Source organism: Spea bombifrons, chromosome 6 (assembly GCF_027358695.1).
Source record: "Spea bombifrons isolate aSpeBom1 chromosome 6, aSpeBom1.2.pri, whole genome shotgun sequence".
Taxonomy (NCBI): domain Eukaryota; kingdom Metazoa; phylum Chordata; class Amphibia; order Anura; family Pelobatidae; genus Spea; species Spea bombifrons.
The window spans coordinates 4,950,733-5,094,426 of record NC_071092.1 but is presented as its reverse complement, the minus strand read 5'-3'; the positions used below and the strand labels follow the sequence as shown (position 1 = coordinate 5,094,426).

The 143,694-nt window shown below is 40.9% G+C and overlaps 1 protein-coding gene across 3 annotated transcripts; it reads left to right on the top strand.

The window, feature by feature from the left end:
• Nucleotides 1-34,885: 34,885 nt before the first annotated feature.
• On the top strand, nt 34,886-117,354 carry PDZRN3 (PDZ domain containing ring finger 3). 3 transcript variants are annotated; one of them, XM_053468786.1, is made up of 10 exons: nt 34,886-35,661; nt 43,201-43,287; nt 46,013-46,120; nt 109,294-109,547; nt 110,130-110,217; nt 112,335-112,433; nt 112,819-112,881; nt 113,220-113,321; nt 114,008-114,124; nt 114,908-117,354. In XM_053468786.1, exons 1-10 carry the CDS (start codon nt 34,948-34,950, stop codon nt 116,453-116,455), a joined length of 3,180 nt encoding a protein of 1,059 aa, XP_053324761.1. In that variant the 5' UTR covers nt 34,886-34,947; the 3' UTR covers nt 116,456-117,354. The 3 variants fall into 3 exon arrangements, with proteins under 3 accessions (XP_053324761.1, XP_053324762.1, XP_053324763.1); XM_053468787.1 differs by lacking the exon at nt 43,201-43,287; XM_053468788.1 differs by lacking the exons at nt 34,886-35,661; nt 43,201-43,287; nt 46,013-46,120 and adding an exon at nt 99,958-100,115.
• The last annotated feature ends 26,340 nt before the right edge of the window (nt 117,355-143,694 follow it).

Below are 143,694 nucleotides of genomic sequence, written 5' to 3'. Positions count from 1 at the left end.
CTAATCTGACCCGACACCCTTATTTCTTTATCCGGGTCGGCATTCCTTAAACATGCGCACGTTTCTCATTTACCCGATTCTGGTTTGGGCTAATTGTAAATGGGAGCTAAGAAATAAAAACGACGTCTGCAATTATATATCACATAGTTACCTTATTTAAGGAAATAATAATTATGATGAAAAGGAAGAAAATATCCTTTGGTGGCTCCATAGGCAGTCGGAATAATCCCTGGACCAGCGACTTTTAAATCACTAGACACCCATTGTCTTGCCAAAATTGATCCATTATTCATATTCTATCTTCCAATCTTATTTAACCCCTTCATGACAATGCTTTGTTTTTAATGGGTTTAAGGCCAACCCATTGTCCTTAAGGGGTTAAATATTAACATTTAAGGTAGATATTCGAATACCCCATACACTACTTTTTCCTTCCAAAGGCCAATGTAAGTTGGGCAAGGTACGGTCTTTAATAACAAGACACCCTGATATCCCGACTGGACAGTCTTTATCTTCTTATGAAGCTGCATGCGGAGTTGGGTTCCCTGCGGTGACCTGGGCTGCTTGATGGTGAGATACTATGTAACGTAAATGTGTCCCGGAACCAAGCGTTAGCCACGCTGTATCCATTAGGAATTGGTTTGAGGACAGAATTATCTACAGCAGAGACTGGTAGAAGTTTGGATACAGAGAGCCCCGCGGGAGACCACTAGGACCACCATGTGCTCATCAAGAGGGATTCACTGAACGATTAGAGAGACCAGCAAGAGTCCGGTCTCCATAAGATGCAAATGGGTTTCATGTCAGCGTTTATCCTCAGTCTGAACTTCTTTTATTGACCATCCGTGTTTGGCCGACATACTTAGATTGGGTTCTGTACGAATCTTGGTCACGCTGTAAATTAATGTCTCCCGTGGACGGTAATCATCAAACGCCAAGTATCAAGGTGGAGACCTGCTTATATAACAACTAAAATTCACATTTTATTCATCATCACAATAATATCTCAAGATCTTTGAGGTTCCTCAAGACCCAATGGGATTTCTGTCATCTCCAGCGTGGAGAGGGTTAAGGAACCCCGAGGACTGTAAGTTCACAGGACTGCGTTTTGGGGATTGGGAAAGAAAAAAGATGGCGCCTGGAAGCTCATCATTCACTTTCTGTTTTCGAAAACAAACGGCGCGTGTTTTTCATTAAGTCGTCACAATGTAGCAGTTACAAGGTTCCGCTTCCAGACAAGAAACAAAAGAGGACGCGAGGACATACTGTGTACTCGCTAACACCCTGTAAAGAACACAACACATGAGTGACAACAAATCACAATCATCCTCGTAAACGCATACCTCCCGAGTGTCCCTCTTTAGATGGGCCAGTCCTGTTCAGTTGCGAGGTTCTTGGCTGGCGGTGCTTGGATCGTCGGGTCCGGGTGGGGGCATCGGAGTACGTCCCTTCCCAGATTGGTGTTTGGCCCTGGAGAACTTGGCAGTCTTTGTGGGTTAGTTGCATGTATTTAGGTGTTTTTTTATATTTTTTTTTCTAATTTTATGTATTTTTTTTATAAGCAGGAAGCACCAGGGCTTCAACATTCCTTTTAATCACTTATTTTACCTTCCAAAGTCACTAAGATAGGAAAACTGCCCACCTCTTTAATTTAACCCCTTGGGATGGCTAATCCAAAGGGTCAAATGAGGCTTAACCCTTAAATGATTAATCCATTAGAATTTGAGTCGATCATCTATACTACAAATTGCTTTAAATTATGCAATAATAGAAACAGTGACTCATCGTACCAGGAGATGCATCTTCCATACTAGTGACCTCTATGAAAAAGCTCAACGGAAACCAAGCCATAAAGTCAATAAGTGAATACGGGAATTATCATGGAAACATTATTAAGTCTATAGAGTTTTGAGTCAGAATGTTTGAATCCCAAGTTTAAGAATAAGAAACGACTTTACCGATATCACCGTGGAGATTCGGAGGCATGACTTGACCGTTTTTATTTGGTCATAGTAACAAAAATGATATATTTTACATAAAAAACCCAGTTGAAAGCACTGAGCTTAGAACCCGTATTCCAAGGTTAGAGCCTCGACTGCTACAAATTACGTTCTGCGGGCATCTGTAAGCCATCACGGTTTCACGTATGTGTGCAGTTCTAGGGGGGGAAAAAACGACTTCAGGATCAAAAACAAGATTAAACCACATCTGTTTGGGCTTAAACAACATTGTCTACATAGTTCAAAGTTGTTTCCCTTTTGTCCCCCCCCAAAAAAAAAATCTCCCAGCTGTTATTTATCTTAAATTCTTCGCCACTGACAAAAATGTGTTTTTATTGGCAAACTGGCGTCTATGGAACATGGACTTTTTTTTTCCATGAAATTTCTTGGGTCTCTTTGGGAAAGAGCCATAGGGTCTACGAAGATCCCGTATGTCTAGTGTTCGCTATCCATTGACCACTTACCTGTTTCCATGGTAACACCCAATTATATTGGCGCGCACAAAAGAGGGTGGAAACCACCTGTTTCCAACCACTAATGCCATGCTGTACACAACGTTTCCTGAAATGTTGCGTTATGATGTCACAAGTGGTCACGTACATCATGACGTTCATGACCAGGCCTGGACAACGACCCAAACTCGCCCAACCTGGCGCTTCAGCAGCAGATCGGGCGCTGTAGGGTGAGGCCACCTATGCCAAATGCTTCATATCCATATCCGGCTATCGGCCTGAGCCTACGGTCATCAGATGGCCGCTGTCCTTAAAGTTCCAGTCATCCCCGACTTCAGGGAACCAAATCCGCCCAAGTCCTCGAGTTGGGTTGAAAAAGGACCTAAGTCCATCAAGTTCAACCTTTTTTACCTAACCTTCCTATTCTTGATCCTTGACCACCAGATTCAGTACAGAACCTCGTGGGTTTTCCACCAGAACTCTTGACGTGGACATATGTTTCTCCAAGCAGTCATTAGAAGGAAACTCATTCATTGTGGCCAGTAGAACGATGAGACTATTCGCCGAACTTACCCCAAGGCTAGCAGGTTGTTATTCTGCCCCCTGGTTCCTTTGTCTTATTTCCTATTCATTTCTGTACATATAATTTGCTTTTTTTTCCTTCTTTTCTTAAGCTTTTATAAACCTCACATTATCTCTTCTTCGTCCCCCCCCCCCATAAACGGAATCAACTCACGGAGATAATTCAATCTTTTTTTGGACCAAACATGAAGGCAAAGGCAGTCGAAGCGATCCCCACTAATTATCTGAAAGTTACTAAAGCCGGTTAAAATGAACGTTTTTTGTTTTTTTTTGAAGAACAGTTAAAAACAGGCTGCCCATAATGTATGTTTCTTTTTCTTTAACTCGATGCACCCAATAACTGGAGTCGTAATGGAAAGAAGATTTACTGTAATCCGACGATCATCAAGGGAGACGGCCTTTCTGCAGCATCAATGTTTTTTGTGATGCTATCAAAGAGAAAACTAATATTTCTTTGATGTGATGTTACCGTTGCCAGATCAACTCTGAATTTTTTATGAACTTGCTTGAAAAGCAGTAATCAAGAGGGATTGGCACGACAGATACTGCGCCAGAACGAAGAATTTTCCGACCCCCCCCCCCATATGGGCAAACTATTGTTCCTGGCTCGATTTGCGCATGGTCTGTGATTATAAATCAGCGATTACATTCCCAGATGGGGGGGACTCAGTGTGTTGCGCCGAAGCCCCCTCTCTGATAAATACGTTGGGATTCGCCAAACAACATATGTTTATAATAACCACGTATTAAAAGCGGCTCAGCCGTCGGATTAAAATCTGCTGGCTTCGTTAGCCGTCTGCTTGTTAACCCTGAATTAGAAAACCGGTTTATTCGCAGCTATCTCTTTAAACTGGATCTTCGACACCAACGGATTCAGGGCTGTCGGTTTAATAGTTTAGTGAATAAACCTGGGACACGTGGGAAATGCATTAAAAAGCTCTGGATTATGCACCCCCTCCGGCGCTGAAACAGTTACATGCACAGTCCCCGTGTAATCGCTGGGGATGGAGGGGGAATATTATCACTCGTTAAAAAAACACCACCTTTCAAACATGCGCTGGAAGAGATGGTCTTGGCAAGAATTTAAAGAGAGAGGAAAACGGCCGGAGTGAGTCAGTTTTTCCATGCGGGCTTCGTGTCATCTATATATATATAATAGATAATATATCTGTAAAATATCTGATAATCTATAGATAAAACATAGATAATATACAGATGGCTAATAGATAGATAGATAACACAATGATAAATAATAGATAAATAAATGATAGATGGATAGATAGAAAATAGATAGATAGATAGATAGATAGATAGATGGATAGATAGATAGATAGATATAGATAGATAATAGATAATAGATAGATAGATAGATAGATAGATAGATAGATAGATAGATAGATAGATTAGATAGATAGATAGATAGATAGATAGATGATAATAGAATGATAAATAATATATAGATAATAGATAGAATTTCATTAATTAGAAGCAGTTCTTGCCTTTACTGGTTGCTATGAAGAAAAGACTACTTTTTTCATATTTTCACCAGAATTACACATTTTTTTTTGTCGTATCCTCTTATAAACTTAGATCCTCCGAGGGCTGCCGGGCTCCTTTACTGTGAAATAAGTTTAAGATGTAGCGACCCCTCCTGTTATTTTGCTTTTAACGTTAAACAATATGTAGCAAACTACAATAACTTCCAGAGTCGGACGTGACTTCTTGTAACTCCTTTGATGTATGAAGTCATAATATTTTCATTATATCGCTATAAGTACGCACAGCCAGAGGGAACTCGCTTCAACATCGTACTAAATGGGGTCTCGCGGACCCCTGGAACTCTCACAGCCCCCCTTTAGTGTTTTCTCAAGACCTCCTTTTTGTTCATAAATGGTAGTAAAATGAAATCACCGCCTCCCTCCCCGGACGCTCCCCTCTCGAGCTCCATTGTTCTGTTGTACTCGTGCACACAAGTCGTTTGCCAGAGAAAATAGATTCTAGCTACTGCTGATAATGGAGTAAATAATATATTTCTGTAATCTAAATGTTTGCGGGTTCCTCAGGCAACAGAGTGCAGCCCCCCCCGTCCCATTGAGGAGATAGGCAGCCCTGTCCCCGCGCAGCACTGTGTATGAAGACAGCCATACATAGTTATAGAACGGACGGCGTGAACCGGATGGTAATGAAGAACAGATGTCCGCTTCCCCATATCTAGCGTTCCGGAAGCATTACAGAATACCTGCCCTTTAAAGCCCAAGAGATGTTTAGGGCAAGTGGCATCAGCGATGTATCCTGGTCAAGGGTGGCAGGTTCTGGGGGCAGATTGACCTCTTGGGTTATTGACATGGAACCCCCAGTGCTCTCATCAACCCAACCAGCCCACGTACCCCATTCCAGCTCGACACAGCCTCCATAGACTGCATTAGCTCGTGCTCCATGCCTTTATGACACACGGTGCCGGCATATGACATCATATCCTGGCGCCCTATAGAGACTATGGCAGGCCTGGGGGTGCTGCCCTGGGTCAGGCTTAGGGAAGGACCAAGGGTAACCACACCGCTGAGTGGCACCTAATCTAACCAGAGTTGAATTTCCATCTAAAGTCCCCAGAGGCACATAATCAACGAGTTTAAATCATAACATTTAGGATTCATGAGGATTTCTTAAGGACGAATGGGTCTGATCTATTGGCAAATTTTACGTTTATATGACACTGGGGACCTCAAGGATCTTCAGTCGGAGACAAGAAAGGACCGGGCTACATAAAGTAAAGGATCATGGGAGTCTATTTAGCTTCTTGGTCAATATTTAAATGTTTCAGTGTGAAAAGGTCAGAGCGTTACAAAATAAAACTCAATAACTTCTATTGTGTTTGCAAACGGCATTGAACGTAAATGTTACTTTTAAAAACTTTTTTTGTTAGTAGTTACAGGGAAGCTCCAGCAGATGGCAGCGTTGCGCTCCTTGGTGTAGAACGCCTGCGAGGCTCTGACTATCTTTCCTAGAGTTTATAAACGTGCGCGCCTTCATTTGGCGAGAAGTCACAATATCACCCCCATTAGGGCAACTTGTCTTTTAAAGTGACCTGAATGTTTCTAAAGTGATGAGTCCTATCCTCATACCTCCCAATGCTTAGTCTTTTTGGAACCAAATCCCTCTTTCCTCCCCTGATGCCCCTTTTGTAGGAGCTCAGAACGTTTGCTGGGTATGAGGGTATCGCAGGGTTCTACAGCCATAAAAGCCCCAATAATGTGAATAAACCCCGAATATACCCCTTCATGTATCTGCCAGTCACACCATTATCCAACATAAAGCTGGGTGTTACATCTGTGGACTAGAGCCATTTATGTGGCAAGGTGAACGTGGGTAACAGATCTAATTGTTTAGGGAGAAAAAAACAATAATTAAATTACAGCCTTTTGAAATGTGGCCGATATTGATCCACCTGCTTGTACAGCATTGCTATCCTTATTAAGACTTTTTGGGACGGCGTCCAATTCATTCTCAGCTCAAATTACTCTGTAAACGTTTAAAGCTTTAGTTCAATAGATTGTTACTATTAAACAGAATAGAGGTACATGCTGTATTTGTAATAGTTTTACTTTCCTGAGAGGGTGATAGATAAGTGGAACAGCCTCCCAGCAGAAGTGGTAGAGGGTAATACAGTGAGGGGTATTAAACATGCATGGGATAGACATACGGCTCCTGAATCTAAGACGAGACCAACGACTGATTAAGGTTTGAGTCTTTACAGCAGGAGAAACGGGCGACTAGACGGGGGCCGAACGGGGCCGATCTACCGGTAGATTCTATGTTTAAAAGGTCCTTTTTAATGAGGCGATAAGAGATCCTGAGCTCAGGATCCTATAAAATTGAATTATATATATATATACACTCTTTGCAAGAATAGTTAAAACGTGGTGATTGCTGAAAACATAAAATAAGGTTTTTATTAAAATAATAATTATTACTGTAATTCTGAAAAAAAAAATTCTCTTAATAGAGTAAACTGTTAAAAAAAACGTGCAACGTAATGTTAGAATGATGGGAGAAAGGGTCAGAAGGAGGCATCTTTTCGGGTAGAAACGAAAATGCTTAAAAACCAAACAAAAACATAATTGTTTAAAAAGATATTAAAAGGAATGAAAATGTTATCCTGCTCTTTTCTTTATTTTTTTCCTCCTTCTGTTACTCGACTGAGAAAGCATTCAGAACATTCCCTGACCTCAGCGTCTGAAATCGTGGTAAAACAGGATTGGAATGGTCCAGCTGAGGTCATCAGGTGACTATCATATGGTATTTGCACGTTGAGATAATTCTGTTTTATTTGTAATCTTATCTGAACGGGGGGGGGGATTGTGCTGAATTTCCCAGAATGCTTTGGGAATATGGAAAAACAAAGAAACTCGCTCGTTCTGTTCAGCTGCAGTATCCTGGCACGATGACAGCGGACTTTACAGAGCCGTACAATGGTCAAGTTCTGCTTCTCACCGTGAAAGGACACGGTCTCCTTCAAGGTTCTTATTCCAGGAGTAATACGAGGGAAGCCAAAACTCTTGGCTTTAAACTTATTTGGGGTATGAGGGGGCTGCTGGATAGAACCAACTACTAACAGAATGACCCAGGAGCCCAAAATGGGCTTTTGCCACCCTATGGGTAAGAAGCTAGACATCACTATGCCTGGGAACTTCCAAGTGCAGGCTACCTGAAGCTCTCCCTCTTCTGGGAGGAGTGGCTTTGCAAGGGGTGGGGCTAGCTGGCCACATAGAAATGAGCAGAAGGGAAAGTGGGTGTGGCTAAACAGAAAAAGAGAGAAGTAACACACCCCCCCCCCGAGACCCGGGAAACCAGATCTTCACCCCGGAGACTCCAGGTCAAACCTGGACAGTTCTCACGTGTGGTTTTCATTGGACCTTCAGAAAAAAATATATATTTTTTTTTGCTGCATGCCAGTTTGATGCATTTGGAAATTTCTAAAGCATTAAAAAAATAAGTTATGTTTTATTACATCGGGTGTCGTTTTTATCGTTTTTATACCATGTTCTTAGTCTTAAGGGCTTCTACAGTCAGCCTTTCCAAACATTTTTCTTAATATTATTTTATTAGACGTCCGTGTTTATACTGCCAAGTTCTGTGGAAAAGCATCCTGGGAGGTGGCAAATTTATTCGGGAAATGTTAGCCTCCTTCCTTTAAAAACCTGCATTTTTAACCCACGATCCACCCTTCAAAAGCTTTGCCGAGCTTTCCCACTTCTTATATCTGCAGAGAATTTCCATGTCGGTTGGAAAGAAAATCATTAAGAGATTGGAGAGAACATTTTTTACGACGTTTTAAGTAGGATCCATTTTTATTCATTTTGAAAAATGAATATATTACATTTACACCGTTTTTAGGCAAATTTGGCAACTACCATCCAATTAAATAGGCTAAAATTAATTAGCGGGAACTCATTTATCTTGTTCATTATAATTTCCTATACATGTTTTTCCAACAACAATTAGCAAAAAAAAAAGGGCAGAGATAACTTAATGGTGAAGAATAAGAATGTAGATCTTGAGAACAGGAAGTTAAAACGACTGCTCGTTTTTAAAACGACTGCTCTTTTTATTGCAATAGAGTTTCAATAAACATCTAGCGCTTGTTTTAATCTGTAAAAATCAACATCAGGTTTTTTTAATGTACAGAACTGTAAAATATAGGATTTTTCCAGTTCTGAAAATTCCCGGGGAACGTTGTTAAATAGTTTTAATGCGAGAGAATGAAGCAATATGAGCCAGAATGAGCCAGTAAGTAATGTCAGTTTAATATGGGTTTTTTTCCGGGTCTTCCATCAATAACCACCAGTCTCTCGGTTATAATGCGAAGGGGGGTTTTCTGATCCGACTCCAGGATAAATCAGACTTTATATGTATATATCAATGTATCCTGGGAAATTCCAAGCATATAATGTGTGTTGGGATTCAATTAAGCATTTATTAAACTGGCCTTTTAAGAATGGTTACCCTTCAGGAATCAGACAATGGGACTTCTGTCTCTGACTTCTGCTCAACTTAATGAGCAGAATTGATACCGGGAATATACCTAACAAGCCGAAGGCCCATCAAAGACTGAGAGTCAACGTGATCCCGCTTAACTCGTTCGTTTCTGGGTCGGCTCCTGGTCTCCTGACTTCTGAATCGAGCCCCAGAAGCACAGTTAGAACCGGATCAGAACCTGCCGAGCTGTTTATAGTACCAACAAATCTCATTTAATTTAGAAAGAACAGGTTAGGAACAAGCTGGGGCAATGTGGGCTTCCCAGTTGCATCTCTACTTCCGCCCCATCACTGCCGGCCAGTGTCAGGAGTTGTTGACCACAAATGGTGCGAGGTCCACCTAGATGCAAAGTCGGATCTTTGGTGTCAGTAAATTCACAATAAGGGTTTTTATTGGAAATGCCCAATAGTTCTGGGTTACCTCAGTTGGAAATTATATGGTTAATCCATGGTCCTTGTAAGGGCGTGGTTTAGCAGTTGATTGACATTGCGTTCTTTCGTTGCCCAAAGTGCCAATTCCTAGCTGACTTAATATATTACACACTCTTAAAAAAATGTGATGCAATAATACAGAATATATCTAATGAATTTCAATATTTAAATCCCAGGAATAATTTAAGTGAGAAAATTGTGAAGAATTCTACAGGATGCAAAGGCCTGTTTTTAGGTGGTTGCCTAGGGAACACATTTTCAAATAGAGGAGGCCTCACTCACATTCCAAGCTCCACCCATCTTATTCAGGATCCACCCACCACATATCGCATGTGTAGGCTCCACCCACAATGTATTTTACATTTAGCTCATGAGGCAATCTATAAATTTTCTATACATTTGCCTTTTTTTTAGGGGGGGTGGTGGAAAATTCAATATTTCACCTGAATTCCAAAAAATATGCCGCAAATTCTATATTTGGCAACGGGTGCAAAGGGAAATATAATAATAAGTTCAAAGCTTTGACTTTTTTGTCGGGTAAAATGATGCGAACGCTCTGCCCAAAACCCACCAGCAATACTTTCCACCGAAATTAGTCATTTCCACCCATTTTCTAGTAGCTAAACCCAGCGAGCGCTCGCGTCACACGGCGGGCCGATGATTATGACAGAAAAGCCATTTACGTCCCTATAATTTAATGTCACCGCTCATTGTTCAGCTGGCCGCCGCGGAATAATTACTCTATAATTTAAGACCACGAACCATTTCTTTGACAAAATACAATTTCAAGTCTAGTTTAACACGACGCAGCGAGACTGGCTTCTGTCCCCGCGGCTTTCGACAACCACATCTAAATAAATAAAATAAAAAAGTGAAATGAATAGAGGGGAAGCGAAACGGATAATCTCTGCGCTGTTTACGGGTATCGGTTTCTTGGAACAAAAGTCTGTTTAACTCTTCGAGGGGCTACGTGTTGCATAGAGACCATGGCACGTAAAGGGTTAAAGTGGATCCGTCACTTTTCCTAAATTCTACATTCTACGTAAACACGCTGGATAAACCTATGCAAATATTTATAGAGTAAAATCTAAAAATATATATATATAGAATTTCTCCATTAACCTCTTAATGACAAAGCCCATACATGTACGGGCTCAAAATGCATTGTTTTCAATGGGTTTAGGGACCGCCCATTGTCCTTAAGGGGTTAAGTTATCTCTCCCCCGTTGTCAAGCTGCTGATTGCTGATTGGTTCACAAAGCCTTTGTAAAGGGGTGGGTGGAATTTAAGGCTATTAATTAGATAACGCTAATTTTATCATTTTTTTTTAATCTCAAATCTCAACATGATTGAAAAACCGAAACCTAACACCAATAGTTATAAAAAAATTTTATACTATATATAATATATATTTTTTTCTATATGGTAAATAGGTTTATCACTATTGTACAGCACTGCAGTATATGATGGTGCTTTTATTATTATTATTATTATTTCTAGTTTTATATAACGTTGTACAAAGCTATAGAAATCAATAAAAATAAGAGAAAGGACACTTTTGACTAAAATCAATGATTATCTGGGCATCATGGGAATCATATAGTCAGAGATTGTCGATCTCTTTGGGTCACTAAGATCCCATTTCTACAAACTGATTTGATAAACCAAAAGGAAAGGATTTGTTGGCGTTTTAAAAGCTCTTGGGTAAAAAAAAAAAAAAATGGGGAAAAAAAGCCATTTTCAGTTTTGGGAAAAACAAATCATGTAAAGTGTCAGTTACTTGGAGTTGGCAACGAGAAATAAACAAGTTACATTTCCTAGGGAGGATTAAGTTACCTCCAGAATAATAACTTTTACATTGTTGCTTGTGAAAATATGTCTTTATTTTCACGGAATCCTGAAGAATGTGTAACTTTAGCTCCGAGCTGTCAGGATGCCAAATGTGTTTCGCCAGCGGTTGGTAAGTTGTCGTGATCTGCTTCGTAACCCACTGGATTTATAGACTGTTATGATTCCATAGATCAAGGGGATCTGCCAGCATCACAGCTTATAGCATAACTACATTCATTCATCAAAACTACCCGTAGCTCGTGTTATTTTATTGCCAATCGAGGTAATGGTTTTGGGGGATATCACCTTTAAAGGGTCATGGAAACTGAGATAGGTGGCAGCTTGTGGCAGAGCCAGCATCATCCAATCGATTTTCTATCATGAAGTTCTCTCCCTTCTACTCCTTTTATCCTTACAAAGACTGTCCGAACCAATCAACAACAATCAGCAACTTAACATCAGGGGAGAGATAACTTAACGGGAAGGAATAATCAATATATACACTAGATGGACAAAAGTATTGGGACACCAAACCATTACACCAACAGGGACTTTAAAAACATTACATTCTGAATACATAGACATTAATATGAAGTTGGACCCCCCCCCCCCTTGCAGCGGTAATGGCTTCCGCTCTTTTCACCATATTCTAGAGAGTTTCTGTGGGAATTTTTGCTCGTTCATCCAGTAGAGCATTTGTGAGGTCAGCCACTGATGTTGGACAAGACGCCCGGCTCGCAATCTCATTTCCAGTTCATCCCAATGATGTCTGATGGGGTTGAGGTCAGAGGTCAAGTTCTTCCACCCCAAACTCATCCAGCCATGTCTTTATGGACATTGCTTTGTGCGTTGGGGCTCAGTCATGCTGGAACAGAAAGGTCCTCCTCAGCATACCAAGACATTTTGGACATTGCTATGCTTCCAACTTTGTGGGAGCATTTTGGAGAAGACCCCCTTCTATTCCAGCAAGATATATATTGAGCCAGACCTGCATAACGTATAACTAATGTGGGGAGATTTCATGATTTAATCATACATGACACATGGCCCTCCTTTTAGAAGACACTCATTGAAGTTTGCCCTTTATAACTAATTTACATCGCTTACTTAAGATATAACATGCAAGATTCCCCCCCCAGTCACATTTAAGAGTTAAATAGCAGAAATTTCTCCAAATAATTATATTTCACTTTATTTATCTGATACGTTTAGGCCATATTTCTTTCTTTTCAGAGGAAAAATATGGTATGTAAGTTCAAAGAAAAGTCCTGAGTCAGACTTGGACGTATGTCTTGGGAATGAAGATTTATGAAATATGATAGCCGCCTTTTGTCTGCCCAGACAATGAGTCTTTCTGTTATCATGTTAGTGGCTATTTAACTGAATATGAGCTCCCCCCCCAGAAAAAAAGTTTTTAATTAACTTGGGTTACTTCGCGACACATTAAAAGAGTGAAGTTTCTAAATATTTCAGGGAAATCATTTTCACGTCCAAAAGGAAACAAAACAAATTGTTTTATAATTCACATTTGCTGATATTATGTGGATTGCAAACTACCATTTTTTGGTAATTTCAGGTAGAATTAGCAGGAAACCTTAATAATGTTCATCAATCATAAAGTGGAATCCCACCCAATTTTCCCATTACTAGCATCAGATTAAAAATACAGTTTCAAAGATATTCTGCTGTTTTCTTTTTAAACCAGTTCTAGTTTTTGCAGAATATCATGTTTTCAGGCAGCTGCATATTAGCCATTTGGATGAGTTCTCACCCTGTTATATGATCCCAATCTACCAGACAAACACCACGACTCCTTATCATACTGCCTGTCGGAAACACTAGAATGGCTCGGTCTTAATCACCAGCCTGACTCTCTCACTTATAAAAGTCTATGGAGGAATGGACCTCATTAGCATTAACATAAAGAATCAGTCCTGTCTGGGATCCACCTACTCTATTCCACTTTCAGATCTTTTTTAGGGAAAATCCCACCCATGTGTGCTGCTAGCCACACCTCCATGTGTGCTTGTCTCCACCCCTTTATCTCAGTCACACCTCCTCCTGAAGTGAGGGATCTCTGGTTTTGGCTCCTGCCTCAGAAGTCAATGTTTTTCTGGACCAACAGGAGGGCTTCCTCTCATTGATACGTTTTTGAAGGACTGAGGTTAATGGGATCACTTGAGATCTGTAAAGACTTCAAATAAGTACTTGAACCTCCTAGAGCAATAAACTAAATTCCCTGGAGAACACCTGGCTCCTGCCTGCGAGGTATATTTTCCATACTTATTTTATTAAGTTGGATTTTCTGTTTGATACGTAGTATCTACAAAGCACCATACTCACTAACGCCAGTCATCCGTGAGATGTGTCTCCTCACACAAGGTCAACAGCTAACCTGCCTTGACCAAGTAACACATAATCAAAAGGTCAAGTAAAACATTATCAGGAGGCGAAGGACCTAAAGATCTTCCATGAAAAGGGTAACCGCGTTTGCAATTGGAGTCACGAGCTGAAGTTGATACCCTTTATTGGGCTAAAGTCAGCTAAAGACTCAATTTTTCAAAAAATCACGTTGTCCGCCATTTTTAAAACCATGAACCGGCAGCCATTGCCACTCATTATCCAAAAACCTACAGGAGATGCGACGCTATAAAGTAAATGGAACTTGGAATCTTTCTTTCCCCTCAAAGGAAGCCAAATATTGTAAAAATAACTAAATATTGTGTTGACCAAGCCCTTTAATTTATACGGCGTTATCCTCGTACATTTATTTTCAAGACCATAACGTTCGAGGATTTGCTGATGTAGTCAGAATTTTTGGGGGAAGTTCAGATAATTTCTTTTGCTAATTCTACATAATTCTCTATAAACCTGCAATTACGGTGAGGATTTTTCCAGACATCTAGAGGTGGTTATTATGCTTAAAAAAGACTCAGTATTTCCTTTTTTTTGCCTGGATGGTTAGCACAGCACATTTGGTCATCTCCAGCAGACCTTATTATGAAGAATAATTCTAGTTCGATGACCTCAGAATCACGAAAGTCATGTTTTAACCTTGTTTTACTTATTTTGAATAAAATAATATTATTATATGATTAATATGAGAACATAACCTGGTGACTATGCTGCTGCCAGCTTTTATATACTAATTAATGACGTAATTATCAATTATTAGAAAAGATCTAAATGGACTGAGTGTGCCGATGGTTCTTCTTTCTTCTCTTTCTTGCTTCCTTTTCTTTTTTGTGTTTCTTGAACACATCAGTTACAATGCGACAAAATGTGTTCCATCAGCGGTTTGTTTGCGCGGCGGTGCCAGGAAATTAAGCGCCGTAAAGGGATTGACAACCTTTAAGGGGAAATCACGGCCATGCTCTCCGATTCTCTTGTAATAACTCTGTTCAGGGAATGTTATAAGTGGGTTTTTTTTAGCCACGGATTTCATTTTTAAGTGTTCACTAGCCAAACACAAAGAGTGCCAATGTTGTGATCGGAGTCCGTAACCCATTCGCCGTGGAAGAAAAACACCAGGGCTCGCGTGTATGATGCCTTGCTGGCTGGCTGTGGGAGGAAAGGGTTAATGCATCGGGAGACACACAGAGGTCTCGTTTCCGCCAGTAAACTGGCCGAGCTCATAGAATCGCTGCAAGCTGTTCACAAGCTGTCCGTTAATATACTCTATCATTCTGCAGTGGATGGTGCCATGATTCCTTTTTCCAAACAGCTGTCATTCTTTTCTAATGTCATACTGATGTCATATACAGCATCGTGACATCATGAGCGACCATGTGATTCATATCTCACAAAGCTTGTTACATATATCCTGGCAGACACAGAATAAAAGGTATTTTCCATGAGTTACCCCCCCCCCAGGAGGCAAACTGCTGTTATCTGCCCATTTTTATTTTAGAGCAGTCTGATTGGCTGATGTGGCACCAGGGTAGATTGGTTATCTTAAGTCTAAGTGCCGAACGGTAATGACATAGAGAATTAAAGACCATTGGAACTCAGTGATTTGAAGCTTGGCGCTCTAACCACCGATAGTCTTGCTATGGGAGTTTTGGATGATACTCTTGGTGTATGTAGGTTTTGTAGGGCACCAACAGCATTTTTGCCCCAGTCAAGCAGCTTTGATGCTTTGGAAAAACTATCTCTTTACAAATAAGCCCCATTGGGTGGCAGAAATTCACGCTTTCATTTGACGCCATTGTTAGCTTTAGCAGTAGAAATTGCTATGGGACTGCGGAGCCTCCACATCGCCACCACCTGGCCAGGCGTTTAAAGTGCAGCTGAACAGACTTATCCAGGAAATCCTTAAAAATCAGAAATTGGGTTGATTGAGAAGAATCTAAAAAAAACCAGAACACATGATGACTTTAAGAAAATACATTTGGGCTAACAAAGTCAAACAGATAAGTAATAGCATGAAATATAACGTGATACATTACTGCAACAAATTATTTTTCTGAAATGTTGCTACTATAAATTGTAAGCATATTACAAAAAGAGAGCATGTAGTTAAAGTTTATTTATTTCTACTAAAAATTAAATGCCTTCATTTTTTTTCTTTTTTTTGTGTGTTTTTATTCATAAAAGCAAGGATAAAAAAAAAAATATATATTTTGTTTCCAAAGTCAAATAGCTCTTAGACACAAAAAGGGTTAACTCAGCTCTTGTTTCCTTGGGGGTTTCAGAAGCTTTTCAGTGCCAGTGCCCCATTCTCCCGGATCTGTTTTGCGCATGCAGTGTTTGCATGGACAAATTCCAGCTCTAAAGTTTGGCGATAAGATCAGACAGTAGCCGAGACAGCCTTAAATCACATTAACAGTCTCTTCTACTCACTGAAATGGTACAAACCCCCAGCTGGAACATACAAGGTGAACGTAGCATTTTTATATCCGCATTCCGTTGTCAAAATTTTACTTTTTAACCCCGAAGTCTTGCATTACCCGCTTTCAAAAGGCCTTTTCCCATTGGACCCCATATTAAAGAGAACATCAAGCCTCCAGTTGAACAATAATGCGATGGATGATGGGTATGGTAGTTCAGCCAAACCCTAGGGAAGACGGTTTCTTCTACAAATTCTGTGCTCATGTATCCCCTAGAAATGATAAAACAAGACATCACTATCAGCTTTCTGTTCTTAAAACAGGGGACTGAAAATAAAGAACATCAACATTACTCAAGATAAAACAACTTGGGGTACAATTGCACTGTTTTTGGGGTTTTTTGCCCCATAATTCAGGCAGCTGCATATTGGCCCTTTGTTTGAGTTCTTGATCTGTTATCTGAACCCCAATCTACTAGACAAACACCCCGACCCCTTATCATACTGCCTGTGGGGAACAATAGAATGGCTCGGTTTTAATCACCCAACTGGACTCTCTGACTAATGAAGGTCTATGGAGGAACTGAAGTCATTAGCACTGCCATAAAGCATTCGTATTTGTGAAGGAGACGCATGCTGTATTCTACAAGATCAAATATATTGTCTTAAATAAATATTTGTTTTACGAACAGGTTCAAGAGAAATTTACGTTTAAAAAACAGAACTACGTAACTTGAAATATTGTGACTTTTTGTGCCTTTTGGGGTTTTCAGTTGCTCGGTAAATGAGCATTTCTCTGACATTGATATATATTGCGTGTTATTGCGTGTTAATGACCTTGTAACATTTTCAGCATCGTGTAGCCAGCGTTGCTAAGCAGAATTAATAGTTCTATTACAATCGTAACACAGTTTTTGACCTCAAAAAAACAAATCTGTTAAAAAAAACCAATATACCCCCAGGGCAGCAGGGCTTCCATATACTAAGGAACCATAACGGCTATGGTGCTCAGGCAGCTTCTTTAAATATATTGGATATGATGTCTGGGGTTATAACTGGAATTTGTAGACAATAGCATGACATAAATATAAAAAAAATGCAATAAAAGCTTTTATTTAGGTGCATTTGTTCATGTCAGCATCTCTTTCACCATCGGTGGACATGTTTATAGGTTTATAGATCATGTAGTCTTCATGTTTTGAGATATTTTAATTATGCAGAAGGAGTAACCTAATAAGTAACATATTCTCAATTAATACTATATCAAAGGACAGAGGTGTGAGAAATAATAATAATAATAATAATAATAATATAAATAATTATAATGATATTTTTTTTGAAGGTCATACATATTCAGGAGATGGTAATATTATCCAGAAACGCACATGGGTGGAATAACCTTTGACTTGCCCAGCATCTTATTGCTTTAATGTACGGCCATTAACATAACAGATATTTTATTCCAGTTGTATCAGTAGTTTCTTATCATTTGATTGATTTATTCCATCTTTTGGATTATTTCAAGTGCCTGGTCCCTATCTGTATAGGAACAGAACTAAAGAAAAGGCACCGCTGATGATGGAGAGTCATGGTGGTTACAGCTCTAAGTTGGGTTGGGAAGAGTCCTCAGGTCCCAGTCTATCTTAAGAACACATGCCTCAAAGAGACAAGACCCAACATCCCTGTCTTTGGTTATCTAGTTTGACTGGTGTCATTGCTCTTGGACCTTTTGGCTTCCCAGTTGGACCAAACAATATCCTACTGGTTTGGACATCTTGGTGCATCCCGACCAGCTAACAGCACCTATAATTCTACACCTCGACACATAATTGCATAGAATCATCTTACATCCATGGTGGTGGGACTACTGTGTTGGTACCACGAAGTAGAAGTCCTCTGGACAACAGAAAGGAGATGACTTATTGCCAAACAGCACGAAAAGGCCAAACATATGAGAATCAAATCATCTGCTTCGATTTTTCCTAAAAAGACATATAAAGAAGGGTATTTGAGACAAAAATGGGAGAAACAATAAATACGGAATACATAGTAGTACTTCTTGATGACGAGGAGGCCCTGGCACTTTAAGGCCAGCAGCCGCCTAATGACAGACGTGCGGCCAATGGCTTGACTTATAGCACGCTGAACTTCTTTAGTACTTTATGGGTGTTTGATAAAAGCCATATGAAGACTATACATGGCCAACACAACATCGAATTAGGCTGAACCCAAAGAATACTCTCTTCCCAGTTGAGTTTACGATGACTCCATCTTATCTTCAATCTTTCCCACCTTCAGTAACCAAAAAATGTAAAACTCAAAACAGAAGTGAAATATTAAGAAACTCCGGAGGGTATTAAATCATCGTTTCAGATGAGGTCTTGACATTTCCTTCATATTTGTGAAGGTCATACATATTCAGGAGTTGGTAATATAATCCAAAAATGTGTAGGGTTCCCTCAGGGCAAAGTAGCCTGCGAGTGACCCATCCCCTTGGTGCCTTAGTGCATTACAATCACAGCTAAAGCTTGTCCTTAACTTAAAAGATATGATGTATTTTAATAATTTCCAGAGATTCCAACAATGTCCGAAATTCATCTTGCTTTCATCAGGAGACCGACGGAAATCTTACGTCAAAATACAGACCTCTCTTACGACGAAGGTTTGGAAGTCTTTTGGAGCATCAGGTTCAGGTATTAACCCATAAAACATGCTTGAAAAGGTGAACTTTTTATATTTTTCATTATTATTTTTGTTTATACTTTATCCAGGGTTTTTTTTGTAGAATTTAACATTTTTCTTTTCAGTGTTCGGTTGTAAAATAACCATTTTCGATTTTTCGTAATATGATGGTTTTCTAGGTATTGATCTTCTGGAGATACAATAATTTTCCAAATACGTCAAATCCTAACACCCCTATTAATACAGCTTTTGTCTATAATTTCAGGGCGTTAGTTCACCCTACATAAAATGCCATGTATTGCTCTGAAACAAAGTGTATTTTTGTAAGAATTGAGTATTTTCAGAAGGCAGCGGATCTGCTCGGGGCAGGAAACATTTTTATTTATTTAAGTAAAATGTTTTTTTTTTTTGTTCCTACGCTGTTATACTTACACGGGTCAGCAAGAAATGGATACAGCTAAGAAACTCTGTCCAGAAGTTACGGTTTATTTATTAAATTCAATTTATCCCCCCAAAAAAAGATCTCAGCTATAACCTCTAAGTTCTAACGGGTGGTTATAGAAATTATACTTTTTTTCGGATCTTGATTTGCTTTTGTATAGTAACTTGAATATAACATGTACCTTCCAAGAAAAAACATGTCCATATTAATCAGATTGATGGTTTTATCACCCAAACAAGTGACGCAATGGGCCATTTATTGGGTGCGACTTTGTATCCAAATCGTTCAACCCATTGGATGACTTCAATCCTGGAATAATTAAGATAAAATCTAAAATTATGGGACGATGCCTTTCTCTCTCATCTCGTTCTCCTTCTTTCCTTCTATCCCTCTTCATTTCTACCTCTCTTTCTGTCAATGATGTTAGATTAGCATGAGATCAAACACGGCGTGATACATGTTGCCTGGCTGTTTCACATTACAGCGATGTAGGAACACGTTGACCAGCTCGGGATCCGTGTATGCCGCTGACAGCGGGATCGATACTTAGGATTTAGCGGTTTTGGTTATTTCATCAGTCCTCGACGCGGACTTTCTATCATTCCGAATTCCGAGCGTGACACAAATGAGTTTAATGTGTGACCTTCTTTTGTGAACGGGGAAAGGTGAACGAGCGAATCAGTAGCTAGTTTGCTCGAGTCACGTCAACTTGAGAAGTCATGTAAGGGAGAGAGGAACGCATACTGTATGTATTACTATAAACGAGGCATGAAAGGAACATACCCCACCTCTGGATAAACCTCTTCTTCCACGTTCAGCAATAAATAAAGGATGATATTTTTAAGGTTTTTTTCTAGTTTTAAAGGTTTTTCTTTTAGAACAAGCCATGAAAAGGACATCTGGTTTTTGATGCAGATAAACCCAAGACCTTATTCTTTTACCTACTCATGGCAGTTATGGCAAAGTTACCCCATAACCAATATGGTGTCCCTGGGAAAAAAAAGTTTTTGTTGCCTTAATAAAATAAAATAAAACAATTCAGATAACATTCCTTTATTATTCTAAACGAGCTCTTGGAATGAATGTCGTTAAGTTGTTGTTCGGCTTGTTTTAGTCGTTCCTGCTTCCTGCGTGTAATTTAAAATTCACCATTATTGACGCGTCTCATTGGAGTGGCATCTTTTGAAAACGCGCAGCTAATTTGGGGAGATTCAAAGCAAAAAGGAATCTATCACATCAAACAGAGCAGAAGAGGGGATTAGGGTCACATTACCTCTGATCTGTTAATAATTGGTCATATGATGAACAACTTTCAGTAGCAGAGTAAGTAATTTGTGAGTTTGATAGGCTTCCATGGAGCTCCGTGGAGATAAAAGTGTCTTAATGAATAGAGGCGATTAACCGGCAGAATGCTGGAGGGTAGAGAAGCTTAATCCCAGGTTAGTAAAGCAGTGCATCGCTGGTCCCCCCCAGGCAGCGAAGAGTTAGTGCAATTACTGATGGGGAATCAACAACATTTTGGGACAATAGAGGCATAAGAAAGCGCTTTATTTGTTTCCAGATTATAAATGGAACCCAAGAGAGAGAGAGATGTTACGCATTGTTACCCCGCCAATTTATCCCAGGTTTTTTGGTTGGTTTGCTGTTTAAGGAGATGACGCATCCTTACAATGAGGCAGTGATAATGGAGGACTTCTAGAATCCATACTCTTAGAAGTAAGACCCCATATCATCTTCCCAGGGTGGAATGATGACGAGGAATGAGGAATAGTTGCCTTCGGGACCCTCTTTATGAGGAGTCTATTCTGGAGAGCATAGAAGATGTAGGAGATGTTGGCAGGACCTTGTTGGTTCAAGAAATTGGCCAACCCCAACAGGATGAGCAAACCGGTGTTTATATGTCATAGTGTCAGCGTGTAATTTAGGTGTTTAAAGACTTATGAGTAGATTGGTTGAGGGCAGCTAAGGTTTGAATGCCACAGAGACCTACATGTTCTTAATCCATCACGGAAGATGTTATGAAAACAAAATATATAAACATTAATATCAAAAAAGAAGTTAGGATTAATACACTTGAAGCCACTGGTTTGCAATATGCTGGGGGAAGCCATTTTCCTTTGCGCGGTTCATTTCCTGTTGGAGGGCAGAAAGAGGTATGGAGACAGGAAGAGGAGTTATTATAACTGCATTGTTATAACTATGGCTCCTGTGGTCCCCCTTTACTAATTTCACCTCCATCACTGAATCTAAACCCTTCCAGCTGTGAGGGACCTACAACTCCCATCACTTCCGGGTGGCTGAGGAGAAAGGGGGTCGGGGTCCAGCTACAGCTAGAGGTCCCCAAACCTGCTTATCTGAAGGCTTATGCACTCAGGTTCATTGCGTCCTTGGACTTGTTTCAGGTTTATAAAGCTGCATTGTTGGTGTGTTTGCAGCTGCCCCGCTTGGAACTGCTTGCTTTGATCTCCTTTCAGAAAGTTTAATACCCTTTTAGCGAATTTAAAAGCCATTCATCCCACAACGTCACTAAGAAAGACATTTGCAAGGGTATTTCGGCTTGCGGCTGTCGAGTGGCAGCCCGACCTGTGTACACATTGTCCGTCATTCATTTTAAAAACGCTAACAAAGGAGGGCGAGCGTCCTTAAAGGGGAACGTTCCTTGGGAAAAGTAGATCCTGTGCACATTAAACACGGTTTCCTGAGAAAATAGTATGTTGTTTCTTTATTACATTATACTTATTTCAGCCGTTAACAAGGAAATCAGCAAAAAAGGGTCATTATGTGATATCTGGGTGCCACCCACTGCACTGAAACTTCGCTTTACATGTACCCGGGAACTTTATGGCTCCGTCTACCCGGAACTCTTTCTTGTGGGATGCGGGGAGGAAGTCCCCCTGATGTTCGTTGGTCGTTCCCGCTGATGTCATGGGCGTTCCCGCTGATGTCATGAGAGTTCCCGCTGATGTCATGGGCATTCCCGCTGATGTTTGTTGGTCGTTCCCGCTGATATCATGGGTGTTCCCGCTGATGTCATGGGTGTTCTGCTGATGTCATGGGCGTTCCTGCTGATGTCGAGGGACACACAGTTGTTGAACTGGGAAATGGAGAGTGGGGAGGCACTCCAACGACCCACAGTTTTCTGGTGTCGACCCGGAGAGTTCCCAGGTATGGCTTTATGGTAGGCCTGGACCCGTCGTGCACCTTTATTGCCATTCGAGCGACAGATCCTGTCTTTACATGTGTGGACGCCGGCTGGACACATGCTGGATATATATACTTGATATATGCTTAGGCAGAATTTTATGGGCCACATGCCTTAAAGTTCCAGTACGACCCGGCTCTACAAGCCGAGCTCAGAGTATCAGCCATTAAATCCTCTGCTCATAGACCTTGATTAGTCAAACGGCTACCTGGTTTAAAGCCCTAGCATGTCACGGCACAGTAAGTATGTAGTAGATATGTTTATCTAACAGCAATGTGATAGACTTTTGCCCCAAATAGTAGTGGTGGTTTTATGCATCAAGTATGTCTTTAAAGTACAATAAAGGCAATCTCTAGGGACGCTAGATGTCCTACCTAACACTTAAAGGGTTAAACATGTTTATATGAGGTTTTTTCTAGCCCAAAAGTCCATATAGAGCCGCCTCAGTCAGCAAAGAGACAAAATTCCCTCCCTGGCCGACCGATTACACACAACCGCTAAAAACCCCTGGATTAAAAAAGATTAGAGTAATGGTTTTCATTCCCGAACAGCGAGGTTATTGTGACTAAAACGCCGGAAAGCCGTGATACCGCAAGCACGTTGTGCGAATGTAAACGATTGCGGACATTCTCACCCTTTTTATCCAATATAGCTTTAAATTCCTTAAAAATAAGACTCGGAGGTGTCGGAGTTAATAATGTAGCTCCTCTTGTACTTATTGGCAGCAAATGTCTTTATTTCTTCATTTTTTCCCCAGTCGGGGGAGTGCGCTATGTGCTGAGACATCAACTTTCATGTCCGGTTAAATATTACGGATGGATATATTTTTCAGTTAACTGTTAAAACAGAACAGCATTTAATATTTTTAGACCAATAAACTTTAACATGTTTTTTTTTTATATCAGTTTATTTTTAAAGTATCTGTTTTGAGTGAAATGAGGTGGAATTTGCCTGTTATTGGCCATATTTATAAAGAATTTGGGCTATAAATTGTTACACAAAGAACAGTCACCATGGAAACCACCTATAAGTTCTTTATAAGCGATCCAACTTCAGACTCCATACCCTTCTTTAATGTGAAACAAGAAGTGAATTTAAAGGAACATTAAAGAACAGGCAAACCTATAGAAACACACTCTTTAACCCCTTCACGACTAAAGGCCGTACATGTATGGGCCCACAATGCATTGTCCTTAATGGGTTTAAGGGCAACATGTAGTCCTTAAGGGGTTAAATGGAACGGGTGATTGGGCCGTACTGAGGATACCAAATGGCCCTAGCATTTTAGGGCCAGTGGCTGCCAAATGATGTAAGTTCGGTTGCCGGCAGCGCATATCCAGCCGGCAACCGCATACTGCAGGAGACTATCTGTCGCTGGAGAGTCAGTATCGGTAAGTTGCCCTATTGACCAATGGTGGCCGGTTGGGGGCCTGCCTCTGGCCAATGCAAGTCTGTAAAGAAAGGACTTCACTTAATAAGGAATACAGTTTAGTGCCGAGTTTGAGTAGGAAAAGTCACCCGATGTCACATGACCCCTTACAACGGCAACCTCCATGTCTGCCGATAAAGTAGATTTATTGGAAAAATATGAAATTGAACCCAGTTTTCTTCAGCGGTCCTCTTTATTGCTCTACGCAACACCGTTTTAAAGAAAAACATTAATTACAGGAAAATTGTAACATATAAGCCTCGAAGTCGCAACGCAGGGATAACATCCAACCGGTTCCTCAAGCGAAAGGACGTTAAACATCAGCTTGGATAAGAACACGGCTTTCCTGCCAAGAAATTAATGAAGACAAGATGCTGGCAGGAGATTCTCAGAAGGATGGAAAAATCTGGATAGGTTATTTTTTTTTTTTTGTATTTGTTTCTCCTTTTCTTCTGCAAAGAAGAGGACAGCGTGGCTGATCCGTGAAGAAGGTTTCGACCAACTCGTTGTGAGTTTGTCTAAATATTTTGCATAGGGGCTGTCGTGTGCTTTGTGGAAGGTGCCTTTAATTGCTTTCAATGATACGTATTTATAGGTATTTGTATCTCCACTCATCTCTATAGGTGCTTCTGCATAAACCATAATATGGATACATATGATGACATAACAATAGTTGGTCATCAAGGTTCCGCCTGAAGATTCCAGGTGAAGCGCTGGTTCTCCGGGTCAACTTTTAGGCAATACCCACCCTATTTTCCTGCCACCCCCATAAAGATTTAAGGTATCCATGGCCAGCCCCACCCATATAGACAACAAGCCCTGCCCCTCGCCAAATCCACGCCCCTCCCCCCAAAGAAGGGGGGCTCTGGGTATCCTGAGTGGGCACCTTCCCAGCGATGTATATAAACCGCTTGTATTTCCTACTGATTATTTCTTTTTTTTTTCTTTTTTTCTCTTTTTAGAGACCCATTAATGGTGCAGTTCCACTAAGATGTCAATTATTGAGCTCAGTATTCCTGGGGGGGGGGTTAGTCATCCCTTCGAAGGTGGAATCCTATCTAAACCACTAATGAACTTTTATTAGATTCTGATTCTAGGTTGCCCTGGCGGTCTGAATAGAACTTTTTAAAGAATATTAAGAAGAATATTTAGAAGATTTGTTTTTGAGATGCAAGAAAATGAAATGCAGATTTACATATAGAAGTATCCGTCAGCAGACACAGATGGAGGGTGAGGCAAAGGTTTAGGCTATTCATGGGGAGGGGTATTTGTTGAATAAGGTGGCATTGTCAAGGTATTTGCTGGAGGGGGTAGAGGCATGTGCTTCATCATGCCCCCCCCCTGCGGACCCCCATGGAATTATCAATAACGAGTCGCAACTTAGGGGCTTGATGGGTCATGCTGTTCAAGAAACAAAAATACTATGAGGATTTTTATAAAATCTCTTATTTAAAACATCCCCGCTTCCTTGCGATATTTCATATTCATGGCTATAATATAAAATAGTTGGATTATGTTCCAATAGAATGGGGGGACTGTGTGAAATGGTGATTTATTGCCTCTGTTTGCCAGAGTGAATGGGGCTTTTTTTGTTCCAAGCACCGTTCCAGGCTGTTATGTTTAAAATCAGGGCCAGTAATTTAGTAAATTGCACAAACCACAACAGGACAGCCATATAAACACACATCATCTCGCTAACACACCAACACGCTTCCATTCTTCCTAACACTGGCTTAACTGTTGCCGTCCCATAATGACCGACGATCCTTCACGACACAATGTATCCCGTGTGGAGGCCGTTGGCTCTCTGTCTGGATGCCGAGAATAGCCCCCAACAGCTGGACACAGAGGTTACGTGTCCCTTGTCGCAGAACAAGAGGTTAAAAGATTATGATACAATGTTGACTAGCACTCCAACCGGGCTTATCTTATCTCCCTGCTGCTGACATACCTCGGCCCTAAATAGCTTAACAGTGACAAATTACCAGCAATTACACGTCTTAATACAAAGCGTGAGTAATGTTTTGTCTTAAGCACACAAGGAGCATTGCAAGCGTTTGGCATCCCATGGCCTGCTATTATTTTAAGAATTTGGAATATGGTGAGAACCCATTATCGACACTGGCGCTAAAGCGGTTACGTTACCAGGCCACCCACTGTTATAAATAAGGGACATGTGCAAATTTTAGAGGAATTTTCTGATTGTAACCTAAATTCACAATTCTGTGTGGATGCGAATGCATTATTAACCCCTTAATGCCAAAGCCCGTACGTGTTTAGGGACCGTCCATTGTCCTTAAGGGGTTAAAATACAAGTTTATGCGTCATTATTTGTATTTACTTGTTTATATACAGTGCTGTGATAAAGTATTTGCCCCCCTAAACCTTATAGCTGGTTGGGACATCCTTGGCAGCGACAACGGCTAATGGTCTGCATGGAAAAAAATCAAGTCATAGATTTTTTTCGTTTTGGATTATTTCTCAGTTTATATCATTTCCAGATCTTATCCTGTTTCATGGGCTTACACAATGCTGGCTTAAAGATTGACCAATCATTCATAGAGCTGCATATGCCACACATTGCCACACACGTATACGACCTTACACACTTATCATGTTGAGTCTCCGAGCTCATAATACCAGAAGAGGTCACTAGGTAGGTGTTAGGTCAGGCTGTGTAAGGAAATTCAATCGAAATTCCCCATCGGTGCCATTGCCTCCTTGTTCCCTACATGGACACAGGCTGCTGTTTTTCACTGAGCTCCAGCATTGCCTCTCCCGGCAGGACCATGGACCAAACGGGCCAGTGACATCATTTTGATGACATCAGAAGCCCCCTTGCGTTGCCAAAAATAGTTTTTAGCCTTTTCGGCTATACGCAGCTTCAGTATTAGACGTCAGACCTCATTTGTGTATATTGTCAAAAATAAGACCGCAATTCCCAGTATTTTTGGCAATACGCCACTACGGTGGTGATGTCACATGTCACGTTGCATGTGACATCATCACCGTAGTGTTCCGAGCTCCAGGAGGCGAATGAAGATGCTAAAGTCATGGGTAGCTGATTATTCTTATTTAAGCTCCAGGTAAGTAAAATACAAGTTTAAAAAAAGACATAAAAATAAATATTACTGACGTGCTTAATGCTTTATTAAAAGAAACACTTTGGGTGGGGTGGCGGGGGGTCCCCTTTAGCCGTTCCTTTAAATGTGTCATATAGTTCTATAGTAAAATATCGTTTCTGTGCTCGATCCCCAGAGCTGACGGTTTGATTAGCTCTGCTCAGCGAATTCATTCCATCAGGACCCATGAGAAACCCACGAAGGTCCACGGGAAGGAACCCCCTTCCCCGAGCGGCCGCTCTGATTTATTGTGCGTTTCTGTTAATAGACCGGTGCGCCAGTTCCCAACATGAAAAGAACCATATGGAAGCATTTTACATGAAATGTCTAAAATCGTGATTTAACTAGGACTTAATGGGACAGCTTTATGTTAGTGACCAGCTGAATATTAACCTTTGGAATACCAGAGGGCTGAGTAATATTTATTCTTATTGGGTTTTTTTTCAGTACTTTTCTGCCACGATGCTTTATGAACATCGATAAAGGATAATAATGTCGCCGATGGTAGCATTACAGCGAGCATTTATATGATTTTATCGGAAACAAATAAACAAACCAATAGACCAATCAGTTCCTAGTGATTTCTGTAATTAGTATTCCAGGTTCATTATCGTAATTAGGATCATGACTTAACCCGTACAGCTGTTATAAGGGACACTCAGGTGCACTTTAATGCAGAAGATAGTTGAGTGGTTCCTTTAAACGTTTAGTGCCCCCTCACCCTTAAAAATCCCACAATACGCATTTGCCCCCTTTTACCAACCCCCCCCCCCCCCGCCCCCAGCTCCTGGCTCTGAGAGATTTCTTGGGAGGTCTAATCCCATTGTTTTGAATGGGAATGCTTTCCTGCCACTGATTGGCTACACTAAGCAGCCAATCAGTGGAGCAAAAAAAGTGCTCACGAAGGGGGTGTTCCACTGCAGCTCTGGAACTGCAGCTTCTCCTAAAAGTAATTCTCTTTTTTCCCCTACAGGTTAAAAAAGTGCATTCTTGGTTGAGGAGGCTGCCTGGGACCCTAAGATGTCCTTTTAAACGTTACTTTCACCTGCCGCAGATTTTTTATATTACAATTAGGAGTTAAATGCATCCTAATCACGTCGTATAACTGAACGGCCGCATTCCTCCTCTACGCTGAATGGGGTTAGAATTGAAAACACTGAGCGCTGGCGAGCGGCACGTACTGCGACGAGCTTTAAACAGCCTTATAAGGTGAGCGGCGGAGGACTCGAAAGGCTCTTGTGTGTGAGCCGGGCAAGCCTTCCGAGAAACGTCAGATCTCTGCCCTCCTGCTGTTACTGCCTGGAACAGAGCGGTCTCTGTACGTCTGGTTAACACTGTGCGGTTTATGTACAAATAGCGATTCTTGTTCCAAATCAGCAGGAACATTCCATTGGTTGCTATGGTAACTGCTCCACTTTCATCCCATTTTCCCCCGATTTCACTGATTTAGCACATTTGATATACAATAAATGTGACGTAGCATTGGAAAACGGTCGCTATGGTGACCACCCGAGTCGCTTTTAGTACCTAACCCTCGTCGTCTGCCTGATTGCTACCCCAGCCACCTGTTAAGGTTAGATCCATGCCAGCTTTCCGTACGTTTTAATTCACTCGGAAAGAGATACATTGTTACAAGAACGCCGCCGCTTCGTGGATTCTCCTTATAATCCCGTCACTCGTCGGAGGAAGTGGATCAATTGGCAATCTGTCTACAGCGCAAGCACTTTCTAATTTGCTGCTTCGCTCAGGGCTGCTTTTAAAGAGACAGTCCGAGTGCTCGAAAATCAAGGACAAGCGAGTCAAGTTTAATCTCTGACGTGTTCTATAAACTAACCCAGAGAAATCAGCCGCAGCCCTCTACATACATGTGCATGAGAGTCTGAACACGGATCTGCCCGCGGCGTTCGTCGAGCTAGGAGTTGAATGGATAGATCACACACGGGGAGATGTTTTTGGCCAAAAACACATCTCATGTATGGAAAAATCGCTGGAAGGGGCAAATGCATATGCGGGGGGGGGGGGGGCAGAATCCCCCCATGCTTTTTCATAAGGGACCTCACAGAAACTTAAAGGGACCTCTGTCTGTCTCAGCCCTGAACGCCGACGACCTCCGAGATATTAAAGTAAACTTTTAATTTAACAATCAATGGGCTGAAGACTTTACCTCCGATTCCATAGATGCCCCTAGCAGGTCAAAAACAAGATCATTGAGACCATAGGGGGCAGCTAAAAAGAGACGTTTTATAAACGGGTGAATCTCAGCATAAAACGCGTGTTTTTCTAACAATAGTGTTCTGTGATACGGTTTATATTCCCTTTATATCACTGGCTGTTTTTTTAATCAACCTTCCACTAAATCCGACTGTTTTCCCTTAGGCTTATTTCCTTTATTTTGTAAACTAACCTCCTGTTTGGCCGAAAATCAAATACTTTCCCTAAAAACAAATAGACAATATCCACTGTGTTGACATTAGAACAAGTTCCGAATTACTTCTTCCCAGAAGAAAAGGAGCTTTCGTGGCTTTCAAGCTTTCCCGTTTGTGGCGCAGCTGTATCGCCCACCGATAACCGTATTTTGGGGGTAGCCAATTTTTGGTTGGATCTCCAGATGATTTATATAAATATTTTAGTCGATATTCCCAACAGAGAGGGTTCTTGGTAAGCTGGGTGGTTGTGCATCAATGCGGTGGTGTTGGTTGCCAGATGGCTCCCTTGTGCCATGGATGTGTCAACGCAGACTGTTCATAATTTCCTTATTATTGGTATTTTCAGGCCACTTTTGGGGGTCTTCTACCAAGTATACACCTGAAATGATCTGCAATATCAGTAGGAAGTTCTAGGATATACTTAGTACTCATATATATATCCTTGTGTCAGTGCTATATAAAAGGCCCTGTAGTGTAACAATTACTTTATTATATCTACAGTGGTCTAACTGCCATGGGAGCTCCATATGAAGTAGATGTTATGGCTCCCCACCTCTATTTTTCTCTACTCCCCCATTTATATTTCTGATCAAGATGGCGGATGGTGTTCAGGGGTCTTGGATCCATGATGTTTTAGTGAGGTGCAGGAAGATTTGGCTTCTTCTAGCTACTTGTCTGATCTTTGCCAGAGTCCGTCATGATGTCATAGTCTAGTACCCTCCAGTATTGACTAGTATGAGCGCAAAGATGGGTTGAAGGAGCCTTCTGGTGCCTGGGCTGCAGAGGACCTTTAGGAACTTGATGCCCATGGAACCTCTATTGCCACAGTCATTATAGCGCGCTAAGTACTCCATTGGAATTGTGGCCATTGGGTATTTTTTTATCTGATAGAAGATCCCCTTTTGTTGGGTTCTGTAATACTGGAATAAGTTGGAAACTTACCGTACTATTTTGCATTGACTGGTATATATATATACATGTTTTGTTTAATGAATTCAGCTTCAAGGTCAAATTCAAGTAAATTTTATACCAAAAACATGTTGAACTTTTGCAAAGCAGAAGCAAAAAAAACACACACTATATGACACGCTTCTCGTAACGTAATGCAGGGGATAGCGATGTCCTAAAAATAGCGAATCCGTCGTTTTTGCTATAGTAGTTTTTTGTTTTCTTTTTTTTTCTTGTTTGCTAATGAATCATGTGTTTTGATGTTTTGTGTATATGTGGTCATGTGGAAACAACGTTACAAAGAAGGTTTGTTACAAATGCCGTAAGACTGCTTGGGATGCTCTGTTGAAGAAGTGGTGGGACTGGAGGGTTTGTGCTGAAAAAAAATGATTGTACATCTTGAAGATGCAGCCAAGGAAGCCGACTACCCAACCGCACCAACGGGCTTTTAAGATTTCCCTTGTGTGCTTAGTTAGCGGCGGCCCCCATAACATTACCCTCTGCTGATCCGGAATGGAAAAAGCAGAAGAGGAACGTTCCGTGGCTCCCAGGCTGCCCTCTTGATGTGGTCGGGGAGTTTGAAAGAAGGGCCTAACTGATTGAAGATGTGGATAAGAGATATAAGACATCCCGCTGTATGGGGAAAAGTCATTATTACCTGCAGAAGCTTTCTTAGACTCAAGCCAAGCAGAAGGGAGTCCATGAAAATGGGAATATTTCATACACTATGGAGAAAGCACAATGATTCCATCACAGCACCAATATTTGATCTTTATTACATGTTTTGTTTTTTTAACCCCTTAAGGACAATGGGCGGTCCCTAAACCCATTGAAAACAGTACATTCTGAGCCCGTACATGTACGGGCTTTGTCATTAAGGGGTTAAACAGAGATGAGTCCCTTAAAATTGCTGTAAAACATGGTTATATGTTATCTTCTCTTCAAGCTTTTATTTGAATTGGGCTAAAATAAGACCCATTCGGCCCCCGTCTAGTCGCCCGTTTCTCCTGCAGTAAAGACTCAAACCTTAATCAGTCGTTGGCCTCGTCTTAGATTCAGGAGCCGTATGTCTATCCCATGCATGTTTAATCCCCTCACTGTATTACCCTCTACCACTTCTGCTGGGATTCTGTTCCACTTATCAGCCACTCTGTTCAGTGATCCTTGTCTTCTACTGTTGATCTGGGACCTTTTAGTTGTTCCCATGGACTAGTGGTTGATGAACCCTCAACATTTTATGTATGTAGCTCACCCTGTTCCTTCCAGTTATAAGACAATACGCTCTTGAAGTGGATTTTAATGCTTTTTGTACTTTTTAGGGAAAAAAATTGGGATTTTTGTTTCTTTGGAGCTCTTGGTTCCCATATGGGGACAACACACCCGATTCTACTGGCCACCAAATTCCATTGAAGCTTTATGTGAACTGATTCTTATTGCCCCAGGGATAATTTTTGACCGTCGAGTATTATTCTCACTAAAATCTTACATTTTTTAAAATGTCAAATACAGAGTATTTATTGAACGAGCAGAATCATTTCAAATTCTATATAATCGCTATTAGTCTAATGACGCAGCTGAAACACACTGAGCCTTTTCTTTCTTTAGGCGACTTGGAAATACCCAGTAATAAAAAGGATACTTTTTTTTTATTTTTTATAATAAATGCTTTTTTCTATTTTACCCATAAAAAACAAATAGTCGTTAAACCCTAAGAAGACAATTAAATGTGGTTACTGAATGTTCTCAAACTTAAATAGATTCTCGGCAATATTTACGGTAATTATTCCTCATTAGGGTAATTTATACCTACGCGTTAAGTTATGAAACTATCCCAATTCTGGCAAAATGTTTATATTAACTATAATAAATTATTATTATAATGAACGGCTAGTATTACTGATTACTTTAAACAATATTGCACCAGGTTATATGTAGAAATTTATTTTACTCAGAAATCTAGATAATTAGGTATCTTTTATAGTTGGGGGTTCTTTTGTACAAATATATATATATATATATATATATATTTTTTTTTTTATTTTATTTTTTTTTTTTATTTTTTTTTTAGAGGTTAAATTAGACACCGGCTTATAAAAAGTGGATTTATATACCAGAGATGAAAAAAAGGTATTTGTAAAGAGGACATGTATTTTACAATAAATATATATCTATGTATTTATTTTTCTGAATGTTTAAAAGATTTTAATTTTTTAAGGAACAAATTTGAACTCTTTGGATTCAGCGTCTGTTACATGGCGGAAAGAACCATTTGTTTGTCTAAAAATATGAACAGAGAGCTGAAAAGGGTAAATGCTAAATATATTTCCTAAATACATGTGGTTTCCGTTGCAAATGCATGGGGTGATTTTGCAGAATACCCTCATATGTAGTTGCCCCTTTCCCAAACTCCCAGCTATTTGCATCTTCTCCGGGCTCCGGGTTAATGCTCTGGATGTTCTAACACGATCCCATTGCACTAATTGGCTACTTCAAGCAGCCAATCAAAACATTAGACCATGGAGGGGCTGTCCTACTGCAGCTTCTCCCGGAGGTGAGTCATTTTTTCTTTATTTTTTTCCTAGAAGAATGCATATAAAAGTACGTGCAAAATACTTTAATGTGCGTTTGTTGTTGGATATCCCAACCTGGAATGCTAAAACGTCCCTTCAAGTTTAACTGGTTTTCTGAGAAAGCTTCTTAGGGCAACAGGACAGATCGTGTGGCAGTCGGTGGGTTAGTAAATTGCACCCACAATGAAAGAAAGTACTTTGGCAAAAGGAATTCGAGAAGATCCCCAATAGACGTAAGCCATCCCGATGATCAAAGAAGTAAGAAAGGGAGATGGGTGTACCAGATGGGTCAATGGTTCTTATCAGCCTTCAAGTTCTATGTTTCTGAACAAAGAGCAGATGCTGTCTTCAGCTAATGTATGCGCCGGTTCCTTGCTGGCTCTCTGGTTACCTTGAAAAAAGATGATAAGGTAAAAAAAATAAGCGAACAGAACGCTTCTGCCCAAATTTCATCTGTTCCTCTTTTTGTGTGAATATCGGGTTAGCTGGTAAACTCCAGTTATTTAGTATCAGGCTCTGGGTGCAGTGACGCAGTTCTGCCAGTAGGGGCAACAGTCAAAACCATGCGATATGTGTAAATATGTAACATATTGTCCCGAGAATTAGACAAATTTGAGATTGGGTATAAAAAAACCAGTTCTTATGCAAAGCAATGAATCAGCAGGAAGATTCGCTTCATTAACACGTTTGCCAACACTTACAAAAAATGTTAGAAATGACTAGAAATTCCGGAGACAACATGCTGCACGGTTGGCTCATCATGGCTCATCAACAGCGCTGTATCCAAACGTCGTAGGAACGAGAGAATTTGTGTCTGTCTGCTTACTGCCAATTGGTTTTGTTGTTCTGTTCTAGGGGACAAAGCTTTACCAAGAAGGTTCAAGTGACTTTGTAACCTATTGATTGCTATTTCTGTAACCGAGGCATGTAGAAGAATGATGCTTACACAGTTCTACACAGTTAACTTTATAAACCTATTGCTGCTGTTTCTATACACATTATCGGGGCTTTTAGGGCTGTAGAACCCTGCGATCCCCTCATACCCAGCAAACATTCCGAGCTCCTAGAAAAGAGGGGCATCAGGGGAGAAAAAGTAACACAGGAACATAGAATCTGTTGTGAGATAAGAACCATTTGGACCATCCAGACTCAAACACCAGTCAGCCCTTCGTCCGGTCTCATAGTCCGGGTAGCTTTATGTCTATGCCATGCATGTTTAAATTCCCTCAGTATTAAGCTTGACCACTTCTGCTGGAAGTCTGTTCTATATATCTACCACTCCCTCTGTGAAGCAGAACTTACATTCCATCGAAGCCTTGCACCAGAATAGCCCCACTCCAAAGAGTTAACGGCAGCGTGAATCTGTGCACATTTGCACCGAAAAAGATACAAATCTGAGCGTTTTCATGATTAAGTGTCACGGCTCTCAGTGGGTTACAAAACATACTACTGACAAAACCACCCCTACGTTAACTGTTTGCGTACCAGAGGAAGCACTTTTTTTTTTTGTTCTGACAACAGGGAGTTAAAGCTTTTCTCCTGGAAGGTATTCATCAGAATGTTTATTGGGAATGAAGAAGGTTACAGAGATAGACACAGAAACAGTAACAAAGCACAGAAAAACAAACACACAACACACACAGGGGCAAGCTGAACCCAGGAGGGGGGCAACAATTTCCAGCCCTCCCCTGTGCGTATTGTGGGTCTCCGACACATTTGCCCAAAGACAAGAGATCCCCTGTATGTTTGTCCGTCCTGTTCCAAAAGTGCAGCACTTCTCCTTGACACATGTGCCTCCTGTTCTGTCCCCTGCCCCTCCTCTCCATGGATGAAGTCCCTGCCTCCTCTACATATGTTGGAGGCTCCCCACCCCCACCGCCTCTGCAGTGATTTGAGTCAGTAGACTGCAGCCAGCCAGTCTAGGATCTCCCAATGCCCAGCACGAAGCCATTCCAAGGGGCAGCATCATGGGCTTTGAACTAGATCGCTTCAGTGGGGAAGTGGACCCTGATTTCAAATGCAACCTATGCAACAGGGTCCTAGAAGACCCCCTGACTACCCCTTGTGGGCATGTCTTCTGCGCAGGCTGCGTCTTGCCCTGGGTGGTGCAGCAAGGCAGCTGCCCGGTGAAGTGCCAACGGATCTCTGCCAAGGAACTCAACCACGTGTTGCCTCTTAAGAGCTTGATCCTCAAGTTGGACATCAAGTGCGACAATTACTCCAGGGGCTGCGACAAGGTGGTGAAGCTGCAGAACTTGGGGGAGCACACCGAAATGTGCGACTACTCTCCGGCCAAATGTAGAAACAAGGGGTGCAATGAGGTCCTCAACCTTAAAGATATGGACGCTCACATGAGGGAGTATTGCGAGCATCGGACTGTGGGTATCTGCCAAAAGGGCTGTGGGCTCATGTTAACCTTTAGGGAGCAGAAGTTTGGGGACCACTGCTGCCTAAAAGCGATGAAAGTACAGAATAGTGCCTTACAGACCAAGATTTCAGGGCTGGAGACGGAGCTTAAAAAGAGAGCCTTGAGATCTTCCAAGAGAGAGAAATCCCTCTTGTCCCAACTCTCTGCTGTGCAGAACGAGCTTCAGATGACAGCCCTGAGATACCAGAAGAAGTTCACGGAGTATAGTGCGAGGCTAGACTCTCTTACCAAGGTTGTGGCTCCACCATGCAAGGTAAGACTTAAACTCATAACCCCACAGGGTCCACTTTACCCTTACGTCCGTTAGTTTCTATTACCCGAGAAAAAAGTAACTCCAGGAATAGAATACCAATTCTCCTGTAGAATGCGATGGAAAAAAACCTTGCGATAAAAACTAATGATACATTTGTAGCCAGGTCACAGAATGTAGCAAATCATTTCCAGCCCTAGAGCACCTACTTCTTTGTAAACTTGCCTGATGACCTTCAGACCATCCTCCCAGGGGATTTTGGGCTTGGGGGCTAATTCGTATTCCCAGCAGGAAAGAAGGCTATTGGCATTTTCACAATTAGCGTAGTTAATGAAAGGTAAAGGTAGGACTGCCTTCCATCTCGTATAACAGTCCAATCTTGTCTGGATAACTAATGGAATGGCCTTTTTAAGACAATGTCTCGGTGAACTGCAATGTGTATGTTTGTCCTTCATCTTGGAGATTAGTGACTTTGACAGATCTGATTGCCCAAAGGTCCTGCAGTAGCTGTGCTGGGCTGGTTATTTTCTCCGGTGGCTATAATCCTTACCAAATGCCGTAATTTCCAGGCCCTCATAACTGAGGCATCTGGAACGATGCTGTTTGTTGGATTGTTAAGTCCTCTCCTGTCGTCTATAGGAAAGGCTTGTGATGGGGTTAGTAAAAGTTCACTCGAAATACTGTGTTCGTTTAGGTACCATCATCCTTTTGGGTTCCCAAATGGGGTAAGCGTTACTTTTTTGGGTGCGGTTTTAAAGACCACTCTCTAGATAGTGTCTACCGTTGACCAAACCTCTTTGCTACAGTGGACATTCCATTATAAAAAAATTGGTGTTTTTTGGTTTGATGATAATCAACCCATTTCACATTCTAAATCAAATCATGATATGCGAAATATACATTCTTCAATACAATTAGCCCCAAAATCTGGATATATATTATAAACCCACTTTTTACACTATCGAGTGGGTTATCACCCATGACCTTTTGACCCTGGGTCGCCTAATCAGGATTATAATGCGTGATAAGCAAGAAATATGCCGTTACTGATAGAAACTGACAAGTGGTGATAAAACTCTCTGTAGAAGTTAAGTTCCAATCACAGAACAATTATCCGCCTCAAACTTTTTGTTTTGTGTCTTTCAAACTTTATCTAATGGGCAAATAAATGGTAGCCTGGGCTTTAAAAGAAAATGTGGGTTTATTTCATTGTTTCTGCCCTAAATATGGAAATCTTAAACACATCTGTGCATGAAAAAAAAAGTTTTTTTCCCCCATTGTGCTTTTTTAATGGATTCTATTTCTTTTAGTCTATAGGGAATTAGAACCAAATTATTCCTGAGTTCTGACGCACAGCTGTGTTTTTGTAACTTGCCTTAACCTTTTCACGTATCAGGTGAAGGTGTGCATCATTTCACCCTGGTAGTTGAAGGGTTAAATCTATATTTCATGCAGGCAAGAAGCACAGAAACCAAAAAAAAAACGCTAAGCCCCGTGTCAAACAAACACTGCCACGTTAAAGAAAAAAAGAATCAAGCTCAGAAATCCATTCCTAATTTTTGTCTTAAAATCCCACATATCTTGGGACGATTTATTGCAATTTCCACACCAATAAACGAAAAAAAAGAACAAAACCCACAAAGGGTTAACTTTTTTAAAAAAGCAACAATTTGGCTCAAATAAAGCCTTCATTTAAAAAGCAAAATTATGGGAATTTGGTACAAAAATCTGACTTATAAAAACACCAAGTGAAGAATTTTTGTTCATTTAGTTTTTTTTTACCATTATTATTTTTTTATTTTTTTTCCAGATTTTTTTTTTATCATTGTTTATTTTTTGGGGGGAATTTTTCAGATTTCTTGAATATGCATGCCCTGTTAACCCCCCCCACACTATTCATTGTGTTCGGTCCCAGTAAATTTGTTAAAGTGGTTTAGAATTATTTTAAAACCCATTTCTTCTGTTGCCGTTAGATATGTCTGTCAGCTGTGGGCTTGAGTCAGCCGGTGAGGTCTGGAAAAGGGACAAATATTTACTGCAAGTTTCCTTAGCTGCTGGGAGAAGACAGGGGCTGCTTTATAAAAAAAAAATGTCACAAGGGCAAAGCTTGTAATAACAGAATACAAGCAAAATTAACACCTTTCATGCCAGGGATCAGGCGATGTAGGACTGAACAATATTCCCTGTTTGCAACTTTTTTTTTTTTTAACCTTTTTCTTATTGTCAATATTTGGTTTACCAGCACATACTGGGTTAACATAGAAACGTAGAGGGGGCTATTTATAGTTTTAGTCATTTAACCATTTAAGGGACCATTTACAACCGGAAGAAAAAATAGCCGGAAAAAAAATAAAATTAATTATCAGTTAGGAGTATGTTTTTTTTGGGGGGGGGGTTTAGAAATAATTGGGGTTTTTTTTTAGAAAAAATGTTTGTTTTTTTTTTTAGAAAAAATTGATTATGCCACCAAAGCACCTGCTGTGTGGGAGAGTTTGCTTAGTATTTTGAATTTAAGAAATTTATATTTTTAATTATTTTGTAATTTTACAATACAAAATAGAACGTTGAATGATAAAAAAAATATATATATTTTTTTTTTTTCATATAGCATTATTTAAATGGAGAATTTAGATAAGAGGAAACAGACTGCCTTGCGATTTTAAGTTTATTACTTGCTTGGGTGGAGTTGATTTGTACCAAGGGTGATAGTGGTAACACTTTTCCTGTTGTAACCAAAACCAAGTCCCCGCTGGTTTTCTCGCACCTCCTGAAAGCCTGAGGGTTAACCCAGCAGTTAGCAATAAAAAAATCATCACTCACAGCCCCATATAGCGGCTTGAGTTTTATAGACTGATGCAGCACTGCAAGAAGAACATGAAAAATTAGAACACAAGTATGGGTCTTCTGGGTATTTCTCTGTCAGCGACAGAAAAAAAAACTAAAGCCATACATCTTTCTTCTTTTATGGGAAAGAAGAACTCTGAAATATGCATGTACTGTATCTCCAAATATATTTGTTAATATATTGATGCTTGTGATTTTAGAGTTCATGGGGGAAGACATTTCCGCTGCACAGTTTACTTCCTGCTGTATAAAGAGCCTCTTGCTCAAGTATAGATCAGGAAGTGTTTAAAACATTTAAAACTCCTACAGGCGGAATACATGAGCTTTTAAATAGCTTGTATTTTTTTTTATAACATTTAGATTGATTTTTGTTACAGAACACTGTAACTATATTTTACTTATATAGCGCCCACATAATCCTCAGTGTTGTACAATGGTCATCGGGCATAAAGGGCCATCTTAAGATGTAAAAGAAAATCATTCATGTCACTTGCAGATCCCTTTCAATGCGCTTGGAAGAAACGCATTGGCAATTTGACTTTGACAAGGGGCGTTAAACCCGATTTGTTGACTTGAAGTCTTCTGGCTTCATTAAATCTATTTGTACATAAAGCTGGTAGTCTTCATTTTTTTGCAATGAGTGTAGCTGTTCTTTTTAGAGATTTGGTTCAAAAGTATGGAAGTTTAAAGGGATCAGTTTTTATTTTAGGATGGGTTGTATCCTATTACCTTCATGATGGAAGGCTGGACCTTTGTCTTGTAGGTTGGCCTCCTTCAAAGTCTCTTGAGGGCAAAGCAATCTTTATTAAAAGTGCCGGAATCTTTTGGTTTTGATATATGGCAAAGTTCCGAGGCTTCATTCTTGAAAAGCCCAATGCTTCTACATAAACCAGACCTAATGAAGTCTTCTGGGGGGACCAAATCCAAGACCATCCCTAGGTGCCCCGTGTACATTGATGACCTTCCTACATTATCTGCCATTACCTAGAATAGACATGGTTACTGTTACAATACACTTCATTGTTCATTTTACAAAGAACAAAAATCTAATTCCTCCAAGTCCCCAAGTTATCTTTATCCTGGTTTGTGTGACATTTGTGAGCCAAGTCCTTAGTTTAACCCATTCCACCACAGCCACTGCCCCACCGAGACTAAACCCCTGTAACTATAACCATGTTGCTATTTCCTCGCCAATAACGGCGTGTAGATTCCACAGAATATTTTGTTTAGCTCTAATAATCCTCCATAAACTTAATTTTTCTGGAATGCGAGTTTTCTGAGCCTAAAATGTTTATGTCCGGTGGCTTTTAGCAGAACTTGGTATATGAAATTTATTTTTTTGTAGTGAAATCTTGCCAATTTCTAAAATACCTTATGAAATACGAATTTTTCATATTTAGAACATTTTCATATGTAATACATTATTGCGAAATCGTTTTATGAGGATGCGCTGTATTCTGCCATGAAATTGATTCGTGGACGTCTCGTTTCAGGTAATGGGTTTTCTGTATATGAGAAGTCCCCGTTCTCAGATCTTTTGTACGGGCAAATCCCCTGCTGTCAGTGAATACCTCATTTGTCAACCTGATTGTTTCTGCAGAATAAAACTCCAGGGGCTGCATACATTCCTAAAAAGCATGGTTTCTTTTCAAGCTGTGATGTTTCAGGTTGAACTAACATATAAATCTCCTTTTAAGCGGTGGCTTTCAAAGGTCCCGGTCGGACGGTTGGTGTTTCCAGTAAAACATAACACAGCTTCAGAGGACAATCTGCCATGGAAATACCCGTGGAAATATATTTATCTTCCAGTCCAATTAAACATTTTATCCCATTGTGGGTTTAAATCGCGCTATGGGTAGTGATACGCAAACCAAAACCGTTGGCATGAGTTCCAAGGGCCTGTTAACCACTTAACGAGGCTATAGGATGTCACCAATTGAATGGTTGGCCAGCGCAGCCTCATGAACTTAGTTCAAGGAGCGAGAAGTAAAGAGACCGGTGAAATGCATTCGTAAATCTAATAATGCTGTCGAATCTAATCTTAGAAACACTAATGGCTGACCTTCTCACGGCTGCTTATTCGAGAGGCTAGATGAGGCGATATCGGTTATTTATTACATTTAGGTAGAGGTAGTATCTCAGAGAATAATGATAAATAGGAGACTGTCTTTGTTTGAATGAGACCTCTGGAATTCTTTGGGTATAGTGTCCTCTTCTCGAAACATTTCCGGTAGCTTTGCTCTTTCCATGACTTGATTTATCCAATCTCCATACACTTCTTCTGATATTGATATTAGACATTGAATTCTACCCACTTTCTGACCCCAAAAGAGGGAAATCTGCCCCACCAATACCCTCTGTTAAAATCTGGAGAGATGGAACACGTCATACACTAGAGGGAAGGTCTTCTCCTCAAACGGTGAATGGCGTGTATTTGTTGTGTTACGCTCTGGATGAGAAACCACATTTAGAAAGCTAAAGCGTATTTGTACTTTAGGAAATAGGTTCTGCTAGTGAGCGAGGATTCACCGATGGATTTCATGAAAACAATTGCCCCCAATGATACTGAGGGCTTGGTTGTAGGAAACAATGCTGATATCTGCTACCATACTTCCCAAAGAAGGCACCCATACCTAGGACTGGCCATGTGGCACATTAGATAAATATTACTAAGGTTGGCCGATGGCCGACAGCTCCCCATACTTATCCTTTCTGCTGCTTTGTCCGGCCACGAGCTGCGTTAATATATAAATGTAACGTGCGGGCCTACTTACTCAGCCAATGGCCGCGCTTACATCATTTGCCGGATGCTGGCATTTAAGTGCCACGGCTGCCTAATCAACCCCAGTCTACGGCAACATAGTACCCAGTATTGCAACAAAGTATCCTTCTAGTGCGACTGCACTAAGCGATGCTTCATACAAAGTGTCCCTCTTACCAGCTCCTAAAATAAAAGCGTCCAACTTGGCCATCTGAAAGCTTGACCTGAGGGCACTCACCAGCCATGTAATAACGGATTATCCAGTGACCTTATGGGTCGTCAGCCAATGGGACGAAATTGCAGCCATTTTTGGGACCCAAACAGGAACGTTGCCATGACAGCTGCACAAAACAATGATAATTACTAAATTTACCAAGGCAGATTTAAAAAAAAATTTGAATTAATTTATTCTATTTTTTTTCCCAGCGGGAGGGGTAGTTTTTTGGGGGGTTTTTTCCCCCTCATTTCACCAAACTTTTGTCTGAGCTAAACTTTTTGTCTTTGTAAGAAAATTGTAAGGCTAGGCTTTGAGAGGCTGTTTGTCGAGCGGTGGCATTTAGCTGCGTCTGTCTGGTAGCCTTTTAGCCAACAGCTGCGGGCTCGGCACATAAACCGTGGCTGCCGTGGACACAGGCTTTGTTTATTCATTCCCTGCTTTATAGCAGGCGAGCGCTGATATTTTTGGAATTAACTCTTCCAGCGCTTAGAAAGAAACCACCCCCAGCGACGTATATGATGGTATATTTAAACATAGCCTTATATAGTGTACTCTACCATTATTTTTTTATATGGCTGTAAATTTACAAACAAACCACCCTCATTTTTAGCTTTTATAGGACTTTAATTCTTGGAACAAAAAACCCTTTTTGTGGGTAAGTTTAATGTTTACGTAGCGGCCAACTGTAGAGATCTGACGGAGACAGCTATATCCTGACAACCAGCTGTTCCCAGTCTGACGTCTAATCCCACCGGTTTAATTCGCGGGATAAGAGTTATCGCCATGCGCTGGGTGGGGGATACTGGGCATAATGGTGGAAGAATGAAAAGACACCCCAACAATTTTTGGATTAAATCTTATTTTAAATGGCCAAAGAGTTGGGATGGGGGGGGCATTTTTTGGGGGAGGTTGCATAGTTTTGAGAGGTAGGTCAGGGTTTCACCAAAACTTTTCATGCGATTTATTGACCTTCATACCCAGCAAAATCCTGAGCGCTTAGAAAAAGAAAAACATCAGAGAAGAAGAGATGGATTGGGGTTCCAAACGAAGACTGAGGCTCATAATGAGAAACGTTTAGGGGGGTGATCAGGCCTGGGCTCGGCAACAGGCACACTGGGCACACTGGGTATACTGGGCACACTGGGTATACTGGGTATACTGGGCAAATAGATACCGGAGAGATACTGGCCAGTGTCTGTGCTGACACCATTGCCAGGGCCACTTGGTTATCCCATAACCCCAACGTCTACCCTTGCCGGGGGACCCGAGCTTGGAAGGTAGAGTGTCGCTCAAACTGGCAGCGGTGCTGTGCATGCGCACGATTCTGCACACATGCAGTACGCCTTCTTCCGGTGTCCCAGACACTGGAGACTGAAACCGGTACAAAGGGATTGCGTTCCCGATTCCTCGGTCCTGAAAAGCGGGGCAGAGGTAGAGCTTGGCGGGGGGGCGGTGGGATAGAGTGGCAAAATCAGGACTGTCATACACAAAGCAGGACAGTTAGGAGGCATAGTATCCCCAGTCCAGCCCTGTGGTTGATAGAACATTATGAGCTGGTTTCAATAACACCAAACATTTTTTTACCTATATTTTTATATATATTTAATATTATATGTATATTTATTCGGCATTTATATGGACTTGTCACCCAAACAGAATGGAACGCAAGCTTTACATGTGATCTGCAGTCTCGCTGAACTCTCTTACCTGTCCATTATAGGGAGAAGAAACCAAAACACTGACTCTTGTGCTTCACCGGGAATCTGGATCGTTGGGATTTAATATTATTGGTGGCCGGTCATGTGTGGTATGTTTATTGTTCAAATGTGTTTTCTTTTTCCTGTTGAGTATATGAGCGTGAATGTCTGAGGCTGCGTTAACGGAGGACACATTCGCCTCTGCTTTCTATGCCCCGAGGAAGGCACTTAAGTAGGAACGCTTGTGTCCATATCTCCCAAGTGCCCCTGTCTAGAAGGGATAGTCCCTTTTTGGTCCCCAAATCTGTGACGCCCCTCTTTCCTCCCCTGATGCCCCTCTTTTCTAGGATCTCAGAATGTCTGCTGGGTATGAAGGTTACATTATTGTGTAGTTGTGGAAAATGTTGTGTTTTTTTACGTTAACCTTATCTGGAGTCCTGGAACTCGTCATTCTGGGTTATGGATGGGATATCTGGCAGCCGTTCCCTGCTCCCCAAAACACTGATTGCTTTATGGCAGCGCTCAGTAAATTATTCCCCCCCGCAGGCTTCATTAGTCATGGGATTCCCACAGAGCTGTAAGACCCGGGGCGTTGTGCTGCTTTCGTTTCCATGTAATAAGGACCTGTTATATATTGTATCAATATATTTTATTTATATATATATTATATATTATATATTATATATAAATAGTACATATGTATAGCAATTGCATCGCTTTACTTTATGAAGGTCAAAAATATGTATCAGGCAGCTTATTGAGTGTAAAAGACTACGTAAGAGAATTTAAAGGTGCAGTTCCACCTACTCTGCTGCGTTTATTACTTTTCTAAGTTTATGCAGCATTGGTAAGACCATTGCCGGTACTCCTTAATGTCCTTTGGAGAAATAATTCTTTAATTAAGGGATTAAACCTTTAGAGAAAATAATTCAATGACAGATCTGCTAAGGGTTATTTGTTTTCCATGCTAACTGAATGTTTTACCTTTTTAAATGACAGTAATAAGGAAAAGATACATCAGGTTCAAAGTTGGAATCTCAGGAAAGTTCCTCTATTTATGAAAGTGAAAAAGTTTTGGGGAAAGTGGTCTGGAAGCGAGAGATACACAAATAGTGGGACCGCATCTTTAATGGGCCTTTTGATTATCCTGCGGTATATATTTTATATTAAAAAAAGGTAATGAAAAGAAAACAGAGTGTACTAAACAGATCTGCGTTTTGATTGGAAGCCTAGCCGTGGAACCCAGAGATCTGATTCCTCCTAACACAGCGCCCACTGTTCCTCTGCTCCGCGAATAAAGGTTTTGCTGTCCGGAGCGTATTTTTTCATATTTCTCAGCACGTCAAAAGAAATTAATAAATAAAAAGCTCTATGAAGTTGCTGTTTTCCAACTCAACACTGAAATAGCTGTCAAGACCATCACCGGATCCGAAGTCCAAACGTTTCTTAGCGGAACGCAGAGGCCTCGGACCTCAGCTGGCGGCCGACAGCAAAGTCTTAAAGGAGCAGCCATGTCACTAAGTATTTAAAAACACAAGCCTTATTTAGTTATTGTAACACATTCCCTTTACATTCTTTTCTATAGGTTTTCTACAGGGATGTATATATATATATTTATATATATATATCCGTATAGATTGCCCTGTGACCTTTGGTTAGTGGTCATTGTAATCAGTCCCGGCACATTTAATGCTCGCCTGGCATGTCTGTTATTAAGTAACGCCAAGTGTTAATGATTTTCAAACAAACATAAAGCTTCGTTTAATCGAGTAGGAACACCCAGGTATACGTGGCATCATGACGCTGGAGATCCCATCCCTTTCATTTTAGCTTTTATTTTGCGTCTTTTGATGCCGGGGCTTCGTGTCTCTCCTCCTCAAACATCCCGGACTCCCCGCCCCGTCTTTCATTTTCCTTTGATACAAAGTATTCACCGACTACGGCGTTTCAGATGTTTTCCTATTTTTTACTTATGTACAAGATGGGCCATTGCAAAGTGTAGTGGAAGGTCGATCCCGCCGGTCTTTGGTGGGGTGAATATGGTAGTGATTGTGATCTAATGACTGCTGCCTTGGCCTGCTGCGTTCCGCGCATTCACAGGGGTATTTGTCAGGGGCCCTTTTAATTCCAGGTATAAACAATGTGTTGCAGGTGTGATCTTTTTAAATTTACCATATTATCCTAAACATCCCGACATAGTCTTAAGGAAGCCGTTCCAAACAATATCAGTATGGATTTCCCCCAATATCCTGTATCCTAAGACCCCCAGCACAGAGAGGACTATAGGGACCCGTTGTGTGTTGGTGGATCTTGTCGTTATGATGCATGTGGGGAAATGCAGAGCCCAGATAGAATATGTATGCTGGTGCGGGGCTCCAGAGTGATGATGTCCCCCATGTTTCTAAAGCCATTCCAAGAGAAGTATTTGAAAAAGCCAATAACCACGTTAAGAACAATTACACAGCGTAGATTCCATGCTACATATTTGTCATAGCTTGTTCTGTGGCATGCAGAGGACTTACGATGAGATGTCCGATAGGTGCTCAGCTGACACATACATGTTTGTGTGTTTAAAATGAGGTGGATACATCTTGACAGCTTGAAAAAATTTCTTTGGAATTTTGGAACAGTTTACTCCACATCTAAAGCTTTGTGATTCTAATCCGGCTTCACATGTTGCAAACCAATATTTTGTGTAGTAAAACATATTTTCATAATAATAATATAATAATAATAATAATAATAAAACAATATAATAATAATTATATAAAATCAAAAGTCAAAGTAAAATAATTAATAGTATCTTAATAAATGTGTTTTTTTTTTGTTTCTTAGGACAATCAAGATGGACAATCAAGCGAAGGAATTTTCGTGTCTAAAATAGTGGACAATGGTCCCGCTGCCAAGGAAGGAGGACTTCAGATCCATGACAAGATCATTGAGGTTTGTTCCAATGCTGGATCATTGTTAAGATTTATTTGAGGACCATGACCTTTTAGGTAAATGGGAATCACATAGCATGTTTACCATCTTCTGGAACGTATCTCTGTTAGAATTTGTCTTGAGTCAAATAACTGTTGACCTTCATGTCTTGAAACATACCTCTGCTAAATTTAGGAAGCAGTACGAGAAGTAATGCTTGTATTTGTACTTGTCTCCTACCAGCAAATGTTTTTTGCCAATGTGTTTTTGGGTGGCGCTGAGTGTCTTCTAAGGAGAAAATTCTAGAGTCTTCATGCAAGGGAGTTGGACACAAGCTTGCCCTGTCTACTTGCGCTTTCAGTGTCAATGTGTAGGGACTTTTGGCATGATAGAGGCACAGGTGTTGATATAGACCCTTGATGATAATTGTTTAGTAGTGGGTGAGAGCAAGAGTTTACATAGAAAAACCTGGCTTAGCAAAAAATGTTTTTGGTAGAATTTTCTGGATTTTGGGAAAAAATAAAATTTTCAAATGACAGTCCTGGTGTTCAGAGTTGTATATCAGTAGGCCTGCTAGTTATCTGTAACTTTTGTGTACAGTAAGATGACGAGTAATTTTTGTTTGGTATCACTAGACTAGGGTGACCACTATCATTGTGTTTATAGCACTAGTATAATTTATGATACAATTATCTAAAACAATACAGGTTTCTCAAGTCATTTCTGTGTTTTTAACAGAATATCAGCTTTTAAAATTGCTTGTAATTATATTGACATAAATAGGATGTTTTCAAACATTTTTAAAGAAGAGCATCGGATCGGAAGTCAAAGGTCACGTGTATGGTGGTAAATGTTGCCCTACGCCCAATATTCAGGCAACGTCAGTAGTAATACGTTATTAAAGATATCTTAAAAACTAGCGTTGATGTTATTGTGTTTATTTTTTCTAATTTGATTTTTTTTAGGTTTAAAAAAAACTATATCTTAAATCTTACTTTGGGGTTGAGGAATAAAAACAGGTTTTGTTTATTTTCATGGCTGGACACCTTGAAACAACTCAGAGCAGCTTCTAAAACTGTAAATAAGATTCTCACATAGTTGATTCCGTTTAAGCTTTGTAATGTGTTCATTCAGATGGATGAACGGCGAGTAATCTCTCTAATGTTAAGAGCTTTAGGTAATGGTTTATACCAATTAGCGTTGTTTATAAAGCTTGTTGATGGATCCAAAATAAGCTAGAAGATTATACTTTGCAATCTGTACAGAAATAAAGGTCTTCTTCTATGTGTCTCAACATAATGAATGTAATGTGAGATCAAGTTAGGAAACCATATGCAGTCTTACAAAATTAACGAGTGCCAAGGAAATCCCTCTGATCTTCCAACTGCTTCAATTTTATCAATTTGTTTCAATGTACGTTCTTAATCTGTATTTGGCTCGAAGCCTTGCTTGAGGCTTAACGTATGACAGTTCTCACGTTTGACGGGCCAATTTTCCACAAATTTCCCCCAAAAGAACGCTGATTTGAAGAAACTGCTTACGTTTTAAGGCCTGGAGCGTTAACTTTCAGGTGAAGACGGGAGGAGAAGGGGTGAAGCAAGGATAAAAATATCCCGCTTCGTCAAAAAAAGGAATCTTCGAAAATCGTTCTTTTGTTTACGAAGTCAGTGCTTGAGCGCGGACACAGTTTAGGTCTTAAAATAAATTGTTCTTTGAACACGTTGTTTAAAAGAACGGAACTAAAGAATGATTGCTTTTTGAAATTGAAGACTGTACGTCTTAGGACGTGATTTAGAATTATATGGAGGAATGACTGTTGAAGCTTTGGGTTATTGGCAGGAAAACAATGTATATGAGATGATAGTGTTTGGAATTTCGGCCATTTGGGGGATGAATTAAATCTAAGATTCATAATCTTGACCAATCACAATTGTTAAATATTTTATCGTTGTGTTACAATGTAACACAAATAGAACACTGGCCAGTATAGACTTAGATTCAGACGCCTTACACATGCCTGAAGAAGACACCTAGATAGTCTTAAAAGCTTGCAATCTATTATAAGTGTGTTAGGTATCATCTTGACCTATTTGCTTTCTCTCTTTATATGGCTGACGCAATACAACGCTATACAAAGTTCTACAAAACACAACTTTGAACAGCCTAAAAAAGAAGAGGATTTATAGTAGAATGGACTCTCCTCCTTCCTTGGATCCAATGGAAGACACTGGAATTATAGGCGATCTGTAAAAGATTAACATTATTTATATGTATTTTATAAAACTTTGGAGTAAAATCTCTAAAAAAAGAATCTTTATATTCTTCTGTTCAATTAGGCTTTAATATTTTAATTTAAAAAAAAATTGTAGCCATGTTATCAAATTCCGAAGTCGTCGGGTTACGTGTACATGGATCGTGTTCAGCTTGGCAGCTGTGGAGTCAGGGCTGGTCCGGCTTAAACGCTGATATTAGGGTCTCCGATTTTCACTTTTTGGTTTTTAACTAATTTGTTCCACCTCTCCCGTCAATCCCAGATGTAAATGCGGTGAAGCTTCTCAGCTGCTGCAGAGAATTTTGAGAAGAGGAGATTCTAGGAAACTAAAAGAGTTCAATTACAATGTCAGAATATTGAAGTTTCGGTATCTATAAAAAAAATCAATAATTTAGTAGTTCCTACCTAAATTTGATGGAATATATTAAATTATAGTCTGTCTCAACAAAGGCTTAGGTAAGACTTTTGAATGAAGGAAGTAATACAGGAGGGAAAGTACAATTCATGAAAATTATTTTCAGAAATTTCAGGCATTTTTGGAGCCAAGCTGAAGTTTACGATGTTCTGGTGCTGACATAGGGAAAAAAAAGATGCATCCACACGAAGGAATTTTTTTTAGAAAATAATTGTTGACATTGGCAGACGTTCTACTTGGATGATTTTACCATTTAATTTCCACTAAATCACTCCACAAATAAAAATGACTCCCACAAATCAAGACTTCCATTTCCTCCGATAATGTAAACGTTTCATTGGACGATAGCCCTATTGACGGATTTACTCCTTCTGGCGTTGCGTGCCAAATCGCGAAAAACCCGTCCTTGTACAAGTGATAACTGATATAATATATATATTATTATATAATATGATATATATAATATATAATAATAGATATATAATTTATAATAATAGATATATAATATATAATAATAGATATATAATATATAATAATAGATATATAATTTATAATAATAGATATATAATATATAATAATAGATATATAATAATAGATATATAATTTATAGTAATAGATATATAATATATAATAATAGATATATAATATATAATAATACATATATAATATATAATAATACATATATAATATATAATAATAGATATATAATATATAATAATAGATATATAATATATAATAATAGATATATAATATATAATAATAGATATATAATATATAATAATAGATATTTTTCATTACATCAAAAAAACAGAAGTGGATACTTAGTTACAGTATTTGGATACATCGACATATCTTATAGTAAGTTTCAATTAAAATACATTTATTGACCCAAATCTCACCTTGTTGTAATACTAGAGCTCTTTAGATCAGGAATACAGAGTTCTCCGTTCTGCAGTGAATTTGGTGGCTTTTGTAGTTTCTGGAATGGTATGGTTATCATTTTTTTTCCAGGTATTTACCAAACCAGATGCTTTTGCACCAAGCCATGGCTTCATCATTTATAAATCATGGAACACCAACGTTCCAGCCACCGAACTATCATTAATGCGCAATGTAGCATAAAAAATAATATGTTTTTATTTTATTTTATTTTCGCTATTTATATGATCCTCGCCAGTAGGAAATCTTGAAAATTTCTGAAAAGTTTTATCTTCCCATATAATAAAAAAAAAATATCTGAATTGTATTTCTTTAGCTACTTTGAAGGATCTTAAACCCCATGCACAGGGATATAAGATTAAGTTGGACGGCTACGAAAAGTCATAAAATTCTAGAACCAAACTGTTTCTGAAACAAATCTAATTTCAAAATGCACTGAAAACATGCGTTTAACAAAAAAAAATACTCTTCTGTAGCATTAACGCTGACACCGTGAATATTCGGAGTCTGCCCCAAACGAATACACGCGTCTCGACCGCAGAGTCAGAGGAACTATTCTCTTAATATATTTTTCTAGACACATATTCATTGGGGTTTCAGGTAGTTCAGACCCAACCCCCCCCAATAAAAAAAAAGAACAAATTAAGAGGAATGCTTTTGCAAACGGCCCCAGGTATGCAAGAAATTTTCCTACGGACAATGAAAAGTCTATGCAGATCGCTGCATTCGGTAGCAGAAACTTTAAACAGAGAGATCGGGTTTAATAGTTTTGGAATGGGACTTACGGACGCGTTTAACTCCTGTTACTCAGGTTTGGCAGCATGTAGCCTCTTTTAGCTGTATTTCTCAAACAGAGAGTTTATAATGTTTGTTGGCAAACAGTCTAAATCCTTACAAGACGTCTATTCTGGCCAACGCCACGAGACACGGCGTCTACGGCCCTGTGGTATCATGGTTCATTATGTGCTGAGCTTCCCATGTTATACGGGGTAGTTGTGATGTCATATCATGCTTTACCTAATGCACTAACATAAAAGATGACACAATCACTTTTTTGTTTGAAGACTTAGTAACAACTCATTGTCTTTGTGGATCGTCATCTTTACGGGTATTCTGGTGCCTCCAACGATAGGTGACCTCGTGTTCTCCTCTACTTTTCCACCATGTTCTCCTCCAACCTTTAACTAAATCCTTCCTTCCGTTATATAAAATATATGCAACTGGGGTCTGAGACCTATGGTAATTAAGAGAGTTGTTCTCTTAAAAGTTTCTACTGAGACTCAAGTGACATCCGAAATCTTACTAAATGGAAGGAACTTCCTACGTCAGCGTAAAATAAGCCTCGTAATATGGGATGTAGGGTTACTTTACTCATGTTATTTTGACCCTATAGGTTATTTAGATTTGGATTTATATTTTTAGATAAAAATATATTTTGACACGTTAGTGAATTGCCAATTAAGGGGCCGCTGGCTTTGTATCTATTTGGGTTGGTAATTCATTGAGTAACGTGGCTTTGCAACAGGAGATCTTCTAATGTCATGTCAGCTTTAATCTGATAAAGAAGGGCATTGTTCCTCTCTTAAAATGGACATTTTTAATTTAATAATTAACTTAACTTAGTAATTAGCTTGTTTATTTCAAGATCCCGTCCTTTGAAAGTGAAGGAAGTGTCATTTTCTGGTGGATACAATGTAATGAGCTTTGAAGCGGTGACGTCCGCGCTCTTGTAATTGGAGGCTGATGAGCAGGTCAATGGCTTTCAGTGTGAGGTTCTCTTTGAGACAGATTTGCATTAATATAACATCAATTATGCTGTCTCGGTATCTAAGGATGACACAGAGGCTGCGAAGGATCAGGTACAGGGGGAATCGGAGACTTAAACGTAGGTGGACAATGCAATAGAGCAGCAGGGATGCTTGGTTGTGTGAGAAGAGGACATGGTCTTAAATTAGAGGGGCAAAGGCTTGGAAGTAATATCAGGAAATATTACTTTACTGAGAGGGCAGTGGATGCATAGAATAGCCTTCCAGCAGAAGCTGTTAATACAGTGAAGGAGTTGAAGCATACATGTGACAGGCATAAGGCTATCCTACACATAAGATGAGGCCAGGGACTAAGGAAAGTATCCAGAAATTGGGCAGACTGGAAGGGCTGGATGGTTCTGCCGACACATTCTATGTTTCTTAACTAGAACTTTATGACTTATAAGTAAGTTCCAGAACTCTTCACACCCGTATAATTTATATGTTCTCGATGACTGCGTATTGAGAGGGGAGGCACGCGAGAGATCGCGGTTGGTTATATTTGCGCGTGTGTCTAATGAATCATATTGTGTACGAGTGTTACTTTTCCCGACTTGCTGAAATAATTGTTTTCGTGCAGTTTGTAAACGGTCAGACCTACGTCTGGATGAGTTCGCTCTTTGAATCTTAAGACAGACATGTGGTATTTACACGTTCGCAGCTCCACAGTAAATGAATTATACTGATTTCTGCTGGCAGATGGTCTCGCCAGGAACGTTTCATTCCACCTTTTCAAAGCCTCCTTGTTTCAACGGCTGGACATGACTTCTTCTTTTTTTTTTTTTTAGATATATTCCCCACTCTTTCAGTTCAGGAGTTGGGCTAAGGAGCTCTAACGCTCTACACTCGCTATACTAGACTGTTTATTATATATATATCAAATTCTAGTCAAATGGAAACATTTCATTACTACAAGTTTTCAGATACAATTTGCATTATGGAAACAAAATGTCATCCAGGCCCCCGGCGGTTTGACAATTGATTATATTTCAATTCTTATTTTGAAGTTCCAAATGGAACCTGAAGAATAAAGCCCCCGACCTACTGATACTTTCCATAGGAAACGCTTTACGTTAGTTTTTGTTTGTTCTAACAACTTATCTTGCTTCTTCTAAAGATACGAAACGCACCTCCTTAATCAGGTAACGGCGTCATTTCTCATCTCAGACGAGGCATATCTAAGTGTGAAGGACGCACAGAGTCAGGCAGCTGCTGTATGGGTTTGAGGCCTAAGAAAGACATTCAATGCCAAATTAGCCCACTTGAAAACACACAAGGAATCCGCAGATGGCTCATTTCTTGGAGAGAATGCTCAGCAGAGCGTGGAGATTCGTGCGCTTATCAGACTTTGGAATACCTATCAGCGGCCTCGATGATTCCTTCACAAGACGTATTCAACAACCCTCACCGGCTCCTTCTGACCATGATGTCATCACGTGATTAGCAGACTCCCCGTTCTGAAGGGTCACACGTGGTTTCTTCACTTTTTCCGAATATTGTTTTTTTGGAATCCAGTTTTTCGCCATGAAGGATTCTGGAAGAACGTTAATAGAAACATTATTACTACTTACACAAGGATTAGTTATTAATATAGCAGCAACATGTTACGTAGCATGATACAACGGCGCGACTGCAACCGCCAACTCTTCTTTCTCTGGCCGACGTAGCCAACATCCCGGCAGACATCTTCCCAAGTTGTAACGATGAACGAATAGGTGCATGCTTTCTGAGATGGTGGAAAAAAGGACTCCATTTGACTCCATTAAGATTCCTGCCCCGCGCTGAAATCCCGCGGAAGATGTGACCTCATCGGCCGCCAGTTGGTGAAACCCAATTCATAAATTATAATCATATTTCATGCTGCAGCATTCTGAAGAAGCCGGTCCTGATCGCTTAGCCTTCACGAGGCATCTAAATTCACTTCTTTCCCTTATTCTAATAAAACCTCACAGCGTGGAGGCTGTCTGAATTCTGGGAGTTTTGATATCCTTCCAAACTTCCCATTCATTGGTTCATTTACTTGAATTTCTGAACAGCGTCACCCGGACGTGTATCGGACTCGGGAGAATCCAAGTCGTTTTGGTGAAATTGAAACAACAAGAAGTGACAAATCCGGGCACAATTCCGAGGCTAGAAATAGAATTACACAAGTATTTTTTTTTGGGGGGGGTTCAGGATGATGAAAAGGCGTTTAATCAGCTGTGAAAACCATTGATTGCGATTAACAAAAAGGGGGCATTTAATTCCATTTTTTTAGTGATTTCAAACGTTTCAAGCTGTTTTCTGCCGCATTCTAATTCGGTTCACACCAGAAACTGTCTGATTTTATTTTTCTATGGTTAGAAATACCTGGCCGCATTGCCCTGAAGAAGGTAATTTCTGAATAGTGACCATCGCTGGTTTTTTTTTGTTGTTGTTGGTTGGAGTCTGAATCAGATTTTATTTCCATCATGAGATTTATTTTTCATTCATGATATTGTAGGGATCCTTTTCGAATATATATAGAGAGAAGCTCCAAAAACCACCAAAAGGAAGAATTTTTTCAGGGCTTATGATGACTTCAGCAGTTGCCGAGGGTGCCAAATGGCAAGGGGCACCACATGGTGTGATCCCAGAGGTGCTCCGAGCTTTCACCTCTTAGGACACCTGCCAAGGGTCAAGGATCTCCCTCCTTACAGCTTGTTGTGAAAGGACCTGACGGATTGGAGTCAATGTTCCCTCGCTCCGTGTCCTTACTGATGCTGGCTATTGGGACTTGATGTCAACCAGCGCCTATCAGCCGGTAGCTGCGTGAAACTTAAATGTGATAGCGACGTAAGTTCCCGCCAATAACCTTTCCGAAAACCGAAAAGTAGGGGCCTATCGCCACAGACCAACTCCAAACCGACCACACCAACCAACAACCCCAACTATTTAACCGACAGAAAAAATACCAACTCTACCCCCCACCTTACCAAGCTTTTTCCGTTGCGGATGATATACTGCACTCTAGTACTTAAAAGGTTAAAAATGTGAAGGCCTCTTTCTTCGAGTCCGAGTCTGGATTTGGAGTCTTCTAAAGGAAACTTTTTTAAAGAGCTCTTTCTGCCCCATTAAATAAGGAAGAGGTAAAATTTCCCGTCATGCCTAAAAGAGTTTTCAGATCACATTTCGTTTGATTACAGATGCGTAATTAATCACTTTGAACAGATCTGTCTTATTATTAAGCGCGTTCCTCTGATGTTTTAGGTAAAAAAACCCATCATTTATCCCTTTTTGATAAGGAGTTTGTATATTGTACCAACAACATTTATAAACTTAAGAAACCAAATATTAGCATCATTGCCTTCTTTCCCCTTCTGGAACTTTCCTTGCCCAATACGGCCTGGCTATTGCGCTAGCAAATATGCAGATCAAGAGAAAATATCATTCTCTTAGCTCCTCCCTCTTTAGCCCCACTTGCAAATGAGTTATTTTGCATTGTGATAGTTCATTTGCATATTGTGCAGCGCCAGAAAATACCAGCTCCAGGGGTGGAGAAAATACATTTAAATATATTTTTTAAATATTTTTTAAATATTTTTTTCCCAAAAAATACCCTGTATATATATATATATATATTTATATATATATTATATATATATATATATATATATATATATATATATATATATTTATATTTATTTTTAGAATTTTATTAAATTTTTTTAAATGTCTAGATTTATTCCTATTTAAATATATATATATTTTTTTTTCTGCGCTCATCACAACATACTTTATTATTTTTTTATTTTTTTATTTTACAACGAAATGGCTTAATCATCAAGTTGGCCATTTTCCCGACTTATCTCCCCGAAAACGGGGTTTGACTAGTAGATCCTAATTTTTCTGTACGTTTCTCCCGTGTATTTATTTTTGCATTTCATGTCCCGGGTACAGGGAGGCTTTAGAAACATTCTTAAAATAAATACTCCTTCGCGTAAGCGGCTAAATTGCACCTAACCAAATTCAGTAAACTGAAGCAGATGTCAGATGTATCAGCTCATAAATCTTCAGGAAGAGATTAGGGCTGGCCGGTCCCATGCAGATAACCACACACGCTTTTTCAATAACATTCACATTTTCGCTCATAGCTTTGGTATGTTTTTGTGCATGAAGCAGGAGTTTAACTCTTTAGAAACCAGCCAATGCAAAACTCTAAAAAAAAGTTCATAGCGTTTGTTTTTTTTCGCCCCATTTCCCAGCATTCTTAGCCAGCCTATGGGGGTAAGAAGGAAAAAAAAAAACCATAGGAGAGTATAGTGATGTCAACACACAGCTGTTACAGGGCCTCAACTTCCATATGTCTTTGCAAGCCGCATAGTTTTCATCTCCCTAATTGTACTCAATAAATCACTCTGAAGTCGTTCAGTCCACAATGCTTTAAAACTTTTACCGATCAGCGCTAATAATTAGCCTGGTAGTAGTGAGCAGTAAGTAGGGAAACTTATATTTGATAGATTAATCCCTTAATGGCAAAACGCATTGTTTTCAATGGGTTTAGGGAACGCCCATTGTCCTTAAGGGGTTAAAAAAAAAAAAGAATAAATAAATAAATAAATAATGGACTTAACCGACTTTTAAATTATTTTTCCGACAGCCTTCAAAATAATCGCTCCTAATTACGCTTACAGGAAGTAATTCCGGTTATCGGAGCCGCCTAATTAAACTGAGTTATTATCAGCGAGCTGATAAACCCAGGGCGGAATTTACTTAAGCTATCGCGTTAAAAAACGAAACGCAAATAGAATAAAGCCTTGGGAAAAGGTTTGGTTTAGGTTCTTGCCGTCGAACAAATAATCAGCCGGAGTTATTGAGATTTAAGGGCAAAAAAAAACGAAAAAAAAAAAAAAAAAAAAAGGACCATAGCCGAGAAGGCAGGACGGTCGGAGAGCTGCAACATTTTTGCTTCTATTGAATCCAGATGTTTTTTTCTCCCTCGCCTGCTGTAAAGCAGGGGTTTTGTTTTTTGACTGTACAGAAGTTAAACAAAAGGAGAACTATTCACTTTTGGGGGAATGCTAGAGTTTGTTTAGAATTTATATATATAAAATATACATTTTCGAGAATGACTTCTTTTTTTTTTTCTGAAAAATGGGACCAGGCGGCACAAATGGCTTCTTGTGGAGTCATTTCAAAATTAGTAACAATGCGGAACCTTACAAGCAGCAAACGCAACCTAGTGAACCACAGAAAAATCTAAGTTTTTTTTGTCTAAAGAACTGTGAAACCAACATTCTATGAAGAGACATTCTATGGTGGAATGTTTTCTTCCAGAGGCTGCTTGGTTTTGGACAGGATGATAATCTAAAAGGAAAAAGATACCAGGTCCTCAGGTTTTGGACAGTCATTTGGTGCTGAATAGGCTTGGCTCGCTCTCCTATGTGCCGAGGTTGTTGAGGAGCATGAGAAAACCTAGATGTTTTTGTAGGGAAGGACGTTGACGTCCCTTTGACCACCATGATTCTGTAACCATGAAAGGTTCTTTGTTCACCCTGTCATTGTTTTGGACGATAGTACTCGATGCATCTTATTGTGCGTGACGTCACATCAGAACACTACTTTCTAGTACAAGAATGAGAGTTTTACATTAATTATTGAACATTGGAGAACCTTTCAAGATTAAGGAATCTGTCTTCAAACACATACTGAGGAAGCCACAAAGATTCTAAAAGTTTGAGAACATTTGTTTTTTTACTAAGATTTTCCACCCTAACCCTTTTAATTGTTCCAACTAAAGAGATTTACCTGTCCTGAATCCTCATGTTCCTTAGACATTGAAGAATGAGAGTTCTACCAACTTGGTCAACCTCCAGAGTTATGTCTCCATTGAATGGCAAATGTCCCTAGTAGTCAAATGACAAATGTTCATTCCATACATTGAGATCATGAAGTTGCAAAGTTATACATAGATAATAAAAAATACTAAGGTTCCGTACTTATTATGGATAAAGGTAGGTGGGCTTTTTGACTCCATTACTCATTGGGCATTGTTTCGCCGATACAGGGCCGATACAGGGCCGATACATTACCTGGTCGTTAACTGTACCTTTGGTACTTCTTAATGGCATTTCACCCATGGCCATAAGGGCCAAGCAGAGGTTAAGTGGAGATATACCCTGCCGAGCCTATTGGTCGAAGCCGTCCTGCTTGATCCCTTAAAACAGATGGGATGTCAGGAAGCCAAGATAGTTTCCATATCCATCTGACTAAGAGCTACATTATCCCTTGGGACTCGAATGTCTGCCTGTTCCTGCTAAGCCTTTTGTGCCGGCATCATCATGATATCTGTTACCTGGATGAACTCACTTCAAAAGTAACAGTCGAAAAGTAGCACAGAAATCTTAATATTCTATACAAGCTTTCCATTGGCTTCCATCATCTAGAATATTAATCGGCTCATCGGTGTAGAGAATAATAACAGAATGTCTCTCCTTTTTGGTGGTCTATTCACTAAACCCAGAAATGATCTGAATGAATCCAACTAGCTACTACCAAAGTTAGTATTTAGGAAGGTTATGAATTCTTATGCAGAAAGGTCAATATGACATCATTAATTCCCCAGTGAGGTCAGATGTAGTTGCCGTGAAAATAATGTGATGTCCCCATTTCTTCTGCCTTTATGTCATGGTGTGACCCTGAAGAATATTAGACTTAGGGTGAAAAATATCGTCATCAGCTTCCAAGGTTTGAATTTGTTTTGTCTGTTGGTTTGATTGCAGACGGATTATGGTCGACTGATACATTGTGTTCAGTAAACGTAGATTACGTGTAACCATTTTGAAGGACCAAGTGAGCGTGTGAGCATGGGAAATACGGCATAGCATACAGTCACACGTTATACGATAGGCATTCCCTGGGTTCTCCTGCCCCATGCATGTTTCATTATCTGCTTTTAACTGTTTCCATGTTGGACTGCGTGAAGGAAATGCTGGCCAGTCAGTGGACCTACATACATGTAAATCCAACGAGCGTCGGTATGTAGAGGATGATACGTTCCATAGGGCAAAAGGTGACCGTCACCCCGGTGCATGCACCCCACAGTCCTACCTCTGTCCATCTGAAAGAGTGATGGCCATATGGAAGAATACCCCCCGCCAACCATGTGGCCTGTGGCCAGTACCGGTCCCCCCGAGGAAAAGCTGACAACTTGTGGTTCCAGAGCTTTTCTCTCGTTGAGTTGGAGACAGGCACAGGTGGTAGTGCGGGGCACTGGGGGCTCTGCCAAAGTCAAGGAGCTCATTCCTTTAATATGGAAGCCATCAGGCCTTGTCAGGGCTGCCCAGAGGCAAATCTAGAATGTTTTCCGGGTAAACAGACAAGTTGACAGCAGATAGAAACCACACGGTCCATCCAGTCTGCCGATTTTCCATGCTGCAAACCCAAATTCAGTCCCTGATCTATTCTTATATTCAGAATAGAGTTTTCAACATTCCCCTATAATTCCCTCACTGTATTAAACACTACCACCTCTGCAGGAAGTCCCCCCAACTTATCTACCACCCTCTAATTTCTGTTAAACATCCTTACATCATATTTACCTTGGAACGTCCCTTGCATTACATCTAAGGGTAGGCAGTATTAAGCAAGTTTGAAGTGGAATATCCTTGGTGACCGACGCCAGCGATAATCAGAAATGAGTTTAGTACAGACCGCTCTCTGTAGGTAATCGCTCGGCAGCCGGTCCTGTTTTTATTGGCCGTCGAATATCCATGTTTGCAGAAAGACGAGAATTCGGACGGATGGATGTGAGCTAAGTCAGGTTGGAATTTGGCAGAGAAGGACTTTGGTAGCCGGACTAACTGTTCAGCCAAGACTTTTTTTTTCAGGCTTAGGTAACGAAAGCAAAACATCTTTTTTAACATCTGTGCCGAGTGTCGGATGTCTGACAGCTCCGAGAGGGACAACTGTTCCGTGTCTACATGACCCTAGTCTCTCTGTCATACTTACGTCCTCGGTTCTCAGGGGATCTCTCCGGGTCTGCCCAAACCAAATGGTTTTTTTTGGGGGGGGGGCTGTACAAAATCGTAACTTTGAAAATATTTCTAAGAGACGAAACATAAAAAAATGCAAAGTAAATTCGGGGCCACTAAACCCAAAAGGAATACATTTCAGAATATTGTTTTAAAGTAAATGCCATAATTTTAAGTGGGACATTACTGCTCATTTCATGTCCAGGTTGGTGATGACTCCAAAGCTATTCGGCCACTTTAAGGGCCAGGTGCCATCTGTCCGTCCGCTCGCAGGGCGCTTCCAGCTGTCAAACGGTTAATATTAAAACAAGACTATCCCGGAATCCCGGGCCAGGATGTTTGGTCTCCGTACCTCGTCCATTACAAAGATAGAACGCCCAGGGGCAGTTGAAAGAGGTTTTTTTTTGGCCCCGAAGGGCATTAGTTCAGCAGACTGGCAGCTGTTTTCCCTGATCGGGAACGTCTGTCTGTCTGAAGCGCTGGGACCCTACTCACAACAAGTGGCATTGTGACCGATCTCATCCGAAAAAGCCGGGCCATCTAACAAATGTATTTACTTAGGGATTTGGGCTCTTCTGACATCTCTATGCCAACAGCCGTCCATCCGTTCTGAGCTAAGCTCGGGTTCTTAGACATTCATACCAGGGCTGGACGGACAGACGGACGGAAGCACACCTGGCGCTTTAAGTCCAGTGGCCGCCAGATGAGGAAGGGCCGTCCAACGTCCGTCATCTTATGTGTTTATTCGTCCAATGTGCCAGATGGCTAGTCCTGGCCTCGCTGTTATATTAATTGATCAACGTGGAGGGGGCTTCTAAATGGTTAATACTTGATATTATCTGACTTGTAGAACAAAGGAGCCGCTTGTGAACCTGAAACATGCAGAAAAGATAGCGATAAGCTGTAACTTGCAGGATTACTCAAAGTATTTGATTGCAAAATGCACCCGACAATCAAAAACTAAACATAAATCGTATCTGTTGACAGGAGCCTGCAAATGATCCTGTTATCAAGTAAAACATTGAGATGTATATATCTTTTTCGCATTTCTGGTAAACCAGGTTCATCGATGAGTGAATTCATCAGCCCTGTACGTGAGTAATAATTCTGTCTTCGCTCATCGTTCCTGTGTGCCGATTGGATTAGAACTACCTTAAAAAAGATGGCTGACTTGAAGGCCAACTTGACCTTTAAGAGAACAGTATGGCTGCCTATTATCATTGGCCCCAAGAGCCATTTATACTGGTTATACTGGTTTGGGGTTGGTGGTGACCCTTTTATCTGTCCTTCATTCCGTCCTGATTTATAGTCAAGCGGAGGTTGACCAACCTTGAGAACGATGAGGATTCTACTGGCCCAAAAGAACCATTCTAGAAAATCACCACCCCTGGCCTTCCAAAAACCTCATTACCCCAGAGATCGTCTTACCATTGCCTAGTGATTTAATTTAAGATGACCCAGAGTCCGAGATCTAAAGCCTGGGGCCGCTCGCTTACCACCTGTTCCGTGACCGGTGTATTTGGTTAGATTGGTATGAATAGCACGGACTGAATTCGATAGAAACATTTCTCGAGCCGGTGGCATCCCGATCAGCTGTCCTCAACGCAAATTGGGGAATTTCTTTGCTTCTATGTATATTTTATGTAATGTCTTCATTTGCTGGTAAAGGGCCTCTGTCGATACCGCCTCACGTAGTACATATATATAAACTTCTAAACGGCCATCAGCTCAACTCACGCCTAGAAATGTGAAAGAATTGTTTATGTTGGAGTCGCATCAACCTCCTCACCGTAATTATTTGGAGGCCTAATCAGTTCTTTTTGGAACAGCTCGGAACTTTCATAAACTCCTGAACACATCGTAAAAGGAGGTGATCTAAGATTATTTTTTTGTATTTTAAAGGCATCTAACGCAGAATAACAACCTTCAAATAGGCTGGGATTTTCTGGCCCCCCCGGGGATTCCGCCTACACCCCTCTTTTCATAGATATTCAGGTGGCTCCAAAGTTTTGAGCTTTTAAAGTACGTTCTGAAGTTGATTCACTTAACGCTGGATTTCAGGACCCAAGTTGCGTTCACTTATAGCTTGGAGATGTTCAGGTCCAACCTGAGTGAATTTTGATGTGGATTCTTTTCAGAACCATGAAGCCAACACTTTGGTGGGATCTGGGAAGGGTTCCTGGGGATGAGCTTTAAATCCATTTAACCCACAAGAGGGTCTCGGTTTAATGAAAACCAAATATTTTATCCGCGTTATCACATCTTAAGGGAGCTCTCAGTTTAATCAATAAATCCATTGAGCAATTTTCCGATCTTATTTGGGTCCGAGAGACGTTGTCCTCTTCACGCGTCCCACAACAGCATCGGATATCCAGATTATACTTCATTAACGCTTATGTTTAATGGATTTAAGAAATGAACATTCCAAACCAATCTCTTTGTTGCTTTAAGGTACAATAAACCCAAATGATGATTCAGGATTTACACCCTTGCCTTAAGAGGTCCTGAGCGGATCATTTGCTGCCAGACCTGGGAAACGTTCAGACACCAGTCACATGCGCCGTACGTGTCCTATCATGGGCTCATCCCTCGAGGGTGAAGAGTTTAATTAACGTCAGTTGCCATTTTCATGCACGAATAAATCGGATTATGTCTCAGAGCTCTAGAAGAACACGCTCTTCATATCTTGAACGTTGTGACCGGCATACCAGGTCCTCCAAATCAGGACACTTGGCACGTATGGGTCAAAGCTTATTAAAGGAATATATATATATATATATATATATATATATATATATATATATATATTCAGAACTTTATTGATATTTGATACATTTTAACCTGATCGCTTACCGCTTGTATAGTTAATCTGTCACTCAGGTTCACAAATTAAAACCCGCCATTGGTTCATCCCAACCCAACTACGGGGTCATTTCATCATAAGACGGCTGTAGATGTTTCTGAGCGTTTGACTTCACCTTCTCTCCTCGCCTGTTGCTCTGCAGCTGATTAGCCCTCGTTCTTACGCAATTTCATGCTTAATATCACCTGTTAGTAATTATGGCTGGATGTGAATTCCAAGCCTCCAAAAAAAAATTAAAAAAATCCCGGCGAATTCCGCCGCCTGCACCACATGCTGTCATATCAAGTGATGCCCGAGGAATTCTGCGCTTCCTGGAACATCCGCGACCCCGCACAATTGTAAGCTCACCAGCCCACACGTATATATATATAATACACAAACCATAACCATCAGTCCTGGCGTTTTCAGGGTAGTCCCTACATCCAAGCCTGTGTCCCAGCTGTTCTGGAAAATGTCTTGTTTATTGGGACCGCCAACAGAATTCATGAAATGGCTTGTAAGTCGGCCCACAATATACAGCCCACACGCGTGTGACGTCACTAGCCCTGTAATAAACATAGCAACATAGACTATGACAGCAGAGAAGAACCATTCAGTCCTTCTGCTGGAGGGCTGTTACATGTATCCACCACCCTCTTGCCTTAAAACTCTTAAAGCATTAAAAGTATTTTTAAGTTTTTCCATAAAGTAATACTAAAAGTGAGTTATTTTACATACATAAGACCTTTCACCGCGTTTATAAGCTTACTTTTAATTCTATTCCGATTAAGAAGCAGAACCGAAGCCAGCTAAGCCAATTTGGGGGGGGGGGCGGTAACACAATATTTTTATGTTGCATGAACGCTATGGATGATGCCATCTGCCGATTTAAATGGATTTCCTCATCAAGTGCTATAATCAATTAGTAATAACCGAACGCGCGGCCCCCTGTAACACGGCGCGGTTAACGGCATTCCCGCGGAGGCCGATGATTTAGTCTTTCTGCGGGAGCCGTGCCTGGAATATGTATAAAGCAAATCGTTTCTCCTTCTAAAGGATAAAATGTAAATGAACCGCCGAGCCCTGTACGCGTATGGAGTGTAAAATACTCTAAGGGGTCCTGATCATTAAATACGGGGTCTTCTCAAACTGAAAGGGTCCTTTATCATTAGTAAGCCGCGGAGATATAATCGGTGGTTTTACCAGGTGACGGAATGTTCTGCGTCTCTTTTCTGCTCTTCTAGAATCTTCCGCCAGGGTTTTAGGTTCTATCGATCGGCCTGTAACTTTTGGGTGGCTCGGCCCGCTAGGTTTGGGCTTCGCCCCCTCGCTAACGTTTCGGATTAAGCGACAGTTGTATAAATACACGGAAAGACGAGGCGTGTAAGTGGATAGCGAGAGGTAACATTTGCTCGGAATATTTTACGCTGCTATCCGGGGCAGTTTGCTCAACCACTTCGAATTTCAGGCTGCGTCCATGCATGGGGGGGGCAGCTTATCGCTTATAGGGGCACCTGCTTAATGTCCCGTGGGGGGGTTCATGCCTGATGACCGTGACGTGAGTTACATCCTAGGGTGAAAAGTTAACCATTCACCTCCGATGCTGAGTTAAGATCTTTTTGGTCACCACGATCAGGGACGTATTTATTTACCACGGCCGCGGTCTCATTGTGGAGCACTGGGCTATGATGTCATATCCCAGCACACCGTGTCATAAAGGCCCTTGTAATGCATCTCGTAAAGGCTATGCCAGCTCAATATAGCCTCCATAGTGTAAATGGGCCGATTCGGAACAGCCCATTGAGTAGCGACACAGCAGAGGGGCAGATCGCCTAAAGTTCTAGTCGCCCTAGGTCAGAAGACATCACTGGCTATGATGTCATATAGCTGTACGGGGGAGAAGCTTTCGTAGATGTTTGATGTTAGAAGTCAACATACAGGTTATTTTTATTTATTCAGACTTAAATATACATTAAAAGGGATTATTTAGAGAAGAGTTGTTTTGGTCTCGATGTTATTGTTACTCCAAACCTAGGCTGCATTGCCACATTCGTGCTAGGTGTTTAAATGGCATGAAGTGAAAATAGATGATGTCATACCTTGATATTTGAGGCTGGCAGTAATATTTATGACTATTTACCAAAAGAGGCAGGAAATTGGAGTTCCTGAGAGTTTCCATTACACCTAGGTGGTGAGAGGCATCTGCACACCATGATTTAAAGGGGTTTTTTTTGGGGGGGGGTCGGGGTATTGCGGACCCCTCGTTGCCAGCTGACTAAACTGCCTCCTAGCTTGTACGAGGATCGTGAAAAGGGACTTTGTAGGATGAGGGTGCCCTTAAATTACAGCCACACTCCAGAACAAACATGAAAGCGTTATTTCGAACGCCGTGAGTGATGATGTCATTGTCCGCTTGTCACATTCGGTGTAATTACAGATTGTACCGGTTCCTGTATATTCTCCCGAGCCCCGTTACCCAGGGTCGCCCTTACTTTTTGGGTTTTCAGTCTATAACCACAAAAGTCACCAATTATACCGTCACCAAACACCATCGTTACCGAACGGCCCCGTACAGACTTCATCTTGTATTACATGTTTAATGAATCACACCTGAGCTGAAGGAATGTTTATTAACGTCTCAGTCTTCCTTTCTTGGCCTCTTTGTGACCCAGTGAAAAAAAACAACCCAAAAAAAAACATTATTTCCTGAAACAAAAACACAGACATGTATCGAATATATGATGTCATAATATGATGTCATAATGTCGTTATTAACTGTGACCTTACACATTTTAGATTTTTCTTAGCTATAATTTTAGATATTTTTTTTTTCTCATTTTAAATACTACTCTGGTCTCTTCCATGCATTTGATTGGCGGAATAGTTTTTTAATGTTTCTAGTAATTTATAGATTAGAAGAAGAACGCCGATGGGGGGGGGCGCTTTATTGCCGTTAGTTAAAGCCTTTGACACGACATTCTGAAATGGAACATTATTTTTGAAGCAGACCTCCCAAGAGGCTGTTTGGAATTTAAACCCTCCGCTGCGAGGCCAGGCAAGGAAAAAAAAGTTTGCATTTCACAAAATTATATCCCGTTAAGCCCCAAACTCTCTCCTCCTTTCATCTCTGCACATTATTATTATTATTATTATTATTTATTTCTTTGTATAGCTCCATCATATTCCGCAGCGCTGTACAAGGAGTATATCTGTGTCTTGCAATACTTTTAGATGTGTGGCATTATATGTGTGCGTGTAATATGTATGTGTATGCTTAAATGTGTGCAATATGAAAAAGTGTTATGATATCCAACGTAATAACATAACTGGAATCGTAACATTAACCAGACATGGGCGAGTGGAGCATGATAGGAGTTGGGGTCGGCTACCACGAGCTGGCCTTAAATATTCCTCCTTTCCCCTTTTTTCTTTAAGGTGAATTTTTATGTTATATTCTACTTGTTACGTCCTGATTACTCACCATACAGCGCTACGGAATATGACGGCGCTATATGAAACAATAATAATAATATTAATATTAATTTGAGTATTCCAATATTTTTCCTCATGCGCAATCCTTTTGTAACCCAAATTCTATTACTATGAAAGTTCATTTTAATATTTGTTCTTTTTTTAAAAAAATAATAATAAATTGGAGATTTAATAATATTTTCTTTTTTTTTTTAATGCCCTGACCTTGTATCGTTGCCACTGTGGCCTCATTCCGGTGTTATTATTGGCAACTTCTGGCAAGAGGTTCTTACAACCACAATCTTACAATCGACCATGACTGCTCAAAGTGTTGTATTTTAATTGTTAATGGCCCTTAAAAAAAAGCTGATAAACACGGGGCTGCGACACACAACTGGGAACCATCACTCATGGTCTTAGAATTCTTTTGCCTCATTGCTTATGGATGATCTTTTTTTTTTCTCTTTAACTTTATGAAATATTTATGAAACACCAGCCGGCGAAGCAATCAGCACCTTTTCTGGCTCCTCATACTCAAAAGCCTGCCAAGCGTTTAACCACTTCTTTAACTACATTTATATGAACAACGCGGAACAGCCTTCCAGCAGAGGTGGTAGCTGTTAACGTTTTATGTTAATATTAAATAGACGATGTATTAAATGTTCACCCATGTGATATGATACTCAGCCTCGTACATGAAGACGAGCAGGGTAACCATCTATCAATATGGGTCTAGAATGTTATAAGATGATCTAAGAGGGTCAGGGATAGGTTTAAGAAGAATTACAAGCACATGGCGTACTGTTGAGTCGCTCACCAAGAACCAGGAAGGAGCAGGGTGAAGATGACTCCATGGGATATTTCCGGCTTTAGAACCTTAAGCTTCAGATCAGCTTTCAAGAACAGATAAAACAAATAACAAAAAAAACTAAAACCATCTGTCTTCAAATAGTTCCATCATCTTCTGCTTTTATGATGGGGGGGTGCTAAATTTGTGTACAGCACATCAAAAAGAATAAACGCGGTGAGCAGCGTCATGAAACGCCTTGTGAAGAAAGATCAATATTTTATTTATTACTAAGCCTCGTTTCCCAAAACTTCCATTAACGGACTTAAAAAGGAAATCCATCTGAAATACTTGCCTTCGTGAAAGAACATTCTGTACCCTTAATAGCTATATGAATAAAAGCTGACAGAGATAAGTATGATGTCATTACTATTTCTATATGGGGGAACTAGTTTGTCTATAAATCCCTTACTTCCTGTTTAGCAGTTTAGGTAAGGCTCCTGAGGAAGTGCATATGAAAATGTCTTCCCCCATAGAAACTCCTCCTGGAATGTCATATATGTTTTATATGTACTTTATAAAATGTAGTTAACATCATCAGTTCTCTGTTATTACAACGTTTTGGCCAATAATCTCACGATAATCTAAACTTTGGTTGGGTCATACTCAATAAACTATAATTTTGGTTGGGTCATACTCAATAAACTATAACTTTGGTTGGGTCATACTCAATAAACTAGAACTTTGGTTAGGTCATACTCAATAAACTATAACTTTGGTTGGGTCATACTCAATAAACTATAACTTTGGTTGGGTCATACTCAATAAACTATAACTTTGTTTGGGTCATACTCAATAAATTCTACCTTTGTTTGGGTCATACTCAATAAATTCTACCTTTGGTTGGGTCATACTCAATAAACTATAACTTTGGTTGGGTCATACTCAATAAACTATAACTTTGGTTGGGTCATACTCAATAAACTATAACTTTGGTTGGGTCATACTCAATAAACTAGAACTTTGGTTGGGTCACACTCAATAAACTATAACTTTGGTTGGGTCATACTCAATAAACTAGAACTTTGGTTGGGTCGTACTCAATAAACTATAACTTTGGTTAGGTCAAACTCAATAAATTATAACTTTGGTTGGGTCATACTCAATAAACTATAACTTTGGTTGGGTCGTACTCAATAAGCTATAACGTTGGTTGGGTCAAACTCAATAAACTATAACTTTGGTTGGGTCATACTCAATAAACTAGAACTTTGGTTGGGTCATACTCAATAAACTAGAACTTTGGTTGGGTCCGAACTAAAAGATCAAGCTCCGAACTATAAGGAAGCATTTCTTCTTGGGTATATGTAGCAATAGTTCTCCTCTGTCCTCAAGTACTGTTCACATTCTATCGATTAAGGACAATTCCAACTGCTAGCCATAGAGTCCTCCTAAAGCTCCTCTGACTGAGGTCCTCCATGACTCTTTAATGGAGAACTGGATTGGATTGAGACAACCAAATCTCTTATCTCTACAATGCCCTAAATCGAGAATATTTTGTTAGTCTCAAGAGGTTCCTGCATAATACGAGAGCTGTGTCCCTAAATTACTCTTTGGTAGAAGACAGGGGAATGTTAAAAAAAAAATATATAAAACATGGAATAATGATCTCAGACTCTTGGAGATAGAGACAGACTAATTTATGTGAACACCGACTTCTACACTAGAAGCTCCCAACCCACCCCCACACTTGTAAAATGCTACAAACATAAAATCCTTGGATTTATTTCAAATGTTTTGGAAAGCTGACAAAAAGAAGATGAATAGATCTGCCTTACATGCTGAGCAGAAACCCAAAGCTTCATCTTGTGACTTGGAGACCAGAATCAGTCGGTATTTTCCTAGCGTTTTTTTTTTTTTTTTGCTTGTTATTTTTACAGATGAAACGTCGTTTTAAAGGAGGCTGTGCATAAAAATGTGCTTTTGGGGCAAGGGTTTAAAAGTGGTCTTATCGTCATGGCAATCAAGAAACTTTCCGTTGGTTGGTGATAAGACTCTTTCCACCAGTATCGCTTTTTTTTAAAAATATAAATCAGAATATTTAAAAAATTATTTAAATAGGTGTAATTTTTTAAACTCTGTTGATATGTTTATGAAGCTTTATCCACCTCCTTTAATCGATTTTCTCTTCTTTATGTGTTTTTATAATTTCTGTTATTTGTTGACTAATGTTAGAAAAGAACGATCGAATGAGTGCCCCAAATCTCATGATTAGTTGGGTTGAACTCGCTAAACACATTTTAACCCCTTAAGGACAATGGGCGGTCCCTAAACTCATTGAAAACAACGGGGTTAAAGAAGGGGAAAAAAACCTTTTTTTTTTTTTTTTTAGAACAAAATGTTTCTTTTTTCATGTGTTAATTAATGCCCCCAAAAAGTCCCATCTAAGCATTTTGGATTCCCCTCATGTATTATACTCTTGAGTGTTGTCTCCAATGGCTAGCCTAGTAGTTGTTGCTTATTCCAGAGTTTCTCGATTTCCACTAACTGGGTAGTCGTTGGTTCCGCACCCATTTAATTTCTGAATTTAACCGTCTGGATTTGATTTCATTAAAAATTGGCCAAGCCCAGTCTTATTCTACCTATAAAGCCGGATTGACAAAGCCCTCTAGTCCTTGTTGGAATGAGTAAATCTCCAAGTTTCCAAACTCAGCTGGATTATTCACATCTCCATGGTCTTCTTCCATGTCTGTTGTCCATGGCTTCTTTTTTGTGTCCTGTAGAGCAGGCTGTCCGGCTCCCGAAATAGGATCCTCGCGTTCTTCTGAACCCGTGTTTTTCTTGGCACCGTCCGATCAAGACTATTTTAACAGAAATTCTGCAAACCACTCTCAAGCTTGTCTACTAGATGTTTTATCACTTTGTCTCCTCCTGAAGAACCCCTCCAACGACCCCTTCCCAAAAAAAAAAGTCCGACTTTATTTTGTTCTCATGAATTCTGGTCATGAAATGAAAATCCCATTCGTACCCCAGTGAGACAGACAGATCCCAGTTTGAAGACAGAGGGGTTTAAGGGCATTGAAGGGGTTGTCGTGAAACGCGACCTTTTTTGGCAACAAAACGATTGCCCGTAAGCACATTTTTTAATGACAGTTTGAATATTTCCAGAAGGGCTTTTAAGCGTTACGCGAAGCAAATGATTAAAGGAATATTTTCTCCCTGAATCTCTGCAAGAGGGAAGTGTTGATATCCCGCTCGCTAAGGTGTAGAGACCTTTTTCTTGTACAGTGACGCGTTAAACTGTGTTATTTATAGCGTGGGTTAATTTCTACAGTTCATATCAATGTTGCTGTCATAACAGATTAAGGATATCTGTTAACCTACATGATCTGTTTTCATGGCAGACATGAAACAAAGATATGAACATGCTACCCGTGTTCTTTCGGTGGATGTATACTTCTAGAGTTATAAATAGTCTTTTTTGGAAACTGTTATAATGAAAAGATAATTCCTCAGCTTTCACGTATGTTTTATTTCATCGGCCCCATTCTCTACCTCGAGGTCCTTCTGGCAGATAATAGATGAAAGAGAGAGATTGTATATACAGAAGTGCTGCAGGTCTGCTTTCTTAACGGGTACGTTGACGATGTACAAATATTTAACTCAACATTCCGGTCTGGAAACATTAACATTAAACTTACAAATGACTCTAAAACTATAGTAACTATAGTTTACTATAATCCAACAACATTTTTTAATCTGTATGCCATGGCTTCTGTGCTGTTGCCTGGCAACCAGTATGTGTTGATGGGTGTAAAATAAAGGGAATGGGACACGGACTACATGTAGTTGCCTGGCAACTTGTAAACAACAAATGGATGGAACTCTTTAAGAACATACATTGCAACCAATCTTAATTGGCTTCTAGATAATGTATAATGTACTATTTGAGATATCAAACCCCATCATTTTTTTCCTTTTTACTGCAAAAAATCCACATAGCTTTCAGTTTTTTTTTTTATTTTTTTAAATATTAATTTAGCTATTTGCTATTTTCTTATCAAAAACAGTGAATTGCTTTATTCTTACAACTCTATCTAAATCTGCCAGGGCATATTAACCCCTTAACAATAAGGTGAATAAATCCACGCCGAGAAAAATGACCTTGCCGGCTCGGGCCAAAAAGGATGCATTGAGTAAGGCGAGCCTCTGGCAAGGGGGCAGTTCCACTGTAATTGGAGGGGTTATATTTTGGGACGGATGTAAATGCCACCTTTCACTTTTGCGGACGTGTACGAAATGAAGAAGAGCGGGGATTATGTAACGTGGAAACATCGGGCTATATTGTTACAAATGTCCTGGTGGGAATAAACACAATGTATCAGGATAGGAAATTGATTAGATAATGCTGGTTTTGCCACAGGCTGCCGCCGGGCTTAGATTCCAGAAGGTGAACATTGAAGCCAAATATCTAAACACATTTTTATAAACAGAGTAAAACAGTGTAAAAGTCTCTTTAAATTCCTAAAAAAAAAAAAAAAAACAGAAAGTGTCAGCAGCTGATATTTTATAATAAAATTAAACATTTCTGTTTCTCATTCTCGTTCCAATTAAAAAACTGTCTCCGTTATTGTTAAAGAAACAGCTGCGGAGTCTCCAAATAGTCTGGGCCGCAGGAGTCTGCGGGAGACGAGAACGGCAGCAATAGGTGCCAACAGTCACAATGCCCCGAGTATCCCAATATGCGTAGCTTACTGCATACGTATTTCCATAACTAGCTATGCTTTTAGCGCCTACAACTTATGGCCGCTTGCACTAAAATCATTAAGGTAAACGGTACACTGTAACCATTTTTGCTCCCCTTTTATAGGGGAAAAGGGGCAGATTGTCCAGCTGTTAATAGGGGCCCCACACCAGTCCTTTCTGCCCCTTGGTCTCACCGGAGTGGCTTTTGGGGTCACAGGAATGCAGCTGCTCTTCACTATATATCATCCCACTGTCTTACTTGACCTCCTTCTTCCCCCCATATAGACCATCGTGGCAGAACCCCAAACTCCGAAAGGCATTTGCCTGGTTGGCAGATGGATGGATGGGGTTTCCTTGATGGATGTAGGAAGCAAGCAGTGGTTGATCCCATTGGATCCATTCTAAGCAGTAGATGAAGGGGGTAAAAAGAAGGAAAAGTCTACCCCAAAACTGACTATGGGTTTCAAACATATTAAAAGTCAAGCTGAGCTTCCTAAATGTTCTAACGCTTCTTCTAAAGGGTTCCGGAATGCTGGGTTTTCCTTTAAAACACCACCAAAGAGACGCCATACAATAGCCCGTTCCTCTGAAATGTTTCCATTCCGGTTGTAACATTAGCTTCCGAGCGTGCGGAACACACTTTGGTTAAAGATTCCATGATTGCAGGAGATGGATGACACTTTTGTCCATTTCAGTTTCTTTTTGCGCCTTCGAAGGTCTGAATTCTCGCTCAGTGTTATAAATGACAAATCCACGAACGGGGGAAAGAAAAGGAGATAATTTACCCGTTTTTTGTGTACCTTGGAGGTTGTTAACACTGCAAATGAAGCAAACACGGCTCGGCTTGATAATGGGGCGGAATAACACAAAGGCAAACGGTGTTTACTTTTTTCCAAAATCGCCCGCACAAAGCCTTGGGCCGCAGAAAAGCCGCATCTGAAAGCCGCCACGCACAATTTGCAATGATTGGCAGCGTTTTGGCGAAGCAGAAAGTTCCCAGGGACGCCTGCATCGCTCGGATTTCGAAGGCTTTCAAATCACCCATGGGAACACGGGGTTAACAGGTGCTAGCTGCACCTAAGCAAAGAAACCTAAGCAGACCTTTCATGTTCCCCTTTTTTTTTCAATAATCCTAAACATAATACAGTACAAACATTGGAGAGACTTATTTTTTCTGCTGCTACGGCAACAAAGCCTTTCAACTTATCAACAGCCTCTTCTTGTCCCATGTGTCTACAGTCCCTAATATAGAAATATAAAGCAAGAATTCGGCAACATGTGACTTGAGAAGGGATCAACACCTTGAAGGCATCAATGTCAAGTTCCAAATGCCTCATTGCTGATGCGACCCTGATAGTTGCAGAATGTGAAGCATGACATGGTTATGGGCAAATTTTCTAAGAGAAATGGGGCGTGAAAATATACAATAATTATATATATATACACACACTCAATGTTCAAAAGTTTGGGGTCACGGAGCTGTTTTCATGGAAAACAAGGACATTTCTGACTGTAATATAATTACAAAAAAAGGGTTTTCTAATCATCAATTAGCCTTTTACACTTAAACTTGGATCAGCGAACACAACGTGCCATTGGAACACAGGAGTGATGGGAGTGATAAAGGGCCATTGGAACCCAGGAGTGATGGGAGTGATAAAGGGCCATTGGAACACAGGAGTGATGGGAGTGATAAAGGGCCTCTGTACGCCTATGAAGAGATTCCATTAAAAATCAGCCGTTTCCAGCTACAATAATCATTTACAACATTAACCCCGTCTGCGCTGGATTTCTGATCTATTTCGAGTTATTTTAATGGACAAAATGTGCTTTCCTTTCAAAAACAAGGAAATTCCTAAGTGACCCCAAACTTTTGAACGGTAGCGTATAGAATATATATATATAGTCACTTGAGAATAAATCCCGCCGGTTTGCGCGGGTCGCACGTCCTAATTTTGACCTCGCAGGTGTACAGTATTTTAACCTCCTAGCACGGAAATGAATGGCGAATAATAACCAGGCTGTTATTTATTAATAGGAATGAATCGCTGAACCTTTTACTGAAATACAGTGAAATACGCCGGGGGATTTGTGCTTTAACCACCGTGTAATCATTAGTGCCAGTAGCACTTAGTAATGCGGCAGCTTAATTAAGACAGAACGTCTACCGTGGGTATCGGTCTTATATGAAATAATCCTGCAGGTTTGCTTCGTTTCACAGCCGATGATTCCCGTCCCCTTTGATGTTTGCCTAATAGGATTAAAACGAACTTGTTAAATCTGAGGTCGCAGGGGAAATCGGTTAACCCTACGTTCTCCTAGATTTAAAGGTTCCGTTCCACTTAACCGTTCCACGTCCGGACGGGTGCCGCGGAGGCCGTGCGGGAGCTCGGATTGAGATCGATGACAGTGGGGCTGCTAGCCGAGACAGTAGGATAGTCCCTGAAAACCGTGACTGTACCACGTGAACTGGGATAGTTGGGAGATATGTGGAAGATCTAATGTTTATGTGTTTGATGAGCTTTTCAGCTTGATAGAATTAACCCCATAAGGACAATGGACGGTCCCTAAACCCATTGAAAACAATGCATTTTGAGCCTGTGCATGTACAGGCTTTGTCATTAAGGGGTTAATAGAAGATATGATTACAAAAAGTTTTCCAGGGAACAAATACGGAGAATTTAGGATTCTTTTTTTTATTATTGAATTGTTGCCTTGGTTTCAGAAAGTACAGATCTGATTGCAAATTTGCTGAATCAGCTCATTTTAAGGCAGCTCCTCCAGGCAACGAAGAATTGGTGGATTTCCCGACCTTGAATAACTTTGGTGAGATCTGCGCACCTGGTTTAGTTGATTGAGTCCATAAATTTATCGTCTCAAGAGGCCCCACCTATGAAATCTCAATTACAGTTTGGTTCCATTATTTAAAATATTTTGTGGGATCCGGGTTGTCTCTGCTGTTAATAAACATCTAGGTGTTTTATTTGCAAACTTAAAGAGTCACCCAATTTAAACACAACATTTTAGAATTTGTTTACACTAATTTGGAATTCTGGGTAAACTTTGTATTCTTTGTCAGATACTTTGAGTTTTTTGACACCAAATGGACCGCCATGGATCCAGTCAACGCCTGTTCCTACCATGATGGACCCCTTTTCGCCCCTTAATGATGGAGATTTTACCAACCTTGCTTAATTATCAATCAAACATGGACTCTACGGGATTCCAACAGTGGCTTAAACAACAATTTTGTCATCTCCCAAATAACCCCCCCCCCCCCCCGCAGGAAGGCTTACACTCTTTTTTTTTCTGCCAATTTTGAAAGGAATGATTTAAAGATATTCGCGGACCCGGGATAAAAAGGGCAAGTAAAGACCGGACAGGAAACAGGGAGTGAGATAAAGAGAACATAAAAAGAAGGTGAAAGGAATATAATCCAGAAGAGGAGACAAGATCCACATGTCAAGAGAGAAATTAAGCAGATCAGATGAAAGGGAAAGTGCTACACTTCACTCCGTGGTCATGTCACCGAGCATTTCATAATACTTCGAGATGGATCACATATAGTACATTACTCCATGAGGTTCTAGAATGCGATCACGTCGTAGTTGGGAATATTACTAGCAGGACAATAAAAATCTTCCTTAGGCAGCAACCCTTGGTGGTTCTACCATTAAAAGTTGGGCTGGCGTCACATTGCCAAAGACCCATCAGGCATTTGATTTGCCCCATGTGCCCAACTGTCTATCCAGACCCATCAAAACCATAAAGCAAAGAATAATAGTCTTATATACTGAGAATTAACCCAAAATCAAGGTTTGTTTTTATGTCCCTCTTTTTGAAGATGGAAGACTAGCTCCAGGAAACCATTCAAGGTCGAAGCTTCTAAAACAAGACAAGAATCCATAACCTTTGTTGTATAAATAATAGTGAATTCATGTTTTTGAAGATTCACTCAGATGAGTTCTGCCTATTTTGCCCTTGAACTACCTCAACTTTTTAACTGCACCGTCTTGCATCAAGGGGCCATTCATAGGCGCTGACTATCTCTCGATATCTTTAATCCGGGCATTGGTTCCGTTGAACAAAAACACACCTGACTTTGTTTGGCATCCATCGTCACTGATGTGTAAAAAGCGTTCCTGTGTTGGCTTAATCCTTGGTTAAAGGGTCATTGATTCTCTTGACAGTTACTCGGTCTGTCTCAAGTTAGCTCATTTGTTAATCAGAGCAGAAATCGTTTCGCCGATTCGAGAGAAAAAAAAAATATCTGACATTTAATTGTAATTATTCACCCCTCTGTGGTTAAGGAAAATACGGTACTTGTTATTTTCTTGCTCAAAGAACGTAGGATTCATTTCCATTAGACGTTCGGAGATGACATTTAGTGTTATCAGTGTTTACAGCTTGTCCTAGTTGGGGTTGTAAGAGTTGACATGAGACATATATTATAGACTTTATTATAGACTCACGTTGGTGGATTCCAAGATTCTCCTGGGGATTCCAATGAGACGCAGAACGTGAAATTTCATGATTTCTAAAAGTCTACAAGAACCTAATATCTCCTCAATTCTTTACCTCTCTCTCCGTGAGACTCTTCATCTGATCAACAAACCTATGTAGGACAAAACTACAAAAACGTTACATAAAACGTACCCATAGAGCAAATAGTAGTAACAATGTTACTCATCACGGTTCGGAATTTCTGGTTTTCTGTACCCGCGATCCTTCGAGGACCCTGATGAGGCCAATTTTATTTTGTTGGACAATTCATTTTCACGGAAGCAAAGTTTTCTCTTCTACATCCAGCCTAATTGTCGAGTTCTTCCCCTTAATATCTCGAGACATCGACCTTCTGTTAAAGGCGAGTGAATGCGAGGTTATATCCTCTACGGTGTCATCTAAGTTTGTTTTTCCTGAAAGGCTGGAAAGCTGCGGATATTCTTCATCTGTGTCCGCTGATCAATCTACGTTTCTTTGCTTTGTGTTAAATATCCTTTGGAAACGTTAAGCCGCAGATGTGCATAATATGACATTTCCAAAATATTAGCAATAAGTCGCTTTCTGAGCCCTTGGTAGAAATTAAAAGTCACTTTTTACACTGCTACATTAACCCTCTAATAGGCAAAAGGAATATTTTCCCTCCTTCACTGGGTTAACTCAGGGACGTGCGTGCGCAAAATGCTTTCTATATTGTGAATTTTCACGGAAACCTAAAATGTGTTGTATTTTCCTGGAAAACCCCATGGATTTATAGAAGCTCGCGTGTTCATACCCATGTATTTTGGAAATGCCATTGTGCCGATCCGTGTCTTAAGCCAGTGTATAGAAATAAAGCGCGATAGGGAGGCTAAATAAACATGGAAGTGTAACGGGATACTACGTTCATTGCTATTCAATGAGTCCATTATATATTTTTTTTCTTGTATGCCCGGCCAGGTATTTGTGCTTAGTGGAACTTTAGCTTTAAAAGTTTTTTCTCATGTATTTTTAAAAAAATTGTTACAACCTTTAGATGACGATTAATAATTCTTTAATAAATCACTATTGTAGCATATATAATAAGTTAAAAATATTAAATCATTGAAGATCCCAGATAGATTTCCAGGTTTTTTTTTTATCACTAGGGCCACCAAGGGGGAATTATTTCATTGTTGCCACGTAAGATATATTTTTTTAATATGTGTCCCTTTTTATAAAGAAGCCCTCTGGTTGTCCTAGGAAACAACCCATAAAATAAGATGCTGATTCCTGGGAGGCCTCCACCTTCTGCCCCCCCTTGGAGGCCAAATCCTCTGTCAAATATTAACTTTTAATCATAAATTTACCCACCGCTATTTATACAAATCTGGTTTATCATTAGCTTTAACAGCGGCGTTTATGGCTCTCGAAAATGATTCTCTCCCAGGTCAAACACAACATGCATTACCTTAAAACAACCCGAGCCGCGTCTCGTATCGCCAGGTGAAACCGTCGACGAGGCGGAATTGAAAGAGTCTGAGGACCGGACTCGTTAAGATAACAATCACGACAAGGAGCTCAGAAGGGAAGCTAAAGGCTTTTTAAGACTTGTTGACTTAGCTGCACGTATCTGATGTTTCCATTAGCCTAACAAGCGATTGCAAGCAACGTTTAAAGGTTTAAAGGCAGGAACCAAAGTCTCAACGGGGCGGTGGTGGAGGGCGAGCGGCCAAAAGGCCAGTATCATAAATGACTTGCTTTAGAGTCGGTATCCCAGGATCTGCCTATGCAAGTCCGTCGAAAAATACCACCACCGCCGCTCGGTGAAGCCATGGCCAGCACCTTCTCGAATGTCTTGATTCATTGGTCGATTTGCTGACCAATCAGAAAGTTACTTTGTTATTGCCCATCCTTGCCCTTATTGTACATGCAACAGTTGAAGTCACAAGACTTCAGAAGCTATACATTTGATAAATCCCCGTTCATCCTTATGTCGTAGCGGACCAGAGGTGGTCTCATAATTCTACTTTTCGTTATGAGCAGCTAATGGGTTAATTTACCTGAGGTCTCAGTAGTCTTCCGTCCGGTGCTGATGTTCTGAAAGCAGTCTATTAACCACGTGGCTTATTGTTGATATGATTTATAACAGCTCGGGGGTTAAAAAGAAGAACTGGATATGCCTTATGAAAGGGGGTGAAAGCTTCTGAATTAGGCAGTAGAAAGAACGACATACGGTTCAAACCCCACGACTTAATCCAACGTCATTTTTGTTTGGGGAGTAAATGTATCCTTTGATTTTTAGGAAATTATGCGGATTATGACTTTGGAAAGTCGTTTTATTCGGTGTTCGCTGAACAAAACGCGTCTCGTTGTCAAGATGAATATTTAATAGCCGTCCAAAGAAATCTGCTCTTTTAATGCGCAGAACATTTCGGAGATACGTTGTAACAGAGAAATCCAGATGTTTCCTGTCTGCGACGTGGAACGGCTGACTTGGGCTTTGCTTTGGTTTGCAAAACACCAGTTTTAATAAGCATCGTTAAGCTACAGCTCTAACCCCCCCCCCCAAACCCGGCTGTTCAAAGCCCCAAAAACCTATTTGCTAATTTTGGGGTTAAAAATAAAAAAAAATCAGTGCTTTACACGCTTCTGAATTTTATTTTTTTTTCCTGTTTCCAAAACTCCATCATACTTCGAATGGAAGACTGTTGCGGTTAGGTAAGTAAAAATTAACTAGTGTTGTTTGTGTATTTTTGCTGAGCACGTCAAATTAGTCATTTATGCATATAAACTTTTAATGGCTGGTTGTTTTTGGGCCGGATTCCAAGAAAATAATTCAAGGATAAACCTACCCCCCTTACAGTGGATTTAAGAAATATAAGTTTAAGTAATACACCCCCCCACGCATTTTACTGCAAAGAAAATTTGGCTTAATAGATTTTACCTACTTTTTTGAGACGACGACCATGAGGTTTTCGCAGGTTACGTATAAACCTTTTGATGTCATATGTGAAAATGCTGATTTTTTTTTTAAAACGTAATTGGAAAAGGTCTGCTGCAAATAAAAGAGGAGAACTTCCACACGTTGTAATCTTATTTTGTTATTTGTTATTTGTAGTATATTTGTTGTTGTTTGTTTTTTTTACTTGTTGTTATATATTGTCAGAGGTGTTATCCTCGTTTCAGAGAGCCAGGCTATGATGTCACAATGCCTTTTAAAGCATCTATGGAGTCTGTGTTGGCTCAGAACAGTATGAAAGGGCCAGCTAGGGAGATTATTATTTATTTATTATTATATATTGTTTTATATAGCACCATAAAATTCCGTAGCGCTGCTACAAGATCAGAGGTCTCCATTCTAGCAGGTAAAGGGTTACATTTAGCCAGCGACCGTGCCTTGCAGCTCATTTAAATGCATTGGGTTTTAGAATTCTCTGATCCAAAGGGCATTGTAAGCATATGGCTAATATCCCGTCCACGCTTTGTGATTTTTGGCAGAAGGGTTGAAGTTTTGATTCACATGTGGTCGTTCTTTTTTTTTTTTTACTCCTCCCTCTCTCTTTTTTCTCTGTGTCCAAATCTTATTTCTGCATTTGGTTCAGAAACTGTATCCCAAAAACTACGTCAGCGACCAAACTTTGCTATGGATTTTCCTTATTGTGCGAGCGCCACCTAGTGGGGATTCCTTGTAATAACTAATAAAAAAATGCTGAGTTTGCACCGCTGAGATTGATTGATTCTGTACTTTTATCAATGCTTTTGGCTTTGAAGAGAAACACGAACCTCCCTTTAAAGAGACATCAACCTCCCTTACAAATGTGTTTATAGAAACAGACATCCTGAAAAATGAAAAGCAAAAAGGTGCTGGACAGTCCAAGATAGAGGGGTCATGTTTCAAAGTATGCTTTGGCAAGAAGAATGGTAGCAATCTATCAAATAATTTTCCAGTAGTAGGGGAAAACAGTTAAGATATTAAAATACTTATAATATTTGAAAAGATATAATGAATGTTTTACATACATAGGACAATGGCCAATGGCCGAATTTGGCGGTCTACTATTCTATCTATATCTATATCTATATCTATATCTATATATATATATATATATGATATATAATATAAAACAAAAATGATTCCTCTTATATGTCAGATTTGATGTGGTTACTTTTATTTAGTATGGGGAAGATCTTTTTACTTGCACTCTTTACTTCCTGTTTTGTGTTACAGCAACCCTGTGCTCAGAAAATGCTCAGGAAGTGGTGGTGGTGCGCTGAAAAACTGTTCCCTCTAATCGGCTAACATAAAAAGGAAAAACTATATAATCAGATATTTTACATAGTGTCAAAAGATGGAGTTTTTATTTAAATTGGAGGCTGGAAATATTCCTTCATATAGAGGAAATAATGACTTCGATGAATTGCAATGAGTTATGATGTGATTAACCCAAGACCGGTAACCCTACGGGTTTTCCTTAAATTTACAAATTAGTATATATTCAACCAATCTGATTTTGCCGTAATATGTAACAGGCCAGGTTTCTCAAGACTTGATGGATTTATTACATTTTAACCCACTGTAAAGGTTGTATTAAACGTTATAGAAAATTGTACTATGGGAGTATAGCCTAAAAGCCACTGTGTCTTTATCCAACCTGGGTGGAAAGTAAGCTTCAGCTTTACCTGAAATCTTAGGTTTTTAACCCAGGGTCAAGGGCCATTTTACAGGGCGGCGGGTGATGTCCCTTTAAAGTTAGAGTAACTCGAGACACCTGTAATAATGCGTGGTGGTATTCTGCAACGTAATGCCGTTAGTAACCGAGCTGTAAAAGATGGATATTACGTCCCCATCGGTTGATACGGAATTAGCAATATCTGGCCATCTGTTAGCCTGCCTGCTGTGCTGAGAATAGAAAAACATTTATTTGGAATAAAAAAATTGTGTTTTTCTAATAAAACCTCTGTGTCCAGTAGATGGCAGCAACGCACCTCAATAAAATAATCATTCTGTCTTTGCCTCCTGCTGCCGCTATACTGAATAGAAACATATATATATACATATATATATATATATATATATATATATATATATATATATATATATATATATATATAATGTACTCATTATACCAAAATATACCAAAATAAATTAAAAAACAAAACACCCTTAACATCTCAACATCTCAACATTTTATAATTAGAATATAGAAAATATATAAATATATACAGCGTAATTAAAAGGACGTTTAACCCATCTGCAACGCAACCTGAAAAAAAACACGAAATTCCTTTGCATTACATGATGATTTGCAATCAGTTTAATCCATTTGTTGTTTATTACATTCTTCAGATAATGGATGTTATTTAAGCGGATATGTTATTTCACTGGTTATCTACCTGGCAGGTAAAGGGTTAACGGAGTGTGATTTGGTAACAGCGTCAGGTGTATCGTCCAAAAACACGATTATTCAACAGGCCAGGGACACCAAGTTACCCTTTTATCCGGTGTTACAGATTCATTAGACGTCAAATGAATGTTTGATGGGAAGGAATAATCTTATTTGTCACCCTCTGTTTCACATCTTTACTCCCTAATTTCGCCGGTTTAATTGGAACATTTGGGTGAACGTGTTAATGGTTATTATTAGAGAAATATTAATTTTTTTTGGTTGAACCTGATCACTGGTAATGAGGCCTGTAATGGAGCGTGAGGCAGATGGCTCTCCGTGAGGGCTGAGGGACGTCTCAGCGAGGCGAAGCTCAGTAACATGATGATTACACAGTTATATATAATCAAATTTAGGTCTAAAAGAAGGTTTTATGGTTAAGGAATATTTTATGTAACCGGCCTTTTTTGGTAGAGAGACAGCCTCTCGATCTGTGATCTCCAGAGATGACCGGTGGTGAGGACCTGGTTGTCCACCTCGACAAACCCAACAAACCCAACAAACATGGTCGCCATCCCGATTCTTCTACTTGGAGCCAAACGTTGGGATGTTGGGTATGGTGGGCTGAGTCAGGCCTGGTGGACCTCTTGATGGATCACAATCCATTGTATAAAGCAAATAGTGGGTGGAAGAAGGTATGGAGAACGTGGGGGCCAAGTGCCACCTCCATCCTACCCACAGCATGGTACTGACCCTTTTTTTTTTTTTTTAACAAGAAAAACTCATTAGGAACCTTATTTCCTAAAATATGCCAAAAAGCTGCTAGGTTGTTTTTTTAAAAAAAAAAAAAAAAAAACAAATAAAAAATGAACATCATAAAGACATTTTTGAGATTGTAAGCTTCATTGCCTAATGGCAGATCTTGGCCCGTCTTACTCTGTCGATTCTAGCTTTGCCAGACCCTTTGAACGTAGGGACTGTAAAGAAGCGCTGCAGAGACTGTTGGCGCTATAGAAATAAAATAACATAATAAGAATAATTGGTTTTCTTATTGATCTTGTTGGGTTTTTCCACTCCAGTTCATGTCGGGAGGAAATCGAGATGGAATCGGATATCTCGTTGTAATTCTCCATGTAGCAGCCCCAAAAATCTGATTTTTTTTTCTCAGTTCGTTTTGGGGAAAATGTCAGAACGTTTAATTCTAAAAGAAACTTCTAACGTATTCCGTGGCGATAAAACCAGACGCGCGGTTGCCATAAAAGTCTCTTTTTTATGTTGTGTGGCAGCGGACGGATTATAAACCTTTCCCTTTATAAATATGTAAGATGCGGTGCATTTTTTATGGGTCTTCCCGCGAGGTCTCAGTGACCCCGTGCAGGGCAGTTATAAATGACTTTGTTTCTGTTCCGTTTGTATGAAAGATATTGGAACATTTTCTGCCCATACGGTTGGTACATTTCCCTATTTTTAACCCCTCCCCCCATTTTTTTTACCCTCAGTATATAATGACAGATAGGGCTGATTTTTGTAATACTGTATGTTATATAATATACATCTTTTCAATCCACCGACTGCATGAGTGTTCATTTTTAACATAGAAACATAGAATCTGCCAGCAGATCGGCCCCATTCGGCCCCCGTCTAGTCGTCGTTTCTCCTGCTGTAAAGACTCAAACCTTAATCGGTCGTTGGTCTCGTCTTAGATTCAGGAGCTGTATGTCTACCCCATGCGTGTTTAAATTCCCTCGCTGTATTAATCTCTACCACCTCCGCTGGGAGGCTGTTATACTTATCTACCACCCTCTCCGTAGCATTCCAGCTCTGGCCCTCTAGTTTTAGAATATGGCCTCTTGCTGTAAAATTTCTCCTTCTTTCAAATAAACTTCCCTCCTACACTGTAGTAAATCCCTTTTTAATTTCCTAAATCCAATTTCTCTGGCTGCCAGCTCCCGATATGCGGAACATTTGGAGAGTATAAAAAGTTGATGTATCTATAAGGTTTGATTGCGGCATCTGTTCCATACGGGCAAAAAAGAGACACGTTTGGGGTTTTTTTTGCGGTTTTGTGCGTTATTGTTTACTGTTTATGTAACAAAGAGAAACAATTTCTAGAACTTTCGAAAAGTACAAAAAGATAAAAAAATAAATAAAGCCATTTCCTGCTGTTTCTATACACATTATCGGGGCTTTTAGGGCTGTAGAACCCTCTGATACCCTCATACCCAGCAAACATTCCGAGCTCCTAGAAAAGAGGGCGCATCAGGGGAGGAAAAAGTGTCTTTCTTAAAAAAGTTTGGTTCGGCGGTATCATTATTGTTTTGTCTGGTATTATGATCTCTGGTGTTTCTATCTCATTAATATGAACCTGATGAATACAAACTAACACTCCTCAGTTATTAAAACGATATTATACGAGGGAATCAATGCGTCGTGAGCGTAATATTGATTTTACTCTCTACGAGGAGTGTTATTGCGCAGAGATCGGTTAATATGCAGACAGACCAACGACCATGAAAGTACGTTCCCGTCAGTGTTATTATTTGTCGGCAATCAATGTTAAAGTGACAGTTTAACTGCTGAAGATATTGTGTATCGTGTGAAGAGATGGAGACCCTCTGTCTTACAGAAGAATTATTGATTGACGTGAAACCAACAAAGACCAGCCCATATTATATACCCTACCGTTCAAAAGTTTGGGGCCACTTAGAAATGTCCTTGTTTTTGGAACAAAAGCAGATTTTGTCCATTAAAATAACATGAAATGGATCAGAAATCCAGCGCAGACGGGGTTAATGTTGTAAATGACTATTGTAGCTGGAAACGGCTGGTTTTTAAAGGAATCTCTTCATAGGCGTACAGAGGCCCTTTATCACTCCCATCACTCCCGTGTTCCAATGCCTCTTTATCACTCCCATCACTCCTGTGTTCCAATGGCCCTTTGTCACTCCCATCACTCCTGTGTTCCAATGGCCCTTTATCACTCCCATCACTCCTGCGTTCCAATGGCCCTTTATCACTCCCATCACTCCTGCGTTCCAATGGCCCTTTATCACTCCCATCACTCCCGTGTTCCAATGGCCCTTTATCACTCCCATCACTCCCGTGTTCCAATGGCCCTTTATCACTCCCATACTTTATGTATTACATCACACCACTCGCCGCCCCCTTTAAACGAATAGCCCTTCAAGGAAACGTCCCTCCTGTGATGTCAGAGGCAGATCAGTGCAGAGGGAACAAATTAAGAGGCCCTGCTGAACAAGAATCTACACAAAACAGTGCTTTGTTTTGAAACAGAAATATGTTTATTTATTTTTAGCCCAAAATGTGTTATATTCAATGTTTCCTGTAAAATATCTTCTGGCATCATCTTCATTTCCGTCTGTTCCCTTGTGCTCTACGAGGGCCGTGTGATCCGTTTATCGTTACGACCACACTTTAAAGCGGGATACGACATCTGTCTGTCTGCGACACATGCCCATTAAACGCCATCGTTACCCTACGGAAAAAATAAGATTTAATGGCGGCTGGGTCGGCCTTGGCAGGACCTACGGAGCCTCTTTCCCAGTATATACCGGTGTTCACCATAACCTGGTGGCGCTTCCAAGACGCGAGCGGCAATTTTACTATGGAAGAGGATGATTTTAAAGTAGGGGGGCAGATGGCCTTGTAAAACTTGGTGCAATTTTCCGCTTTGCTCTCAAATCATTAGAAGAAGACAAAGAGGACTATTTATCAAAGTCCCAGCTGCGGGTGCTATGTGGGAACCGCCTCGATTCGAATGATCTTTACAAACTATGAGATTTTGTGTAACAAATTATATAGATTATTGAACGGCACGATATGGACATATTCAGTTTTGTAATATTTTATCATTATTTTAATGATTATTTTTATTTTTTCTCCATATGATGATGTCATACGTTCAACTCGATTATTTGTGTTGGTCCATAATTGCTTGGAAGTCGCTTGCGTGTGGTTCTGATATCTTTATTGTTTATGTATGATGCCGTTGTGATAACGCCGAGGGGGTGCGGGACGGGAGGTCAAAGTATTTCCAGGTCCGTACTCATGCCTCGTCTTCCCAATTGCATCTTAAGACAGAAAACATGCTTATGGCCCTGGAAAAACACCTTAAGCTTCTCTTGAAGGCGCTTCCTCAGATACCCCGGGGGGGTTCACAAAATTCCGCTAGAACTACGGAAGGGGAGATAATCCCCCGGACCAGGTATCAAGTCCCTCCAGTTGTTGATGATCCAGTTGATTCTTTAGAATTGAAGCCCGTTCCCGTCGTGCCGTCTCAATGACTTCCATTAGATCACGAGGACTGAGATGGCCAAGGTTTTGGTGGCCTCTCCAACCAGTCCTGGTTAAACCACCCATAACCTAGTACTAAAGTATGGACCAGTATCTTCTCGAGAAAAAAACCTTGAAAACTCAGTCCTGTTATGTGTTTGTCTCGTGCTCAGCTGGAGTGACCTTCCATGAAAGCAGAAGGTCCATCATTATGGTCCTCCTCGCCTTCAGCCTCGTGCAGTATGGTAACATCATATAATCCATGCACTCAACATAAATGAAGTTCAAATTGCAAAGAAATTGCAGTCTGATAGATTTTAAATCCACCCTCAACCAATTATATTTCTATAAAAAAAATGACAATTGGAATAACAATTACCTTTATTACGTTCAAGGAATGCTGCGTTATTATGTGTTCTCAGCCGTAGTAAAATATAGATATTTAATGAATATAATTCATCCTCCGATTGTTTTAATGACACGCTGTAATTACACATCCTCGTAGGGGGTATAATTGTATTTGCGTATTGAGCTTTTTTTTTTGTCAATTAAGCATTTTCTCCATAATAAGCTGGAACAAAATAAATGAATGTATTTTTTTTTCATTTTTATCCCTTTTTTATTAAATCCGTCAACGGTTATTTCTCTCTCCTGTAGTACATGTTGTTTAGACGCAGAAGAGATCGTAATTTACACACTTTTTACATCTAATGGGAAGAAAGAATAAACCCCGTTTACCTCCACGAGCAGTTAAAGGTAGAAATGCAATTTGTAATATTTATTAAAAGGATAAAATATGATTAAATAATTATAAACGGTAGCACCTGGCATGATTAGAGTGAGAAATCATTAATAAAATATATGATATATTAGAGCCCGGCGCGTTTAATATAATATATTAGAACCAAGAATGCCTAAAACTGTCGAGGACGTCAACATCTTACGCTTCATCAGAGAGAATACCTGGGAAAAATATATATTGTTATTATTATTATTTATTGTTTTATATATATAGCGCCGTCATACTCCACAGCGCTGTATATTGGATTGGAAAGATAAATATAATTGCCCTATTAGGATCAAACCTCCTTTTGATAGATCCTATAGAACAGGGGTGTCCAACCTGCGGCCCTCCGGCTGCTGCAGGACTACATCTCCCATAATGCTCTTTCAGCTTAGGGGCTGGCTGAGGAGGATGGGAGATGTAGTCCTGCAGCAGCTGGAGGGCCGCAGGTTGGACGCCCCTGCTATAGAAATATTTATGAGCTGATTCGAGAGCCTAGGAAGGATTGTTGTTCAACTTTCTACAATGTGACAGTGCTACATTTATAGGTTTCCTTGTGGACCGCCGTCTACCTTATAAAAGAAATCATTGCTATTTTTTTTGTTTTTTTCTGATTTTTTTTTTATATTAAAGTGGAATTCTAGATGTTTAGTGAAATTGTTTCATTTTATTTAAGTCAATTGGAATTACAACTTTCATCACAAATACACCAAAAATAAATGAGATTATCTGGACTGTCACCCAGATCAAGTAATATTTGTCTTCAGATAGATCTGCAACAATCACAAGCTTGGGGTTCTCGTTGCGGTTACGTTGTTACCGTCTTAATGGAACTATTAAACCTCTATAATGAAGATTGAAGGTTTAATAATGACAAGTGTTACAGATCGGTATTTAATCGTTGCTAAATTAATTTGGGCCGTTTGAGCCACGTGCCCGGGCCGGCGGAAAAGGAGACCCGAAGAATGGAAGCATTGTGTTGTGAGATTGATAAATGGAAGTTTAGTGCGGCAGCGATGAGTTTATTGGATTTATCCGGCTCCGCAGATTAGATTTCCATTGTCACAGCCATACGCGTTTAGGGCCTGAGGAAGGTCATTAGAGGCCGGGCACTGGAGGCCGAGATGGGTTAAAGTGATTTGGAAAGGCCGGTATTGTGGTTAGTCAATTAAAAGGGATGGCAGGGTCTAATGCTTCAGAAAGGCCCGATGCGCAGTGGTCACTCGTACGTTCCCAGGGGCCTATTTAAAATAGACTATAGTCGGCAGCAAGTAAATGTCTACTCCTGCGCCTGAGGCTTTTTAGACCTTTGACTAATGGCTTCGGTGAACAAAGGCCGGGATAGACGGGGGGGGGGGCATTAAACCAGATTGCACGCTGAGCTGTCAAATGGGGCTGCACCAATATGGCCACTTTCCAGCGGACACCGCGGGTCTTTTCAGGGCAATGGGACATCCCGACCATACCGGACTCGGACACTCTTTCACATATCAACCCTTTAAATATTCTGTTCGTTCTGTTGTAACGGTTCTGATAACGGACCTGATGAAGCTATAAAGATATTCTGAATGAAGTCACCTGTGTTCAAGCAGGGATTTCAGCTGTCATATAGCAGGGCGTAAAGCCCCAACCGGGATGCATTAATTCTGAATAGAGTGTGACGTGAGCTCCATGCTCTGTGACCTCGAGAATCTGCCCACTCAGCCTAGAGACCCTTAAATTGGGGTAAAAATCACAACCCACTGGATTAAGTCACTCCCAATGCTTTTTAAATCATTTAAATTAGAATGTAGGGGTTTTCCAGCATTCTAAAAGAAAACTACCCCCCCCCCAAGATTGTACGTGTATCTGACGGCAGCATTTCAGGAACAGTCAGAAAACATGAATGAGACACCAAATGTATCTGTGTTTTTTTGTCGCAGTTGAGACGGAGGTAATACGTTCCAGACCCTTACACGCTTCGGCTTAAATCAATGTTCCGTCGATGAATCCATAGCCCGAGGAAAACGCTCCGGTTGATAAATGGTTAATGTCAGACAACGTGACAGCTATTGTGACTGCCATCAGCAGCCAGAGCCCAAACCTTAACTGTCCAAAACGGCTTGAATTTTTTAAAAACAATCAAGCAATGAAGGAGAACGTTTGGAATTATTATTATTTTATTATTTTATTATCTATTTATTAATATAAGGATAATTGTACTATTAAAATGCTTTTTTTTAATCTTGTTAAATAATGATGTATAAAGTTGTAATTTCATTTTTTTGGGATGTGGCTTTGCTGCTTTTGGGAAAATCCATGTGAAGAAACAATATTTTTTGCAGGGAAGTCTAATATTGATTGTGGTTTCCTGATTGATGTCATAAAGTCCTCTTACATCACAGCTAGAAAGATGTGCCCAGAATTTATGGGGAAAAATAGACTGCTGCCTCCTGTGAGCGACGCAGAAATGTTAACGTGGAAAAAAATATTAAAGACTCGAGATTGTTTTAAAATGTGATCTCTTAGCAGTTTAAATCATGGGAACAGGGGCATCAGCTAGGCCTAGGGGCAGCAGGTCCAGTCGCTGTATTGGGCAATCAGGCTCCCCGGACGGTTAAAGGGACGATCACCATACCTGGGAACTCTCCTGGTCTCCGGGTCACCTCTGGAAAACTCCAGCCCGGAGAATCAAGTCGGGGCCGAGGGGCCGAGGGATTTCGGTTGAGAATCCCAATGTCCTGCCGGAAAAAGGGGACAGAGGTAGAGCTTGGCGGGATAGAGCGGCAAATTAGACAGTTGAGAGGCATTAACACTATGGAGGACTGTGCCGACTCAGCATAGCCTCCATAAATTACTACTGCCTGGCGCTGCATGTCCTTAAGAATTGGAATGTTGGGATATGATGTCATATCCTGACATCAAACAGTATGGCTAAATTCCCCTCTTTCCATAGGAGCTCCGTCCTCTGCTGTCTGAGCGCGATACCGGCTTTGTTTAGAGGCGCATGTTTATTGAGAGAAAAATCCTCCTAAAACATCTAATGTAATTATATCCTGATAGTCGTTAGGGACAGGAAAATGCCAGAACAAACCGTATCGTCAATGACAGCTATAGACAAAAATACCCCCCCCCCCGGTACGTGCGCCGCGTCTTTCAGTAAAATGTTAATCAGGGAGATCTGTTCTGCAGCTTGTAGGTATATCTGACCAAATATTTATCGTGTCGACCCCAAGAGAGGGAATTGCACTCGACGTGGATGTAACGTGGATGTTGGAGAATAACTCCCAGCAGAGCCTGTCTGAGAGTGATGGGAGCTGCGTCACAAATGCCACGGGCAGCAGAAGAGTTAAGTATCCCGGGACGCACGTCTTTAAAAGACAATTTAGTCCCGGGGTAATAACGCCCCCGCTCTCCCCCACCCTGTACATTTCTCACTCCATTATGAGGTTTTGCGTTAACGCCGAATGAGCTCAGCTTGGTAATGGTTGGGTTTTTTTTTTCTCTTCCTCGCGGCTCGTAGCGCGATATTCTCTGATTGCCGCCGTTATTGCTCTACTCCGCGGTGCGGTGGGGCTGCGCGTGTTAAAAAAAAAAAAGCTGTTTTAAATGGACGTGTTAAAAAAATCAATAAACAACTAAATTGATGAAAAACACTTTCATGAGAATATTTGAGTCCATTTACAGAAACAGAATTGATTTGCGGATCGGAGCGGCTCGGCCAGGCGATTTATGATTATTATGATTTATTTAGAAAAACCCAATTATGAGCGATCTGTCGTAAAGGGGGCCTGGGTTCTAGAACTAAGAACAGAAGTCTTCAGGAGTGTAATAACCCGCCGTAGATTAGCCCTTCACTTTCTATATTATTGGGATAAATAGTTGAATTGGGCTTGTAAAGTATTATTTTCAAACTTTAAAGTTTTTTTTTGTACTTAAGCTCCTGGGAGTCCTTAATTTTTGTTCCCGAAGCCAAGCTCGGTATTTGTCAATCGTTCAGGCCGACAAAGATTTACCACCCGGGAAAGAAAGGATCCAGCCAGGATGTAAATGCTGCCTGTAATCATTGTTGCTCTATACACCCCTAGTGGTTGTTTGTGGAATTGCAAATGACGCTCACAGAAAGAGGCACTAAATCTTCACATATGGCATATTGTTTTCCGGCCCAAAACATTGAGTTGATGCCTCTTGTTTCTCCTTGCTGAGGCTGATGGGGGTATTCTCCGCTCTCTGCCATTCCCACAATTAAGTGCTGAACCCCCAATATTTTGTGGCATATACATAACATATAACTATACAATAATATACAATAATGATGATTAGTAATAACCATAAACATACACGTTAGACATAAACCCCACCGGATCCTACCCTGTCAGTGCTGCAGAATATGATATCTCTATAAATAAAAATAATAATAAAAATAATAATCATAATATTATTATTATTATTATTCTTATTATCCGTCATAATACCCATAGATTCTGCTGTATTAAATTTCTTAGATGAAAATACCCCTTAGTAGGAGATGCCCCATTTTTTTTTATGTTTAGTGATGTTCTGGTGTGAAGCGCTCTACTTCTCAATCAATAGTCTTAGAACGGATCGGATTTCTTTAACGACATCACTAAATCCACTCAAATCTTCTTATCTCCTGTGTTCAGCGTTTAAAGCCTCCCTGATACCTGTCAAAATGTATCGGCGCGTACGACATCATTAAACAAAGCGACGATGGCGGGACGGCGGGCTAATGGATCGTCACCCCGACGCTCTACCGGGATATTCCGCGATCGTTAGTTCCATTTCGATATTATTAGTTATTGCTTGTCGATTGTGAATTCACGATATTTTATCTTCTCTCGATTTCATTCTCTAAAGAAGAATTCCCACCATATTGGGTTTTTTTGCAACTTTTTTAATCTCTCCGAGACAATGTTACCATTTTTTCTCTATAAAATATAGATTTCGCGATTGTATACAATCTTTAAGAATCTAAGACGAGACCAACGACTGATTAAGGTCTCTGTCTTTACAGCAGGAAAAAACAGGCAGTCCAGAGGGGGCCGAATGGGGCCGATCTGCCGGCAGGTCTAGATTTCTAGAGGGTTTTTGCAAAGGATCAAGTATCAATTCGAAGGAAGTTCATTCCTGCCCCTTTGCCGAATACACAATATATTTCCCTGCATCTCATTCGCTAGTCACCTCTGAAGAAGCCACAATGGCAAAACGCGTTGGGTGTACAGCATCTAATATCTTTAATTTGAATCACTGAATGAACTAATAGCGATATTTAACCCTTTTTTATTATTATCAGTATATTTTATGATAGTACATGCGCATAATCAGTGATTTCAGCTTGGGCGAGGGAATGAACGCACCCCATGACCCCATCCCTTCACAATCAGCCACTCACCATCATAAAATACAAAGTGTCCTTTCTGGTATTAGATCTGTCGTTTTATTCTTACCTCTTACAGTGTAATCACATATAAAACAACACACGTTAACAAGTTTCTATGGCAACAACCTATCAGTGCCTGCATTTGTGTCACATGACAATTAAGCATTCCCTGAACATTTACGAATAAGGCAATTTTTTACATGACGCAAGAATTATTTCTGAAAAGGGTTTGGACGTTGAACGTTTACAAGCAATGAGGTTCCCGGTGCTGCATTTAGTTATAAAAGTGTGAAATTGGACGGTGTAAATGGAACACTTAACAAGTGTCACAACAAAGCACTCACACTCACAACCAGTCATTTAAGGATACGACGGCCGTAAACGGCTGCCTCGCGCCTAAAAGGCTTCATCTGGCAGTCGGAGAGCGGGTTAATGTGTCTGTCAATGAAGGAGTTAATAACCGCGTATCAATTAGCGAGGGGTTTCGCAGCTTTATGGAGGGCAGTAAAACGCCGGCTCTCCTCCACCTGCTACAGGCGGACCATTGTGTTTTGATTACTCAGACTGATTCTTAATTACACTTAATTACGCTCGCATCCGTCTCGGGTCTGGGTTGGATTCGGAAGGCGCCGGCTCACCGCCAAACGCGTGAATATTTCATCACCATCACTGTGTGTATTTTTATTTGGGGGGGAGGTTGGAGCAGAGTAATATTTATTTTTAACCGTTTTGCTTGTTTTCAATATTCTTTAACCTGTGCCACAGTTACTAGTAGACAAACACCTTGCCTGCGGCAAACAATAGAATGGCATAGTCAGAATCACACAGTCTGACCCTCTGACTAATGAATGTCTATGGAGGGACGGACTTCATTAGCATTGCCATAAAGCATCAGCTCAGTGTGGTGTTTAAGCCGGGAAATCACCCCAAAAAGCATGCAGTTTATCACTGTATACATCACTGGGTTTACGCTCAAGGAGAAAATAAATATTTTTATTCCATGGAACTGTCTCATAAAGTATAGTTTTAACCCCATTTTAAACACACTTTAGAAAGTGTTGGCGTCGCGCATGGTTTAAATATCTGTCATCTGTTTTCCCAGCTCCCGGCAGAGAGGGTCGCGGAGATGTTTGAGTTGGACGAGAGCGGTTTCTCTGCTGAGTGTTAGTGTTGGTGTTGGATGGTGATAAAAAGCTATAAACTATGTAACAAAATGGAAAAGATTAAAGCGAATGAATGTGTCGGGGGGGCGATAACCAGCAGGCCTTCCAGTCTCGCTCCGCAGTGACACCATTTATTTTTATTTGACGTTGTAATAAATGCTTCCCCGCGGTCCGGCTCTAAATCTTAGTCTAGTGTCAGGTGAATGGACGCTGTAAAGCAGTGCTCTGATTGGCTAGCTATTATCGTCCGCCATGTTGTTTGGCCAGTGGACTGCGCAACTCTACAGAGAACTTATGTGTCTTGGTTTACAAATCAATAACGATAGACATTTTATTTTACCGAGACACCAATGAGATGGAATAACCGCAGCGGCAAACGTCAGTAAACGATTAATGGGAAGTCACGGAATCACGACGCCGGTTATTTGGTGTCCACGATGGGCGGCTTGTCAAAGCCTTCGAAACCAGTTTATATCAGAACTTCTCTGTATTGGATCTCAGGTACTGAGTCATTTTTGTGTTCCATCCTTTCCAAAAGGAGACCCTTTCCTTAGGACAGGAGGGTCTGCGGGGATCCAGGAGTTTGTTTGTGGAGGGCTGGGTTTGTCCTTAGAAGACCTCAGGGTCCGGGGTCCTGAGAATCCTTTGAACCTGAGAATTTAGATTACGATTTATATGAAAAAGTGCCCCAGAATAGTAAATTCTTCTAAAATGTTAGAAAGCTTTTTTCATGGGGATTTAGTTTGTTTTATCGACGATGCTGCCGCTATTACCCAAGCCTACTGAGTAAATCAGTCCATCTGTACTTAAGGTGGTCCTGAAAATTCCCAACTTGTTGAGAAACCCAACTCTGAGGACAAATTTTGTACTTATGAGAAAACGTTTTCTTCCGGCACCGGAGGGATTAACTTTTTGTACGGCCGTCCACCTGAGTCTTCGACGATTTGTTCCCCTATCCGAAGGGAAGGTTACAATAATAATTGGGCGGCTTTTGGAGCCTCGCCGAGTGACCCTGGAGGAGAATTCGTTATTTTCGATGTTTCCTTCCATCTCACCTCCCTAGATTTTCGTGCCAAATTGTCCAAAATGTTAGTTTGTCAACGGGGGCTTTCGCTCTGCTGTTTGCAGCCTCACAGATGGACTTGTTTGACAAACGTGCGAAGCCAGCTGAGGGTTTACAGAAATTTAGTCTTTTTTTATGGCTTTTAACCATTTCACTTCCTACAGTAACAATAGTGACCCAAATCTAACATCTAAATCCATATGCGCTTATTTGCCTCTTTGATAAACGTAAAAAAAAAAAATAAAGATTCCGTTATCAAGTGTATCAGAAATTCTAAAAAGGTGTTTTTTTAAACACATACTTCTAACAAATTCTGATTCATATTTACAGTTTGTAAGTAAAGTTTTCTTTGTTTCCTCACAAAGGGGGAAGCAAATATTCCCTGCACTCTGTACTTCCTGCGGAATATTACCATAAGTGTCTTACGAGCACCGGAAACCGTCTGCCCAATCAAAAGGGAATATTAGTATATTAATAATTAATAATTAATTAAGAGTATTTTTTAAAGTTTTTTTTTTTAAATTATAATTATTTAAAAAAATATATATTTATAAAAATAATAAAAGTTACATATTTATTGTAATCACCCTTTATTTATTTATTGTAATCGCCCCGTGACTTTATGTTGATACATTTGGCGATCTGTTCTTTGCGGACATTGTTTTTTGAGTCACTAATTTCGTAATCTTATTAAAAGCATAGAATTGCGTGTTATTTGTTCTTCCCCTTTCAATGTTTGGGATGTTTGATGGAGGAAAAATTGTGGTTGGTGTGAAATGAATGGGAATTATCACAGCGGGCTGGAGTGGCAGACGATTGAAAGGCGACACTTTTGTGGCTTATCGTCCATCATTATTTCTGAACAAAACTCAACCGGAGGAAGAAATCAAATATCCTGAAAATTCCAAAATGCACCAAAAAGAAAAAAAATGCCCAAACTGGAATATTATGGCAAAATTCACTCAAAAGGCTGGGCAATTCAAGCATTTTGAAAATGTATATTTTTAGGGGAGAGAGTTAAATCAAATGACTCCAAAATTAGATGATTTTGCTCAAATTTTACATATGTATAGCGGAACAATGACATTATTAAATGGTGACTAGATATTTTATAGCACTGTTTTGGGGTGACTTACAGAGAAATCAGGCAATTTTAAATATTGCACTGATACATTATATCTGATATCTACAATAATGTGAATTGTTATTATGTAGCAAGACGTTAAATATTTTCTGGGTATTTTTTTTACTTAAAGTATAATTAGGCGTCTTTAAAATCCTAAATCAGTGAATCTCCGCCAGAAGCTCCGCAAAATTCTTCCAGGCTTTGACTCGTTTGTTGTCCTCAGACATTCCGAAAACGTTTAATTTCAGAACAATTAGTTTGTTTTTTTCTCAGTCGGTGGAAAGTTTTTTGGTCGGAGGATTTGTCTCCCTGCTCCCTCGCGGTGATTGTGGATGGTGTATCGTGGCATGACCGACGTGACAGGCGCGGGTCTCTGTTGGATTAATCAGTGCGTCCTTTGATCCGTAACATACGCTCCCAGAAGACGTTTGGAGTCAACGTATTCAGCATTTGTGATCTGCCGGTTTAGAAAGGTCTCGTGTTATACCAGGAAGACAGCTTTCATCAAACGGGAAGACGAGCGTCTTCAACACACAACGTCGACAACAGTTAAAGGGACCGAGAGTGAGCTTCATACAGTCCCACGAACGACGAGTGTGGATTAAAGTACTTTTGGAAATACTTTCATCTGCTTTCATTAGAAAAAGGGGAAAAAAACTTTAGGAGAAGCTGCAGCTTAAAGGCTGCAACTTATACCCCCCCTCCCATGGTTCAGTTTTGTGCCACTTCTGCAGCCAGTCCTTGGCAGGAAAGCGCTCCCTTTGCAATCCATGGGACCACTTTCTGGGTAGGTGCAGGAAGGGGTCTCGTTAGTCCCCCCGGGAACTTTGGCAAGCAGGATTTTGGCCTAAGGGCTGGGGGGTCAAGGAAAGAGGCAAACGCTTCGGTGAGAGTTTTGCAGAATAAAAAAAATATATATTTATAGTTTTATTAGTGTCGTCGGGCTATATTTATCACAACCGTTCTGGGATAACGTGCTACATGCCACATGTCTACATTCTAGATTGTAAGCTCCTTTGAGCTCACCTTTTGCTTTCTTATTTGATACGCTACATGGCATGTCCTGTTGACCCACGGCACGGCGCTACGGAATATGATGGCGCTATAACACAGTTATGATGCGTTATAAGATATATATATATATATATATACGCGTTTATAAATGTATAGAGACACGATTTGTTTCAATGAGAATGTGGAATTATTTTTAGATTTATTTTTTTGTTCATTTTTTTTTTTTTTTTTACAATTGTCAGTTTTGCATCAAAAGAGAAAATAATCATTCTTCCAATACAGATAAACCTTTAATAATTTGGAAATCAATGCGCTCCCCAGGAGGACTGAGAAGGACATTGTATTTTTTTTTTTTTTGGCTGGTCCGCGAGTGAAATGTAACTGCTGGTCCAGGTGCGGAGAGCGCGGGGGGGGGTACATGTTCGGCTGAGACCACTGGGATTGAAATCAGAGCTTCCAGCTGAAAGGACATGAATATTAATAGGACATGGAGCTGGGATTGTGATCTGACTTTGACAACACTTAGTTAATTAGAGTATGACATGTCACCCGAGGTCCCCTGACACCGTCCTGCCTTCTGCCGGCGCATCCGTTCTCCCTTTTTTTTGACAAGCCAGATTACATCATTACATTCAGTTTTACTCGTTAGCTGCGCCAGCTAAAAGCGGAAAAAGGTGCATATTTTAAAGATTAATTAGAACCCATATCTGGCATCTTCTGACTTCTCGAAGACGGGGGGGGTTGCATTTCAAAGCATAGCTGAACAGGAACGGAGGAGAACGCTCGAAATGAGCTACTTAGTTCCGACTCTCGCCGAGTGGGAGGCAACGCATGCAAATCGCTAGGAATACGGGATAAGGTTAGCCTTTGTCTGCGCCGCTAGCGCTGAATCTTCTCGTAATGCAAAATGATGAAAAACTGCGGAGAGGTTTGTTGAGGTGTATGCAAAAAAAAGAACTCTGAAAATATTACTTTATTAGTAGTAGATTATGTAATACTTGTTGCCCATAGCATGTCTGTTTTGGTTCCATGATGTCACATTGGGGTCAGAGCACAACCAGTTACTTTTCGATACATTAACCAGACTTGTAGTCTTGTAGCCCGGCGAGTGGGTCAGAATCCACTCAGGTGGGGGATTTGGAAGTGGCCGTGCCAAGGGTCTCCAGTATTTCCCCAGATTCTGGAGTCGATTCATGAAAGGTTGCGTTGAGTCGCATTGGCAGTCAAGTGGAGGAGTTGGATTCACCCTTCAAAGGACCCTCACCTTACGACACCCAGGGCCCCTGCCCCTCTAGCCTAATTGTATATATTCATGGACCCTCATTGGGTTTTCTTCCTCTCCAGGAGGAGAACCGTCTTACTAGAGTTTGAGGGAGCCATAACACGCATATCCAGTAAACTCTACTTTAGAAACTCGGCAATACAACTTTTAGTTAGCTGGTCAAGTGAGGTCAATTCAGGTCACTCACTTCACCTCTAACTCAGTTTACAATCCAGAATTTTGTGAACAGATGAATAGTTCGGGCTCTTCCATACGCTCATTCTTTTACATACGCTCATTCTTTTACACACGCTCATTCTTTTATTAATTCTTTAGCTCGTTACTCATATCCTTAACTTTTCTAGGTCCAGTAATACTACTTCTTCTCTCTTTCTTCTCTTACTTATCTCTCCTAATCTCTCCTATCGTTCCCTGGTGTCTGCCTCGCTATCTCCCTGTCCCACGCACGTCTTATTCCCCCCCGTAACTCTCTAAAGGAAGATTCATTGTGTATCAGCTGGACTGTTTCTGCGATGCCTCGAAATCTGTTCTGCTCGGCACTCTCTAATTCTATTAGGGGCGCATTAGGCTGAACAATAGCTGGGGGTTTTGACTGTCTAACAAACATCCATTTTTTCCCCCCAAGTAAATGACTCATTTAACACTATATCGCGGCTTCCAGTGAAAGCTTACGAAGATTGAAGGTAAAGAGACAAAAAGAATGAAATTAGATTGGGCTGAAAATTCCTGACCGGCGTCCCCCCCCCCCCGAAAGGCAGGTTAAAAGTTCATTGTACACAATTGAAAGCTCTTTCAGATTCATCACTGTTTGCGAGTCACGTTAAAGCCCCCGATTGAGCGTAACCGGGGAATAAGCCTAAAGTGGATGTATTTCCCTTAACTATATGTGTTTCTAAAAGGCGTGCTGGAGCCCGGCGGTGTGCGGTTTCATTCAGGTGCACATTTGCATTCAGTTCTTGGGATCGCCTTACGCCAGCGGCTGATTTTGCAATTCTATTCCCCCCATCGGTATATACATTTATATATATATACATACAGTGTTACTTTGTAGCAAAGACGGGCGATGGTCGCTCAATCTGTGGGCCAACGGTAGGTGGTTCGTTAAAAAAGTAAATAGTTGGAAAGAGCCCGAGGAGTGTCACAGAACAGCGCCAGAACTTTTGGGGTGTTATATATATAATATAATATTTATAATATATATTTTATTAACACTATTATTTAGCCTTTCATTTTGTTGCAAATCAGCCCCTCGATGTCCCTGTCCAGGGATGGACATCATTGTACGGGGGTCTTTGTGTCCCACTTTCTCTTTGGTCAGAACACTGTATTGGGGCGAGCATTGGCATACCCAAGGCATCCCCAGCCACCCCCAACACTGTCATCTGCTGGCGCGTTGTGGCACGGAGGGTCCTTTAAAGCATGGCACGGCGCTCCATAGTGTCAATGGACCAGTTATAAAGGGGATCTCTGATCTCTCCGATCGCTCCATGCTGAGGGTTTGTGGAGCCTTTCGCTGTCCATATGGTTTTGTAGCGGATAGGATTAGTAATGTTACCCGCTCCTAATTAACCCTTCCTTCCCTGTTTACAGTAACAATTGAAGTTGCCTCCTCTGAGGATACATTGTATCTGTTTGAATGTAAACATTTATGACATATTCATGTTCAGTCATTATAAAGAGGTCTGTTTAATGGCAAATAAGCTGTTTTTTCTCAGTATAGGGTGAGTGTGCTGTGAATAATCCACCTCTGTGTGAACAACAACTCCCATCACACTCAGCCAGATACACATTTCTTTAGCACACAAGCCAGTTATTCTGGCAAAAACAAACTGATCCGGATGGGAGTTGAAGTCCATGATGTCCCTGGCAGAGCCTGCATTCAACCTGTCCCCTGAGCCGTCATATAACATTAAAAATCATAGAAAACCAGAATCTGACCCATCCGGCCCCCCGTCTAGTCTGCCTGTTTCTCCCGCTGTAAAAACTCTAACTCCTTACTCTCATCTTCGAATTCTGGAGCTTATACGTGTTTACATTTCCTCACCTTATTATCCTCTACCACTTCAGCTGGGAGGCTGTTCCATTTATCTACCACCCTCTCAGTAAAATATAGTGAAATCGGGGAAATCAACTTCCCTCCTGTACTTTGTTAAATCCCTTTATGCGTTTAACTGTTTCTATCCCATCCCTCCTCTCCCCCCGAGCCGTATATATATATATATATATATATATTGAATCAGAGGTCAGGATAGTAAAATATTTGATAATTTGTACATTATTATTTATGCTTTTTTTTCCCTATTGGGGTTTTTTGTATTGCGGACTCCTATCTGTATTTTTAAGCAATATATTGGGGGGGAAATCCTTTTAGCGGAACCCTCGGCTTATCGGATATTATGGATGTTTGGCTCTGGACCGAGTGACTTGTTAATAAGAGGAACGTTACGTGTCGTAGCCGCCGATTATGGCTTCTATATCACCGTCTAATACGAATAGGCAAGGGGAGGCTATTAATATGCATGAGAGCCGGGGTTTAGTGCGAACGCTGGACCAGTGTAGAGCAGACAGTGCGAAGGCAGCAGAGGGAGGGCAGTGTACAGACGAGGAGGGAGAGACGCGGAGGAGGAACAGTTGAATTCTGCCAGCCAAGTGCACGAGGCGAATGCAGGAGGAAGGAACATTTATGGTGCAGAGAAGCCTCCAGGTCGCTGGGAAGAGATCCGCTAAACATGGGATGCAGATTATGCAGCCTGAAGAGACCGGACGAGGAGTACAGATTATTATACGAAGTCTGCCAGGTAACAGCTTCGCATTATTATTTAAAAAAACTGGAAAAGCCACTCTTTGATTGCCAGTGGGGTGCTCACCCTGTGCCACTGAAAGGGTTAAAATCAGTATACATATAAAGGGTTGCAGAGAACCACCTGGTTGTTAGGATACATTGTTATTTGTTTTTTAGAGTTTAAAAATTGTGATTTATACTTTATTTATTATATTTTTTTTCCTGAATTGGGAATTTGCTAATTTGTAGAATTTGCAGCATATTACAGGGGGGGGGTCAGTTTCCATTGACCAGGGAATTTAAAGCCACTAGGTGCCTTCTTGCCCCTTGTTTTGGTAGGATGGAAGAAATTGCAGTGGATTGGGTTGAGTGTTAGAAGTAGTTGTAGCAGTGCCAGATGCACCTGTCAGGGTGATGTTGGTGGCGGATGGGCGGGAGAGCAACGAGGAATTATTTTATCCTTGATGACTTTAAAACCACGTTTTACAAGCAGAAGGGGGCAATTGAGAGATGTATGCAATCATTCATTCATTCGCATTTTAACTTTGCTGAATGTTTGCATGCTTAGGGCTCTGTTTGCTTTGGATTTCCACTCTCAACATGCTCAGCCAACAAAAAAGTGATATTAGTAGAAGCTGTTATTTTTGCTGTTTGGGGATGAAGCCAAACTCTTAATATATATTGAAGTGAATAAGCTGGGGTAGTGATGATTGTAAGCAGGGGTGACCTGGTAGCTTGTAGGGCAAAGCTAGCAGGAATTGTAGTTGGGGGACATCGGTGTCTTTCCCTATGATACCCGTGGTCCTTGGGATGCTTTGGACCTTGGTGACCCTGGGAAGTTAGTGAATAAATAAGAAACCTAAACCTATAGAAAACGGAGAGATGATTATAAACGGGGTACCTTCCGCTTTAGGAAACAAGCCCCAAACGTTCATGACGTCTTGCTTAGTAACAGCTGAGAAAGTCTATTGTTAAACAATTGCTTGCTTTCCATTGAGCTCATAGCCGTATGACCTATTATAATTGAATAATTTATATAGCACCATCATATTCCATAGCGTTGTACAGCCTCTGCTACGAACTACTTTGCGGCAAGTCTGGGATTCCAAATGTAAGGGATCCGCTGCTCCTTGCAGATGGTTTATTTGTGCCGGGCGACGGATTTGCAGTGGCTGCTTTTTTTCTTTCTTTTTCGTATTTTTTTTGTGTTTTTTGTACGCGACTATTTTGATCACGGAGCTGCTGATGGAATATTAAGAGGCAATGTGACAGTCAATGACTTCGGTAGAAATCCATAGTTAAAACACCAGCGGCTCCACTGCACAAAAACAACCGCCAAATATTTTCTGTGCGTAGATCCCGGATTAGATCGGACTATTTTAAGAGTGGAAATGATAATAACTGGCAGGATTCTCTGAAAACAAAAACAATTTTTGGCGATTTTCGAATTGTAATTCCCAATTCCTCCATTAGAGGGCAGTACGTGTAATGAAATTTGGCTTGATTTCCAGCTCGGTTAATCCAGCTGCTGGGGTTTGCAGCTCCCATTAATCTCAGCCATCCAAAGCTGCTTCACGCTTCTTGCCGCTCTTCTTGACTTCTGTATCTACAATAATTATTTTCAAACCCAACATTCTAAATTGTCACGGTGACGATGCCTTCTGATGGATACATTAGTAACTTTTGCAACATTTGAACATCGCAGACATTATTGTATCGGTATCCATTTGTAACAAATCTGTTACTGAATCAGATCTTACCACCTCTGCTGGGAGGTAACGCAATGAAACCACCATGTACTGCGTGTGTTTGATCGGATCTCACTTGACATTCCGTTCTGTGGAACACAGAGGCCAAGTGTTCGTGTCAGGGATTTGATTAGAGGAGAGTAACGAGGCTTCTTGGCCTGTTTCCCACCCCGGGGACTGGCTTCCAGTGGTGCCTTCGGCGGCCGGCTTGGTGTCCGCATTGTCTGTGTGAATTCTAGTGTTAAGATCAGGCCGCGCTTGGCGTAACGGTGGTCTCCGCGCAGTCTGGCTCCCGGGGGCCGCCGCTGGCTCAGAAGTGCAGTAGGCAGAACAAACTCGGTAGGCGTCAGGCTCTGAATACGATAATCGGTTTATGTACCGTGGAAAATATCACGTCTGATTCACGTAGCAGCCTGAGCGGTAACGCATTGGGAATTAACCCTTACGCTGCCCCAACGGCACTGACGGCACATGCGCAGCGACCCTCAATCAAGGAAAGTTATGTCAGCAGTAGTTAGAGAACCAAAGGAACAGAATCTGCCGGCAGATCGGCCCCATTCGGCCCCCGTCTAGTTGCCCGTTTCTCCTGCTGTAAAGACTCAAACCTTAACCCCCTCATGACAGAGTCTGTACATGTCACGGACTCACAATGCATTGTCCTTGATGGGTTAATCAGCTGTTGGTCTCATCTTAGCTCCAGGAGCCACACTGTATAACCCTCTACCACTTCTGCTTGGAGACTCTTCCACTTATCTACCACCTTCTCAGTGAAGTAAAACTTCCTTGCTTCACACGAGATGTTAATGCAGTAGTTTGAGCCCCCCAAGGAAGAGTGAATTCCCCAAACACTCCCAGCCGAACGCCGGCCTCGGCTGCCTGAAATCAACTCCCATTACCAGCAGCCGGCTCTACAGTGCTTATAGGGCTAATCTCACGGCAGCTGTAGCGCCAGACTCCCCATTCCGATTACATCTTACTGGTGCCGGGGAATTTGCCGGCCGGCCTCGCCATGTGGCCGCTCTGTGATACATAATCGTGGTCCGCGACCCCCCAGCTGTTCTCTTCCTTCTAATACTTTCGTATGAAATGCAGATGCGGACGGCAGATAAGAACTTCCTGACCTTCTTTCTCATCTCCCGTATCTGAACCTCCCCTTCTGGTGCATAATTTCATTGTACAGCGCTACGGAATATGATGGCGCTATATAAAACAATTTCTGATTACGGTAAAAAGACAGATTGGGGGAGAATAATTTAAGAGAACGTAAAACCACAAATCAGATGATACTTCATCCTCAAGGACCTGCGTAATGGACGCTTCCAGCTCCGGGCGTAAAATACTTTTTATCCCACAATTTAACTCAAAACTTGCTGGACTTTAAATTCCCCTTAAATTCCATTTGCAGAGCGGCGGGGGCTCTAACTGGTGGCTTGGACAGAATGCGGATTAAATGCACCAAACCCGGTAGCTGAATCGCCACCTTCATCCTCTAATAGCCCGGGGAGCCTCTCTTCATTAAGGGATTTGGGAATCTGCCAACCATTTCATTTTTAGCTGCTGCGCACTTAATGATGCCGAGCGATATTCTCTTCTATTGTTTCATAAATACCTTATTGTGACTTTAATCACACGATAAAAGACACCTACTCGTTACCTGCTGCGGGGCGTGCTGCGGAGGGTGTGCTGCGGGATGTGCTGCAGGGTGTGCTGCGGGGTTTGCTATGGAAATCCCTAAACCCTGCATTCATTCAACCTGAAAAAAAATACTTAACTAATGGAGAAGCTGCAGCTCCAGAACTGCAGCAGAAAACCAACTCCATGGTTTGTTGTTTCGTGACACTGATTGGCTGCTTAAAGCAACCAATCAGAGGCAGGAAAGCGTTCCCATTGAAATCTTCCTTCTGCCCTTGTTGCAGTGACGAGGGTTATAAGGTCGGTTTACTGGATGGACGGCAGATTTCCGGCGTCTCTTACGCTTCACCGAGAGACGGACTTTCTGTACAAAACCCCCCAAAAACAGCAAAAACAGAGAAAAATCAGAGCTCTCCAGACACTTCGCCCCCTCGCTGCGTTACAAAAACGCTCGCAAAACAAACGATTGAGCGCTTTATTGATTTTCCAACACATCGCGGCTTGTGATTTATTCTGTAAAATGTTTTTTAATCTTCCGACAAAACGCGGAGCGAGTTTTTTTTCCAATGTAAACGGGGTATTATAGGAAAGAAAAAAAAAAAAATGTTTTTTTTTTGTAGTTTTGTTTGAAAGAGAATGTTTTTGATTGTTTTTACATTAAGCTTTAGACACAGCGGCGGAGCTCCCCATAGAAGCCTATCATGGGATATTTCCTCTAGATTGTAAGCTTCTGAGCCGAGCCCTTTTTACCTAACGTATAGTCTCATCTTAGTTTTGTCAGACTCTTTGAAGGTAGGGACTGTAAGAAGTGCTGCAGGAATTGTTAGCGCTATGGAAATAAAAGATAATAATAATAACAATAATAATAAAAATAATAATAACTATTATTATTATTTATCACTCCCATCACTCCTGTGTTCCAATGGCCCTTTATCACTCCCATCACTCCTGTGTTCCAATGGCCCTTTATCACTCCCATCACCCCTGTGTTCCAATGGCCCTTTATCACTCCCATCACCCCTGTGTTCCAATGGCCCTTTATCACTCCCATCACTCCTGGGTTCCAATGGCCCTTTATCACTCCCATCACTCCTGTGTCCCAATGGCCCTTTATCACTCCCATCACTCCTGTGTTCCAATGGCACGTTGTGTTCGCTGATCCAAGTTTAAGTTTAAAAGGCTAATTGATGGCTAGAAACCCTTTTGTAATTATGTTACAGCCAGAAATTTCCTCGTTTTCCATGAAATCAGCTCAGTGACCCCAAACTTTTGAACGTTAGTGACCGTAATCTTCTAACATCAAAAGAGACGTCGATTTATTTCAGTTTTTCTAGATTTCTTTGCAGAAAAGGGGATTTCCTTCCCAAATTTCTTGGCCTCAGAGCTCGTCAGATCCGTCTCGATGTAGCGATTGCGCTGCTTCTCTGGGACTCCCGGTCGCTAATTAGACATTCATCAGAAAGCGGCGATTGAAACGTTCCTGTTGACTTGCGTCTGAATAATGCAGCGTCTCGGCTCCCCCGCGGACGGGGATTTCATTACACGGAAATCCGTGCGAACAGAGGCATGCGCGGCGCACGAGAGCGAACAATTAAACAGTCAGCGCGAAACAAAGCGATGGACCCTCCGGAGAATGAACGTTACTTGCAGATAGATGCTTCGCGTTTATAGGAGAAAGATGATATTATTTTTAGCGTTTTTCTTGTTTTGTCTTTTTTAATGAAAAAAAAAAAGAAAAGAAGAAGAACGGGCTGCCGTTAATTATTATTACGCGGAGTGCTGTTACGATACCTGCGAACTCTCCCGATTCTCAAGGTTTTTGCCCCAATCTCAGGGTCTCGGGGTGAAGGAGGCAGATTCTCAGGGGTTACGCAGTCTGGAGCCGACCCCTTCCTATTCTCCCCCCCGCTGTGATCCTATAGAAGACTCCCAGTTGGTACTTTTGCCCCCCCAGTATGTTATGGTTGATATCCCTGCTTGAATGCAGGTCAGTCAGTGAAGTGTATCTTTAAATAATGACAAGTCAAGGTTTCCATGAGGGCCGGTATTAGGGCCGTTGGGGTAACACATTCGTCGAGTCACTACATAGAATCTGCATGACGGGCTAGTAAAGGGTTAATATTTCAAGAGTCTCACGCCGGATTGTTATTCCTCCTCATTGAGTGATCTCAGCTTGGTTGCTGATGATTGTTAATTGGTTCAGGCAGATTTTATAAGCGAGAGGGAAGGAATTTGATTGGATAATGCTGAGCCTGCCACAGGCTGCCACTTATCTCAGCTTCCGTGATGTATCATTATGCATTATCATTGAAGTGGGCGCTGCTTCACCGCAAAAGCCCAGAAGGGGGTCTCAAAGAGAGGACGTCGATCCAATGTCTCATCTACTTTATTTCCCCGTTGCTCAAATTCAGGCCCCTCACCCCCAGCCGGCACGTACATCTGCTTAGCAGGTGGCGGGGAGGGGGGGGGGTCTCATTTCTTGTCACATATCAAGCATATGGATCAATAAAATTGCACAAAACTCATAAAAGTCTTCCGCGTATTAATTAATTATGATGGGAAAGTTCAGATTTCGTTCTCCAGCTGCTAAGGTAACGCAGGGGCTGCGCATGGAGAAGACAAGAGTGGGACGTTCGGAATCACAAAGTGTTTGTTCGGAATCAATGGATGCATTTATTCATTCTATACGGTTACATTTATTCATTCTATACGGTTACATTTATTCATTCTATACGGTTACATTTATTAATTCTATACGGTTACATTTATTCATTCTATACGGTTACATTTATTCATTCTATACGGTTACATTTATTCATTCTATACAGTTACAGCTTATTGTCTCAATACTAATTCTTATATCCAGAAAGCGTAACGTACGATGGACAAATACCACCTATGGACGGTGGGGCCATGTCAAGTCTAGGTTAGGGGGAGTCGGGGCCTGATCCCAAGAGCTTACAGTCTAGATATGAGTGTTATATTGTGATCCTTCTTTGTGTAAGAGTGAATGGCTCAGAGGATCACCTCAGAGTTTGGCTCTCAACTGCTCAACAAAATGATCCATGATGGCAGTTTTAAAATGTTTGTGATTATTTTGTCCATCGAGAGGATCGTGACATCATGTAGTTTGACCCAACTGAAGGAAGGGCGTTTGGCTGGTTCATTAATGGCCATCTATGGGAAAACCATAGTCTTAAGGCAGTTTTTTCACCCCAACTAGATGCTTATTCTGTGTTCTTTGTGTGGCATGGCTTAGCGTGCGTCGGACAGAACCTCCGCCACCATTGGTCTTGTTATGATGTTTTTACACCAAATATATTTATTAAAATTTAGAATTAATGGGTCATTCTGTTGGTTCCAACTGAAGTGTCCAGCTTGTCCCACCAGTCCCCTCTGGTGGTTCTATGGGGCTCCTTCAGAACCGGGGAATGAGGGTCTTCATGGAAACCCAACTGGAGAAGACTCCCCTGCATCCAAGCGGTGGTTTCCAGTGCAGCTCTTTACTAGTAAGAGAAACACCAGCCGAGGAAGGCATTAATCTACAATATGATGGATACATTTTCAGACCATGTGACCTCAAGAACGGACCCAGCAACACTTTAACCCTGAAATCGGGTTAAAAACCCCTAAGACTTTGGGTCAGTCCCTGGCAGCTCCCATTAACGCCGATAGACGATGCCTTCCCAGGGCTGAATGTCTGCCACTGAAAACAAGAGGGTCTCTTTTTTCATTTACATTTCTTGTTTGCCGTAGAGAAACATGAATTATATAGCAAGTTGCTGAGATGGGTGCCCCAAGAGCTAGCACTCATCGCTATTCAGTTTTTGTAAACATAAAGACGGGGAACTCAAGAAAAGAAGGATTAAGCAGAAGCCCAAAACGTGCCTCTATTTCATGATGAAGATGGCAAACGCAAGCGAGGATTCTGGCAATTCCTTTCTTTTTTCTGCTCTTTATCTTGTTAGGGAAACTTTTTGTCTCTCTTAGAAACTCGCCAAAAATGTTTATTAGACCAGAAAGGCGAGTTTGTATAGAAAACATGGATTTACCCCGGTCTTACAGAATAGATTCCAACTTCTTCTTCTTCATCGGATGTTTGCTATTCACGGCTTTAGATAAACGAAAAGGATTTTTCAAACAGGAGAGACGACGACATTTGTTTCTTTGGCCAAAACCTTATGTCATTCCGCCCGAATGTAGAAAGCGGAGTAAATTGCATAATAACCGAATAAAAACAAAAAAAGACCCTTCTCGGCCGCAGAATTTAATTATTTGAAAGACATTTGAAATATATTCTCAATCTGGCAATTAAACAACTTAAAAAAAAAAAAGAATTTAGAACTTTTGTGGGGTCTTCAGACGGACCCTCGACTTATATCGGTTGATTTTGTTAGCTGGGGCTCTTTATTTCTTGGTTCATATTCTGGGGAGACGTCATTTTCCTAGAAATCATCTTAAAAAAAGAGGTATTGATTTGAAATATTTACCGAAGATTAAAAAACATTTTAATCATAAAAAAAGATTAATAAACATACGCTTACACACGCTTACACACGCTTACACATGCTTACACACACTTACACATGCTTACACACACTTACACTTACATACGCTTACACACACACATGCTTACACATGCTTACACACACTTACACTTACACACACTTACACACGCTTACACATGCTTACACACACTTACACATGCTTACACACACTTACACTTACATACGCTTACACACACTTACACACGCTTACACACACTTACACACGCTTACACACACTTACACACGCTTACACATGCTTACACACACTTACATATGCTTACACACACTTACACACGCTTACACATGCTTACACACGTTTATACACACATATGCTTACACACACTTACACACGCTTACATACGCCTACACACACTTACACACGCTTACATACGCTTACACACACTTACGCACACTTACACACGCTTACATACGCTTACACACACTTACACACGCTTACACACACTGACAAACGCTTACACACACTTACACTAGTGCACCGGGTCATGCTCTTCCCGGATAAAAAAAGCCAAGTATTCTGAATCTCTGAGAAAGAGAGAGGTTTAGAGCTCATAAAAGCCAAAATGTACATCTTTTGCCCACTGGAGTAAGAGCAGCCCCCCCCCCCCGCAGCCCTTGGGGACCCCAATGGCATCTTGTGTTCGCCGGGCACTTGCTTTGCCACGACTTTCAGAATTCACATAGTAGCAGCTGCCCCCAGCAAGAAGACGGGGGGGGCTTACGTCTCTAGCGGTCCCTGACTATGGGAATAACACCGGGAACACGACACTCTCGTCTTAACGATACTCTAGACGGCATGTAACAGCGTCGCGGGGAAACGTGGCTTTTATTGATGATGCAAACGGTGGTTATATTTTAACGACTGGAGGACCAACAGATTGTTTGTTAAACGTTCTGCGCGTCGAATTAATCTGCGACCTAAAAAAATACTAATTTTATAATTGGTTGATCTAAGCTTAGCTTTTAAGGTTTGAGAAATAATTGTATATTTTGTTTATTTGTTTAAAATATTAATCTGGACCAGAACTCTCTTTTTTCATTGATTGGCACCCATTCTGTGGGTTAATCATGTACTTTTATCATTCTATATGTTTTCTTTATTTTTCTTTAAAACCTATAGGTATTTACTTAATGCTTTAAAAAAAAGGACCTGGTGTGAGTAACCCTGTCCCATGTATGGCTCATATAAGACGCTTGGCGATATGATGGTGACGATGGCTTCTTACGCAGACTTCTTTCCGTTCTCCAGGTGAATGGGAAGGATTTATCCAAAGCCACTCATGATCAGGCCGTCGAAGCTTTTAAAACCGCCAAAGAACCCATCGTGGTGCAGGTCCTACGGAGAACCCCCCACCCCAAGATATACAGCCCGACGTCCGGCGTGCAACTGGCCGATTCCGGGACGCAAACGGAAATCACCTTCGAACACATCATGTCTCTGACCAAAATGACTTCTCCTCCGCCGCCCGTTTCTGCCTTGGACCCGTATCTCCTGACCGAACAGTAAGTGTCGTCATCGGTCCTGAAATGCAAAATGATTTTACACCAAATAAGAATAGTTATAGCCGTACGAGCCCCGAGAGAAAAGAGGAACTTTATTTGGGTCTGATTCCTTTTATTGGGACAATAATGTAAAAAAAATGTAATGTCGCATAAGCTTTCTGGACCTCGGAGGTCTCTTCTTCTTGCTCAGAGTCGGCAAAGAAAAAAGGGTCCGGGTGCTACAATATTAATTGATAAAAATAAGAATATTTTTAATTAACAAAAAAGTTGAGCCTCATTATTCATGGAAATCCGTCATTTTCCCATTTTCTTTAGAGAAAAATCTATATTTATTCTTGTCTGGAATAAATTATTTTAATTGTGATTAAAAATCATGTTTTGAATTAAAATCGCTTTCATTTTCATCATAAATGGCGGTGGAGTCGGGTTTTTCCGTCCCGCGGCCTTCTTTGCGTTAATTATGCAGGATGCTTGATATAAAGGTTCCGCACTTTGACAACAAAACTTTATCAAAATAACAGTCTAATTGGTCGTTAGCGGGAGTGGGCGTGTTCTAAGAGCCTCTCGCTTCCCCCTCTGCAGGCACTCGGCGGCGCATGAATATTTCGACCCCAACGACTTCATGGGGAGTTTGCATCCAGATCTGGACAGAGATGAACTGGAATTAGAGGTTTGTTTTTTTGTCTGTCGCTGATTTGACTTTTGGGGTTAAAAAGGCGGAAAATACCGTCAGGGGAAATAAACATTATTTATTATTTCATTTATAGCACCATCATATACCCCAGTGCTGTACAATATATTCATTTATATGTCGAATGTAAAAGCATTGGGTGCAACATACAAATAATTGATGACCTCACTAGTTGCGTATCTGTGTGACATAGAAACAGAGAACCTGCCGGCAGATCGGCCCCATTCGGCCCCCGTCTAGTCGGCCGTTTCTCCTGCTGTAAAGACTCAAACCTTAATCAGTCGTTGGTCTCGTCATAGATTCAGGAGCCGTATGTCTATCCCATGCATGTTTAAATACCCTTGCTGTATTACCCTCTACCACCTCTGCTGGCAGGCTGTTCTACTTATCTACAGCACTGTATATACACGCATGCCTCCCAACTGTCCTGCTTTCCTTTGGGACAGTCCCTATTTCGGCATTCTATCCCGCTATCTATCATAAGTTGATTTGGTGTAATATGCTCTGGAAGCAGCGGCTGGGTCACCGATTGCCGCAGAGTTCGGGGTATTTCAGGTTTTCAGATCGATACACAGACCTCGCTGCTCATTTTCCTGCTGCTTCCCCGTTTTCTCCTGCCTGTAGTAGTTTAGATATTGAAACGACGCCGGTGTTTACCCGCCGCCGAGTTAACCAACGAAATGCGCTGACGAGTCAGTAAAGCGAGATTGTGGGGTTTTGGCAGCTGTCAGGCTGACGCTTCCATGAATTATTCAGATCGCTTTGTTTAACGATCATCCTGGGATTCCTTCCTCGTGTCGTTCCTGACTCTGCGAGACAGGGGGGGGGGCGGTAATCTGTATGTGAACCACAAACACAGGGCAGACAACTGTCACAACACCAACTCCCATCATCCTCACACGACACCTGACAGAGTGTGAGCCCACGGGAATAGCCCATTGCAAAGTTGAATTGTACGAAAACTTTTAGAAGATCCTTCCGGAATCTAACAGAATTCTGTAAATTGAATGGAATCCGAATGATAATAAAAGGGCCCCGTTGTGGTGATGATGTCATCATGAGTCTGGAAAGGAGCTGATTGGAAACCTAAAAATGACACAAAGTCTCCTCCGCTAACCACAAGCTGTCGCGTTTCAATGTGTCCTCCGTCAGCGAGGCCTCGGATCTTCTGTCTCCGCGACGGGGCTGACATGCGGTCCAGCGAAGTAATTGTGTCAGTGGCCCTACCTTTAATTGGCTGTCAGGGTCTCCTAAATACATTGTATACCGTCCCTGGGGGCCGCAGACATAACCCTCTTAGTAAGGTCAGCGCTCACCAGGAGCGGGCGGTTTGCGGCGGTCCCCGCGTTCTCACGTCACATAATAAATTCAATTATGTAGAGAAAATACGTTATTCTCCTAAATGCCTCAATTACATCTCCAGCTATCAATAATCGCAGAAATACATCAGGGACGCCGTATAGTTTTAACTATTTTGTATGAGAATTTGAGGGAAATTATTTTTGTAAACAAAACATTTAATGTCGTAAATAGCTTTTATTGTATTAAAATGAGTCTATAGAAACAGGTTTTCACACTCCCTCACCCCCATTGACTCTCTCTAACACTCTCTCCCACTCTCATTCACTCTCTTTAACACTCTTTCACACTCCCATTCAGTCTCTCTAACACTCTCTCCCACTCCCATTCACTCTCTTAACACTCCCATTCAGTATCTCTGACACTCTCTCACTCTCTCTCCCACTCCCATTCACTCTCTCTCTCATTCTCTCACACTCCCAGTTACTAACTCTAACACTCTTTTCTGCACCATTTTTAGACAAATGGTGCTTGTAGAGTCTTCATTTTTTAGCCCCTTACACTGTGTGAAAAATAACATATATTTTTCTTTTTTAATCAATAGAATGTTGGGGTTTATTGTGTAAAATGGGCTGATATTGGCCAAGACGCCTGATTATACATTTTGAGCTGCGTTGGTTAACCCTCCCGTTTCCGGGTAAAGAATAGACAAATCTGGAACTTCCCAAGAATTGTGTTTTTTATGAATTTACAGTTAGGCTGAGGGCTAAGCTCAGTCTGTGTCTTTATTGTTTCAGGAGATAGACCTATACAGACTAAACAGCCAAGATAAGCTTGGCCTGACCGTGTGCTACAGAACCGACGATGACGACGACACTGGAATCTACGTCAGCGAGGTAAGACTGCGGAAAAACGGAACTATTTAAAAAAACAACTTTTAACAAAGTTAAGGAGTTTTTTCACTAGATGGCCCCCTCATGGAGTCGTCTGTACCCGGTTTTTATCTGTCCGTGGAAATGTCCCCTAAAAATCTTTTTAAAAGCTACTTTTCTGATTTAAAGACCCTTAAATGATGTCATTATAACAATCCGCCGAAATTTCATTTAATTTCTGTAATTTTACCTTTTAATATCATATCTGTGACACTGAAAATAATAAAAAATAAAAAAAAATTAAAAAAAAAAAGTTTATTTTTTCGGATACATTTTTTTTCTTTGTCTATTACTTGTTAAAAACAAACGATTAAAAAACATGTTTATTTTTTTTTTTATTTTTTTCCAGATCGATCCCAATAGCATTGCAGCCAAAGACGGGAGAATCAGAGAAGGAGACAGGATCATACAGGTGCGGATTCTTCCAAATGCTCCAGAAACCCCATTTCTGAATAATCTAAACTCTTTGGACAATTGGGCTTACATTTTCCTTCTATTTCCTTTCCTTCTATATATTGACGGAGCTTTAATTATCTTTAATTATCTTTAATGCTATTTAATTCTTTTCTATAAATATTAAAAAAGGTCACTTATTTTGCATATGGCGTCAAAAGTGGATCCAACATTTGAGGTCACCGGTTATTTAGTTAGTTTATCCAAAATATCTTTAGTATTAATAAACATATAGTTTATTCGGAACATGATGTTAATAGTTTGGTCGATGTTTAATAGCGGGTTCTTCTCTCACAGATAAATGGCATCGATGTTCATAACCATGAAGAAGCTGTAGCTCTCCTGACAAGTGAAGACGCTAAAAACGTTTTCTTGCTGGTGGCGAGGCCGGAGATTCAGGTATGGTGGGCAGACACCAGCCTCTCGGCGACTTCTTTCGTGGCTAGCGAGCTGGAAACAATGTATTCTCGTAGCATCGTACTAAAAACTTGCTCACCCCGTAACATAAATACCCCAATAAGCTGGTGGGTTTGGTGACCAACAGCCCCAACATCGGAGAGACGAGGAGCGGATTGGGCATGGCTGTGGTTGATTACCGTAGACATTCAAGGAACCCAAGGTCATAGCTGTCAGTTTAAAGGGAAAGACCCCAATATTTGGTGTGATCTTCGTAGAATGGAGTTTTCCCGTTAACTGCTACAAATGTAGCTTTTTTTGTAGAATGGCTCTGATTTCTCCAAATGTGGGGAGCCTCTCCCCAAAACTTTTCCGAGCTTGATAAACATGGCTCATGAACTTGCATTTAAAAGCTTGGTCACATGACAATAACTATTTCTTTGGCCCATGAACTCCATGTGATAACGGTTTGGTTTTTGGAGCATTTTGTTCTATACATTTCATTTTGTTCTATACATTTCATTTTGTTCTATACATTTCATTTTGTTCTATACATTTCTTAGCTTTGCTTAATATTCCAGTTTCGCTTGACAATAGAAATAGAACTCTGTGCGTTCCGTCGAGATACGATATTCTGTTACCTCGACAACCTTTGGATGTCGTATTTATTTATTTTTTTTGGCACACAGCTGGACGAAGGATGGATGGATGATGCCAGGAATGATTTTCTAGATGATTTACACATGGATATGCTGGAAGAACAGCATCACCAGGCAATGCAATTTACTGCCAGCATGCTTCAGCAGGTAATGCGATTCTCTCTTTCTATTCCGTCAACATCTCTTGTCAGATCCGATATTCCAATCCCCAGTTTCCATCGCATGGATTAAACTAACCAGCTATTTTAATGACTATATAAGGTTATGGATAGCAGGAGGGATTTGTCAAAGTTTCTCATTAAAGGCTCTCCGGGGGAAAAAAAAGATAAATTCTATGGTCAAAACATATTAATATTTTTCCTGAGATTTATTTAACGTTAGCGATCTTGTGTAAAATTTAAAATGATTAATCTGTGCGAAGTATTAAAAAAAAAAGGCTGAATTATTTCCATGGATTCTTTTTTTATTATTTTCGAGATCAATAATAATAAAAAATATATACAATAATAACTGAAATGTATTTATAACAAAACATTAAGATAAAAATACATTTTTAATTTGTCCAATTGCCATCAATATGTCGAAAACAATGAAATCCCCCATAACGCAGCCTACATATTTGCCAAGAGCTTTATTTTTTTTGGCCACCATGAGAAGCGTTATAATAGCCATAATAGCCACCTAGACTAATAATTTCACCCTTTTTTTTTTTAATTTTTTTTTTTTACCATGTTCAATCCATTACTATTCAAGCCGTACGAGCCTTGAGTTCTTGTGTCCAGATCCTCAGAAATCTGGCCCTGAATTAAAAGGAATAATTCCTAATTTTTGCCCTTATAATAAACCCTTATTATGTGTGTTGTATGGATACAATGTAACAAAAGCAATAAAAAAAAGCAATATTCTTATATATTTTTTTATTTATTTTAGAAAAAGCTAGATGAAGATGAAGGAACTACAGATACGGCTACAATTTTGTCCAACCAGCTGGAGAAAGACAGTGGAGTCGGACGCACAGACGGCAGCACTAGAAACGATGAGAGCTCCGAGCACGAGAATATTACCGACGACCACACCACCTCCTCAAACACGCTAGGGAGTCAGAAGAAGCTAATGTACAGTCAGGACACGTTGGGCAGCGGAGATATGCAGTTTAGCAACGAGTCCTTCATATCGGCGGACTGCACGGATGCCGATTTCCTGGGTATCCCCATGGATGAGTGCGAGAGGTTCCGGGAGCTTCTCGAACTTAAATGCCAAGTGCAAAGCGCCAACCAGCGAAGCCGGTATTACCAAACCAGCACCATGGAGACCAGTCGAAGCGATCAGGAAAGTGTAGACAGGGAGCTGGAGATACTCAACGAAGAACTTCACAGCATTGAGCTTGAGTGTTTGAATATTGTCCGGGCCCATAAAATGCAGCAGCTCAAGGAGCAATACAGGGATTCGTGGATGCTTCACAACAGTGGTTTCCGCAACTACAACACAAGCATTGACTTGCGTAGACACGAGCTTTCGGATATCACAGAGCTGCCGGAGAAGTCCGACAAGGATAGTTCAAGTGCCTACAACACAGGGGAAAGCTGTCGCAGCACGCCGCTGACTTTGGAGATTTCACCCGAAAACTCACTGCGTAGGGCAGCTGACGCCCTCAACTGCCCGAACGCCGAGGGGGCTGCTGGCAACGCCGTCCCGAAGAACTTGCCGACGAGCGGTGGCAGCCGCGAATCCAGTCCTGCCAGATACCACCTCCCTGCCAAGGATTTCGACCCCAACAAGCAAACAGAGAATAGAGACAGAAAAGCCGGGGATTTCGGCAAAAGCCAAACCACCTCTGAAAAACTGTCCAGCTCGATGGCGCCGCCATCGCACCGCCACTCGCCCTATAAACATGCCCATATTCCGGCGCACGCCCAGCATTATCAAAGCTACATGCAGCTTATCCAGCAAAAATCGGCGGTGGAGTACGCGCAGAGCCAGATGAGTTTGGTCAGCATGTGTAAAGACTTGTCTAATTCTACGGAACCAAGGATGGAATGGAAAGTGAAGGTGAGGAGCGACGGGACGCGCTACATCACAAAGCGGCCCGTCAGGGATAAACTGCTGAGGGAAAGAGCCATAAAGATAAAGGAAGAGAGGAGCGGGATGACAACCGATGACGACGCCATGAGCGAGATGAAGATGGGACGTTACTGGAGCAAAGAAGAACGGAAGCAGCATCTTCGGAAAGCCACCGAACAGCGGAAGAGAAGAGAGTTTATGATGCAGAGCCGGCTGGAATGTCTGAAGGAGAAACAAACGACGGAGGACAATAAGGAAGTCAGCATCATCGACCTTAGCCACAAGAAGATGATGAAGAAAAGGAACAAAAAGATTTTCGACAATTGGATGACCATTCAGGAACTGTTGACTCACGGAGCCAAGTCTCCGGACGGGACTCGGGTGTATAACTCCCTGCTTTCCGTTACAACTGTATAATTTTTCTGATCTACGGCCTGTAAATAAGAAACTACCGATGGGGTAGAATTTCAGCCTCGTTAAATGTGGCAAGTTTTTTTTTTTTTTTTTTTTTAATGTAAATATAAGATAATTACCATTACTGTTAATAGTTTGTTATTGAGAAAAAAAATATATATGTACACACCCTGTTTGGTATCACGTTGATGGAAGGACAGACGAGGGTCTGAGTTAGTTGGATACATTAGATATGGGATTTGGAACTTTTTTTATTTGATTTTTTTGAATTTTCGCCTGTATTTTATAAAACTTTTTTTTTTTTTTTTACATTTTTCATACAGATATTCAACTTGCGAAACCAAATAACCCTTAATTACAAACGTAATATCTTTAATCAGTATTCATTAATTACACAAGCTTTTTTTTTTGCCTAAAAAACACAAAAAAGCAATTGCCAATATGAAGTTATATTTTATAAATTTGTATTTTGTGACATTACTTTTGCATTTGTGTTTTTTTTATATATTATCTGCCTTCCTATTTATCAATATCTGCAAAAATAAACAAGATCTTTTCATAATGGGTAAAAAAAAAAAAGCAGCTTTTACAATAATGAGCAAATCACAATTTTAATACTTTTTGAGAATCGGATTTTTTTTATATCGAGCGATTTTTATTCGTCGTGTAGCTTTAACAGGATTGGAAAGCACTTCTACGGCAGTCCCTTTGTCAGGCTTTTGATACGGACAAGGAATTTCTTTATAAAAGGACGAAAAAAATAAAATAATAATTTAAAATGTTTGTTATGGTTGGGTTCTTAAATTGGTTTGTACTGAAAGACTCTAAAATGCAATCTAATAAAATCACAAATAATTGCGGCCGCAGCAATGAAAGAGAAATAAATTATTTTGTACCCAGTCTGTTAGAATTTGTGTTATTTTTACGACGATATACCTTGAAATTAAATACGTTCCGCCTTTTGCACTCAATTTTATTTAATGTGTATATATTTTGGAAGTTGCAAGTTTATTTTCACCGTGGTTTTTTTACAATTGGGTGTAATTTAACCAAAATAAAAGCCGTCGCGTTTCCAAAAGCATAGCTTTTTTACGTTCTATATACTAAATAAACTCATTTAATGGTGTTTATGGCTTCAAATAAGCAATATGTATGTATTAAACCCCAGCTTACGGGTAAAACTAGGGGTAGTCATCCTAACTTCTTGTTCTCAGGATCTGAGTGTTTTCCGTTAGGTTATCTCTCCCTTATTAAGTTACTGCTGGCTGTTGATTGGCTCAGACAGCCTTTGTAAGGATGGGGTAGGAGCAAGAAGAGAACTTCAGCACCAGAAACTTGATTAGACACGAGATATAATAGTCACTAACGTTTAAACTAAATAACTCTAAAGAAATTACATTGATTGGAAAACGAAACGTACAATCCATAGGTCTTTTTAGAAATTAATTTGTATGTAGAAACATCTGAAGGCGGCCATTCCTCTTTAACCTAGAGAAATGTGAAAACATGACACAACCTATTATTCTTTTTCTCTTCCTTCTTCTTCTCCTCCTCCTTCTTCTTCTTCTTCTTCTTCTTCTTCTTATTATTATTATTATTATTATTATCCTTCTCCTCCTCCTTCTTCTTCTTCTTCTTCTTCTTCTTCTTTTTCTCTTCCTTCTTCTTCTTCTCCTCCTCCTCCTTCTTCTCCTTCTCCTCCTCCTCCTCCTTCTTCTTCTTCTTCTTCTTTTCTCTTTTTATTATTATTATTATCAATATTATTATTATTATTATTATTATCCTTCTCCTCCTTCTTCTCCTCCTTCTCCATTTTCTTCTCCTTCTTATCCTCCTTTTCTTTCTCCTCCTCCTCCTTCTTCTTCTTCTTCTTCTCCTCCTCCTTCTTTTCCATTCTCTTCTCCTCCTCCTTCTTCTTCTTCTTTTCCATTCTCTTCTCCTCCTCCTTCTTCTTTTCCTTTTCCATTCTCTTCTCCTCCTCCTTCTTATTTTCCTTTTCCATTCTCTTTTCCTTCTCCATTTTCTTCTCCTTCTTCATTTTCTTCTTGTTCTTCTCCTCCTCTTTATAATGCCAACGCAGTGCTTCTTGCAATCCATACATTCAAATGGTCTATCAAAACCAGAACCAACAGACTAAGACAAACGGATACATAAGTTAAAGAGGGCTTGGCTCGCAAGCTTACAATCTAGAGGGAATGCAGTATAGAAAAACATAAGATATAGAGAAAGAAGGAGATGGTGCTGTAGATGGACATGGGACTTGTATTAGTGGCAGGGAAGCAGGGTGCTTTTGTTTATCTATCTGGAGTAATTTGGGGGAATATGTACATTTTGTACAAATTCCCAGTATTACTACACGATTTATGTCTCTCTGTTGCAGTCAGAAACCTTTCGGCATTTAACTGAACACTGAAATCCGTGTTAACGTAGCTCAACCGGAGAAGAATAACCTGATTTTCCACTTAATTTCCTTTCAGCAAAAGAGCCCTTCCACGGCTGGCATGAATATACGCTCCAGAACATGCAAACAAATTGATTTTCCTTATTCAGGTTACCCAAGGAGATTCCCCGAGACGCGATACATTTCCCTTCCACCTGATACGGTGATACAACGTGTCAACATGAACAAGCAAGATTTACCTGCATGACAATGAACTCGGGGGAGAATAAAAAACATCCCGAGTGATGTCATAAGCTAATATGCGTTTTTGAGTACATTCTTCGAGATTTTAGGATATTTCCGAAATAGTATTGTTGTTACAGGGGGTCCTCATGCAGAAACACAGCGAAAAACATTAGTATTCGGAGAGGAACCCGACCGACTTTATCTAAGAAAACAAAGAATCGCACTCACCATAGAACTTAAATGAGGCGAGTATCGGCCTCATACTCCGTGGGGACCCGAGGATGAAGATGTAATTATGTTTATAAAAGTAAAGCGACGCTAATTATCCCAATTTAATTACAAAGCTATGGTTTTTGGAAACGGTTTACTGGGTGCTTGTTAGCATCTTGCGATGGGCACAGTGTCGCAGTGTAATTCCGCACGTGGTTACTATGGTTACAGTTTACTCTTATATATAGATGGCGCCTCGGTAATGAGATAACGTGATACATGTTACCTGCCGGACAGGTGTCTCCTGGGGGGTACAAAGGGATATTTGTGCTAAATGACTTTATTTCCCCCCTCAATCCTTCCACATTTATTCATTATAAATCTGATAATCCGACCTTTGCCGAACCTGCCCTAAAGCGGATTATTTCTGGATACAACCATACTTAAGGGGGGCCTTAATTGTCCGTGTGCGGTGACATAAACGCTTACATACGTTCAAAACTCCATTCGGAGAAAAAGTGCTGTGTCGGCAATTAGTAAGAAATCACAGCTATCGACGATACAAATATCGTTAACAAACAATAATTCCATTAACTAACGAAGATCCTGTTGGTTAATGCCGTTAACGAGGATCACCCCCCAGCCCGCATTTTACCAGTCAGTGGGAAAAAATAAGAAGATTGAGGCTAATTACAGCAGAATAAGAACAGACGGATAGACCATGTGCGGCCCTCGGGTTTAAATGAACAGAGCTTATCTCTATCGGTCGTAGAGGATATATATATATATATATATATATATATATGTGTGTGTGATGAAAGCCACACATATGGATTTGCTTGTTATACGTCGCGTGCTATAATGTAACACTATGACATTACGCAATTCTGATAGGGGGCCCCATATGTAAATTGGGTTACTTTGCCTACATGGCAGCCCTACCTATAGGATAGAAGAAAGTCTTTGTTGTCTTGTTGCCTGATCTCCCTTCTCCGGGGTGTTTCTGCATCCACCAGGTTAAGAAAGGGGTTCCGATTTTAAGCATCTGTTTAGTGAATATGGGCCAAAAAAACTGAGCAAAAAAAGAACTCAAGCATTTTGTTTCTCCAGATTGCTGTGTTAAACCCCGGACTCTGTGCATAAAATAACTAGATTAGAAATCGGCTAATCTTGCTGAAATACCCCCGAGAGTCGCTAATAAAGCAAACTGGATTATTTAGCGGCGCTCGTCCCGATCTCCAGCCGGGCGCTCGCAAAGTAAACAGATGCGCACGCGATCGGAGGTTTGGCCCGGAAGATCCCCTGTGGATGCCTCCGATATACCAGAAACTCTCGGAATATTCCACGTTTATTACAGGCCTTTAATAAAGATGTCATCGCGGCCAGAAATCACACGGCTTCTTATCCAGATACACGAGCCGTCTAAATATTCAGACTCACATAGGAGGCAGGATACAAAACATTGGATTCTAGAACTAAATGAATAACTCAACATTCTAATTCTTTGTTTTCTTACACAGTTTAATAAATGGGCATCGATAGGTCACAAAGTTACATGAGAAGTTTTAATAAACCCCACCCCCAGCCACGCCTCTAGCCACACCCCCTAATGCATCCGTCTTTGGCCACACTTGGGGTGGCTTCCCTGCTCATTCATCCGCAATATTTACTGTTGAATTACATGACAATTGGGGTTCTTATGGAAAACGTACTCGGTTCGTAAAAAAAATGGCATGAAGTTTTGAAAATTTCCAAAATTCCATCCTATTGGGAAAAAAATCATGTTTTTCACAGCAGAGTTCACTGAGCCGGTTCTATCACTGTCTTCATCACTTTTGTGTCATGTGACCGCTTTCTCGATCATTCGCATTATTTTTAAGTTTCTACATTAACTCCCTTGAGAGTATCTTCAGTGCCCCCCCCTTCATGCTCCCCAACATTTGAGGTGTCCAAATCAAGAGGTATCAAGAGGCAGGGAGGCGCGGGGCCGGTGCCACCCAACATGAAGAGCCGCAGAGCACCGCAAGGTGGCCACGTGACATTACGGATCCCTGGGCCAGTCGGTGGGGGGGGGTCAAGGGCTCCCCAACTAGCCCAAGATCTCCACTGCCTGCAAAAGCCAGATAGTAAGAGAGCCACTCGGGACAGTGCCCAAAAATTGGGACTGTTGAGTTGTGTGGCACTGATTACAGACCCCAAACTCTGTATAGCTGGCAGTAAAGCTATGGGAATGCCGACCTTCCTCGTCTAAACACGAGTAGAGGCTGCTCAGCTCACCCCCCCTCCTATTTTATTTATTTTTTCTTGGTCGGCAGACAGAAATCCCCGCTCGTCTCATGCGGCGTCCCCTGCCGAGTCCGGGCTGAAAGCGTGAAAGAGAAGCAGGTGGCTCGCCCGCTGCTCCCCTGCCAGGTCTGAGAGCCGTCTGAAGCGCGGATTTATTTATTTTTTGGTATAAAATATTTTCTCCGTACTGTGTTTGGAAAAGACATCAAAGGAACTCATTGCGAAGTGCGTGTTTAGCTGAGAAGTTATTGATCTTTATTATTACAAAGACTCGAATCGCTGACAGAATTATCCAACGCCTCCCTCTGCTTTCTTCGCCTTGCGTGTTATTGTTAGAACGCGAGACCTTCCACCCTTTCTATATATAAATATTTTCCCAATTATTTTACTTTTTTGTCTTTTGCTTCATGGACGTCCACAACCCCCCCATGGGGGTCAAAGGCAACATCATGATGTCTTCCCATTGTTTCCATCCCTTTTAAAGTCCTGGGGCAGTGATAGACGATGGTGATATCATCTCTTTTAATAAGCTATGGGGGGGGGCACACACTTTTCTGATGTTTCTTCAGTTAACCATAAGCTTTACGTTAAGCAGTAACATGTCTGAAGGTTGATACTTTTTTCACGAAGATATCCATTTATTTTTTCCTTGTTGGAGTAAAGCCAGAGGCTGAAAACATCAAATTCTTCCTTTTATCCTACATTTGTCACCTGCCAGCTCTGGAAATAATGTAGCCTTTTAAGAATGCCAACATTCTTATCTCCTGGGTCATTACATGTGACCAGGTCTGGGTACGATAGGCGAAGAACAGCAAAGTCAAGCCGTGACAGCTACTTATTTAAGATAAGGCAGCTAGAAAGCTCCTCGCTGATGTCTCCCAGCAGATGTTATGATGTTAGAACGTTGACGTTGCTGACCTAAAGACCGTGTTCATTTAGTAGGAGTTTAACCTCATGTTTGTCTCGAATACTCCATCGGCAGAGCCTTCGGAGCATGTGGTGTTGGAGAAACACTTTTCATTGATGGTTGTCTCCTCAAGGTTCTTTGCACTGCTGGTGGCCACTGGCTCCAAGTCAACATGTCTCACGTCTGACCGTCAGGCTGTGAGGTCAGTCTAGTGGGTCCATGTAGGATAAACTGTGTCTACGTCCTGGCATTTTTGGGGGTTCTTTGCCTTCTCTCCCTTCCTCTGACCCTCCAGCATTGGGGGGTGGTGGGTTTTTCAGAAGAATGCCGTCTAGAGAGATCTGTGCCTCCTTCTCTCCGTTCTCTTGAACACTGGCGCCAACGCAATGATGTAATTAACTGTGCAACCAGGTTGGACATCAAAGAGACTTATGTGCCGGTGGAATCACACACCTCAGTGTTCCACCAACGACCACCACAGGAAGGGTAATGGCAGTTAAAATTAATTAAAATAATATGTTTTTATATTGGTACCTTTTTTGAAGTATTTTTAATTTCTCTTATAAGTTTTCTAGAAATCAGGAAAAATGAATGTTTTGGGTTTTTTTTTCATTAATTTGAACTAAAAACTAAGATTCTTTCTGTATCTAACTGGCAAGACTGGGGCGGTAACCGAAATCATTTATAGATTAGAAGGAACAGAATCTAAACCCTTTGTAAGAGGCCGTTAGATTGTATCTGCACGTCTCCTTATCGGAGCGTTCGAGTGACCACATGGAGCACGGCGTAATTAGACTCCATTGATTTTAGCGGATCCATTTGTCTGAAATCCCACTGTTTATTAGAAACGCTATCTGACAGTCCCAATGGCCCGACCATCTTTCTTCAATGGCTTACGTCGTTTCTTAGCTTATTAAACCGACAGGTCTATAATTTTCCAAAGTCCCTTCCTTTATGTTCGACACAAAACATCTGTTATTATCAGCGACTCCAACACAACCCCCCCCCTTCCTCCAAAGCCCAAATCATCTTAAATATTTAACGCCAGCTTTTACTGTCCTATAATCTGTCCCGACTATTAGCGCCGACCCGATCCGCGAATGAATTATCTCTCTTTTGTAACCAGTTTGCTATCGAACAATGCGAATAAAAGGAATGTTTCTTTGGAGAGAAGAGACGTGGGGCGTTATCGCTGCCGTTCCTGTAACAATGTGATTTAAAGGAACGTGCAGGAAGATCTCGGAGAAGCCAGCAGTTCTTCTCAATAGGCTGAGCTATCTACAATCCACAGGTTGTGTCGTTTTTTCAGCTCCCATGATCCCCAACCAGAAAGGGAGTAATGGGCATTTTTAGGGTGAGTTTGATAAGGGACTTTATGAGGTCCATCTGGTGAGGTCAATATAGAACAGAGCTTGGAAGAACTAGAGGAACCCTCAACATATACTAGTCCATCTCCTCGCTCTTCATCCAGTTGCCCAGAATCCGTTGAGTTCTGGAACTGTTGGGTTCATTGAGGGTTTTCCGATGAATTTGGTTGTAAGGAAGCCATGGGAAAGCGGGGATATCCCAAAAACTAGAAGATACCAAGACCTGGAGGTTAATAAACCTGCAAGATACAGAAGTATGGAAAGAAATCACTGAACGACCATCTCAGTCATAGTGCGAATCAAGTCCGTTCCATCTACTGCACCCTTTAATACTTTTTATAAGTAAATCTGTCACTTGAAACATTATTTCTAACACCCAAAAAACTTCTTAAAACTATTTCTTTAGCCATGTAAAATTTGGTCTCATTCATCATTTTTGCTGGGAACCCTCAATTGTCACATGTCAAAAAGGCAGGTGCTGATAGGTTGTTGGCTTAAAAACTGGGGGGGGGACTTTAAAAGTTTTCGTGTTTTTCTGTGATTAAACCTTTGTAGAAAAGGATAAAATGACAGATCTGCTAAGGTGTGCTTGCTGGAGGCTGCAATAAATGTTATAAGTGGAACTGAACCTTCGAGCGCCTTTTCCTTCCTTGATTGTTATCATTTGTGATCAGATTTGAGGAAATAAAAGGGTCTGTAACACTACCAATGAAGAAATAGTCATCTTGTCACTTACCGTACGTCGAAGGCGGCTATTAGCCGGAGATTCTGAGCCGGCGCTGTCACCCCAAACACTTTGAGAAGACAGATTTCTGTAAGCGTTGCTTGTTCTCGAAGCGCGTAACGCTCTCCTGAGTAATGGAAGACCGTCGCTCTGTGTCAGCCGATAACTTTTATTTGCCAGACAGATAAATTCATTTATTGTCTATAAATTAAACCATTTTTTCTCAGTGCTTTTTAAAATGCGGGGATGTTTCTCGCCGTCACTAACTATGTGATCTGTGTTCTAATATACTTAGAATATATTACTTTTTTAATATATACATATACACTCACTTTATGGGAGTGAGAAAGGGCCATTGGAACACAGGAGTGATGGGAGTGATAAAGGGCCATTGGAACACAGGAGTGATGGGAGTGATAAAGGGCCATTGGAACACAGGAGTGATGGGAGTGATAAAGGGCCATTGGAGCACAGGAGTGATGGGAGTGATAAAGGGCCATTGGAACACAGGAGTGATGGGAGTGATAAAGGGCCATTGGAACACAGGAGTGATGGGAGTGATAAAGGGCCATTGGAACACAGGAGTGATGGGAGTGATAAAGGGCCATTGGAGCACAGGAGTGATGGGAGTGATAAAGGGCCATTGGGACACAGGAGTGATGGGAGTGATAAAGGGCCTTTGGGACACAGGAGTGATGGGAGTGATAAAGGGCCTCTGTACGCCTATGAAGAGATTCCATTAAAAATCAGCTAAAATAGGCATTCACTGCATTAACCCCGTCTGTACTGGATTTCTGATCCATTTCATGGATAAAGGACATTTCCTAAGTGACCCCACACTTTTGAAAGATATGTATCTTGGAAATCTTATACCTTATGTGTATAAAATGGGAGCATTAACTCTAACTTAATGTTCTCTGGCTCTGCTGGATTATTCCTCCCCATTGAGGTATTTGACCCATTAGGTTAAATTACTGCCAAGTAAGTGCAATAGCTGAAAAGTCAGCATACAATCTGGGTGCATACGTTGTTTAAAAACCATCAAAACAGATGAGAATAATCCATTTCATTGATTTTTGCAACATTTTAGTAGGTCAGCCTGGGGTCGATCTTCAGTTTAACAGAGAAAGCAAAGCCCTCTGTAATCCGACTAATCGCGATTTATATCGTAGCTCCCCGCTGTTATATATATTGATCTTTTACGATCTGACGCTTATTTGGATTTACAGAGTTAATTATTTTTTCCCATTGAATACAAGAGACAGGTTTTCTGAGCCCCGCCCACTCACGCCCAAGTTACCCGCCTATTTATTTATGCCCCACCCACTTTCAAGTTGTGCCCCGCTAATATTTTTTTTGCTTTTTCAGTCCAATAAACCTTAATGGTGCAAATACATAATATCCTAATTATGATACATCGAACATATATTAATAATTATTATTTGTTTAATTAATTGTCAATAGTTACAAGGACTATTTGCTATTTACTAACAATTTATGACTTTTGCCTAATTTTGCCTAATTTTGCCAAAGAAACTACACCGGATACTTCTTTCTATTCAAACATTTGGGGTTATGTAGAAAAAGTGATCTTCTCCCCATAGCAACCGATGGAATGTTCTTACCGATTTGAATATTCCATTGGTTGCTATGACAATAAAACCACTTTTGGTCTGAAACTACATTTTTAGGCATAAGCCCCCATTTATTTTGCCCAAGATACACGCAAATGTAATTGGAATAATAACTTGAATTGATTTATTTTGCGCTATTATCGTATAAAATCGATGCCCGCACCCTCGTGACACTTAATAGTTTAATAGTTTCGATTATGTTTGTTCCAAACTGGAAACATCTTAGATAATCTGCAGACAATCCGATATATTTTTTTTTATTATTAGAAATCTCAATATAGACATAAAATTAAGTTAACGACATGAGATCTATTGTTTCTTCCAAAGTTCTAGTGATTTATAACCAGCGAGTAAAACTACAATATTGACCTTAAATTTACTGCCTATTACTGGCTCTTTTTATCCATCGGGAGAAAGGAAGACGTCTGATTGCATATAAATTTTATGTTTTCTGTCCGCTTGATTTATGTTTTATGTCTCGTCTTCTTTCAATTCGAGTGAAACCCTGTAATAACTGTCCGTCGCCGTTCAATCTCTGCAACTCTAAAATAGAAACCTTAAAATCTATTCTTTTTTTTTTAAACTTTAACCCTTGGCCTCCCAAATGGTTTATAAAGAATCGCCAAGGATGGTCGAGAATTTCTTTCGGAAAGAAATATGAGATGGCGCTGGATATTATCATCATGGGGCAAAATATAGCAAAGTTGTGATTAATTTACTTAAATTTGTTATTCTATCCATGTCCATAAATGGGAAAATTCTCATATTAAGCTTTTAGAAGGTAGACTGCAGTCCACATATATGTATCGTGCATTGTTGGCGCTATATATATATATATATATATATATATATATAAAAAAGATAATAAAAATAATATTAATAATATTTACATATATATAACATATGAAAACACTATTTTTGGCATATTTCCAAATATATATATATATATATATATATATATATATATATATATACACATGTAAAAAGTCCAATATATATGGAGATGGTTCTGTACTCCCAGCAGAGGTGGTAGAGGGTAATACAGTGAGGGATTTAAACATGCATGGGATAGGCATACGGCTATCTAAGATGAGACCAAGAACAGGTTAAGGTCTAAAACTTGGCACGATAAAAAGAAACGATAATTATGATTTTTTGGAATGTAGACTTTAAGTTTTTTCTTTAAAAAATCTTGAATCAGGTTATGTGTTATGTGTTTTATCTGTTTGTTTCTTCCTCAGAAGGGTTAATGGGAAGAGTCAAAGGCATCGCCTCGAAGTTGTCTTTTGCTGCCAAGTATTTCTGTATGAAGTAGGGCGCAGTAGATAACCACGAGAGACGAGGCGATGGACAGGTGTCTGATGAGACAAAATGTTGCCATTATTTACTAAGACACATCTGCGCTTTCTTCAAAATTCCGAGTCGGAGAACATAATACAGCCGGGGAAACAGCTTGCATTCATCGGAGGGGATTTCTTTAACCATAATCTCAAGGCGCGAGGCACATTATCAGCCACGTTAAATACAATGTTTCCTAATGAAAAATAAATTGAAACCGGTTAAAATAGTCCAGGTTCCGTGGAGCTGAGGCACAGTGGGTCTTCTGGGGACTGTTACAATAGGGTTGGAATTTTGATTCGGACGATTGCTCCACAGATTAAGAATAACATCATATTCAAGTCAACGCATTGAGGAGGCGAGAACCCAACACGGCATTTAATTCCAGGAACAAGAAGCCGAGAAAAGAATCGTAATTGCCGATGTATCCATGAGACAAACCTTTGGTAGGGTATGTGTTTCCATGGCGTCATTTTGAAGCATGACCCGTTGTTTTGGAGTTTTAGTGTAAAAATATCATAAAAATGTAAATATAAAGCACTGGAAATGGTGAATTGGGACACCAGCCCAGCAAGGGAACCCAGGATAGTGCAATCCAAACTTCCGTGAATCCAAGTAAGTACTTGGGATAAAAGTGGTGAAGATCCCTCAAGAACTTCTTTAGCTTTCTCCTTCCTAACTTCAATCATACAAAAAGTCCTCTGAGATCCCTGAGGACCTTATCTACGTACTTCAGAAAGTGGAGGTTTCTTGTGGTCGTTCGACGGAATGTACCATAGACTCCTCGCGTCATGTCTTCAACCAAATCGCATGAAGGGTCTAACCCATTGGACTCATGTCAAGTGGGAACTTGTAACTTGTCTTTCCAGGGCATAATTTAGGATTCTGTAGCTATCAAGGAACGCGGAACCTCTTTAGACTTTGGTTTTTAGCATGACGCGAGGTTCAAGTCTGGTGTAACGGTGACCGAGAGCAAATTCAACAAGCAAAGACCAGATAGCGTGTAGCATATTATTATTGCTCTAAAATAAATGCATGCGTGGTTCCTCGTTTAATCATTAATGTGCAGGGGAAGTTATTTTCTCCACACCGACAAACACAGAGAAATATTAAACCATTCATCATGCGCACTTGGCTGCGTGAACACATTGAGTGAAGCCAGACTTGCTTGTGGACCACGAAGCTGGAGGTTGTCACCGAAAAAGATGAGCGGTATTAACCCTCATTAAGGAAACGCACCTGCAGCAGAGCCTACCAACTGTGAATAAGCAAATGTCCACCATTCCTCATCCACAGTATCTTCACCCCTCATTAAACAAATCCACCGGATTTATCGTGAAAAGAATCGTGGAGCTTTGCATGGAAAAAAAAAATAACAAGATAATTCACAGTTCTACAATAATATTCTTCGTGGGTTCGCCCAACTATAGCTCCGTGAATAGAATGTTCGTGAACTCGTCAATAGTCTCAACATTCCAGACTTTCCGTTTTGGAAACAGCTTCTCATCCAACGTGGACCACAATGTTCTAGCATGTCTAGTTATCGGGGAAATGACCTGTAATAGAATTCAGCAGATGGATAAACATTAGACACTTTTGTGGCCCTTCCACATGTATCCTCGCCGATACTTGATACATTTGTGTCCAGGTGTCATTGACGCGGGTTCAGGAAAGGCGCTCATCCCTGGCTCACAGAAATCGCATGGCGGGACTCGAATGTCATATTTGAGGCAACTCACTGCCAGAACGTGACATTGAGAAATATCACAAGGAGGGAATTAGCGCAGGTCAAGATGAACGGGTAGCCCAGCTGCATTAGCAAATTCTACCCCCCCCCCCCACACCCCACACACAATTATTTCTAATGCCAGAGCCTCACACACATCGGTGAGGGACATTCTTGATTGAGGTGGTTGGGTGATATTTTTTGTTTAGAAACTCGCTTCGCTTTTAGGTTTGAAGTCTTGGCCGCAATAAAAGTCACTTATTTGAACTTTCCAAGCAAAAAAATCTCACCGTAATGCCCATTCATTAGAGAACAAGGAAAGCGACTAGCAATTATTCCAAACAGTGCCAGCTGAAGGATCATCGATTGCCAAGGTAGTCCGTGACAAATGAAGCGCCTTCCAGAAGCGCCTTTGGCTTGAGTCTGATGATGTGCGCTGGAGGAACCTGGCAATGGTCTTCGCCGATGTGTCCTCACTGGCAGTATTTTGCGTTTACAATGTCACCGATGTTACCTTCAAAGTTATCCAAGGCAGCTGATGTACATAGAAGTTGACATTCAAGAGGTTCCATGAGCATAAGGACTACTATAATAAACAGGACACATTCCACTTAATTTAAACATTATTGAATAGACTTCTGCAAATGGACCAAAAACGATTCAGACAAATTCTTAATTATTTTTTTTTTGGTCTATTTGTTTTCGGACAACGAATTTCATTTCCTGCCATTTCTGTTCAGATGAAAATCTGAGGGTATTTTACAATGGGAAATTAAATTTATTGTCACTCACCCTCATTCACTCTCTCATGCTATTTCACAGTCTCATTCATGTTCATTTAGACTCTCATTCACTCTCCTGTGCTCTCTCTGAATGTCTCCCTACCTTCCCCGACGACTGCTTCCATGTCCATGTCTTCTTGCTGCACAGATCCACTTATTTTCTTGCATCTTCTTGTTCTTTTGTCTTCTTTCTTCTGTCTTCTTTCTTCCTCCACTGCTCCTCCTGTCCTCTTTCTTCATCCGCTTCTATGTGGACACGGCCTCCCAGTGAACTTCTGCAAAAGGCTGGATCCTCCGGGCAAACCACCTCCCCCTGGTGATAGAACGGGGGAGAGACTGTCCATACCCATAGAGTGTGACGGAATCCCCAATATTTGTGCCTCAGTTAGGTGTTTTTAAGTAGTATTTACTGGGTGTGCGCTGACTCCTTGCTTTCTTGTATGTACATATTGGTCAGTTCAGCAGCACCTCGGAACCTGAATTTATATGCTTTCAGGGTTTGCTTCTCTTTCTGTATTTGTTTTTTTAATGATACTGAGAGGTCTATGAAGCCAACGTTCAAAAACCAGATTTCTTTTGTTGAGAAAGCATCAAACACCTCAAAAACATGTTAAAAAAACCATAAAAGATACAATACCATGAACTCCAAAATACAACCTATTGCATTTCTCTCTGTATGCAAATCTTGTCTTGTACAAGCTAAGCGATGCCCATTATGCAAAATACCAAGCCGACCGTTATGCAAATATCGTGGGGGATGAGTATTTCAGGTTTTTTTTATTCCTTATCGAGCATTGCTCTAAAAAAATGGATTTGAAATGTGCACCTAATGAGTTGGAAAATATTGATAAAATATACAAAGAGAGAAGATTATTTTTTGAGAATGCTTGTGTGAAAGGCAGGCTAAAGAACTATGCAGATCCTAAGAAGGGTTAAATTGTTTCTCTTATATCATGTCCTGGTGATACGTGATATGATATGCTGAATAGAGCATACCATGCATGTTTTATCAATGAATTGGCCATTTTAAGGCCGTTTTAATGCACAATTCTCAAGGAATTCTGATCTTTGGCATTCTTCTCTGGGATTCCGATAGCTCTGTCTGCTGTGTTCCTGGGTTCTGAGCGTGGAAATATTTCTGAGTGTCAGCTCTCTGGCTTTGGTTGAACAGAGTGCCCTGCCTTTGCACTTTGCCTTTTCATTTCTGGCTTCCAGAGAAAAGAAGAGGGAGTCGTGGCTTTTTTTTGTGTAGCCTCTGTAATTGATACAAGTGTTTAATGGCCAGACTGACAGCCTGCGCCTCCTCGGATCTGAGGACGTCCAAACAGAAGAACCACTGACGCAGCACATTCAGGGCGGACATCTGCTCCCTCGTAGGCGATCGTCCATTGACTCTCGTGGCTAATACTGGAATTTTTGTTTTCTGATGAGATTCCTTACTATTCCCGCCTTTGAAAAGTTGACATCTAGAAGTCATATTTCTCAATAATCCATCACTTTTTATTGGTATCCTTAAAAAAAATGTAAAGTTGGGTGTTGGGTAAACTGTCGGGATACAGATCGATATGGAACATTCCATTTTCAACTCTACTGCTGGTCGATGTATCGAAGAAGTGGTATAATTTTAGGTGAAGCAATGGTAAAATCATTCAAACAGGACCCAATGAAGAAGGAGTGAGGAGTCCCATGTTATCCTTTCCAAAGGGGCTATCAGTTGCCTCCTTTGCCCAATTACTGTTTCTCAAAGCGATGAGAAAGAGGATATACTGGTTGTGTCTTAGTAGCCAAAAACACTACTTCTTTTGTAGGTTTTGGGGAAATAAATCAGCGCTTCTGTTCTATAACACACTAGGGGTTCCAATTTTCATGTTCCATTCCTTTACTCCTTGCCATAAAGACCCTTTTTGATTTTTCTTTAAAAAAAAGGGGCTTTAGTAACATTTACGATGACTTACAGTTACATGCGCTCGGAACTTTGTGAAAGAATTCAAAAAGAAAAACCCTTTTGAACTTTTTAAAGTCCCTTTGTGGCAAGTATTTAAAAAAAATAAAAAAAAAAGCATTTTTAGAATTTAATATGGAAATTATTTTTTTCTACTCAACAAAATAGGGTAAAATATTAAAAAATGAATAGTTTATTTTAAGAAAATGTAAATACCCTGGCGGTGTAAGTTACGGCGCGTTTTAATATTCAGAGACCGGTTATAAGTGGGATTGCATTAAGCGGAGCGCATCTCAGCGAGGCTCCCTCTTAAGAGCTTAAGTGTTCAGATGAGTTTAATTACCTGCTTGGGTCTACGACGCGCAGCGCCGATAGCAATCATTACCACAAACACCTTTTTTTTCTCCTGTGTTTTATTCAGTGCAATTAGATTAGTAAATTACGGCTGAGAGTGTTAAGAGCCATTTTGTCCCAAGAACATAATTTCAACAGTTCAATTAGCGACGGAATCTAAGAGAAAGCAAAACAGGTAATTTTAAGACTTTAGAAACATGAATAATTATTAGAAAAAAAAAACATTTATATTATAAATATAAATAATATATATTATATTAAAAACAATATTTTATAAAGAAATTCTAAATTCATATTATTTATTTTTTACATTTAAAAATATCACATTCAGAGTTATCCCCAAAACAATTTTTACGCCTGTATATAACATATTTGTCATTTGGGCCAACGGTAAGATTCCAATGCAATTGTCACCAAAGGATCATGGGAAATTGAATACAATGTCGAAGAAATGACAGGCGGAGGCAGATATGATGTCAGAGCGGACACCAAAAAGAATGTGGAAATGATAATAATAAATCTAATAGCAAACGAGATCATTTAATCCAGTGTTGGATTCAATTGTGTTTTTTTTATCTCAGATCTGACAACGTGGGATCGTTTCAGACGTCCTTTTGTGTTCTTTGTGTTTTATCTATCTTGTTCACGCAGTGAAGTAAACCTATTTAGATCTTATCTTGCTGCTCTGAAAATATATATATATATAAGTCACCGAGGGACTCAAGAAGCTGATTTAGATATGAAAGCTCCTTGGGGAGAGGAGTCGATTTCCGTGGTATTATCACAGAAGCTAATTTAGATTAAGCGATCTATGTGGTTGAGTTCGGATCTGAAAGTCTTGACTCGTCCACATCTGGCTCTCAATGGTCTCAGCAAGTTACAAGAAACTGATTTTTTTACCCCATTTCCTTGACAGAAACAGTGGGATTCTCTACAGGCGAGCGGGTCAATGGATTTTATAATTATTAAGAATAGATTTGGCATTCAGGTTTCTTTTGGAGAGATACAGTTACCAAACCCCCATCAATGTTACCGGCCGTCATTTCTCATCCCTCTGCTTTTATAAAAGAACAACACAACCGTAAATCATTTCAGCGGCAAATCCTGGATCCCTCCGGGGATCTAAAACATAAAATAGGTTCTGATACCAGAGCTGAAGAGATAATACGGGGTAGAGTCGTTACCCGGAAATTCGAGTATTTATTATTTCATGCAAGCAATACATTTATTATAATGTTTTAATGTTTCTTATAAAGACCACTTTCCCCGTTGTAATAATATAAGTTCGGTATTATTCCAAAGTCAACATGAACATTGTAGCTAAACCTCAAGCTGAATAGAATATATTAATGTTAATTTGTAAAAATTTGGGATCTTACTTTATCTTTAATTGTTTGGATGTTTTGCTTCTTCTATTCCATATTTCATCTGATGACGTCCCTCAAGGAGCTCCGACTTAATTCTACTGCAATCTGTCAATCGATTTTATACTTAGAACAAAACCTTGCCCCTCTGTATCAGAAAGAACGTAAAGGGATCTATGGGATTCCGTGTTAGTGTTAAGGAAACCTTCAGCCGGGTATCGTAGAGAGTTACCCTTGGGGCAAAGTGAAGGTGGGGGTGGCAACAGGAGGTCCGCCAGATGGATAGAACAGAGAGTAAGGGATTGAGGGCTGGTTTCTATGGAAATATGTTCTGGTATTAAAAATACATTTATCTCAGCATCTGTGAGCATCTGGACCAGGAGCTCTGCTCGTCTTTTACCCCAAAGCACATTTGTCTTTTTTTCCCTAAATCATCCATTTTACTGGTTTCTGCGATATACAAACCCAATTTATATGTATTCGGTGAATGCAGCCATCTTATCTTCCTCGGGATCTGCATCGTTATTCCTCTTCATTATCTCTCCCCAGTTGTTAAGTTGCTGATCGCTGCTGATTGGTTCAGGCAGCCTTTGTAACGCTGGCTCTTCCACAGAGCTGCGATTCTGGAATTTGGGCCACTTTGGGTCAATAAGACTAGAATGAGCCCCAGGCATCCTCTATTGCGAGGCCAGCCCTGGTTACCGCGACGTAATCCAACCGGATGAATGAACAGTGAAAGGGTTATCAATCAGGCACATTTGGCAAGGATACGGGGCCCTGAGCGCTGGAGGGCCCCCTGTGTGCTGATGGGTAATCTGCCACATGTGGCTACCAGCAGTAGTTGCATTTTGCAGAGCACAGTAGCCAGGTGCTCAGTGTTAGCGTGTGCGTCCATGTGCTTCACACACAAGCACCCAGGGACCCCGAAGTGTCCTAATCCAACACCATAGCTTTGTCGTCTTCTCCTAACGTAAAGATTTTAAGATTTTTTAACCCAAATAAACAGCCCGCCGACCTAGTCAGTAGCAGAAAGCAGGCCGCTGCAGCTCGTAGTTACCTGAATGAGCCCTGTTTGGATGGACAGCACTTGCACCTGCGTGTCGCTGTTTTCTTTTCCACAATAGAAGGGAATTTTCGCACACGGCTCAGACGCGGATAGCTTGCCATCGAAGGCATCCCGGTTTTTCCGCTCACATCGCTCCCCGAGGACCCCGCGTTCAATAAGCCCCACGTTAGCGGAATGCTAAATTCAGGCACCAGCCAAATATCGTCCCGCTCTGCCCCGGAGTCCCACGAGGATAGATTTAATTAAAGGCTCCGGCTCCATTACAGAGCAAATGCTTTGCGTCCAACGTATGCCAGGTGAACAAAGACATATTTAATAAAGTTTCAGAGATTATTGCTGTGTGATCAGCTGCGAGGATATTAATCACAAACTCCGACGAAGCGCCGGTAAGCATTAAGGATTTTAAACAAGCCCTTTTCTATTCATTAAAAGATGTATTTATTTCTTTTTACTTAATTTGGTGCTTTAACCTCTCTGGAACTAAAAGGGTTAATGCACGCATGAATTAAGATTAAAACATTTCATTTATACTGATTTTACATGTTAAAAAATACATTCCCCCTCCCCAAGAATTACAGAATTTTGTTTCTGTAAATATCTGCTGTAAATCCATTCAGTTTTTTGTTTGTTTTTTGTAAAAATGTAAGAAAAAAAAGGATGTAATAAAAACAAAACTGGAATAAAATTTAAAAAAAACACTCCACGTTTCAATAAAAAATCCAATATATTTAATAATAAAAAATGCCTTATTTTGATCTTTTTAGATGAACCCTAATATGTAGGCCATCAGGGCCGGCCCTATAATGGGGCAGACTGGGGCAATTGCCCCAGGCGGCACTTTAGAAGGGGCGGCACTTTGCCGCCCCAAGCGCTTTTTTTTTTTTTTAAGCGGAGGAGAGAGAGAGAGAGAGAGAGGGGCACCGAGTGGTTTTCGCTTACCCGCTCGGCGCCCCCTCTCTCTCTCTCTCTCCTCTGCGGCGAGTCTCCCTGTTCGGTCTCGGTGCCGGCTTGTAATGCAGAGCGCCGGAAGTGACGTCAATTTCCGGCGCTCAGCATTACAAGCCGGCACCGTGGCAGAGCAGGGAGACTCGCCGCAGGACTGTTTAAAGGTAAGTACCGGGGGGGTAGATTATGGCGTCGGCGAAGTTCAAAATGCCGCCCCCCCCCCCCCGGCGTCGGCGGGGGGCGGCATTTTAAACTTCGCCCCAGGCGGCGTTAAGTCTTCGGCCGGCCCTGTAGGCCATGGATGTTCTAACCAGTTTTTGAGGTCCAGGATCCCACCAGAGTTGTAGGATTTTTCTCTTATTGTTATTGTTTATTGATTTTTTATGGCGCCATCATATTCCATAAGGCTGTACAATGGGTAAAAAACAGGTAGCACAAGGTTTAATGATTTGGATTTATAGAAGCAAAGGCTGAGGAGGGCCCTGTCCAAATATTTTTTATTCCTTGAAGACCTGTTCTTTTTCTAGCCCTCGAGGACTGGATTTTTTAGAGCCTAAGAAACAATTGTATCGTATTTACGGATACATTCGAAGAAAAAGGCCTGAGTTCCGTATCATTATTGTGTCTTCGTAACCCAAAATTAGGTGGATTTTTTACAATTTGTTAATTAGGGCCACGGTTCTCAACCTTCCTCACACTAAAACATAGACCCGATTTATCTCCGGCGCCCAAAAAATGGTAGGACGATGGGGCGTTCCGGTGATACATGTCACAGGGGAACATCATTCGCGCCTCTGTGACTCCGCGGAATGCGGCCCGGAACAATCGGTCACTGTGGAACCTCACAGACCTAATCCTATAGCTGGCATTCCAGCCGAAACTCTCTCAGCCATCGGGAATTTCATGAATAGCCATGTTTGCTTGTTTCCATTCACATGCCACCCGTTGGGCGTGCGCTGCAGACCGAGGGCACCCATATATTACAACATAGAAAGTAATCATTAAAAAGATATATCACTCGAGTCTGAAATGTTGCCAGGCAATAAAATTTCCAGACTCGTAGTTCTGTGGTAAATTCGTAACAATTGTAGAGTCATACGTATCAGCGGGTTTCCAGCAATGTGTTAATCCATACGCATAGAGCCGTTTAGTGTTCGGAGTCCTAATCCGAAATGTTTACAGTTGTTAAATTGTATATCATTTTTAGACTGACCTGTTGACTATGTCACACCCAGTGCAGACTGGGTTAATGTTGTAAATTACTATTTTAGCTGGAAACGGCTGATTTTTAATGGAATCTCTTCATAGGCGCACATAGGCCCTTTATCACTCCCATCACTCCTGTGTTCCAATGGCTTTTATCACTCCCATCACTCCTGTGTTCCAATGGCCCTTTATCACTCCCATCACTCCTGGGTTCCAATGGCCCTTTATCACTCCCATCACTCCTGTGTTCCAATGGCCCTTTATCACTCCCATCACTCCTGGGTTCCAATGGCACGTTGTGCTCGCTGATCCAAGTTTAAAAGGCTAATTGCTCGTTAGAAACCCTTTTCTAATTATGTTACAGCCAGAAATTTCCTTGCCCTCCATGAAAACAGCTGAGTGACCCCAAACTTTTGAGCGGTAGTGTATATATATATATATATATATATATATACTACTAGCTAGCTTTTAATGTCGAGAAGACCACCACCTCCTAAAAGCATCGTTGCCTCTCGTGTGGCGCTCTTTCTCTCTTTAATAAATGGGAAGGAAGCACTATGCGTTGGGGACGCCGAGCTGTTTCATTACGCAGCCCCCTGGCTTCCGGCCGCCTCGCCGGGCGTATTAACCGAACGCGCCGGTGTCAGAGCTCTGTCACGCGGTGATGGATGATTCCGCGTCTGTCTGCGTTATTATAACTGGCAGCTTTATGAAAGATACACCAGGCATCTGCTGAGACGGCCGGGGGCTTCCCACCACCGCCCCTCCAATGCTTCCGACTTTCAATTAATTCGGAGCTGCATAAAACGCGAGCTTGTAAACGGTGTGATATGAGATTAAAGAATCCCCGCCGCGCTGGGTATTTGGAAAGTTACCTGACTCCAGAACTCTTTTTAGATATTTCTGTATGAAACACAGACTCTGACGGCAGATCAGACCCACCCCCCCCCCCAGGAGCCGTATGCCGATCCCATGCACGTTTAAATCCCCCCGCTGTATTACCCTCTACCATTTCTGCTGAGAGGCTGTTCCATTTATCTACCACACCCTTAGTAATTCAAAACATTTGGATGTTAAAAAAGGAGCTGGGGGCACCTTCGATAAAGGACAGCTCTGGACCGGCAGGGAAGGGGGACATGTCTGCTGGCCTAGGCCTGAGTTGCTTGTCAGCGTTCCCCCTTTCCTATCGGGAGAGCTTGGAAATAATGTAGCACATAAGGGGGTAAAAGTCACACGAGAGAGGGGCTCCCCCCCCCCCCGGCCAGGGCTTATCCTGTGCGGCGATTGCCCAAAAAGCTTAGCGTGGTGGATCCTGGCGACGGCTGATGACGGACGGGGGCTTTTTGTGCAAGTGGTGGAGTAACCGCCTACTGGGTCATTGGTTTCGGTAGCTGGCGGGTTGTTTAATGGTTAATGTAACGTTGGTCATGGGGGTTACCGATTTGGCCCCCATTCTATACCCGTCGTAATTTGGCTGTGGGGTCTTTATTGGGTGTCTGGGTGCGGGTCGGGGTGGAAATCTTCTCAGAATATCGATCTAAGCGCTCTTCGCGTATCTTTGCGATCTCAGAACACAATAAACACGGTTGGCGTTGCTATTTTCTAAGGAACGCCGAGCTGGCAGAGGCCCCGACGCGCCGCTGTCTGGGACATCCCCGTGAACGGCAGAAATCCAGTCTAATGGCTAAAAACCAACAGATCCCATTGTGAAAGAATAATGTTTAGTTTGCGTAGACAAAGTAGATAAAGGTCCGGCTACTCAGCGATACTGAGATAATAGCCACTTAATGTATCTCACAGGGTCAAAGTAACCCCCTGCGCGCCGGTACGGACCCCAGAGCTTTCACGTGGTTGGGTGAATTCTGAGTCTTATTTATTCTGATCCGTTTCTATGTTATTACTAAATCTTATCGACGCTCAATGATAGGGGCTGATTCACTAAGTAGAGCCGTCCTTTCGGCTTCTTTCATGACAATGTTGCCAAAAACTGTATTTAACCCCTAAATGACAAAGCCCGTACATGACGGGCTCACAATGCATTGTTTTTAATGGGTTTAAGGACAACCCATTGTCCTTAAGGGGTTAATAATGAGGACTCTGGGGCAAAGAAAAACCCAAAAGGGCTTGGTACATACCTTAGTTACCCCACATTGATGTATCACAGTCTAAAAAATGCCTAAATTGCCCTTTTTTTGTGTATAACCCCCCCCAATCAAAATCAACCTTAAAATAGCAAAAAAATTAAATGAGGTCCCCAGTTACCCCTTGACTGGATCTGATTATTTCTATTTTTTCCTGAGTGAAATAATTAAGAGATGAATGGGTCAAATTCCCAAACTATATCTAGATATTATGGATGATCTACCACAACCAGCCGCTGGGGCAACTGGTGTCCATAGCAGCGTGGTACATCTTAGAAGGTTCTCTAATTGAGAAATGTAATTTATTTAGTATTTCTCTTTTAATGGTGAGTCGATAATAAAAAAAAGACTAATGTTTGTTTCTATCCGTAAATGACCTTTGATTGAAGCTTATCTACAGAACGTTCATCGCGCCGCGTTCTCTCCGAAGCCTGAGATCCATCAAGCAGAAAAATGTATCAGCAGCGCGATATCAAACGTATCCCGCTCTGTAAATGATGGAAAGGCAGCGAGCTCAACCAAAATGACCATCCAGAGCCCCGGGCACAGGATCCTTCCTCATTGACACATCGGAGCAATTCAAGGAGGAATTGTTACCATTGTCTGCTCTTTGGTAAATGGATAAGACACGTTTCAGCTGGAGGAAGGAAAATCAATCGGCCGGTTGGCTACAGTATCAGACATAAGTCCACGGGGAAGGAACTTATGGCTTCCGAGAACAAGGAGATAAGAATTTATTAGAAGAAGGACAGAGTCTCGGTTGGTAGAAATGTCTACTCTGGGTTCTTTCGATTGTTGAGACAGCGTTACGTCTTCCAGGACTGAAATGTTCCCTTTTCTATGAGATTATGGAACCATTTTATTCCCTCACAATAAGAGTAATATGTTGCTCACCCCAAGTTTCTGTTGACAGTTATGTTGGCGGCCGACCAGGCAGCCATGTTTCTTCATGTAGACCGGTTGGGTTTCTTCATTCAGAAGATTCAAAATTCACAACCAATGTTGGGCTGCCATGATTTACCAATTACACTAATTTCCAAAGTACACAAAACAGGACATTTTTCTCAGTAGGCCACATTTAATTCATTTTGCGCTGGACACTCTACGCTCGCCGAGTCAGATTAATATCCGACAGGAGCATTCTCTTTACTCCACGGGATATGTTAACTGAAATTGGACGGCTGCCTTTCTCATCGGAGCGTCTCTGAGTTATTGTTCATGGATGTAAATGACCATAAAGCTTTTCCACTCCTAAGAGGAGAGACGTGGACCCCAAGCCCACCGAGGCCAGCTGCACCTCACTGATGAAGCCCAAAGTGGCTGAAACATTCATCTGGGATTTCCTGCGGCTCCAGTCCATGGAGGAATCGTCTGACGTATTGCGGAGGAACTGCCCTTTTGACTGCATTAGTCTTCTAGACGTCGACTATATCGCACCCTCGAGTTTAAAGGGACGGCATCTTGCGAATGGCACATCATTCAGTTAGTTTGGCTTTTTGTATCAGCTTAAAGAAAGATGGCAATTCACTTTAATATTAAAAACATGCCGTGCTAAGCTATTACTGCCACTTAAATTAAAATAATCAAATTAAATAATTATATATTTTATGTATGTAAAATAATTTTACTGCCTTCCAGCAGAGGTGGTAGAGGGTAATACAGTGAGGGTATTAAACATGCATGGGATAGACATACGGCTCCTGAATCTAAGACGAGACCAACGACTGATTAAGGTTGGAGTCTTTACAGCAGGAGAAACGGGCGACTAGACGGGGGCCGAATGGGGCCGATCCGCCGGCAGGTTCTATGCTTCTGTAATATAAATTTCCAAACCATTCCACATTTTCATTCTCCGGGTGCATTGTCTCCTGAAGATAATCTAATGACTGCAACGAGATAGGAAAGGGGACGAGAGATTTTAAAACAATGCCCCGGCGTTTAGGACGTGACAGTAATCCGAAAAGTAACGCAGATATCTGAACCAGCCTTATTTTTTATAAGTGACACATTTCTTACTTAAAGAGGGAATCTAATCATTTTCTTCAACTGAACCAAGCAGGGCGGCTTTTAAATTGAATTTGCTGTCAGATATTCTTATTTTCTGATGTCACGTTTAATATATTTAGTATTTACATACTCAGAAAATATTACACACACACACACACATATATATATATATACTGTTCAAAAGTTTGGGATTGCTTAGAAATTTCCTTGTTTTTAAAAGAAAAACAAATTTTGTCCATTAATATAACATGACATAGATCAGAAATCCAGTGCAGACGGGGTTAATGTTATAAATGACTATTTTAGCTATGTTTTTTTTCCAATTAACTCCCTTTATCTGCGACATTGTTATCAGTCATGTGGTACTTTCCCTGCTCAAACCCCACACTGAGATGATGCTTTATGGCAACGCTAATGAAGTCCGCTCCTCCATAGACTTTCATTAGTCAGTCTATGTTATTAAGACTGAGCCATTCTATTGTTTCCAACAGGCAGTATGATAAGGAGTCAGGGGGGTTTGTCTAGAAGATCGGGGATCAGATAACAGAGCGAGAACTTGTACAAATGGCTGATATGCAGCTCCCTGAAAACATTATATTATGGGGCAAAAAATGGTTTTAAAATAAAAAAAAGCTAAATATTTTTGAAAAAATTGAAAATTCGCACAGCTTAGTTGACATGAAACAAAGCCTCACTTTAATCTCCGTCCCGTCCATTTCAAATCCGCAAATATTTGTGTATCTGCCTCGGGCTTGGATTTTGGGGGGAAAAGAATCCAATTAAATTAGGAGACACGTAATAAAACGCCATGTGTGACTCTCCCTCCCGACCACGGTCTCCGCGACGCGCTGTTGCCAGCTTATGAAAAGGATAGGGCAAATTCACACGAAAATAGAGGATTCTTATGAGAACGGGATCAATTAACGAGACTTTTTTTTTCCACCTCCCGAAAGAAAAAAAATAAATAAATAAAATCCGCTGAAATGAGACAAAGAGGCTCTGCGTCTGTATCTTACGGAGAGAAAGAGGGAATAAATCACGATTATGGCCTTTATAATCTCTGACCTTCACACAGGCTTTTGAGTTCAAAGGTGACGCTGCTTTGTGTATTTATGGCTAGGAGATGGCATTCATCATTTTGCAGCAATTTAACCCTTTTCCCCCCCCCCCGCTGGCCAACCTAGTGACGCAACGCACGGCGAGATATCTGAGATTGGTTAAATGAATTCTTTTGTTTTCGGGGCGTATTAATAAAAAGTGTAAATGGGGCTTTCTGATGGTACGTTTAGATAAGAGTTACTAAGAAGTCATGATAAAGATGAGTTTTTAGGGTCCTATTGTTCATGGAGGAAATGTTTCTGCGGGGGGGGGAGCCAAAGTGGAAAATTGGTTTTATTGCAATGCCAGCTTTCTCGGAGCAAAAAGGGGGTATTTAATATCTGTCTGCTCTTTGGGAGGTTTATAGGGCTCCATCCATCTGTCTGTCTATACATGTAGACAGGTCTAGACTATATGTGGATCATGTATGTGTCTGTCCTCTGTATGGTCTACATGGTCTATATTATGGAAACTTCTTTAAGGAGTAATATTTTTATCTTGCTCCTGGGGTGCCACTAGGCCTTGGGCCAGTTGGCCAATGTAACCGGCCCCAAATTCTCTATGGAACACTGTGCCGAAACTGCACACCCGCCATAGGGACCCTATATGACGTCAGATCTAGGTGGAGGCTGGGACGGTGCCCTGGACCAGAGCCCCCAACCAAGATACGTCTCTGCCGAAGAGTTACAACAAAGTGTAACATGTTATCATGTTATGTAATGCACAAAGTGATGACATCACATGTCATACTCGTGCAGTTGAACCACTCTGGTGGTCAAGGTCGGAAGCAACTATGCCAGCTCTGGAATCCCTCTGCTCTCCGTCCCTGAAATATCTTGGGACAAAACTTGTTGGGACTTCCAGCTTAAAAGAACTCCAACATGATAAAAGATAAAGGGGTCTTAACGATAAGAGCTTCCAAACAATAAAAGCTTCTGACACGTACCTATTAGAAGGCTTTGCTAGAACATCGAAGAAGAGCGGAGAAGGTGGAATGAGATATCTAGAAGGATATGGTGGGGCTAAAATTATTGGGGGCTTCTAGGAAAGATTAGAGAGTCATAAAGCTTTCCTGGACAGAAATAGAATAAAGGACAGACCTTGTAGCCCAAATACAATGGGCAGCCCGGACCATCAAGACAATTCTTCACCGTCATCAAGCCCTATCATTTAATGCCTTCGCCTGCTTGTTTATTCCGAGCGGAGTCTAATGTTTTAATAACAGTGTAATTCTTCTGGAAATGTTCCTCTGAAAACTACCCGGTAAATAGACAAGCTGTTTTTTCGATTTCATTTAACCAACTTGTGCTGATATTATTGCTTAAAAGCCATTAAAGCGCCGAGTATCGGAAGCCGTATCAGCAACTCTGGTCTCGGAGTTCTGTGCAAAGGGAATTATAATTAAAAGGCTGAACAAGGGGATTATCGGAGGACCAAATTGGGTTTTGTTTACTCTATAAAGTGGCACCCAGAGGGGATGTGATTGAGACGTATAAACATGCGCAAGGTCGGGGAAATT

Coding starts and splice junctions, on each gene's coding strand:
- PDZRN3 (XM_053468786.1), top strand. CDS start 34,948: ATGGGCTTTGAACTAGATCGCTTCAGTGGGGAAGTGGACCCTGATTTC. Junction 46,121..109,293: donor TCCATGACAAGATCATTGAG/GTTTGTTCCAAT, acceptor TCCGTTCTCCAG/GTGAATGGGAAGGATTTATC. Junction 113,322..114,007: donor TGGCGAGGCCGGAGATTCAG/GTATGGTGGGCA, acceptor TTTGGCACACAG/CTGGACGAAGGATGGATGGA.